Source organism: Sorex araneus, chromosome 2, assembly GCF_027595985.1.
Source record: "Sorex araneus isolate mSorAra2 chromosome 2, mSorAra2.pri, whole genome shotgun sequence".
NCBI lineage: Eukaryota > Metazoa > Chordata > Mammalia > Eulipotyphla > Soricidae > Sorex > Sorex araneus.
Window position 1 is genome coordinate 283721276 of NC_073303.1, and position 144179 is coordinate 283865454.

A 144179-nucleotide genomic window follows, 5' to 3' on the forward strand; every position below is an offset into this window, starting at 1 on the left:
TGTGTATCGCAAGTGCGCTACCTTCTGTACTATTGCTCTGGCCCACGTTGTTTCTTGTATCATAAAACACATGGAATGTTCCCATCTACTTACTGGCTTCATCCAATAACTCACGGATAATATTTCTTGTTTTGGGACCATCCTGGTGTCGTCAGAGTCTGCTCCCTACTCCGTGCTTGGTGATTACTCTTGGTGGTGTTCAGGGGACCAGGAGGTACCAGAGTTGAATCTGAGCCTCTTGCGTATACAGCAAGCGCTCAGACAGTTAAGCTATCTCTCTGGGTCTCATGACTAATGGGATCCCTAATTCCCTGGATTATTCTGGAGCAGAAGAAATCATGTCCTTGTCATGCACAAATGTTTCATATCTCTTCTTTTTTTGTGTGTGTGGAGGGGAGGGCACACCAGGTGACACTCAGGGCTTTCTCCTGGCTCTGCACTCAGGAATTACTCCTGGTGATACTCAGGAGACCATATGGGGTGCTGCATGCAAAGAAAGCATCCTACTTGCTGTACTATCTCTCCAGCCCTATACCCCTTCTTCTCCTTAGAATACCAACCATGTCCTTTGTATGTTGAACAAGCTGAGTCATTTATCACGTGAACTTTCTGAAAGTGTGAGTTGTGTTGACTGCCCCAGGGCTATTATTTAGCACACTCCCCATCCTTCACAGTATTTCCTCTAGACTAGTCATTAGATCTCAAGCAGTTTCTCACCTCTTTACCCAACCATCATAGGGCCTTTCTGAAATAGTTTCCCTCCTGTGCTACTGGTCGGGCTCCCTAGTCTTATGCCAGACCCAGCACCCCCACTTACTAAATTATCACCTATTAACTCTCAGGATATTCTAGGGGCCCATCGCAGAGAAACACTGTCCTAGAGGATTTGATCAGGTCTAAGTGTGACATTTTGGTAAGACTGTCTCGTGATTGGTATTTCATTGTGTGGCACTGAATATTTGATTGTATCTTCTCTCTGGCTTTGATGGACTTTGCTCATTGAAGTCCATATCTGTTCATTCACTAAGAACTGCCCCTTATTTCTTCTTTTTCTTTTTCACTTAATTATAGGAGTATATCCAAAATACAGGCTCTTCCTGCTTACCGAGGCTAGCCTAGGGTCATTATTAAAAGGGTAATGTATATTTTTTCTCATTTAAATTTTGGCTATCAAATTTCAAAATAACGTATGATTTTCTAACACTTGTCAAAAATGACCAACAGACTGAATTATTATTTGGTTAGTAGGAGGTTCTTCATGTGGATTCCTGAGTCTCTCTCTTTTTTTTTTTTTTGGCTTTTTTGAGTCACACCCAGCTATGCACAGGGGTTACTCCTGGTTCTGCACTCAGGAATTACCCCTGGCGGTGCTCAGGGGACCATATGGGATGCTGGGAATCGAATCTGGGTCGGCTGCATGCAAAGCAAACGCCCTACCCGCTGTGCTATTGCTCCAGCCCTTCCTGAGTCCTTTTGATACTATCTTATTGTCATTGACAGATTTATTTTTTTTTTATTATTGTCTAATGTGAGCTCTGATGTTCTAGACTTATTTCCTTACCAAGACCCAGCTCTGCAACCAGCCATTTACTAAGGAGCCCTGATTCCTTTTTGGTATCATTTATTTTATTCATTTTTGTTTGTTTGGGGGACTACACCCAACAGTGCTCAGGGTTTACTCCTCGCTTTGCACTCAAGGATCACTCCTGGGAGGTTCAGGGGACCATACGTGGTCTGTGCCGGGGATTAAACCCGAGTCAGTCTCTTGCCCTAACTGCTATACTACATTCTGGCCCCTCTTAGTGGCTATTGCCTTAAAAGCACTGGAACTGCTGCTTAAAAACACACACACACACACACACACACACACACACTTATTGAGAAGAATAAGTTCTCCCGTTCCTTTCTTGCTGTCCCTCATCTTGCTGCTGTGATGACGGGGAGTTCCTGGCTGTGGTGCTCCCCAGGGCTCACACACTAGGTGGAGGTGCTCACTCCCTTGACTGTGGCACCTCAGCTGCGCACTCCATTTGCATGACCACAGAGCCACAGAGTGGGCCTGTGTGTTGTCCCAAAACCAAAGGCAATGAAAAAGAAAATATTGCCCAGGGAACCATCTTTATATCCATAAAAAAATGTGCATCTTGTTTTATTCAGGACTTATTTATTTTATTATATTGCCATGATTGTTATGTTGCCAAGTTGTTCATAAAACACTTGTTTCAGGCATCAGATGTTCTCGCACCAATCCCACAAACAGTGTGAACTTCCCTCCACCGACGTCCCCAGTTTCCCACCCATCAACCCAGCCTGCCGCCTTGCAGGCACAAATGTACTTCATGTTGTTCGTTACAACTCAAAGGCAAGTGGAATGATCAAAACATTACAGTAAGAGTTCATTTGTGATCATCATTATGTCTCATAACGGTGTTACTAAAGTTACTGTCTGAGGATCCACCGTGCTGGTTGGTGCTTTCGAATCTTCTGTGTTAATGTTTAGGCTCATTGAGATTGGTGGTCTTCTGTGCGACTCTCCCATCAGATTTGCTGTGATCCCATTGGGCTGACAGCATCCCATTGGCAAAATCTGGAGATGTAGAGCAGTCCAGGAACTATAGGGCCAGAGCAATCAGGAAGAGAGAGGGGGATCTGCCTGCCTCAATTCTGAGAAGACTCCAGAGTTCTCAGCCTGGATCATCCTGTGGAGAGTCAGTGGCATCATGTTCTTTTTGTAGGTGTGACTCTGGGAAATTTTTCTGTGGGTAATACGGTGTGCGTGCGTGCGTGTGTGCGTGCGTGTGTGTGTGTGTGTGTGTGTGTGTGTGTTGATGGGGGAGTGCCAGAAACTAGTTGGGAAGGGGGTATGGTCCACACCAGCAACAATACTCAGAAGTTACTCCTGGCTCTATACTCAGGAATTACTCCTGGCAGTGCTTGGGAGGCCATATGGAATGGCAGGGATTAATTGCTTATACTATCTCTTTAACCCTAGAAACTAATTTTCATTTATTTATTTATTTATTTTTACTTTTTTGGGTCACACTCGGTGATGCTCAGGGATTACTCTTGGCTCTGCACTCTGGAATTACTCCTGGCAGTGCTTGGGGGACCATATGGGATGCTGGGAATCGAACCCGGGTCGGTTGCATGCAAGGTAAACGCCCTACCCTCTGTGCTAGTGCTCCAGCCCCAGAAACTAATTTTTTTTTTTTTTGCTTTTTGGGTCACACCTGTCAATGCACAGGGGTTACTCCTGGCTCTGCACTCAGGAATCACCCCTGGCGGTGCTCAGGGGGCCATATGGGATGCTGGGAATCGTACCCGGGTCGGCCGCGTGCAAGGCAAAGGCCCTACCCGCTGTGCTATTGCTCCAGCCCCCAGAAACTAATTTTTAACTGGTAAGACATTATAGTAACCAGAATCACTCAGTAACAGGATCAGTACATGAAAGAAGCAGATTCAGACTCCCTGAGAGCCGGCATCTGCCTTTGGCAGAGGGACCCAGAGAAGAGGGTGACTTGATTAAAGCTGCCCAAACCGGAGTTTCATAGGAAGGAACGCTTGAATTCAAGATGTGGTGCAATACTGCCTTGCTGAGCCCCTAATTCTGCTTCCATAGCCTGCCTCGCCGGCTCAGTCAATGGAAGGCGGAGGGAATGTGTGTGTGTGAGTGTGAGTGTGTGTGTGTGTGTGTGTGTGTGTGTGTGTGTGTGAGTGTGTGTGTGGGTGGATGGTGATGGGGTGGGCATGGTAAAGCAAACTCAGCCTTGTAAGCCAGAGATACAGTGCAGAAGGTGAGGCACTTGCTTTGCATGTAGCTGACCCCTGCTCAAGTCCCTGAGTATATATGGTCCCTAGAGCACCACCAGGCGTGTCCCACAAACAATCAGCCTTGTACATAGGAAGGTCGAAGACATGGGGTTAGAGAGATAACACAGTAGGTCAGCTGCTTGTTCTCTACACGGCCGGCCCGGGTTTGATCCCTAGCATCCCATATGGTTCCCTGAGTGTTGCTAGGAGGGACTCCTGAGTTCAGAGCCGGGAACTCAGGTGTGGCCAAACAAAACAAAACAGTCAAAAGAAAAAAAAAGAACAGGGGGTGGGACTGGGCCAGAGAGAGAGCACCGCAGGTAAGGCGCTTGCTTTGGTCTTGTATCAGACAACCTAGGTTTGATCCCCAGCATCCCATCTGGTCCCCAGAGCCTGCTAGGAGTGATTCCTGAGTGCAGAGCCAGGAATATCACCTGAGAATCACAGGCGTGGCCCCTAAACAAACATACAACCAAAACAAAAAAGGTCAAGATACTAATGAAAACAACCTTCAGATACAGACAATAGAACTGCGATCTGAGAGTACCAGGGTGGCAGTAGTGTGTGTGTGTGTGTGTGTGTGTGTGTGTGTGTGTGTGTGTGTGTGTGTGTGTGTGTGTGGTGAGAGAGAGAGAGAGAGAGAGAGAGAGAGAGAGACAGACAGACAGACAGACAGACAGACAGACAGACAGATACAGAGGCCCTGATACTGTGCTGGCCATGGTATAGCAGCTTTGTAAGTACAAAATAATACTGATACCACTGCAAAACATTTTTTTTTTGAGTGTTTGAAATTCTGTGGCAATGTATTACTATCAAGTCACTCAAGCTCTTGCCCACAGGAGCTAAGAGGGGTGTGGGGATGGTGCCAGGAGCTGGCAGCTGTGCATTTGAGAGGGACACCCCAGGGCAGAGCTGGCCACCTTTCCAGGGCAAAGACCACAGCCAGCGTTTCTCTGCACGTTTGCTGTCCTGTGCCTTCAGGATCTCCTGGAGAAGCCCCGGACCCCCGGGGGCAGGACACAGCTGCAACTTTCTTTTCTGTAGCTCACCCTTCAGCATGGGGCTGTTCTACCTGCCGCAGGCACCGCAGGTTGGACGTAGAGGAGCCACCGTGGCCGGTGTCACTGCAAGCCCTGCTCTTCTGGAGGGGACGATACTCTCTCTTATCAGTGACACCAGACCCTGTCACTGTCGCACTGCCCTGCGCCCTGCACACAAGTCACCTCCCTCTGCACACTAGTCAACAAGCTTCCCGAAGCTGGGGTTCCGCTGCCCTCCGCTCCCACCCTGTGGCCCCTCGGGTCTCTGGTAGACACTGCACAATAGGGGCCACAGAGTCACTCTCAATTGGGAAGCGCTGTCCAAGGCTTTTGGAAAGACTGACGCAGGCAGAGCTGTGAGTCAAAGCCCTCGGAGACGCCTCGTGTCAGACACGCTCTTGTTGTTATTCACTTAGGTTCTTGATAAATGTTTAACAGATGATTAAACAAAGGGTGGCATGAAAAGAAAAAGTCTGCTGAGAGTAAAAATTCTGGGCATGGAGATTAAGCAGGACAGGGCAGGGCAGGGCCCTGGAGACCAGAGCCCAGGGCCTGGGACCATTTGATGGCTTGGCGCAGGGAAGGGCAGCGGGGGAGGGGGGCATTTCTGGCACTGGAAAACATATGAGCATTCAACTCAGCAATAGGCGCAGTTTATTAGCACAACCTCCCGGCCAGGGCCGTCTCATGAGGAAGTGCCAGAAGCAGGATCCGAAGGTTAACTGTCCCAGAGCCACAAAGTAAGTACCGTGCTAAAGCTGGGAGAGCAAACCTCAGCCCACGTGGTGTCTCCTGTCATGGCCATCCTCAAGGAACAGGTCACAGGCTGCCACCCAGAGAAGTTAAGTCAAGTAACCTGAATGCGGGAGACCCTCTGCTCGTACAGACCATGATCCAAGAGGTCTTCTAACCCGTTTTGGCACCCAGAGCAGCTTCTTACAGACATGCATCTAGACTGTGAATGGAACTAAAATATCAGAAATCCAAAACCAAGTTCATAGAGTCTTCATTCTCAGCAATGAAAAGATATTATTTAAAAAAAAAGTAACCTGAATGTGGGCGAGGGCCGAAGTGTCCAGTGCTTTCCCCGTCCACAGAGGATTTTGAACTCTCTGAGCCAGAGGGGAGGGAGCTGCAGGAGGCCCTTGAACAGAGCTGAGTCCAGCCCTCGGGAAGGGAAGCAGGACGCAGAACTTTGGTGCTAAATTCTTTTCAAGACAACTGAGTCGGGAAAGAACCAGGAGTGAGTCCCGAGCATTGCTGCTGGGTGTGGCCCACAAACAAACAAACAAATCCTGGGCTGAGTGGCATCAATATCGACTTGATGCCACCTCCCTCTCTTCCATTTCATTAGTTCCTGACCAAGCCTTGTTTTTCTACCAGATTAAAGAAGAAAGGGAAGATTGTTTTTAAAAGTTCACTGTCCTCGGCTCTGGCGTCAGAGGATCCGACCTGGTGAAATGAGAGGCCCTGGGAGTGGTGGCAGCCCAGCTGAGCTGTGTTTGCCCGAGAGCGTCACCTGTCCAGGTGTGTGTCTGGGGTTGGCTCCAGACAGGTGCACCCAGAACACCTGCCACTTAGCTTGATGGCCACGGGCCTCATCAGCCCTCTCTGAGAGAAGCGCGTTTGAAGATGTTTCATATAAAATACCAGAACAACGAACACAAGAATGAATAATAAACACACCCAAATGCATACACAGGAGCTTAGAAAGGCCCACAGAGACTTTTTTTCCCGAAGTCAAAGACCATAACATGGCGGAATGTTGGAACCGGGGGCCCCCAAAGAACACAGCTACCCTTGATCCGGGACAAAGTGACCTGCAAAGCAAATTGGGCTGAACAGAAGAGAACTCTCCTGCACTGTTTGCAGAAACTGTTTTTACGGGAAATACTTTACAACCACACCCCGCTTGCTCCTGCTGGCCTTTGGCCTTCTGAGCGGCTCACAGAGCTTCGGGCCAATTACAAAGAAGAAGCGGACAGAACACACAGTGTCCGGGAGGCCAGCTCCTGAGGACCTCCAGACCCCATTCTGCTCATCCTGAAACCCACTTGGTTTTTCCAAAAGTAAATGAGATAGAAGTTTCCAGACCTTTCTTCTAGCCTTCTGAATATTCTCAAAAATGTTGGGGTGGGTGGTGGATGTGGGCATAATTTTTACCTTCATTGCACTCAAGGTGGCTGCAAAATTCCTTCCCTGCTTGCCAAGCTTGGCTTTCTGGTGTGCCTGGGAGGGGACCCATGTTTGGCCTCAAGAGAGAGAGCGCTGGATAGTAGCATTATGGCTATCTCTGTTCATACACCCCCATTCCAGAATCTGCACCCCTGTGCTGTGTCCTATTAAAAGTCTTCCTCCTATACCCAAGAAGTCTTTGTAACACTCTGCACTTACTTCCTCAGACTGTATCTATATATTTCAATATCCCGTTTTCTTGTTTCACTACACTCAACTGTGAACTCCTTGGAAGGGGAGCAATGTTTTTGCAATGCTTTTTTTCTCCAGTGTTAGGTATATTCTAAAATGCAGTGCCCCGAGAGATAGCACAAGGGTTAAAGTGCTTGCTTGCTTTACTCACGGACTGCTGGCACTGTATACGGTCCCTGGGGCACTGCCAGGAATGATCTCTGAGCATTGCCAGGTGTGGCTCAGAAACCAAAAACCAAAACCAAACCAAACGACCAAAAACAGTTGTCACTCAAAAGTAAATTCTTCAGTGAATGATGGCAACAGAAACGACCTCAAAAAAGAGATGTTGGGGCTGAAGTGATAGCACAGCGGGTAGGGTGTTTGCCTTGCATGCGGCCAACCGGGGTTAGATTCCCAGCATCCCATATGGTCCCCCAAGCACCGCCAGGAGTGATTCCTGAGTGCAGAGCCAGGAGGAACCCCTGTGCATTGCCAGGTGTAACCCAAAAAGCAGGAAAAAAAGAACTACTTAAGAAAAGAGATGTTGTTTTGGTGTTCTTGTTTTTTTTTTTTTTCTTTTTGGGTCACATCTGGCAATGCACAGGGGTTACTCCTGGCTCTGCACTCAGAAATCACCCCTGGTGGTGCTCAGAGGACCATATGGGATGCTGGGAACTGAACCCGGGTCAGCTGTGTGCAAGGCAAATGCCCTACCCGCTGTACTATTGCTCCAGCCCCGGTGTTCTTGTTTTTAAAGAAAAGTCTCATTAACATACTCTTCATTATGCATGGGCACCTAGAAATATTTGAGCAAAGTCCATGGTCTGTCCCTGTGAATTTAGGCCAATAGTGGTGCCAATAATCTTGCAACCCCCCTAAGTGGATGAGATTATCCCACAGGGATGAGAAGGATTTTGTGGCTTGGGAAAATATCTGAAAGGCCCAGTGAAACATTCTGAGGACAGGGAAGGAATGCCTGGCCACATTTTGTGGGAACTTTTCAAAACCCTTGTATCAGCCCATTTGTTGAGCTATAACCTGAGGCCACTGAAAGATAATTTTGGCTTCTTCCCCAAAGAAAGTTGTTAGCAAAAACAGTGCGTCTCTGTAACCACATGCAAACACTCCTCCCTCTCAGAGTGAGAAAATACACTGATTTCTGTGAGTTTTTGCAAAAGTAAGTACACACACACACACACACACACACACACACACATATAAATGGGTATGGACCTGTCTCTATCAAATACCCGGGAGCTCAGTGTCTTCTTCCAAAGTTTCAAAGCTGCAGAGTAACTGATGGTGGCCCTGCATTTTCCTTCCTGTCCGCGTCACTCACACACTCAGAAGGTGCAACAGGTAGGCCTGAAGCGAAGGTGGAGCTCTTAGAAAAACTCAGCCAGCTCAAACTTGTGTAGAAATGTCCTTGCAGCCCTGTGAAATTCTGATGTCCCTGGCTCCAAAAGTTTAGCTCTGGGGCTTTCCCCTTAATCCCAACAGAACTGAATTGGTGCCTCTTAATTACTCCTGTGGTGGAGTAAATCAACACCCTTTTAAGCAGTCGTTTGGGTATTAAAAATTTAGAAACTTATTACTAGAGAATTGCAACACATGGAAATCCTCAGATGGGAAAGAGATGTGGTTAAGCTGGTTCCCTGCAGAGAGCGGCGATATCGGACATTATGCAAGAGATGGAGTTTCCTGGACGTGACCATTCATACGCTGCAGCCAACCCAAAGTTCAAACCCAGGAGATCTGGAAAGATAGCACAGTGGGTAAGTTGCACGGCCAACTGGGGCTGGATTCTTACCACCCCAATATTGGTCCCCAGGCACTGCCAGGAGAGGTTCATAAATGTAGAGCCAGGAGTAAGCCTTGAGCACAGTGAGAATTCTGCCCCTGCCTCTGAAGAAAAAAAAAAAAGAAAGAAAGAAAAAGGCAAACAAAAAATCAAAGTTTAAGCCCAAGCTGTGAAATAGCTATAAAGCAGGCACGCTGCTCTGGGCTCCTGCAATCTCAGCGCTCCCTGCGTCATCTGGCACCCTGGCTTTGTCACTCTCCACCCCAGGGTTGCCCGTGTTCTTTGAGGCATGGTTTCCTTTGTGTTTTTTCTCTCTTTTCCTTTCTCTCTCTCTAGAGAATACTACATTTTCCTTAGAATTAGCTTATCCCTCATTAAAACTGTTTTAATATATATTTACTAAAATATATATATTTAATATATATATTTACTAAGTATATAGCTGGACCGGTGAGATAGAACAGCAGATACAGCACTTGTGTTGCTTGTGACTAGTGGGATCAATCCCTGGAATCATATAGCACTGCCAAAAGTGATACCTGAGCAATGCTGGGTGTGGCCCCCTACATATATATGTATATATAGGCATATGTATATGCATATGTGTATATATATATATATACACGTGTGTGTGTGCGTGCACGCTGCAGGAAAAAAATTTTTTTTGCGGCTGCATGACTGTTGGATATCATTGGTTTGTCCTTTCCCCCTTGCCACTAGGAGCTTAGGTTTATCAGTCACACCCATCAAAGTGCTCCTATCCCTGGCAGGGTCCCAGTCTCATAATTACTACTGGATCATGACAGCATTTGTCTATGATCAAGCTCTTAACTTATAGTTAAGAATTAGGCACTTTGGCCAGGCCCATCTCGATGCCAGGGTAGCACATAACTCACCGCTTGCCCTGGATCCTTCCTGTCCCACGTCGGGGACCCTACTTTGGGGTGCTAGGAACTGAGGGCAACTGAGGCTTAAGTGGAGAAAGCAGATGCCCGGGAGGGAATAATATTCGAGGCCAATTAAGTCCCAAGTTACAAAAACATAATATTGTCTTCTTGTGTCTATACAAAAAAGACATAGCTTTAAAGTAAATTATTCAAAAGGCATAAAGAGGAGAGAAAGGCAATGTTATAATATTCAGTGTCCTAGGAAGTTCTGACCTTACCAATTAACAGAGTTTGATTAAGGGAAGAGCAGATAAACTGGTAGAAATGGTTACAGATAAACAAAGGAATGGGAGTGACTCGGGAGCACTTTGATGGGTGTGACTGATAAACCTAAGCTCCTAGTGGCAAGGGGGAAAGGACAAACCAATGATATCCAACACATGACCTCTTTATTTTTATTTCTATTATTTATTTTTTATTTATTTATTTTTCCTGCACAACAGAGCCTGGCAGGCTACCCATGATGTATTTGATATGTCAGAAACAGTAACAACAAGGTGCTCTTCGTGTTCCTGGAGTGAGCAGATGCCATTGGGCTACACTATCACGTGACAGGGACAAATGAAGACATTACTGGCGCCCGCTCCAGCAAACCTATGAACAACGGGATGATGGCAACAGTGACAGTGATACAGTGATATGTATGTGAGGCAAAGGTGAGGTTCATATTATGTACACACAAAACATACATATGTTAGATATATTATACACACACATATATATGTATATATATGTGTATATATATACATATATATGTATATATATGTGTATATATATATGTATATATATGTGTATATATATGTATATATATATATATATATATATATATATGAAGGCCAGAGAGATGGTACAGGAGGCAAGGCAGTTGCCTTGCATGTGGCAAACCCTGATTCAACTCCCGGAACCACATGTAAGAGGCCTGTGTTAATCCCTAGCTCTGTATGTTCCCTGAGCACTGCTCAGAGAGGTCCTTGAGAACCAAGCTGGGAGGGAGTAGTGCATGAGTACTGCTAGGTGTGCCCCCCGCCCACCCCATAGCATTCGAAAGTTAAACTTAAATCCTGATTTGCAGAAAGAGAATTTCTTTGGCAACTTTTTCTTCTTGGTTCCAAGCTTTGTTCTGAAGTAGCACTGTAGCACTGTCTTCCCATTGTTCATCGATTTGCTCAAGCGAGCACCAGTAACGTCTTCATTGTGAGACTTGTTACTGTTTTTGGCATACTGAATACACCATGGGGAGCTTGCCGGGCTCTGCTGTGATGAGTATATTGAAAGAACAACAACAACAGCAAAAAGATCTCTGACCCGTGAAACTTATACTCCAATGGGGAAAAGTGACAATAAAACCAGAACAAGTTGTGAAGTTGTTGGACGTGGTAGGGAAAGAGCAGTGGGACTAAGCAAAGTTGGGCGTGGTGGAGGAGGAGGTTCAGGACTAAACGGGGGAGACTGAAGAAGAGACAGTTTGCTAACAGGTCTCTGGCGGCAGAGTTCTGTGAGAGGCACCAGCAGAGCAAAGGTCTTTGGCTGTGTCAGAAGAACCCCAAAGAGGGCCGGAGCAATAGTACGGCAGGTAGAGCACTTCCATTGCATGCAGCCAACACAGGTTTGATTCCTGACATCCCATATGATCCCCTGAGCCCTGCCAGGAGTAATTCCCGAGTGCAGAGCCAGGAGTAATCCCTGAGCATCGCTGCCTGTGGCCCATTCAAAAGGAAGAAGAAGAAGCCCAAAGAGGCCCAGTGGCAAGCCAGGAATGAGCATGGGTGTGGGGTGACTCAGGGGGACTGTCAGAGAAGAAAGTAGGCGGCAGCTCAGGTCAGGTAATGCTCTGGGACTAGCAAAAGGATGTGAGTTTGTTTTTCCAGTCTATGTGGAAACTGTAAGAGATGAAACGACGGAGCGGACGCGGCTGTGCCTTGCAGGAGCAGAGTGGAGGGCTGGAGAGGTAGTACAGTGTAAGGGTGTTTGGCTTGCCTGGGGCCTGCCGACCCAGGCTTAATCCTCAGCACCCCATAGGGTCTCCAGAGCACTGCCAGTGCAGAGTCTTGAGCACTGCTGGCTGTGGCCCCAAGCCCCATCCCCACCCCACCTTCCAAAAGAATAAAGGAGAAAAAAACTGAGTGGAAACTCGGGAATCATACCTGGATGTTGCATGAATTGCCTGGGCTGTGGCCAGGCTAATCTCTGAGAGTCCATTTGAGATAAGCCCAGTTGCATTAGGTCATATTGAAGGTTCCTTTCCATCCTAAGATCCTGGGACCTGAGCAGCAGAGAAATGCCTTTCAGTCCTCTAATCTTACACATTTGCAGCCTGCACACCGAACACCCCTGCCTTTCTGCAGTCATAGGGCCCCTTTGGAAAAATTAGGCAAAACCGATAGAACTTCTCCACAGAGGCAGGGAGAGTTAAGCTGCACACGCTGCTCATAGCAAGGGCGGGTCACCTCCTTCCCCTTCCTGATCCATTATTACTCTACAGATGTCCATGCATGAAAGACACTTGCTTATTTCTTCTCTACCTTCTTAGGGAAATATTTAGATATTCAGAGAAATTAATGGAATAATAAAATGTGCTCCATCATGTCTTCCATTTTAACCCTGAGAAAGGCCAATATTTACTATGCTGACTTTCTATCTTTTTATTTTATTTCCTTTCTGCCAATCTCTTTGAAAGTCACAGATATCAAGGCATTTTATCCCCAAATACTCTGTACATCTATATTTTGACAAGAACAATCTCTTATTATACCAAAAACCATTATTACATGTAAGAAAAGAAAAACTGATTCCACAAACTTAGTTTCAGTCCAACCTCAAATTTGCCTTGATTTAAAAAATGTCTTTAAGTAGAATTCTATCAACACACACATACTGTTGGTCCATCTTATTTTGTATTGAGGGAAGGGGGATGGACCACACCTGCTGGATCTCAGAACTTACTCCTAGCTCTGTGCTTAGCTTAATCATCTTCAGGGGACCATGTATGGCACCCAGAAATTGAACTGGGGTCAGCCACATGCAAGGCAAGCTCTTTACTCCTGTACTATCTTTCTGTCTTTGTATATTTCATATTATTTTTTCAGTTCCTCCATGATTTTTTTCCATGATTTTTCTTTTGACTGTTAATTTTCTTTTGATTTTGAGGGGCTTACCTGGTGGTGCTTAGGGCTTACTCCTGGCTCTGTGCTCAGGAATTATTCCTGATGGTGCTGGGATTAAACCCAGGTTGGCTGCTTTCAAAGCCATTGCTCTATCTCTTCCATCCTTGCTTGTTTGTTCTTGATCTCTTTACACATTGCAGGTCTGTTTAGAAAAGAATTGACCAAAGTGATTAAGAACTAAGTTTTAGCATGTGCCTCACGCATATGTGAGGCCCTGGGCTCAATCCCCAACACTACCAAAACACAAGACGGGTACCCTAAATTTGGGTTACATCAAATTAAAAAAAAATGTGGTGGAAAAGTTCCTTCCAGCAGTGCTCAGGGGCCACTTACAACTATAATGGCCTGGTGATCCACCTCTAATTACCTGATGGCATATGCTCCAGTCTTTTACTCTACCTTTTAAAGTGTTGATTGATTTATTTTTGAGTTTGGGGTCACACCCAGCAGTGTTCAGGGCTTACTCGTGGCTCTGAGCTCAGGGATCATTCTTGGGAGGCTCGAGGACCATATGGGTTCTGAGAATCTAACCTGGGCTGGCTGTGTGCAAGACAGGCGCCTGCCCCACTGTCCCATCTCTCTGGACCTTTGTTCTTTCTCTGATTCTTTGTTCTAAGCTAGCTCAATGGGCTGCATCCCTGGTACTGCCTGGTCATCGGAAGACATCCAGGGGTTACTCCTGAGCATAGTACCTGAGCACCGATGGTGTGGTCACAAAACTAAATCATTATCATAATAATTTATTCTAGTTCTCCATTAAGGGGCTGGAGGGATAGCTGAATGGGTTAAACTTATGCCTTTCTTTTCTTGCTGTCCTGCAGACCAAGCCTGTGCTTCCATACAAAGGGAATTGCTGGGGAAAGAAGATCAGCCATATTCTCATTTTGTTTTGTTTTGTTCAGGGTTACTCCTGGCTCTGAGCTCAGGGATCTTTGAGTGACTGTACAGGATGCTGGGGATCGACCTGGGTCAGCATGTGCAAGGCAAGAGACCTCCCCCACTGAACTATGGCTCCGGCCCTGGAGAACAGCCAAATTCTCCCATCAGGGAGCGATAAAGTTCTGGTTACTGGATTTGCTCACCAAGGTGAGACAGTCGGTGACTTTTCTGCAGTTCACTTTAAGGCAGTATTAAGTAACCAGTGATTCTCATTTGGTCTCATTTGGTCCTACAAAGGCAGGAAGGAGAGGTGAAGGGGTAAGTCCTGGTGCTAAAAACAGGATGGTAGTCTATCTGTTATATACCAGAGGCCGAAATGTGGAACCTCGATAATCCTTTGAAAGGCTGTAAGAATGGAACAGAGTGTATCCTGGGTGTCTGGGTTCCATCCCGGTTACTCTTGGCCCCCTGACTCTGCTGGGAGTGGATCCTGGCTGCGGAGCCTTTTACTCAGTGGTTCTGTAGCTGGACTGAGGAAGGCAGGTAAACAGGGAAAGGCCCTCGGCAATGAAATTTCTGGGAAGGAAAATGCTAAGACTGATCCACCCTGTGGATATGGAAAACAAAGATCTGATAAGATCTTCAGCAGACCCTGAGGAGATTAGACCCCCTCCCCTTGAAGTTCCTCTCCTCCAAAATCCTTGGACCTCTCCTTTAATCTGACTAACTTTAGTGATTCAGCCCCTAGAAGACTCCAGAACTTCCAGATCAAGACAACCCGGAAAGAGCCTATATAAAAGACACCTTGAACAAATGAAGGGCGCACGTGTGCTGCCTGAGAGCCCATGTGCCGCTTGTGCTTCGAGCACACGCGGTGCCTGAGCACATACGTCACCTGCATCTTCACTCTTGAGCTGTGTACTTTTGTGCTTTCCTATCTAATGCTGGGATGTGTGTAGGGGCTCTCTCCGCCCTTGGAGAAGTTCACGTTCTCTCTTGAGCGAGTTACTCTGTCTCTCTTACTCTCCACTCTCTTCCACTTTCTCTTCCTCCTTCCCATCAAAAAGCCTCCAAACAAAATCTGTTTCACTTCACTGCTTGTCTACTCCTGAAATTCTTTTCTGTGAGCGAGACAGAACCCTGAAAACCTGGGGTAAGGCCTGGGACTGTTTTCTCCTTTCCTCAGTCATAGTCACAGTCATTCACAGTCATCCCGTTGCTCATCAATTTGCTCGAACGGGCACCAGTAACGTTTCATTGTGAAACTTATTGTTACTGTTTTTGGCATATTGAATACACCACAGGTAGCTTGCCAGGCTCTGCCATGCGGGTGTGATACTCTCAGTAGCTTGCCGGGCTCTCTGAGAGGGGCGGAGGAATTGAACACGGGTCAGCAAGGCGACCGCCCTACCACTGTGCTATCGCTCCAGCTCTTTCTTTTCGAGTGTTTTCCTTTCCTGCAAAGAGCAAATCCTTGCTCCAGCCTGAGTCTGTGGCTCCCCGAGAAATCGGGGGGTGGGGATGAACTCCTGTGCCTAGCTGACCAAGCAGACTTTCGGACTTTCAGTGCCGCTTGACGGCCACCTTGGGGGGCTGGCGGGGCTCAGGCCCGTGCCAAGCAGGGGCTCATCACAGACTTTACCAGTCCTAATCTTCCCAGTGGGCCCCAGGTGGCAGAGGCGGAGTGGGAGAAACTGTCTTTCCTCCTGACTCACGTGAGCCCCCTTGGGGTCTACCTACATCAGGGCCACCTGCATTGAAAGTATGAGAGGGAGAGTCATCCCCAGTGCCACCAAATGTGCCACTGACAGTCATGACAGCTCTGCTTTTTTTTTTTTTTTTTTTTTGCTTTTTGGGTCACACCCAGTGATGCTCAGGGGTAACTCCTGGCTTTGCACTCAGGAATTACTCCTGGCAGTGCTCGGGGGACCACATGGGATGCCGGGGATCGAACCCGGGTCAGCCGCGTGCAAGGCAAACGCCCTACCCGCTGTGCTATCGCTCCGGCCCCTCTGCTTTTTTGGAACCGGGCGCAACATAAGTGTGTGATCTCTGGCAGGCTCCAGCTAGGTGTGTGCATGCAGCACACCTGAAAGATACACACGCATCACAGCAGTGTGACTCTGGGAAGCATATGGGTGAGTGCCACAGGGACGCCCTCCCTCCCCCAACAACCAACATCCAACCAGACTCTGTGTGAGTAGCAGAACTAGAGAAATAGGAGCCCTGGCATGCCCAGCAAAAGCCTGTGACCCCAAGCACCCCAAACGAACAATGTACAATACCTAACTGCTTACCGTCACCCTCGTCTTTGTGACAAAGAAGGGACTACAGTAAATAAAAAACAAATGCATATTTTAAATATGAAGCCATGGCTATGAGTTTATTTGACAGTACTCTCCTGAAAAAAGCCCAGAAGCTTAAATGATTATAAAGGGAACTTTTTTTATTATTATTATTGAATCACCATGTGGAAAATTACAATGCTTTCAGGCCTAAGTCTCAGTTATACAATGCTGAAACACATATTCCACCACCAAAAAAACCCCAGTATACCTCCCATCCCTCCCCCCCACCTGTGTAACTGATAAATTTCATTTTACTTTCTCTTTACTTTGGTTACATTCAGTATTTCAACAAAAAACTCACTATTATTATTAGGAGTTCCCCACTAGAGACAGACCTGCTGTGGAGAGATATGAGGTTTTGGATTTCTGTATTTTAGCAAAAAGTCCAGGGAAACTTCTTCCAGAAATTGGATCACTGCAAGCTTGTATCTCTCATTAGTGGTCCTCATAATATGGCGGTCGCCACAACTTTCACCCCCAGCAAGGAAAAGGCGAGAGAGAAAAACCTTTCCCCTCCAGGGCAGGCATGGGGCCGCGGCTTAGTTCTCAGTCTGGAGACATTCTGCAAGGAGCTGCTGGTACCAAAAGGATTATAATTGCCAGCAGCCGCTGCATTCTGTGATTGGTTTCTGTGCCTCTGGGATAATGGACGCTCAGGGGTGGCGGAGGCATTCCTGAGCATATATTTTGTATATCAGGAAAGGTTGCATGGCCGCTTGGAAGTGTCCCATTCCCGCATACCGGAGCCGTGTTAGTAGCTGCCCAGTGTCACCGGGGCTCCATCTGGAGAAGACATGCCAGCTGTACCTTCTCTGTCTGGCCCCCTGGTGTTGTTGGTCCGGTCTGTAGTCTGGAGCAATCTCCAGCCGGCAGTGCCCGCCAGAGTGGCCCAAATTCTTTACTGCTGGTTATGGCAAGATGGCGCTGAGGGCGGGTCGAGGGCATGACTTCTGGAGGCCAGGGCCTAATTGGGAGCTGGGCTGTCGCCGCCCCACTCCCGTGCCCCTCCCCCGCGGTTTGGAGGTGTCCCAGTCCCGCATACCGGAGCCGTATTGGAAGCTGCTCAGTGTCCCTGGGGCTCCATCAGGAGAAGGTGTGCCAGCTGTACTTCTCCGTCTGGACCCCCGGTGTTGTTGGCCCGGTCTGGGGTCCGGAGCAGTCTCCAGCTAGCGGTGCCCGCCGGAGTTAAAAGGAAACTTTTGTTTTATTTTGATTTGGGGCCACACCTGGCAATGCTCAGGGGTTACTCCTGCACTCAGGAATCATTCCCGGTGGTACTCAAGACCCTCTGGGATGTTGAGAATCGAACCCGGGTCAGCCATGTGCAAGGTAAACGCCCTATCCAGGTCGGCTGCATGCAAGACAAGTGCCTTACCTGCTGTACTATCTCTCTGGCCTTATGAAAGGAACTCAGTAATATAAAGTTCTGAAAGGGTTTGCTTTGTTTGTCTGGCTGGCAACACGAGCTCTTCAAGTATAGCTCTTCCAGTAAGGAGTAGGACAACAAAGAACAATTGCCAGGAAAAGCAGATTGTTCCTGGTGTTCTCTACCCTGAAGCCTGGTTCTCTTTGACTTTGTGCTCTCAGCTGTTGTGGAATTTGCAGGACCTCAAGCTATTTGTACCTGGATTTCCCAGACTAAGATTAGATGACAGGTAACCTCTTAGCAGAGGCGTGTTTGGAATCAACTCACTTTTGAAAGGCTTAGGAGAGAAATTCTTTGGCCAAAGGATCTTCCACAGGGGATCTCCCTATTGCCATAATTTTCACCAATAATTTGCCACTGCTGGTGAGGCCCGTTTGATTGAGAGAAAGGAAGAAGAGAGCTCCAGCGAGAAGAGCAGATGTGGTTCGTGTTCTCTCTTACCATAAGGAAGCCGTTCTTCAGCAAGCGAGATCATCAGCCTCTGGCAATCTTGAGATCTCGACCCATTGCCAGTAATGCTGAAAAATCTACTGAGAGAGGGACGGCCACATTCCCAGCCTCTCCGACCCCGGCTCCTTTCACTGACCAGCTCTTGGTTGGGCCAGGCCCCCAAAGGAAACAGCTGACCACCTGTAAGTGGTGCTTACTCCTCCGTTTACACTAGAAGTCAGAACTGCCAGCTCTGGAAATAGGTCACCAGAGACTCACAGGAGACGCTCACAGGAAGGAGTTGCAAAGGTTACGGAAGTTTTTAATTACTAGCCAAGAGACCAGTGAATGATAGGCTTTAAAGAGCTTCTTTTGCTTGGTATTGGAAGCCAGCTGGGAGGAGAAGCCGTCTTACAGAAGGAATGCCCGGTGTGGCTGTCCACTCCATGCTGAAGTCCACAGATGAGGGCCACAGACAAGCAGCATGGCATGGATGGAGGACCCTAGACTTGAGGGTGGGGGGCGGGGGTTAACAGCAGAAAAACAATATGAGTACCCCAATAAGAGAGTTGGGTCTGGGAAGGACAATTCTTGAGCTATTTTATTTTTCTTCTTGGGTCACACTTGGCGATGCTCAGGGCTGACTCCTGGCTCTGCACTCAGGAATCACGCCTGGTGGTGCTCAGGGGACCATATGGGATGCTGGGAATCGAACCCGGGCTGGCTGTGTGCAAGGCAAACGCCCTACCCACTGTGCTATCACTCCAGCCTCCTTGAGCTATTTCTTAATGAGATGTGCAACTCTGTGAAATCATGCATGTTTTTGTGAATGCACATTTTTCACAGATTTTTTTTTTTCTGAAGTTTACACCAGAACGCTATTTCATTGACAAATCTCACTTTTCTTGTTTGCCCAGAACATAGTTTCTTAATTTGTGTCCATAATTTCAGAACCATCTTGGCCCTGGAATCTACCAGGGTCTAAATGACAACTGTTGTCTTACCCCATATATGTAGGCAGGATACCAAGAGTAGAACTCAGCAAACCTTTTCTGTGGAGGTCCATACAGTGAATTATGGCCTTGTCATTGACATTAAAAATGTTAAAAAAGCAGCCATAGACAATATGTAAGTTAATGAGCATGGCTGTGTTCTAATAAAATTTATTAATAAAAATGGACGGCTAACTTTGACTTGGTCCCTTGAGATCCATAAAAGCATGGACTCTGGCACTAATTTCAAACCCTGATTTCCTAATTTTATAACATGAGATCTATGTGATCCTGATAGTACTCATTTAACTTCTCTGTACTTTGGAATTTTCATCTCCTAATTGCTCACTGCATTTAATTCTATAGCACTTTTTAAAAAAAGAATTAGATTAATAAATGTATAGACTACATAAGTAATCCCTGGCAGGTTACAAATGGCACATTAGGGCCTATTGGATAATCAACCATCCTGTTTGGTGGTTAATATTATTTCTGTTCAAAATGAAATTCAGGACTAAAGAGATAACTCAATGGCTGAGTGCACACCTTGCATGGAGGACACCCAGTTGGACCACCACCTGGTTCCCCAGCACAGAGCCAGGGAAAGCCCCTGAGATTGCCTGATGTGTTCTTCCTCCCCAACATTGAAATTCAAAGAAACAAACGTGTTACTTTAAGAAAGCTAAGAATTAAAGTTAGTTTTCCCATCTCCAATGTAATTACTCTTTTCCCATCAGTGATGGAGTCATTACATCGAAATGCAGAGAGTTTTCCGGTAGTGTCTAGGAGGTGGGCTTTGGCCCTGAAAACTATCATTTTAAAGAGTTGCTTGTATTTCTCCTCTCCTACACAAAGACTTCCTGTAAGCAGCCAGGCTCTGGAACCAGTTTGCATTGCCTCATTAGAGCAGTCTGAGAAATTTTCAGGAATTTTGTGAGCTGCTTAAACCGTTGGTAGCTTGAAATTGGCCGTGGTGGGAGTATTTGCACCATGAAATTGGCAGGTGCTACAAATCAGGGCCTTTTCCTTTTGGAAATGGGTTCCCTGGGCCCTTCCTGGCTTTAGGCCTTGGTGAGCACATGTCCAGCAGGGATCCTATGTCCTTAACAGAGAATCAGTAAACAGTAGACAGTGGCACATGACCTGCCCTATCCTAGACCGAGGAATGACCTAAGAAGAATGCCCATCCCATGGATTTTACTTTGTGGCAGAGATTTTTTTTTAAAATAATAAGAAAAGGTATTTTGTTTAGCAACAGAAATAAATCAGTAGTGTGAGCCAGTGGACTCTGATTCCCAGACATCTGACTCACAATTCTGTTTTTTTTTTTAATTTAAAAATTTTATATTTATTTATTGCTTTTTGGGTCATGCCTGGCAATGCACAGGGGTTACTCCTGGCTTACACACTCAGGAATTAGTCCTGGTGGTGCTCAAGGGACCATATGGGATGCTGGGAATCGAACCCAGGTTGGCTGCGTGCAAGGCAAACGCCCTACCTGCTGACAATTCTGGGTTTTTTCCCAACACACACACAATAATGAGAGAGAGAGAGAGAGACAGAGACAGATACAGAGACAGAGACAGAGACAGAGAGAGAAGGAGGGAGATAATTTGTTGGGTGAATATTGTAATTAGAGTTTTACTTTGCTGGCCCCTTTTTCTAGGAAAGAATGCTATACCCTTTTTTAAAGTTGTTTATTATTATTATTATTACTATTATTATTATTTTAATTATGGGGTCTGTCCAGTAGTACCAGAAGCCACTCCTGGTGTTATCTGGCCAAGCTCTAGAGGGTTCAGTGTTCAGGCTGGGGTGTGTTGTGGACCACAGAGGCCACGCCTCGTGGTGCTAGGGGACAAGGAATAGAACCTAGGGCCTCAAGCATGCCGGCATATGCCTCAGTCCTTTTAGATTTCCCTCAAGCCCCTTTCCCTTCTTCTTGCATTTTGGTTTTGGGTCACAGCCAGTGGTGCTCAGGTGCTACCCCAACCTGGGAGTCACTCCCCGCATTGCTCAGGACACCATGGAGTGCTGGGGATTGAACTCAGGTTTCCCACGTGGATGTGCTCAGCGTTTAAGATAGATTTAAGCCATATCTTCTGCTGATGCTCCTTTTTCAGACTTCTTTGTGTGTTTGTTTTGCTTCTGTGGGCCACATCTAGTGATGCTCAGGGCTTACTCTTGCTTCTACGCTCACGATCATGCTTGGAGTGCCAGTGATTGAACCTGCATTGGCTGCAAGGCAAATACTCTACCTGCTGTACTATCGCTCTGGCCACATCCTGTCCAGAATTTTTGGTTTTGTTTTTGTTTATGGGCCACACCTGGCAGTGCTCAAGGGTTACTCCTGGCTCTGTGCTCAGCAGTTACTCCTGGCTCTGTGCTCAGAAATTACTCCTGATGGGCTCCAGAGATCACATAGGATGCTGGGGATCGAACCTAGAGATTTCAATGGCAAAATTTCCTTGATCTAAAAACATTTTGTGGAAATAACAGAGGGGAAAAGAGGCCAGAGCCCAGCAGAAGGCATGTTGGACAAGTCACTTCCTGTGTCCAATTTTTCTTTACTAGAATAAAGAACATAGCCATTTAGGCACCAGACTGAAATAGTGGTTGTGAAAATCAGTGATGACTTATTACACTCTCACTCAACATTCTTATTGTTGTACTGATTCTCATTGTGTGCAAGCCTTCCAGAGGGGCGGATGAGAATCCATCTGGGGCTTAGTTAGGGCTCAGGAGAACCACAGTGTGAGTTCTGGAACAAAGTGCCTGGATTCCCAAAGACAAATCACTATGGCTCCAGTGATCCTATTGGCAAAGAGTTTGGTCCCATATCAGTCTTAATGGGTTGAGTCTGGTTGTGCTGTTGGTTACTAGCTTTGTGTCCTTGCGTGGATGATGGAGCATGTAAGGTCCCCCAAACCCCACCAGGACTGATTTCTGAACTCAGAGCCAGGAGTAAGCCCTGAGCACGGCCAAGAATGAAACAAACAAACAAACAAACAAAACCCCAAGATAATAGTAACTACTGATTTTATTTATTTATTAATTTTTAAAACAACTATTGATTTTAGGGGTTTTTTTTTTTTTTGCTTTTTGCTTTTTGGGTCACACCAATGATATACAGGGCTTACTCCTGGCTCTGCACTCAGGAATTACCCCTGGAGGTGCTCAGGGGACCATATGGGATGCTGGGAATTGAACCTGGGTCAGTCACGTACAAGGCAAACGCCCTACCTTCTGTGCTACTGCTCTAGCCCCTGATTTTAGTTTTGACATTGTGCTGATGCCTAAATTAACATGTGAAAGTATTTAGAATTAAGTAGTAATAAAACCATGAGCACAAAACATTAATGGAAGACAAGGCCACTGAACAGGGCACTTACCTTGCGTGTGTGGGGCCCTGAGTTTAATACACACACACACACCACTAAGGCTGGTGAAGTATTTTGAGAGTTTGGAGTGGGCTTTGTATGCAGGAGGCCTGGATTTAATCCATGGAATGGTGTGGTCCTCTGCAGGGCCTCCCCAGCACTACCAGGCATGGCCCCCAAGCACAGAGCTGAGAGTAGCGCCTAAATACCACTGGATGTGGTCCCCAAACAACAACCTTCCCCCAAAATCAAAACCAGAACAATGAATAGCTTCTCATTCAGGTTGTAAATGCAGCAAAAGAGATGTAAAGAAGAGGAATTTTTAATATAGTCTGGAGTCAGGAAAGGCGTTTGAAGATTGTTTCAGACTATAAATCCTTTCATTAATTCATCGCATGGAAAATATTGAATATCTACCATATGCCAGGTTTCATCTAATTCTAAGAACACAACAATAAACCATATGGACTTAATTTTTGCCAGCAACAGCAATAAAAGATGATTTTGGGGTGTAAGGGGAGCTCTCGTGTGTCCCTTTGTTCATTAACAAAAAAGAGAACCTGATACTCTGTCAATCTTAGAAAAAGTGCTATGCAAATATGCCTCAAGATAAGTTCTTACTTTCTTTTTTTTTTTCATTTTGGGTCACACCTAGCAATGCACAGGGGTCACTCTTGGCTCATGCACTCAGGAATCACCCCTGGCAGTGCTCAGGGGACCATCTGGGATGCTGGGATTTGAACCCGGGTCAGCCGCGTGCAAGGCAAACGCCCTACCCGCTGTGCTATCACTCCAGCCCCAAGTTCTTACTTTCTCCTCCAAAAAATGGTTGCTTTGGGGATGGAGCGATAGCATAGAGGGTAGGGCGTTTGCCTTCCAAGCAACCAGCCCAGGTTCGATTCCCAGCATCCATTTTTTTGGGGGGAGGGTCACACCCGACGATGCACAGGGGTCACTCCTGGCTTTGCACTCAGGAATTACTCTTGGCGGTGCTCAGGGGACCATATAGGATGCTGGGAATCAAACCCGGGTCGGCCGCACACACCTTACCCGCTGTGCTATCGCTCCAGCCCCATGGTTGCTATTTTCAACTTTTCCCTTGGAAACTTTTAGACCTGCAACTAACTGGTTCCCAGGCTTCGGGCTTGAAGTCTGGTGGGAGGGGGAGGTGTTAAATAAGATATTTATATTTTTATAAATATATATACATTCATATATCCTATGATTATATAAATTATATATACATGTATACTCATAGGAAATTAAAATTATTATAATACTTATAAAGAAAATTGGAGGTGAGGGGGTTGGAGTGATAGTACAGTGGGTAGGGCACTTGTCTTGCATGTGGCAAACCCAGGTTCAATTCCCAACATCCCAAAATGTCCCCTGAGCACTGTCAGGAGTAATTCCTGTGTGTAGAACCAGGAGTAACTCCTGAGCATCGCTGGGTGTGGCCCAAAACCCCTACAAAAAAAAAAACACAAAAAAAATTGGAGATTAAAAAAATGAAAAAAATTGGGGCCGGAGCCATAGCACAGCAGGTAAGGTGTTTGTTTGCCTTGCACGCGAGGCCGGCCTGGGTTCAATCCCCGGCATCCCGTATGGTCCCCCGAGCACCGCCAGGAGTAATTCCTGAGTGCAGAGCCAGGAGTAACCCCTGAGCATTGTTGGGTGTGACCCAAAAAGAAAAAAAATTAAGAATGTGGGTTAGGGAGCAAAAATGTTTTGCTCATGGTTTGAGAGGTGAAAATTGAAACCAAGCCAAGCCAAGCCACCATCACCGCCACCACCATCACAACAACAAAAGGACCCTAAATAAACAAAGAGATAATATAGGAGTTAGATGTTGGCACCAAAGAGATACCACTGTGGGTAAGGTACTTACTTTGCACACGGCCAACCAAGGTTAAATTTCTGGCATCCCATATTGTTCCCGGGGTACTACCACATTTGATTCCTGAGTGTAGAGCTAGGAGTAACCCTTGAGCATTACTAGGTGTGGCCCAAAAATCAAACATTAAAATTTAAAAGGGCTAGAGAGACAGTACAGTGGATGCTTGCCTTAAATGTAGCCAACCCAGATTTGATCCCTGGCATTCCATATTGTTCCCTGAGCACTACCAGGAGTAATTCTCAATGCAGAACCAGGTATAGCCCCTGAGCATTGCTGGGTATGGCCTAGAAACAAAAACAAAAACAATTTTTTAATTAATAAAGAAAATAAAGACATTTACTTTGCATGCAACTGACTCTGATTTGTTCCCTGAGTACTGTAAAGAGCAACTCTGAACAGTGCTTAAAGTACCCAAGTACAGATGTGGTCCCAAACCACCCTTTTAACTCCTGCCCCCTCCAATACAAGGAAAGAATGGCTAGGAAAGGCCTTTGTCAATATAGATATATATATATATACATATATATATGTATATGTACACACATATATGTTTAAGTCAAGGGCTGAACTCTGAACTTGCAAAACTTAGCTGGGAAAGGAGAAATGGGAAGAGAAAGAAGAGGCTGTACGAAGTCCTTGAGGCAGGAGAGAGTGTGTTTGAAGAAGTGAACAAGGTCTGGTAATGTGCATTTGAGAAGATGTTGGGGACACGAAGGAGATGGAGGGAAAGCCAGTGAGTAAAAGGAAGTGATGAGCAAGTCACATCAACACTGGACTTTGGAGGCCAAAGAAATCCACTTTATTATTTATGTTGTAGTTCTTTGGACCACATCCAGTGTGTTTGGGGGAATATGGAGTATGATGGATCAAATTTAGGCCTCCAGAGTTTAGTGTAAAGTATGCACTCAGTCTGTTGAGTTATCTCTCCAAGCTCACATTTTATTTTCAGTAAAGTCTTCTGTGATTTCACAAAGTGAGGGATCAATCCAAGGTCCTCACACATGCAAGGCAAATGGTCTCTCTTCTTGACTTGAGTTTTATTCCTGCCCTGGGACTCTCGGTAACATGGGAAACTACTGCAAGCCTTCAACAGGAGCGGTGCTCCAAGTCACACAATGCAATATGCTTTGGCTGTTGAAGGAGACAAGAGTATAAGTTGAGGAAGTCAGTGGAGGGTTCCATGGCAGAGAGAGAGAGGTGGCTAGCATGATTTAGAACCAGTGGATATGGAGAGAAGTGGAACAACCTGACATGGTATTAGAAAGAACAACCCCCAACTTGCTGCCTTGGGCAGCTGGGTTGATGACAGTGTCTTATGCTAAGGCTGAGAAGCCCAGGAAAGGAGCTAACTTGAATAGGGGCCAGGATGAGTTTGGGAATTATGAGGTGCTGGTGAGACATCTATGAATGGAATAGAGAGGTGTGGTCCAGGGATGACAAGTAGAACCTGAGTATTTGGTTGATAATAATAATAATAATAATAATAATAACTATTATTATTATTATTTTAAAATTCTACATGAATTCATTTATTTGTTCTTTTAGGCCATACATGATGGTGCTCAGGGGTTATTCTTGGCTCTGTGCTTGGAAATGATCCCTGGTGGTACTCAGGGGACAGTAGCTGTTGCTGGGGGTGCGAACTAGGTTCAGTCATATGAAAAGCAAACACCTTGCCTCCTATACTATCTCTCCAGCTCTAAAGTTGAGAATATCATTATTGTTGTTGTTATTGTTATTATTATTATTTTGATTTGGGGTGATATCCAGTAGTGCTCAGGACTTACTACTGGGCCCTGTGCTTAGGGATTACCCCTGACAGTACTTGGGAGATCATATATGGTGCCGGGGACCAAACCGGGCTCAGCTGCATGCAAGGCAAACAACACCTTCCCCACTGTACTATTTCTCCAGGCCCTGGTTGATAATTATTAATGTTAGCTATAGCCAAGGTGGGTTGTAAACCAGCACTTATCCTTTTTTGGGGGTGTATCCCAGACACCTTCAGGAAGCTGATAAAAACTATACCTCTTCTGTGAAAAGTATCCGCATTCAAGTTTAAGAAACTTACAGACGGGGCTGGAGCGATAGCACAGCAGGTGGGGCGTTTGCCTTGCATGCGGCCGACCCGAGTTCGAATCCCAGCATCCCATATGGTCCCCTGGGCTCCGCCAGGGGCAATTCCTGAGTGCAGAGCCAGGAGTAACCCCTGTGCATCGCCAGGTGTGACCCAAAAAGCTAAAAAAAAAAAAAAAACTTACAGACCCCCCTTGAAGTCCATCTGCAACTCCTGTAAAGGTTGATAGATGACAAATGAGTAAGACGAGCAACACAACCTATACGGAGAGAGAGCTGGGTCTGGCACGGAGCCAGGGGAGCAGCTCTCTGGAAAGGAAGGGCGGGAATCTTTGGAAGCACCAAAAGATTGTGACAGTGCAGAGAAAGAGGGAGGAAGAGTCACAGCAGAGAGAATGCCACCAAGACCAAGAGAAAATGGAAACTGTTGCTGAGAGGGCTAGAGAGATAAGATCTGAGAAGTGTCTGTCTACTGGAATCCGCAACAGAGGAGCCCGGCCCCAGCCTTAGATGTCTAGAAGATTCTCTGTTCTTTCTAGAGAAGACATGACACCTCTGTAAAAACTTCCGTTCGGTAGAGACGCTGGACGCAGATGTGGGCTCAAGTGGTGGTTTGTGTGTGGAAAGATGAGTCAATTCCCTCTTGACGGTCTACATTCCCTCAGTGGCGGACGAGCGAGGGGAGCCAGGACCGGGAAGGCAAGCAAAAACAGGAGTTTTGGAAAACGAAGAGATTCAAATGAGTCTTTGTGGAAAACCAAGTTAGAGCTTACTCAGAAGACTGATCTGTCTCTGGGGCTGTGATCACGACTGTTTATTTGGAGGGGAAGGGCGGTGCTGGGGAGTTGGGCCACACCTGGGGATATTCAGGGCCTGCTCCTGACTCTATACTCAGGGATCACTCCTGACAGTGCTTGGGGTGAGGGGTGCGGCGTGTGGTGCTGGAGGTCAAACTGAGGTTAGCCACACGCAACGCAAGTGCCTAACTCCAGTATTATCTCTCCAGGCCTAGAGACGGGGTCTCAAAGAACGAAGAGTATCCAAGGAGAGAGAAGGGCTGGATCCAGCACCAATAGGATTCCTGGCCCATAGTCACCAAGGACTGAGAATTAGAAAACCTTCCAGAACTTTCCAAGACTTCTCCTGGTCCACTTTCCCCCAGGCCTTTGCTAACTCATCTTTCCCTTTGGGCTATAAACATACTCGAGCTTTTCTGAGGGACTCAGCAAGTCCTCCAAAGTCAGCCTCCGAACTCTTGACATGCCCCAAACATCAGAGCAGAGTTTGTTTGTTTTTTGGTTTTTGTTTTAATATTCACTACATCTTTTTCTTTCTTTCTTTCTTTCTTTTTTTGTTTTTGGGTCACACCCGGCGATGCACAGGGGTTACTCCTGGCTCTTCACTCAGGAATTACCCCTGGCGGTGCTCAGGGGACCATATGGGATGCTGGGATTAGAACCCGGGTCGGCCGCATGCAAGGCAAACACCCTACCCACTGTGCTATTGCTCCAGCCCCAAACTACATCTTTTTCTTTCTCAAGTTCCCCTTGCCCTGCTGTTTTCTGACTTGCCTCAGAAATTCTGGCTGCTCCTGAAGACGTGGCACTCTTGAGGCCTTTTCTAAGCTGGAGTGCATTGCTGGGTTTCTTCTGGGTGCCTGGAGCCACGCAGTGCAGTGCAACCCCACCCCCCTCTATGGGTGTCAAATGCACTTTTTTTTTTTTAAAACTGGTTCACTGGAAGATGAGGTTGTGTTGGGAGGATCCTGCAACTCCCCGTCAGTCTCTAAAGGATGTTTGGAATTTCATGCCCGTGGCAGATTGGAGGCTTATTAAGGAATTGAAAGAGCCAGGACGTGATGGTGGGGTAAGGCAGAGCCCTGAGTCAAGAATGACTCACTCCGGCGCAGCAAGCATGATGAAGTCATCCGAGTCTTTCTCATTCTGAGGGCTTAGATGCTACGGAGGGGCCAACCGCTGAGGATGGGCCCCTATGGGGGTGGGGGTGGGAGGTGGAGGGTAGCTTCCTTTTTAGGACATGCTGAATGTGGGGGTGTCATGGTGAGACCTGGCTAGTGCCACCTGGCATACAGTTGGGTTGGTGGGTTTAAATTTTGTAAACCAGGTCTGAGCTGAAGCTGGGTGATTTAGTCTTTGAAAATCTGAGGGTGGAGGCAACCTCCCGACGTGGGTGGAGTGAGAAAAGCTGGGAGCTTAGCGGAGCGTTTTGCATTTCAGGTGCAGACTCACTGGGTGGCATGTAGGGACCAAAGGAGCCCTGAGGTGTGAGGACAGGGAGAGGCACGCTTGTGGCTCGGTGAGCAGGGGTGCAAGGGAGGTTGAGTTGAAAAAAAGTTTTTCCACCTCTCTGCTTGACCCACCTGGGGCACCAGCACAGGGGGAGATGCCCGACCTAGATGAAGTCAGTCCTAATGCCGGTGGGGTCCCTGGGTGACTTACGTGAGTGGGGAGGAGAGAGACAGCAACCTCGAGAGGGGGATCTGCTGCTTTCTCTCTGACACCTCTACCACCTGGAAAAGGGGGAATTCTGGGCACTGCTAAAACTGATGAGTCGGCTGTGAGCCTTGTTCCTCGCAGGAGAAGAAAGTCAGTCTTAGACCTTACCCACGCCTTTGGGTCCTTTACCTTTGCTTCCCAAAAAAAGAATTTCAGGAGGTCAGAGCGATAGTACAGCAAGTGGGATATTTGCCTGGGATTCAGGAAACCTGGCTTCGATCCCCAGCATCCTATAGGGTCCTCTGAGCACCACCTGGAATAATTCCTGAGTGCAGAGCCAGGAGCCAGGAGTTACCTCTTAGCATCACTGGGTGTGACCCCAAAACAAAACAAAACAAAAGGAACAAAAAGGATTCCAGGAATTTCATGAGGAGTTGAGCAGTGACCGTAACAGATTTGGAACTTTGGGGCGCGGGTGGGGTAGGGTGTTGGAGAAAAGAGAAGAACATGGTTAGAGCCGGAGGAGTTAAAAGCCTTTATCCTTGGGAGGGCAGAGCAATTTGCTGTTTTAGAAAATATTTCTCTGGGATGATAAGACAGAAGTTAAGACAACAAAAACCAAAATGACACAGTGCTATGCTTATTTCTATGGCTAGAACAATGATAAGTTATTGCTTAATCATGAGTTTGTTTGATAGAAAATGATTTATTGTGTCCAGGCTCTCTTGCGGAAATGAAAATGCCAGGTCATTAGACCTGGTAATAGAGATATCTAAAGAACAAAAATAGTTTCTTGTTGAAGATTTCTGAGTTCCTGAAGAGCTGACCTGTCTGTTCCTTGAAATATGGACACCCACCAAGGCACCCCTGAAGAGCTAGGTAGGGGTGTAAGCCCAAATACCCACATGGACTTTGGTTTCTTTCTTTGGTATATTCATGGGCCACTGCAGAGCTGTTTTAGGCCCCATTTCTGTCAGCTGCATACCATTATTATTAGGAATAGTTTTGGATAAAGAGACAAGATACTTAGCTTTCAGACAAGGAATATTCTCTAGCTTTTCTTGAAACTAAGACTCAATGGATTCACAGGAGTAGATTGACTTGTTCTCTGGAAAAATCTCGTTACTGGTGTGGATGGAACTGAATTGACCCCTGAAAGATGAATCTAACTAGAAATTCCATGAAGTCTTATAGTTATGTAAATGCTCAGGATAGCTTGGTAAGGGCCCTTCCACTTATGCGACAGTTGATCTCAAGGGAATCCAGCTTTCAAGTTTTCAGTAAGACCCAACTACCAGGCTGAATTTTGCTAGGAGGTAGTTCTTTTTGTTTGTTTGTTTGTGTAGGAGAACACTGGATTTGTCCTTTCAGCCTTGCTGCAGGGGAACTTAGGTTTATCGGGTTACACCCATTACAGTGCTCCTGAGACACTCCCATTCCTTTGTTTATCTGTAAACTCTTCTCTGCACCCTCCTTCCCAACCAGTTAATCACCTTTTCCCCTAATCAGATTCTGTTAACTTGTAAGATCAGATTCTTCTAAGACATTGAACTTGTATTGTAAGATAAATATTGCTCTTCTCTCTTTTGCATACTTTACCTTAGAGCAATGTCCTTTCTGTATGGACACAGGAAGACAGTTAATATTAGCTTTGTAACTTGGGAGTTGATTGACTCCAATAATATTTACTCCTGGGTATCTGCTTTCTTGACTCAGTTGCCCTTAGTTCCTAGCACCCAAAAGCAGGGTCCCAACGAGGGACAGAGTAGACCCAGGGCAAGTTGTGAGCTACCCTGGCATTGAAATAGGCCAGGCCAAAGTGCCACAATACTCAACTATAAGTTGAGAGCATGGTCATAGACAAATGTTGTCATGATCCAAAAGTAACGACAAGACTAGGACCCTACTGTGGTTAGGAAGATTAAGTTGGCTTGAGGACTGTGGTCTGGAATGTATAGTGAGATGTCCTCAGGAAGAACCAAACTTTAAGGTTTTATCTCTTACTGTGCTCATACAGAACGACATTGCTAGAAATAATAGAAGTAGATTTACTACAACTATTTAAGTGGATTACTAACTGAGGAAAGAAGAAAGCAACACACCCCTGTTTGGATCCCACCCTTGAGCAGATTTCCTAGTAATCTTCTGAGATGAGATTTTGTCCTTGAGGAGTGGTCTTAACCTCTTTGTTGATATGTTAATGTTCTGATCCACCTTTGTGTTACCACCCTGTGATTGCTATATAAACTAAGACTGTAGGAAAAGCAGGGGAGAGCACACAGAAGCACGGGAACACACAGAAGCACAGGAGAAAACACGGAAGCAGGGGAGACACAGAAGCAGAACACAAGGCGAAGGTGAGTGCGAGGGGAGTTTGGGATAGAGAGAAGCAGGGAGAAGAGGGAGAAGCAGAACGGGATGGAGATTGGAATAAACTGCAACTGATACCCACCAGGCAGCCTGACACTCGTTCCTTCCTTCGCCTGCCCATCTCCATTAGCCTCCCCGGGGTGTGGGGAAGAAGCATGAGACAACGCAGGCGGGGAGAGATAGAGCCCCCCCACCCCCTGTGGCCACTGGCCCCTTTTGTGAATACACAGTTGTTTGTTTTGCTTCTTGGGTCACACCCAGCGAAGCACAGGGGTTACTCCTGGCTCATGCACTCAGGCGGTGCTCAGGGGACCATATTGGATGCTTGGGAATCAAACCCAGGTCTGCCACATGCAAGGCAAACGCCCTACCCACTGTGCTATTGCTCCAGGCCCCTGGAGGTAGTTCTTTACTGTGTGAGGCAAAATAGCGTTCCCATATTCCTGAATGTTGCACTTATCCCAGATTGATAACATATTGAGTTATTCCTAAACTGTTTTAGTCCAACAAGAAATCTGTGAGTAGAAAGGGCCTGCCACACAGCCATGTATAACTGAAATATCCTTGGGGGCCTACACTGTCTCCAATAGTTTTGGGATTTCTACCCCATGCTTTATTGGATAGCTGTAGTGTAAAAATCCCTCATTCTTTCCAAATGACTGTATGTGCGTACAGAACTAAGAAAGGCATATTTAGAATCATTTTAGATGTTTTCTTGGAAGACTCAGCCTATTAGAAGCCTCAAGAAAGAACAGTTCTGCCTTTTCAGCTCAAGTTCTCCCTGGTTAAACCTCTGGTTTCCACTCTCCTGGTCAGACTAGTGACAGCACATGCAACATTGGGTCACTTCATGAACCAGGCTGTTACAATCAGTAAACCCAGTTTCACCTGGATTACCCAAAGGGATACTTTTAAAATCAAGTCTATCATTATATATTTTGTACAACTACTTTTGTAGAACTCAAATCTGATTTCTATTTAAAAAAGACAAGTTACAGAAACGTTTTTCTCCACTTTTACTTTGAATCTGCCAGATGGCTTAATAAACATTGGCTTATTCTTTCACATCAACACAGCAAGATTGGAGAATTCTCCATTTGGGGTACTCTGTTATTTACTGAGTGGTCCTGAGGACTGGCTAAGGACAGAGCAGGTATCTAACATGAATAAAGGCAGGGGTATTTTTAATCTGTCAGGGTTAGCCAGGCTTGGCTAGTGACAAGATGCAAAGATCAGGTGAGCACTGTCAGCTGGAGGTGGTCTCTGGCCTCTCATCTTCAGTGGGAGTGCCCCAGGCCGAAAGGGTTCCATCCCATCCCTCTCCAGGCCTACAGATCTGGACATTCCTCTTTTTCCACAGCAGAAACGATTTCCAGTTCTCCCTTAAGCTGGCCTGCTTCTAAGGTCTCCTGAGGTTTGTAGTACTTGTAACAGTCATCATCATCATCATCATCATCATCATCATCATCATCATCATCATCATCATCATCCCCATCCCGTTGATCGTTGAATTTCTCAAGCAGTCTCAGTAATGTCTCCACTCGTCCTAGCCCTGAGATTTTAGAAGCCTCTCTCTACTCATCCTTACCAAGGATGCCGCATTGGAATCTCTTTCAGGGTCAGGGGAATGAGACCCAGCTTGTTATTGGTTTTGGCATATTAATACACCATGGGGACCTTGCAAGGCTCTCCCATGTGGGCAGGAAACTCCCAGTAGTTTGCAAGTTCTCCCAGAGGGAGAAGTAGGCTATAAGATGTCCTGCTTCTGGGAGCTTGGTTTTATAGTCTCTGGATGCTGGCCGTTGATGGGATTACATGGCGCCGGGCAGTCCCTGGGTGTGACTGCCTAGCTACTGGAAAATGGGAAATCTGGGCGGAGGAGGCCCAGTCCGGATCTGAACAGGCTTGGAGGTCTCAGCCCTGGGTCCCATACACCTGGGTTTCTCTGCCAGTACCTTCATGCGTGAGGATCTTCCGAACATGTGGAGAGGGGCGCCTTGAGCATGGCTGTGGCTAGGCTCTGGAGGTCTTCAGCCGCCGGGAGCTCTGCTCAGGGTGGGGAGGGAAGCTGGAGCCCATCCCCTCTGAGGGGCCCCGGGGAAGAGGTACAGGTACCAGGTACCAGGTACTTGTAACAGATCATATAGTTTCTCTCCTTAAAATACAAACTCGGGGCTGGAGCAATAGCACAGCGGGTAGGGCGTTTGCCTTGCATGCGGCTGACCTGGGTTCGATTCCCAGCATCCCATATGGTCCCCTGAGCACCACCAGGAGTAATTCCTGAGTGCATGAGCCAAGAGTAACCCCTGTGCATTGCTGGGTATGACCCAAAAAGCAAAAACAAAAAAAACAAAAAAACCCCACAAACTCAAACCTTGTACACATTTCTTTACATTCATTCTGTCCTGTAACTTTGCTTCATTCCAATTCAGAATCAATGGTGTCAACTTTACTTTCACAGAATTCCTTTCTTTATGCCAGTTACACACATCTATAATTCTCATAGTCAGAGCTCATAGATTTAATTTTCTTATCTTTATGAACTTAGTACAACTTGACCTTCCAAGAAATTTGGAAACAAATTGCTAACTTTTGTCTCATTTAGTATGACAAAATCGAACTCTATGTACTTACTAAAGTTTTGTTGCTGACCTCTGTGAACAAAAGCATTAAATCAGTTTTATAGGTGTCCAACAGGCTTTGGGATACTCTAAATTAAATATCTTATATTACATACTACACTTAGCAAAACGTTTACTCCATGTTATGAATTAACCAGAAATTTCCTTCCTTCCTTCCTTCCTTCCTTCCTTCCTTCCTTCCTTCCTTCCTTCCTTCCTTCCTTCCTTCCTTCTTTCCTTCTTTTGGTTTTGGGGTCACACCCAGCAATCAGAGCTACTCCTGGCTGAACACTCAGGAATCACTCCTGCCGGTGCTTCCCGGGACCATACGGGCTGCCGGGAATTGAACCCAGATCGGCCACATGCAAGGCAAACACCCCACCTGCTGTGGGCCTCTTTGGCCCACTTTCTTGTCTTTAGAATTTCATACTTTGGACTTTGGCTTCCACAAATAACACTCAACATGGATTACCATGGAACAGCAAGGATTTCACACTTGTGGATAAAGTTCTCATTAGGTCAAGAGTAGGTCTGTTATCTGCTAATAAAGCTGTCATGAAATAGAGTCATAATAATGGCACGCATTTCCACAGACTGTGCAGACTAACAATATAATCTGAAAAAGCTGATTGATTTTCCACTTTCTCCCCCTCCAATTCTCCGTTCCCAGAAACTAAAGTGGAAACAGCTCTTTGAAGTAGCAACTGAGTTTTAAAATAGCCCGTTTTTTGTCATTGTTGTTGTTCAGTCTGTTATCTGTAACTGACTCATTAACAAACAGATTATACATTCCCTTGGTGAAGGATTCCTTAGGAGGGAGAGGTTAGAAAGAGAGCTTTAGTGCAGTTCACAGGGATAGTGCAGTTCACAGATCACGGCCTCTGAAACTACCAGGGTCTTCCCCAAATAACCTGAAAGGGGAGTGTTTAGGAACTGAGGTCTGATTTGCATACTTAAGAGTAGTCACAACTTAGAAGAGGCCATCTTTGGCATGTTCCTTCTCAGAGTCTCTTCAATTTCAACCAAGGGGATTTTAACCCTTTCTGGCTTACATGTCTGGTGTAACTTTCCATTATCTGCTGTAACTTCTGCGAGAGGAGCTTCAATCCCTTATTTGTAGGAGGGGATGCTACCCCATGCCCTGGCAAGGAAGCCCTAAAAGTTGCAGCAGGAGATGCCACACCAAACACTGGCATGGGTCCCTAAAAGTTCTCAGAGAGTCAATTTGCTTGGACGTCTCCATCAGTGACCTCAGTGCTGTACTCCGAGTGTCCCTGGGGTCTGACCTTACCTTGGACTCAATCACAGCCATATGCCCGGTTGACAGTGCTGTAGTGCTACAGTGCTGTGGCTTTGGAAGACCTTGCTTCTGGATCAGGAGAGAAAAACATTTGGCCTTGCTAACTGGCAGCATCTTTTCATGGTAGATCTTTCTGCCTGTCTTTAGTTGCTTAGACCAGAGCCTGGGAGCTGCCCTCATTAAGGCCTCAATTCCCTCTCGGTGGTCCACTTTCTTTATTGGTCTGAGGGCAGAGATAGGGGCAGGGCTCCTGCCTGGGGTTGGACCTTATGCATAGTCCCCCAGAAAATAAAGTTCTTAAAAGCTAGTGGGTTTCCCTTGTGTCTCTCTCACTGAGGTCAGTGGCTCATGAGACATACAAGGGAGGGGAGGGGGTGACTCCTTATGGAGGCCACATATTCACATGGAGGTTAAACAGCATAACCCTCCCACTAGAATTTTTTCCAAGGAGCTCATCTCCGCAGCTAACTTTCACCGGTACCTCCTTCCTCAAAGTGCTTCACTTGCATCATCATCCCTTCGTGGTTGCCGGTTAATGAGACTGGTGGGGTCTATGGGCCACTTGTGAAGTGGGGAGGAGAGAGAGCAGCAGCCTCGAGAAGGGAGTCTGCTCTTTTCACTCGATCCACCGCTGCCACCCTGGGAATGGCTGTGAAAACCTAGGACTGACAAGAGTCTGCTGTGAGCTTTGCTCCTTGCAAGAGAGGAAAGTCAGTCCTAGAACTTACCCAGGCCTTTCGGTTCTTCGCCTTTGCCTCTCAGCAAAGAATTTCAGAAGGAGATGAGCAGTGAAGCGAAAACAGGTTTTAGATTTTACTGAGTGAAGCTTGCTTAGACATGTGTGGAGAGAGAAAGAGGGAAAATACATGTTCCAGAAAGAACACAGGGGAGTAGGAGAGATAGTACAGCAGGTAAGGATCTGCCTTGCAGGCAGCTGACCCAGGGTTTGATCCCCAGTATGCCATATGGTCCCCAAGCATTGCCAGGAGTGATTCCTGAGTGCAGAGCCAGGAGCAGGCTCTGAGCATCCCTGGAATGGTTCAAAAATGAGAGAGATAGAGATAGAGAGAGAGGGGGGAGAGATAGATAGATAGATAGATAGATAGATAGATAGATAGATAGATAGATAGCGAGCAAATAGTGAGCAAGAGAGAAAGAGAGAGAGAGAGAGAGAGAGAGAGAGAGAGAGAGAGAGAGAGAGAGAATGGGCCTATTAAGAGAGGAACTAAGCAAAGAAACAGAGACAAACAAGCGAGATACATGATGATCCAGGAAGAACACAGGCTTGAAGACCAAGCTTTGAATGGCTTTCAGGAGGGACTTTTACACAATTCTTCCAAGTGGCTTTCTTTCCCTGGAGTTTCACATATAGGGCATTGTCACAGGAAAGCCTGGCACTGTGGAGCGTTTCTTTATAATCTCAAAGATTCTTCTGTAGCTTCTCCTTTTTGAAGGACCTACTCAGAGCTCACCACCTCTGGCTGGTGCCTCAATTTCTCCTCCCTAAAGAGATCAGAGTTTGTAATTTCAGGGCCTCACTACCTATCGGCCTATAATAAAGCCAGGGCAGCACAGAGTCGTGTCAATAGGAGCCGTTGGAAGGGTCCAAGGGTGCAGAGAGACTCAATGGCATGGCGGAAGAAAGTTGGAGGTAGACCTGCTGGATTTGGGGAAATGGGGATTGGTGCTTACTCTTGCCTGAGGAGGGGGAATTAGAGTGTGTGTGTGTGGGGGGGGGGAGGAGGGGGTTGAAGAAGACAGATTGCTCAGAGGTGAGAAATGAGGAAGTGAAGAGTAGGGGGAGACTGTGGTTTAAGACGTCTGCAGCAGAGGGAGAGAAACACTTGGGTCTCTGAGCCAAAGGTGGTCTTGAGTAAAGGGTGTCTTGAACTTTGTTGCGAAGACTTGTGAGCATTGAGACTTGTCTGTGGACCAAGAAGAAACGGGCCAGAGCCAAGCAACTGGAGAAACAGCAAGGAGGCTTTCTTTTTCATTTTTATTTTAAAAGTTTATTTGAAGAGGGGGTTTGGGCCACTCCCAGTGGTGCTCAGGGTTTACTTCTGGCTCTTTACTCCGAGGACCATATGGAATGGCAGGGATTGACTCTGGGTCAGCTGGGCACAAGGCAAGTGCTCTGGCTGTACTGTCCTCAGCGAGGTTTTTTTTTTTTTTAATTTTATTGAATCACTGTGAGATAGTTAAAAGCTTTCATGTTTGGGTTCCAATCTCACAATGATCAAACACCCATCCCTCCACCAGTGCACATTCCCCACGACCAATATCCCCGGTATACCCCTTCTTTCTCACCCTCCCCTGCCTCTATGGCAGACAATATTCCCCATACTCTTTCTACTTTTCGGCATTATGGCTTGCAACACAGACACTGAGAGGTCATCATGTTTGGTCCATTATCTACTTTTGGCCCACATTTCCCATCCTGACTGGTTCCTCCAGCCATCATTTTCTAAGTGATCCCTTCTCTTTTCCATCTGCCTTCTCCCCTCTGCTCATGAAGCAGTCTTCCAGCTATGGGGCAATCCCTCAGTGAGGTTTTGAAAGCTTAATCCCACCAGAGCTGGAGCGATAGTACAGCGGGTAGAGCATATGCCTTGCACGCTTTGATACTTAGGATCTGATACGGTCCCCAGAGCACCACTGGGAATAATTCCTGAATGCAGAGCCAGGAATCAACCTAGAGCATTGAAGGTGTCGGCACCCTTCTCCCGGCCAACGAAAAACAAAACAACCAAGAAAAAGGTTAACTCCACCAAGATAGCTCCTAAGAGTTTACCCCACCCTTCCACATTTTTTTTATCTCCCAGAATCATTTGAACTCAGAGAGGGGTTTGACACTAGCAGGGAGACACTGACCGTGGGAATACAAGCAGTGGATGCCTCAGGCCCAGTGCGCTGTCCATGCCGCTTAGTACGAGGACATCGGTGGAAACTAGCTCCCCACCAACCAGCAGCAGGTGTCATTGCACAGATCCAGGGTGTGCTGTGCTGCCTCTCCTGAGATATCAGGGTGCTATGAATGCTCCCAGCCCAGGCAACACCTCCCCCAAGTGCGCACACGTGCAGACCCCTCCTTGGCAGTGGTGGAGGACTGCAGACTGCCAGCTCCCAGGGGCGCGGGAGACCCCGGCTCCCAGGCAGTGGCTGTGAGCGCGCGCAGCGCGGTAGCAGAAGGGACGCCTGGAAAACCAAGCTTGTGATTTGGATATCCGGCCGGGGCCCTGCCGCAAGATAAATCTGCCGCGGGAAGTATTTAACTCGCATTCAGCGCTGTCGGAAGAAACTCCTTCCCGCCGGAGGCGCTGGAGTGTGCGCGTGGGAGCTTTCTCCCGGGCAGCCCGCGAGAGCCGGTAGTGAAATGGGATTTACAGGTTTCTTTCTGTTTGTTTGCTTTAGGGCGGGGAGGTGTTCTGAAGGAATGTAAGCAACCCGGACTGGGAGCTAGGATCCGGCTTCATTTCCATCCTTGGTCTAGCCGGAGCTCCGCTGGCCAGTCTAGTCCAGCCCACTCATTCACTGGGGGTGGGTGGGTGGGTGGGTGGGGTGGGGTGGGTCTCAGTTTCCCCGTGCAATCGAACGGGAGTCTGGACTCGATTGAGTTTTTCTACGGCGAAGGTGGCAAATTCCTTCAATTTGCCATTCCACGTTAGTCACCGCGCTCCGCAGTCCGCTCTTCGGGTACCTTCTCCCACCTCTTTCTTTGCCTTCGCAGGCTCCGGGGCCGGGGAGGGTGTGTGTGGTGTGGTGTGGTGTGTGTGTGTGTGTCTGTGTCTGTGTCTCTGTGTGTGCTGTGCGTGGGGGGGCGGGGGGTGGGAAGGGTGAAATCGACGAGATGGGCGGGGCCGGTAGTAGGCCACGCCCCCACCCAGCGCCCCGCCCCCTGACGTCCCCTCGGCGCCCCTCCGCCCTTGGCGCGGGGCTGAGGCCCTCACGTGACCTCACATCCGGCGCGGGAGTCCCGAGCTCGCGCGCTGCCCCCCCGCCCGCCGGCTCTCCCCTCGGCGAGATTCGGGCGCCTCGGCGGAGGGGAGGGGGGTTCGCGGCGACGCGGCTCGCGGCGGGAGGCTGTTCGGGAGCGCACACCGCCCCCCTCCCCGGCCCGCCCGCCCGCGCCCGCCGCCCGCCCTTGTTCTCGCCGGGCCGGGGCTGCACGCCGCGGGCGCCGCCGAGGAGAGCGCGAACGCCTCAGCCGCCGCCGCCGGGCTCGCCGGCCCGGGCCGCGCCGCCGCCGCCGCCGAGCCGGCCTCCCCTCAGCCCCGAGCCGCGGCGCGCGGCGGCGGCGGCGGCGGCGCCTCGTAGCCGAGCGACGCGCGGCCGCGGGCGCCGGCCGAGGGCGATGGGGCTGGGCTGAGGCGCGGCGGCGGCGACAGCGGCGGCCCGGGCCTCGGCCCCCCGCGGCTCCTCGGCGTCCGAGCGGGCGGGCGGGCGGGCGGCGGCGGCGGCCGCCGAGCGGCGGGAGCGCGGTGAGCGGCCGGGGCCCCCGCGGGACCTGGCCGGGCGGCGGGAGCGGGCGGCGCCCCCCGGGAGAGGCGGGGGTCGGGGTGGGCGGGAGGGCGGCGCGTGTGCGGGACAGGTGAGGCGCGCGTGTGCGTGTGCCGGGGAGCGGTCTACACCCGCCGGCACCTGGCCGCGCTCCCGGGTGGGTCAGCGCGGCCGCCGCGGGCGGACCGAAGCTCCCGTGATGGACCGGGCCACTCGGGGAGACCCCCGGGGCTTGGGCCGGGCCGAACCGGACCGCCCCGCCCCGCCGCCTCGCCCCGGGACTCACTCGTGCGAGTGAGGACCCGAGGACCCGCGTCCCCGGCCTCCGGCACTTACGTGGCCCACGCGCAGCTCTTCCCCCCCCACCCCCCGCCCTTGGTCCAGGCAGCGCTGCCGGATGGGTGCCCTGTGCTTTGCGGGGTGGGGTCGCGGGCCCTCGCTGCGGGGGTGGGGGGCGTCTCTCAGTTTGGAACGCCTTCTTTTTTTTGTTTTTTTGGGTGACAGGTGTTTTTCCTTTCCTCCCTCCCCGTTTCCGCAGATCCTGACGGGAACATCCCCGGAGCTCGGTTGTCTGGACATCGGAGGTATGAATCACTCCCGTAATGAACTGCTTTTAATCGCCCGTGTGTCTTCGAGCTATATTTAGTGGTCACATTAGTGCAAAATGAATGGCCGTGGAGTCGTAAACCTAGAAACAGCGGCAGCCCGTGTCCTGCGGGCGGATTCTGCCTCGGATGGGTAACCCTCACTGGGTGGGAATCTCTGTGGGCTTTTCAGATGTGTAAGTTGGGAAGTTGAGATCCCCCCCCCCCCAAGGGCTGACAAATGCAGCCTCGGGGAGAGGGTTAAAAGATCACTGCAAAACCAGTAACTTCTTGTGTTTTGTTTCTATAGTAAAGGTATTCCGATTTACCGTACCTTTTTTTGGGGGGGGGAGTGGGGGGCGGGTAAGGAGTAGATTTGGGCCTCGTGGAACGGTGGTGGTCCGGGTCTGCTGTCTCTGGTCACTGCTGGCATTTTTGTGACCTGGTGACCTCTGAGTACAGGCTTGCGGAATAGGAGTATACCTTGTTTCTAAAGATCTGAAGTCGTCTGAGGCATCCTGCGGAACTTGGTCTTTGTCCCACGGGTCTGGATGGCCATGGGAATGAGAATTGAGTCCCCCTGAATGACAAGGTGGTTGTAATTTCTGAAGTATTGGAAGAGACGATTTCCAAACGAGCTTGATTGCTTGGGTTTCTCGAAAGCTGAATTTTATTACATTGGCAGTCTTGGCAACCTAAACTAATTACATGAATACTAAGTGGGAGATCTTCGTGACTTACCATCTGTGACCATACATTGAATAGGAGTTAGCAACTTACACGTACTCGGAGGCAATACTTGGAACTCTTAAACCAGTTCATAGTGTTGACTATATTTTTAGTTTTTGTGAGGGTCGGGGGCCACACCAGGTGCTGCTTAGGGCTTAGTCCTGGCTCCTTCCAGGAATCTCTCCTGGTGTGCTGGGTGGACCGTTGGAGGTGGCAGGGGTCAAACCTTGGTCCCCTGTGTGCAAGGCAGGTGCCCTACCCCCATACTATCATTCCAGCCCTCATACCTTAAAGGAGATAATCTAGTTTCTGACATTTACTTAATACATCACTAGAATGTTTGTCTTGGTGATGGACTATATTCTAAGTGTACCATATAACTCATCTGGCAAGATTTGGATAGAGAGTGTTACTGAGTTTTTGGTTTTGGAACACAGTATGTGAAATGAAGCTAATTGACTTATGGAGAGAGTGAATTTATAGTCATCAGAACCGTATTCTAATGAACCCACCTAGCTAGTTCAGATATACAAAAATCAAGAAAATAATTGAGTTTTGTTACTTGAATTTTGTTGATCTTCATGTTTGTAAAGTAGTGAAATAAGAGGATCAGAATTCGCCACATATTTAAGATACAGGTAAAAATGATTTTGAACTTATTTCATCCGGTGTTTATAATATTCATAAGGTAGAATGTCTTGAAGTTAATGGTAACTATAAAAAGTCATTATAAAAGTTATATTAAAATTTTGTATTAGGTTAACTGAAATTTGAATTGTAATGCCTAAGTCGTAATTGGAAAAAAGATAACTGTTGTAATAGTTTAAAACAGTCTTATTGTAATTAGAAGGGAGAAAAGTGGAATTGAGACAAGGGAGAACTGTCTAATTGTCTGAGAGTGAGGAAAATTGATGGGAATTGCTAAACAATTTTCTAAAATGGTTCTCCAGAGAAAACCGTTCCCAGCATCTGATCTAACAACATACTAAACTCCTTGTATTGGGGATCTTTGCTATATTTGAGATGGTATAACATTAATTTAAGTAACAAACTTTTAGACTGCCAGATTGAAAGAGAACTTTTAAGAGCCTTGGATGTGGCTTATCAGTGGAGGAGTACTCACCTGGCTTGGATGAGGCTCTGCTTATAGATATACAACATTGTTGTCCCCACCCCCACCCTCCCCACACATACCTCGTTTTGTGTGTGTGTGTGTGTATGTGTGTGTGTGTGTGTTTATATAGGGTTATGTGTCATAAGGGTCCATCTCCTCAAGACATGAAAATGGAGCTCCTTGGGAGTTACAGATGAAAATGCAGGTTTTGACTTTAGAGACCACTAGTATAAGTGAAGAAATAGGAAGAAGTAGCATAAATTTGAGGTTTTTTTTCCTTTTATGTGAGATGAGGTAAATGAACTGAGTTGTGGTTAATCTCTTAAATCAAAATTTCTCGTGTTAATTTTTTTACTTAATTCTTTTGGTTTTGACTATTGACTCAGATCCTAATTAGGTATGAAATTTAATTTTCAGGAAAAGTATAAATATTTTTCCTGTTTTTTTTTTTTTCTTTTTGGGTCACACCCGGCGATGCACAGGGGTTACTCTGGCTCTGCACTCAGGAATTACCCTTGGCAGTGCTCAGGGGACCATATGGGATGCTGGGATTCGAACCAGGGTTCGCCACATGCAAGGCAAATGCCCTACCTGCAGTGCTATTGCCCCAGCCCCATTTTTCCTGTTTTTATCTTATGGAGTTGTTGAGTATATGTATAATCTCAGAAATTTTATTTCTTGGGCCTAAGAGAGAATGTAGTGGGCATGATGTTTGCCTTGCATTCAACTGACCCAGTTTAATCCCAGCTTTCCATATGGTCCCCTGAGTACCACCAGGAGTAATTCTTGACTGCAGAACTAGGAGTAACCCCGGAGCATTGCCAGGTGTGACTCCCCAAAAGAAAAACAAAAAAAATTTTGTTTTTTATTTATTTTGGTGTTTGGCTCCACACCCAGCAGTTTCAGGGCTTACTTCTGGCTCTGCACTCAGGTTACTCCTGGTAAGCTCTTTGGACCCTGGAGGATGCTATGGCTTGAGCCTGGATCAGCCACATGCATGGCAAACACCTCTCTGTGCTATTGCTCTGGCCCTGAGCTGCATGATTTAATCAGGTTAATCATCTTTTTTGTTTGTTTCTGGGCCACACCCAGCAGTACTCAGGCTTACTTTTGGCTCTGAGCTCAGGGATCACTGATGGATCTCTGGGACTATATAGGATGCTAGGGGATCAAAGGGTCGGCAGTGTGCAAGGCAAACACCCAGCCCTTTGTATTATCAGCTCTCAGGTTAATCATCTCAATGGGCTTTTTTTCTGAAATCTTTAGTACAGTCCATAGTGAATGACCTTTGGTCAATTTTCCTTAAAAATTGTAGCATTATTTATTGTAATGCATAAGAACTGATTTTTATAGGCAATAAGTATGATACTTGGTTATAATTTACTGGGTATATTTTTAGATTGAATTGGCGTAATCCATATCATTCTCAGGTTATACAAGACTTTTCCATTTCCAGCTGTTCCTCAGTGGCCACGTGGGCTGCAGTTCGTTTAAGTAACCTTCATGAAGCCAGAGAGAATAGTATTGGGGTTAAGGTGCTTGCCTAGGATGCATCTGACCCTCAGTTTGATTCTTGACATCACATGGTCCTATGAGCACTGCTGGAATGCACAGAGCTGAGAGTAGTCCACAAAAACACCAGTTGTGGCCCAACCTCACTTATATCCATCCAAAAAATAACCTTTTTGGGAATTTCTAGAATTTCTTACCTTTGTACTTCATATGTGGTAATGCTGCTTGAATTCTGGTCCTCTGCTGTGTCCCTCTTTTTTATTAATTTCACTGGGTGGATTTTATATTCTTGATCTTGGGTCAAGGAATAGCTCTGTCCTTTGATTTTCTCTTACTCCTCCCTGTGCTCCTATTGGTCCTGTGATAACTGTTTTACTGCAGCACTCAGGCCATTTTGTTGATATGTGTTTGCTTTCTTATAGCTAACGCACTAGAGTTGGCTCTTTGAACTCAGAAATTTAATTGTAATTTTTTTTTTCTTTTGGGGTCACACCTGGGGTTACTCCTGGCTCTGCACTCAGGAATTACTCCTGGCGGTGCTCAGGGGACCATATGGGATGCTGGGAATTGAACCTGGGTCAGCCGTCAGCCACGTTCAAGGCAAATGCTCTACCCGCTGTGCTATTGCTCCAGCCCCTTAATTGTAATTTCTAACAACAGTATTTGGCATATGGAGACATTCTAACAGATGATGCTTTTTGGGGTGGGTTTCCTCAGGCAGTGCTCCGGGCCTCTGGGCCCACTCCAGATGATACTTGTCTGGTTTTTCTCAGATCTAGCAGAGTTGGAAGCTGTCGGGGCCCAGCCCAGTGGTACTTCGTCAACTGTTCCATGCTAGGGATAAAATGTGGTTCCTTCTCAGGTACGCCTGCCCTTTGAGCATCTCCCTGCCCCACGACAGATAACTCTATGAAATCAGTCATGGTAATAAACCATGATTCTTTCTAGAATGTTAATTTTAATGTCTTGACTTAATTTTGAGATGTTAGTATACTCGAACAATGTCAGGGTTTTCTTATTTGCCATTTCCTAAATCAGGCAGTGGTTTGGATCAGAAAAGGTACTATTTCAGATTCATTGGTGAATATATCAGTGAGAGTTTTCTGTCCAGAGTACTGAAAACTTACACTCAACCTTTTTCAATCAGGAAGAAAGGGTTAATCCATAGGGTTGCTGTAGCATCAGCTCTAGCCCTGCTAGGTATGTGCACTGCTGCTTCTGTGGAGTCGATGGCGTGAGGAAGTGGAGGCACTTCAGGGACTCTTAGGAAGACTCCAAGAGCCGTGTACACTCCAGCTTCTCAGTAGTGAAATGGCATTAACCATATCTCCGTACTGGATTTTTATTGTTACGTAAAAAGTTGATTTGCATTAGTTTATCAACTTTGAGAAGCTACACAGATCATTTATTTATTCACTTTTGAACAGAATGACTCTTGATTAGAGAAAAGGTGTTTGATACTGAAAAATTCTTCCATGGAGGGAGTAGTAGAGGGTTACACGATACCATTAAGGGGCCTGGGAATGAGGGCTTTGGAGAGTAGGGAAAGAGACAAAAGAGATGTAGGAGCAGGTGTCAGAATTAGTTTTTAATTTTTCTTTTTAGTAAAAGAGGAGCCCTAACACCTATGGCTTGTTATCTCATTCATCCAGTTACAATGCTGGTTGCTGGCTTGGTTCTCATTCTTTAAGGTAATTAGTTTGTACGTCCAGTGTTGTAGGACAGCAGTAGAAGTCCTCTGATGGGAGGTGGGAGGAATTTTCTACCAGTGTTGTGTTTAACTATCCCCCAGACAGCTCAAGTATGAAGAGAAGATAGGGAGAAGACCTTGACCAGGGTCTGGAAGGAGGGACATAGAGGAGGGTGTTTTTTTTTCCCCTTTGCTTTTTGGGTCACACCCAGTGATGCTCAGGCAGATATGGGATGCAGGGGATTGAACTCAGGTCAGCTGCGTGCAAGGCGAATACTCTACCCATGTACTATCGCTTCTGCCCTATGTAGGAGCTCTTTAACCATTAGGCATTTTTGGTGGAAGGAAAGCATAGATGAAGGAAGAAGTCAAGAAATAGGGGTCATGGAGGAACTACAAATTGTGTTCTGTATAATGGGAGTGGATGGTGGGAATAGCTCATTGGAACCAGATTCTGGAGGGTTTCACATACATACTTCCAATTCATTGTGATTTTTGTCGTTGGAGCCCAATTAGGTCCGCCTTGTACCCCAGTTCTCCATGGCAGGGAAACATCATATTGTGCTTATGTCTTTAAAAATCTTTGTTAGTGAGAGGGCTGGAGTGATAGCACAGTGGGTAGGGCGTTTGTTTGCCCTGCACACCGCCGACCTGGGTTCGATTCCCAGCATCCCATATGGTTCCTCAAGCACCACCAGGAGTAATTTCTGAGTGCATGAGCCAGGAGTAACCCCTGTGCATCGCCAATGTGACCCAAAAAAGCAAAACAACAACAACAACAACAACAAAAAACCCCTTTGTTAGTGAAAGAAATGCCTAATTTTGTTTAGTCCACTATTTTCCCTTCAGTTTATGTGAGCAAGAGTAAGTGTTTTTTGGGGATGGGGCAGGGCATACAACTTGCGTTGCTTGTACCATATGGTGCTGGGGATTGAATTTAGGGCTCCCACATACAAAATATGTGATTCAGCACTTTAAGTTTTCTCCCTGCCCCCATAAAATAATTTTGGGAGCAATCTTACAGATAGGCAAATGATGCATATAATGGGAAGCTGTTGAAATTTTAAACTAGTGGTCTGGAGGGGGCTTTTAGCAGAGTATCTGCTTGCAAGCATATGGTCACGTACAAATCCCTAGTGTCCCACTAACACTGAGCATGATCCCAGTAGCTGTGCTGTCTGAGCCTGACAGCTCTGCTGCCTGATCCCTGCTACCATGCATGGTTTTTGGCATACCTTAGTCAGATATATGTGAACACCACAAAAAGCATTGTAAAAGAGCCAGGTGTGGCTCCTAAGCATCATTTGGTGAGATCCCTTTCCAGAAAAGGAGTGGATGGGGTGTGACCCCCAATGAGCACTGCTGATAGAAAGATTTGTGAATGTCAGTGGTGTAACCTCTGATAAGTGTTTTCAGGAGCACTGCAGTGACTGGTGAGCGGCACAACCATACGTGTGCGCCCCAGAGAAGAGTACGGGGCTGGGAAGCCTCTGCATAAGCACCAGAGAGGAGCACAAACCTCCCTGTGCACCAGGGCTTTGTGTATAAGCACCGCGACCAGTTATGTGACCTTTGGTGAGCTCCAGAGCGGGGGCGGGGGTGTGTGCAACGTCAACAATGAAAATAGAAGAAATTTTTAAAGAAAAGCAATTGGTGAATTTTTTCCCCTTGTTTTTGCGTTCTGCCTGGCGGTGCTTAGAGACGACTCCCTAAGCAGTTCAAGGGGGACACTTCTGGTGGTGCTTGCGGAACCCTGGCCTCTGCAAGCAAAGCGCTCCAGCCCATTGAGTCTCCCAAACTCCCCCATCTCACATATCCCCAGAAGAAAGAAATGTTAAGCAGAGAGGGGAAATGATCTTATCTAGTTGCTATTTTGATTTGAATAAGAGATTAGAAGAGGGATCAGAATCTGAGTTGAGACATGCCTGGGAGAGGTGGATTTGAGAAAGATAGAAAGATAAGATTTTGTTGCCAGTTGGATACAGAAGATGTGGGTAGGAAAGAATTCTTCGGTAAATCTTACTCATTAAAGGAGTAGGGAGAATTGGTGCTGGTGGAGGGCTAAATAGATAAAATGAACTATTGAATTTTAGCTGTCTGGAAACATGGATAATAGATGTTGAATCTGTGGGTTTGGAGCTTAGTGGAAAGATCAGTACTGGAATGGTTGGTAGTTGCCGCCGTGGGTGGTGGTTTCTGTTGACCCTTGGTGATGTTACAGAGAGAGGCCCGACAATATTAATAGTTAAGAAGTGGGCAGAGGAAGTAGAGGCTTGTTTTCCTGGCTCCCAGCCCCATGGCCTGAGCTGGCCATTCGGAAGCTTAATCACTGTTTACATATTCTTTGTATTTCAGGTACATTTTGGAGCAATAACTAGTTTTCTTTGTTTTATATTTTTGGGTCATACCAGGGTGTGCTCAGGGCCTACTCCAGACTCTGTGCTCGGGGATCATGCCTGCAGGGTTTGGGGGACCATATATGGGATCATATATGGGATCCCCAGGGCAAGTGCTCTGCCCTCAGTACTAGCTCTCTGACCCTGCAACAGCTGGTTTTCAGAGAAATGTTTGGAAAGCAGTCCTTGGTGGTACAGTCATTTCTTAATTATTATTAAGATTTTTGAGATGAACTTACTCTATGGCTGACTTTATAGGGAATGTGAAAAAAAATGCTGACTGTGGCTAAGATTTTTTTCCTTGTTTTATAAGAGAATTTTGAAACTGGGATGTTCAGTGATAGAGGGCTTACCTTGCATCTGTGAGGTCCTGAGTTCCTCTCCCAGCAGTGCAAAGACAATATTGATTGAAAAAGGTTAGCTACAGTAGGTGAATTCCTGTAAAAGTCACTGTCACTGTCATCCCATCTGGTTGCTGGTCGATTTGCTTGAGTGGGCACTAGTAATGTCTCCATTTTGAGACTTCTTGTTACTGTTTTTGGCATACTGAATACACTACGGGTAGCTTGCCAGGCTCTGCCGTGAGGGCAAGATACTCTTGGTAGCTTGCCGGGCTCTCAGAGGGGCGGAAGAATTGAACCCAGGTTGGCTGCGTGCAAGGCAAACACCCTACCGCTGTGCTATCGCTCCAGCCCCCCTGTAAAAGTATAAACAAAATATTGTACAAATGTCAGATATGCTTGGCATGGCATTGGATACAGTGGAAAAGTTCACAGTGGATTACAGAATGATCACAGGAAATGGGAAAGTTTAGATTTCTATGATGGTTGTATCTTGGATGAGGCCATACCCTTTTTAATAATAATTTAAAATGTTATATTTTTAAAGTTACTTGTTGACTATAGCTGTAAGGTCTTTGTACTGTCTTCTAAAGTTAAAATGGAAAGGTTTCAAATTGCTGAGACTAAAGCAGAAAGAAATATGCAAATTTCACAAAGCATATCCAAAAGCCTGTCAGTTATAAATAAACTTGAAGGATTTTTTTTTTTTTCTTTTTGGGTCACACAGCGATGTTTAGGGTTTACTCTTGGCTGTACACTCAGGAATTACTCCTAGCAGTGCTTGAGGGACCACCTGGGTTGGCTGGGTGCAAGGCAAACGCCCTACCTGCTGTGCTATCACTCCAGCCCCCAGGATTTAACGTTTTTTGTTTTTTATTTCTTTTTGAGTCACACCTGGCCATGCACAGGAGTTACTCCTGGCAGTGCTCAGGGGACCATATGGGATGCTGGGATTCTAACCTGGGTCAGCTGTATGCAAGGCAAACGTCCTACCCGCTGTGCTATTGCCCCAGCCCCAAGGATTTTACTTTTTGAGTGGAATTGTTGCCTACTGATTTTGTGCTTCTTTCTGGTTAGGTCTTTGTAATGTCTTTTTATTTTTTTAATGTCTGGGATGCTGAAGTGTGAGCCATACTGTAGTGTATTGATTTAAGCTAATTTATTTTCTTGAAACAATATAATGATCTTGGAGTAGAGCAAGCTGAATTAATAAAAAAATTATTTTTGGTGTTAATTTTAGAAATTATCCCGCCCGCACGGCAGAGCCTGGAAAGCTACCTGTGTCGTATTCGATATGCCAAAAACAGTTAAGATAGGTCTCATTCCCCTGACCCTGAAAGAGCCTCCAATTGTTGGGAAAGACGAGTAAGGGGAAGCTGCTAAAATCTCAGGGCTGAGTATAATAGAGACGTTACTAGTGCCCACTTGAGTAAATCGACGAACAACAGGATGACAGTGATACAGTGATTTTAAAAATATCTGGGATCTTTGTAACTCCTAAACCATACTAAGGAGTCTGGGAAGCTTTGTGTTTTTTTTTCCATCTCAGATTCTCCCCACCTCCTAATCTTAGCACGTCTTCTGCACTTTTCTGTTTCATAGCTATAGTTTCCTGTGAACAGTATTACTTTTTTGTTGCTATATGCAACTGCTATATAATTTTTTTGGGTTGACTTTGTAAGTACTACTACTAACAGTGCACTTGACTCTACTGAAAGGATAATACCGCAAGCAGTTGCTACCAAGTTTGAGTCATATAGAATGTGTCACATGAGCCATACAGAATGTGTATGCTTCAGGACGGTTACCTACCCACAGCACCAAGGTTTCATCTAAGAAGCTTCCTGATTTTATTTATATAAAATGGATTTATTAATATGTATTGAGTATTTGTATTTCGGTGCCATTGTTTTAATTACTGGTTAAAATGGCAAGCAGGTTTTAGAGGTTTGGATTAATAAAACCACAGTTTAGAAGCAATAGTCCTGATATAAGAATGAAAGAAATGTTCCTCTATTTCTTTAACCAAACCCTTTTCCACATCTTTTTTTTTTTTTTTTTTGCTTTTTGAGTCACACCCGGCGATGCACAGGGGTTACTTCTGGCTCTACACTCAGGAATTACTCCTGGCGGTGCTCAGGGGACCATATGGGATGCTGGGATTCGAACTCAGGTCGGCCGGGTGCAAGGCAAACACTCTACCCGCTGTGCTATCGCTCCAGTCCCCCTTTTCCACATCTTTGAACAATTAAAAAGAAATCTACCAACTTCTGAGTGTAATTTCTGCAAAAAGTGTGAGTAATTGGAAAAATTACTCACATATGTTTTGTTTATGCAAGTTGTATTATAACTCTTGATTTGTTGTATTACACATTCCTGTTCCTGTTGTATTGCACATTCATGCCATACAATTTATTTTGTGCTACTTCAGTATCTCACCCACAAAGGAAAATGACCATAAAACTTAAGACTCTGGAAGTCTAATAAATCAATGGAATTAAAAGAAAGTAGTAATGGTAAGATAAATGTGTAGGTACATGTGACAACTTTCTAACTGGAATTGTTAAATCAAAATATAAGGTTTTAAATTTTAATATACAAATTGGCTTTTCAGTAATGAAAAAGGTAGTGCATATATATTCACTTTAAGAACAACATATGGGGGCTGGAGCGATAGCACAGTGGGTAGGGCATTTGCCTTGCACGCAGCCGACCCGGATTAGATTCCCAGCATCCCATATCGTCCCCAAAAAGCAAAAAAAAAAAAAAAAAAAAAACCAACATATGAATGTCTTTTTTCTTTTTGACCAGTTCAATAGAGAAGTGATTTTTTTCTTCTTTTTTTCTGGTCACACCCAGCAGTGTACAGGGGTCACTCCTGGCTCATGCACTCAGGAATCACCCCTGGCAGTACTCAGGGCACCATATGGGATGATGGGATTTGAACCCGGATCGGTCTCGTGCAAGGTGAACGTCCTACCCGCTGTGCTATAACTCCAGCCCCAGAAGTGATGTTTTACTACGTAATTTTATCCTTAACCCAATTTTGTACTCCAGTAGGTTCATGTACTTGTTCATGTTTCTTTGTAAATGTTCTTCTGTATTCCACAACATTGTAGATACCTGAATTAAGGTTTTTAGATAGTTTGAATGAGTCACTGTCACTGTCTGTCCCATTGATTTGCTCGATTGAGCACTAGTAATGTCTCCATTGTGAGACCTGTTATTGTTTTTGGCATATCGAATGCACCTTGGGTAGCTTGCCAGGCTCTGCTGTGCCAGAGGGATACTCTCGGTAGCTTGCCGGGCCCTCTGAGAAGGACAAGAGGAATCAACCCGGGTCGGCCACGTGCAAACGCCCTACCCACTGTGCTATCGCTCCAGTCCAACTGAATATAGTATGAGAGTGATCTTTTATTGTATGTTTAAGTTTTCTATTGAGAAACACAAGACAGGCTCTTACTGTACAGACAACTTGTGTTTTCTCATTCGTATCCCTAGTGGTATTAAAAGCTTTAGTATATAGTGTCTCATCTTGAATCACTCGATCTATCAGTAGCTTCTTGGAAACTGGCATCCTCTTTACTAGTGTTGTAATGCCATCTACTGGTGGAAGAGTGTTACAGCAGACTATGCAAAGGCTGAAATCTGTGGTTAGAATGTATCATGAGTAGAGAAGCTGAAATCAAGGCACGCAAAGGAGCTTGTGAAATTTGGATTAAATTTGTGAAGCTCCTATAATGTTCCAAATACAGAAATGAATATGGCATATTTCACTTAATGCTTATAAATGAGTTAGTTTGACAAAAGAATCAGGATTTTGTGCCATTTATAGTTTATCAGTGACTAGTACTTTTCCACATTTGGGCCAGATGTAGAAGAAATGTAAAAACTAACCATGATCAAGCTATGGGTTAGTAGAAATGTATTTGTTTTTCTTTTGTTTTTTGTTTGTTTTTAGGGCCATACCTGGCGGTGCTTAGGAGTTATTCCTGGCTCTGTACTCAGGAATGATGCTTCACAGTGCTTGGGGACCATATGGGGTGTTGGGGATTGGAACCCTCCTCCCCCAGTTGGTGGTGTTGCTCCCCATCCCAGAAGTATATTTAAGGGAGTCCTCAAAGTGATTGGTCTTCAACATTTAACTTAAATAATCAAGTTACCGTACCTGGGGAAAAATAATTAAGAGTGTGATCAAGGTAAAGTGGTATGATAAACACCATGAAATATTTTGGAAGTTCCTCTTAACTTCAGAAGTAAGTTTGGTCAGATACTGTAGAATTGGATACTGATACATGTGTTCAGCTTTCCCCCTCCCCCTTGATACTGAAAAATGCTGGTTACCTGTGAATGGTAGGACTGTTCCGCACAGCACACTAGTCGTCTTCACTCCCACCCCAACACACTCTTATGTCCAGAAGCTGCTGGTTCTAGCTTACTTGTTTGGCACTTTGGGATGATGGGGTGGATTCCAGGCTTTGGGCTACACCCTTACTCGGAGCTTGGTGCTTCATGCTATTGAGGCCCATGTGGTGCCAGAAATCAAACTCAGGGCCTCACACATACAAGACAAGTAAGTGTTCTACCACTGAGCCACTTCACTGGTCTTTAGATTTTTTTAATTTTTTAATTATTTTTTTTAATTATTGCCTTAGGAATTGTTGGTGATCTTCTTTATGGGAAAGAAAGGTCTTTTCTAGGTCTTTCCTTTTTGTTTCTGATGGCTTTGGATATTCTGGAGTTTTAGTTTTATCATGGTAGTCCTATCTACTATTTTCTGTTGTCTGCTACATTTTTCATAGCAGATGGTAAAGTTTTGAAATCAGTCTAGCAATTAAAACATTTTCATAATGCAGTCCTTGGACATGTAATTTTGAAAAGTCACATGAAGATGATGTAAGGGGATGTATAAAAGTTTCAAGCTCAAAGTAGCTTGAATAAATACAAATTCCTCATTCATATAAGACAATTTAAAAACCAGCTATTTATGTTATGTACAAATATTTTTGACACGTTTCCCCTTTTTTTTCTTTATAAAGACAAATTGTTTTAGGGACTGGAGCGATAGCACAGCAGGTAGGGTGTTGCCTTGCACATAGCTGACTTGGGTTCGATTCCCAGCATCCCTTATGGTCCCCTGAGCACTGCCAGGAGCAATTCCCGAGTGCAGAGCCAGGAATAATCCTGGTACATAGCCAGGTGTGACCCAAAAAGGAAAAAAAAAATAAATTGTTTTATTTACTGTATAATTGTGCTCAAAGCCTTTTTGTCTAACAACAGCCTTTCTACATGAAGAAGCTTGAGTTTAAATAGTCCCCAAATTTAGTGATATGAAATGTATGTGAGTATGATAGTTAGAATTCTTAATATCATTAATATTGCTCCTAAGGCAGATAATTACATTATCTTTTTTAATTGTTATGGCTCTCACATTGTTTTGTAACATACAAATAGGTATAATTATACAAAGACTGTACTTTACAAATGTAAATACAGTCTGAGCTTGGTGTATATTGGATACAATGGTTTTCCTTAAGCCTAAACACAGAAACAAAAGCATGTATTATAAGAGAAAGTTCAAGATGGGAAGTGATAAAATGGGGTATTGAGTAGAGCTTTGTTAAAATTTAACTGGTATCCTTGTAAAATTTCCATGTATTCATGAAGTTATATTATGTCATTCTTATTGTTAGCTGATTGGAAGTGTTAAGTTTTGCCCTCATAGAGAGTTGCCATAATTTGGTTACTGTAGTTGGGAGATCGAAAATTGTTTTACTCTTTTTAAGTAAATAATAGTACAGATGATTAAGAGTGAGGTGGTTTGGCGGGTAAAGTTGGTTATTCAAATGTATTTTGACACCTGTTTCAGTTTTAAAGATAGAATTGCTTTTGAATTGCAGAAGGTCATCCTAGCATCTGAAAACAAAATAATATTTACAGTTCTAGCTGTGTTGCCATAGAACAGTGGGTAAGGTGCTTGCCTTGTGTGTGGCTGAACCAGGGTCAATCCGTGGCATCCCATATGGTCCCCTGAGCCCTGCCAAAAATAAATTATGAACACTACTGGGTTTGACCCCAAAACAGACAAACAAAATCCCTAAAACACAACCAGAACCCATGATCCATAAAGATGTGTTTATCAATTCTTTAACATAGAAAGGTATTTTAAAAGTATCAAACCCTCAAATCACAAAATAAAGTGGGTGCACTTATTCTGTCCTTCATTAATACCTGTGTTCCAACAGTTTTAAATGGTTTGAATTTTTAAACTCCCTCAAATATATTACAGACATAACAAAACATTTTTAAAGTTATCTAATGGCAGGAGAGGAAGCTTATCTGCTGGGTGCATGATGTTGTGGCAGATTCCTTTTTATCGTTCTAGTTTTGTAAGTTTTGATACTTAATTTTGTAAATTTTGAACACAATTTAAGTGTTTTTTTTTTGTTTGTTTTAGTCTTAATAAAGTTGGCAAGTAACTGAAGTAGAAAATAAAAAACATTATTCAGACTTGCTTTGCTAGAATTCTTTCTCATTTGTTTTTGTACCACACCTAACTGTATTCAGAGGGTACTACTTGCTCAGTGCTTGGGGAAGCTCTGGGGACCATGTGGGTCATTGAACCCAGATCTCCCACATTCAAATTCTGTCATCTATGACCTTGAACTATATCCTAGCCTTTAAAGTTTTACTTGAGTTGTAGAATTTGCCCCTCCTTCTTTTTCTCTTTCTTTCTGTCAGACTCAGAATCTTGCACACTTACTTACTAGTATTGTAGTAGAGGTCACACACGTTTTTTGTTGTTAGCAAGGATCATAAACAGTGGTATTGCTGAGAAAACACTTCTCACATGGATCGATGCTGGTGCTGTGCCCTGCCATCAAGCCTAGAAAATCCTTACACATACTATTACATTGCTATTGTTACAGCTCCTGAGAAACAGCTTTAAAGTGGAAATAGTTGAGAGATTTGGGGAGTTTTATGTCTGTGAAGCCATGTCATCTTGTGATCTAACTTTAATTCTAGATTAACTGCTGACTCTAGTTTTTGGTGGTTCTTAGGAGTTGTGTAATATGCAAACAATACGTTAACTATTCAAAATTTAGCTTTAAAAAAAATACTGTTTCAATCCTGATATCTTCAGTTTGTCCCATGCTACTGTTTTCACCCACACAAAAAAAATCAAGTTCATTGTAAATGCAAGGAAGGGTTTGGTTAAGCACAATAGCCTATAAGCTCCTTGCTGTTCAGATAAAATCAAGATTCAGGCATGCACTTGGAATTGGAACTTCAGTGAGCTACTCTAGATACGACTTAATCAAGTATTAGGAGATCTACCAGTTAGACAGTCAGATGGCAGAAGACTTTCTTTTCTGGAAACACATTTTTACCATAAAATCAGTGAATTAAGAAATCCTATATTTGTTTTTATCATTTTGAGGGCAGTTCAAAAAGAACCAACTTTTTTGTTAGAAAATTTTCATTTGAATATATTTTTATAATTAGCTTTTTATTTATCTTTTTAAAATTAAGAACCAGCGCTACTAATATCAGCAATTGAGAAGATTGATTATATAGTGTGATTGGTAAGAAATTTCTGTTCTCTGATCTAGAAATTGGCTAGATTGAAAAGCTCATACTGTTAAGTTCAGTGATGTTAATGATTCATATGTCTTAATTGTTACATAGTGGAGTAGTATTTATTTATTTATTTATTTTTTAATATTAGTCAGTTCATAGTGGAGTAATATTTAATATGTATATTTCGATCAGCAATGTACCTTGAAATATGTTTATAGATTTTTATTTTATTAGTTTGAGAAACTAAAGTCTTCTTTTTAAACATGCTGTGTATGTTTAAAATGCAAATTACTAATTTACTGAGTATTTGTTAAAAGTGTATTAAAGGTAAAGGTAGTATATTTCAAAAAGATTAGTGGTTTTAAATAAATTTTCTTTTAAGTTTAGAATATTTAAACTTTGTACAATATGGCAAGATAGAAATTTTATAAAAGTGCTAAATTTCAAGAAGTAACACTTTTAGAGTGAAATGATATGGTCAGTAATAGGATTTTGCAAAGTGTAAAAAACATAAATCGTGATAGGCAGTGTACCATGTGTAAATAAGAGCATTTAAAAGTAATTTAAATATTTTTTTGCAGTTGTCATTTTTTAACTGTAGATGATGACAAATTATAGTTATGGATGAAAAGGTGAAATCTGCAAAGAAATATTTTGGGAAAAGCTTTTACATGGGTACAGCTTTGTGATCTTAATGAAAACGTTAACTTTTTATGGTAATTCTCTTTCTGGGGAAAAAACATAGAACATGCTTATTTGTCCACTCCTATTAAAATTTGGAATATGCAAAAATAGAGAAGTATTTTTAGGTTCAAGGACAAAGGTGAGGAAGAATTATATCAAAAACCTGTAGCTAATAGTGTGTGAATAGGGCCTAAGAGCTATTACAGGGGTAAAGGCATTTGTCTGGGATGTGATCCACCCCTATTTAGTCCCTGGCATCATATGGTCCTTTGAGAACTTTCAAGAGTGAGCCCTGAGCACTGACCCCATCCCCCTCAAAGAATGTATGGATAATGCCTGGTATGTTAAAGGTTAACATAGGATTTAGGATTAATAGTGGCAGATTTTCAAGAGTTGTGACCCATGGTGTCAGAATTATCTTCTGAAAATTTCTAAAAGCTTCAAGCGGTTCATATTATACTACCTTTCCAGCCTCCCACGTAAAAGAACTCTTTAATGGTATAACAAATAACTGGTGGTATGCAGTTCTAGAGTTGTCAAAGATACTAAATAATTCATACATTTATTTCTTTCCTCTCAGTTATCTTCAACTGTTCTGAAGCAAAAGACCTTTCAAATCATTGTAGATATGGACAAAGAAGAAAGGAAGACTATCAACCAGGGTCAAGAAGATGAAATGGTAACCAGTTTTTATAACTGACTTATGAAATGTGAAGAATTATGTTATTAATCTAGGGAAATAGGAAAGTAAATATATTTAAATGTAAATAATTGTGCGTTTTTCCTTTTTTTTGAATTGGTAATACATATCGTATAATATAGTTTCTGATTTTAGTATAATTCCCGTTTCATTTTTGAACTGTTAAAACTTAGAAGAGTGTTTATTGTATCTGGTGATTTAAGAAATTACTGATACTTAAAACTCCAATACAGGAGTTTTAGTTTGGGGCTGATATGGCAGTTGATTTCCTTGCACATGGCTGACTAGATTCAGTCCTTGGCATATCTTAGGTTTCCCTGAAATCACTAGGAATGATCTTTGGGCACAGAAGCAGGAGTAAGTTCTGATCACTGCCTGTTTGGACACTCTCCCCACCCCCTTAATAGAAAGATTTCTAATCTTGCATTATAAAAATGTTTGAAATAAGCTTGATTGAAAAGCAACCTTAAGTGCTAGGAGTGTAACTCAGCAATAGAACTCAATCTTTGCATGTGTGGGATGCTGGGTTTGTGACTTGAGTGATGAGCATAATAGCCCCCAAGCATCATGGGGTGTGATCCCCCCAAAAAAAGTTGAAAAGACATCCGAACTAGGATGGGGCCAGGAATCTGGAAAAAACACAATTGTTCAGTGTTTCTGTGTTTATATCAGATTTTCATACGAAATAAAACATGCCCTTTTAGATGAATATGAGACAATCACAGGACACAATTTTAATACAAACATGTTTGAAATATTACATAGGACATACACAAAAAGAATACTTTCTGGTTTGTTTTTGGGGCCTTTCCTGGTAACACTCAGGGCTTACTCCTGGCTCTGCATTTAGGAATTATTTCTGGTGAGACTTGGGGGATCATACCCGGGTTGCCTGTGTGCACCCACTGTACTATAACTCTGGCCCAAAAAATGAATAGCTTTTTATTTGAGATTTTAATTTAACTTGATCTTCTTTTGCATTTTCGTGATCTGTATCTGGGATTGTTACTGTGGGAAAATAGCCAAATATGAATATTCTGTTAGTGTTAAGTACCTTACTAAGCATAGTATCAGTTTTAAAGGCATAGCAAGTAAAATGTAAGCAGGTTTAGCTACTTCAGGGTATGACTTTGACAGTGAACTTGTCAGATATGAAACCTAAAGACAAATTATGGGCTGTGAAAATAAATGCAATTTATGTCACAGACTCATAAAAGTTATCTGGAAAACAAAGAATTTAAAAATTTATCTTATTTAATGTGTGATCACTGTGTTCATACAGGAGATTTATGGCTATAATTTCAGTCGTTGGAAGCTTGCCATAGTCTCTCTGGGAGTGGTTTGCACTGGTGGTTTTCTGCTCCTTATCCTCTATTGGCTGCCTGAATGGCGGGTGAAAGCAACCTGTATTCGAGCTGCAGTTAAAGACTGTGAAGTGGTGCTGCTGAGAACTACTGTAAGTCCATATATTATTTACTTGTCAATTGTTGAGTAGTAAAGTAGTGTTTTTGTGGGGACTTTGTTCAGAATATGGAGAGATGATCACTATTAGGATAGAATGAGAAACTCTAATCCAACCATTAAAAAAAATTCATTCCTTTCCACCAGTGACTCTTTCTATCCTGTTGTAGTGTTTGTGGGCTACCTCACCTTCCTGGCTCAGTTATGTAGATTGGTTCTCAGGCTCTGTTGCCTTTGCTTACTATTGCCTTTTTCCATTTGTTACTCTTATGTTTCTTATGTTCACTACAGCATGATCACTCAAGTGGGATATAAAAAAAAATCCTAGCATTTTGAATGCATCTGTGTCTGAGGTGAATATATCACTGTTAGAGTTGAACAAAACACCTGTTTCATAGCTTTTGATACAATTGACAAGTTACTTACTTGTCAAGGTGACTGGACATTTAGGAGGACACATTCCTCATCTCTTAGTAGGCAGCTGCTTTTCTACTGTGTGATGTTACTGCATGCTTGGTGTTCTGTTTCCTCTGTTCTGGGATCATTTTATGAGACTTTTCTTCTTACTCTCATTATGTAGATAGGGACATGAATATATTACTGATGATCTTTTATGGGACATTGTATCAGTGAACTATATAATGAAAAATACTTTATTTGAATTTGTGCATCTTCATGAAGCAGTTTTAACATTTAGTGTGGGAAGTGATGATTTTCAGTGAGATGAGTAAATGATAGGTAAGGAATGGAAATCAAAATTTACATAATTGACTCTTTTTATTCTAAAGGATGAATTCAGAATGTGGTTTTGTGCAAAAATTCGTTTTTTATCTCTGGAAACACACCCATTTTCAAGTCCAAAGTCTATGACTGATAAGATTTCTAATGGCCATGCTGTTCATTTATCTGAAAATCTTGTTGAAGAGAACAGACATGAAATGAGTAAATATTCACAGACTCAATCACAGCAGGTATTGTGTTTTTAGTATTCAAGTTTTTTTCAAAACCTGTCACTAGTTATATTTTATGCTATTATGGATAGTTTGTGATATTGTGCTTGCAATTACTTTGAGATAAGTTTATATGAATATAAAAATATCCTATTGCAATGTATAACAATTACTGCTAGAAGAACTAGATAACATCCCCAGTGATTATTTTGATTTTGGTTAAGTTACAGATTTGTGGTAGTAAATTTAATTATTACTGCTCTATTATGTTTGTGTTCTACAGATTCGTTACTTTACCCACCATAGTGTAAAATATTTCTGGAATGATACCCTTCACAATTTTGACTTTTTAAAGTAAGTACAATTTTTTGATGATTAATATAATGAAAATGTTCTTGGTAGAAAATAATTCATTCTAGTGAATAAATTATATATACTTTTTATTGTGTAATATTTGTACTTTAGTTCAGTAGTAACCCTGTGATGCCATTTGAATGCTCATTAAGAATTTAATAATACACACACCTGTTATTTGTACCTTTGCAAAATTTATGCAAAAAATCAGTATGACCCCAAAACCTGCCACTTTTCTTACTTTTTGGTTTTTTTGTTTACCTTTGCAAAATACATGCCAAAAACTCAGTATGGTCCCTGAATCTGTCACTTCTTTTTGTTTTGTTTTTCTTTGTGGGTCAAACAGGAGGACTTGGGGCTACTCCAGGCAATGCTCAGGGCACCATGGGATGCATGCTGGAGATCGAACCTTCCACACGTGAAGCATACACTCAGTGCATTGAGCTTGGTGTGGTCCCTCCTTCTTTTTAGGGTTCATCTCTAGTTGCACTTTAGGAACATCTTATATCTGCCTCGTAATGGTCACCTTTCAGTTTACTTACAGTTGCATCCATTTGCACCTGAGAAATGGAGTCATAGACAAAAATTGCTCTGTGGATAAAGAGGGGAGTGGGCATTAAGAATTGGAGTAGTCACAAAAATTTGTGGCCACCACAAGTTTGCATGCGTATAATTAATTAGGATTCTATTTTTATAGCTATTACAATACTACAAACATTAAGATTGCTTGCAAGTGCCAAAGAAACTTTTAATATTAGTAGTAAAAAAAGAATCTCTTAACATTTAACACTCATGCCTAGATTATTTTTTTTTCCTTCAGATACACTAAAGAGTTGGAATATTCTGGAATGGACCAGGGCATTTCCCCATGCATAGTTCTAAAGACCATTTCTGGTTTTGAATCACTTCTATTGAGCTGCTATTTTTAAAAAATTGACTTGAAATTGATCCCTGCTGCATTTGGGAAAGATATCAATTTCAGAGTGGTCTTTTTCAACAATAAAAGCTTGAATTTCAACTCTTTTTTTTTTGGTTTATCTTTTGGGGCATATCAGATTGTACTCAGGGTTTACTCCTGACTGTGCACTTAGGAATAACTACTGGCAGGCTTAGGGGACCATATGGGATGCCTGGAATCAAATCTGGGTTGACTGTTTGCAAGGCAAATGCCCTACCTACTGTATTATCTCTCTGGCCCGAAATTTAACTCTTAATACCATGATAGGTAGCATTTATAGAACTTAGAGTTTTTTCATCCCCTTTTAATGTGAAAGAAAGGCGTAGAGTTAAATGATTTGTAAAATTCTTGAGAATCTTTGACTAGTATCACAGGAAAGGTAAGCATAATTAAAATAAAATAGGATTTCTTTTGTGAAATATGATGAATTGAAGAGGGAAAACTATAGATTATAGATTATATAAAGTAAACCTTTTCATCTTTAGTTTGGAAATCTCAAGTTAATCATATTTTAATTTTTAAGTTTTTTTTTTCCCTTTTGTTTTGCTGCCACACTTGGCAGTGCACAGGGCTTGTTTCTGGCTCTGTGCTCACTCCTGGTGGGGCTTAGGGACCGCATAGAGTGCCAGGGATTGAGCCCAGGTTGGCCACATGCAAGGCAGATGCCCTACCTGCTGTACCGTCACTCTGGCCTTGTACTTTAATTTTTAGTTTAATTAATAGTCTTTATGGTTTTGGCAAAGTGTTAAAAAATTTAGAGCCTATTTATGCAAATATTGGGTAACTTAGAAGCTGTTATATTTTGAAGTAGACATTTTATTAATGTTTATCTTAGGAATTTGAGATTTGTTATTTCTCAGTCATCACCTCAAAAATTGTTTTAAGAGTTCTTACTTTGTAAGGGAGATAAACTTTAAAATCCGGGATTTAGGAAAACGAGGCATTAAGAAATTCAGATATTTTAAACTTTGTTTAAATTGAAACCTTTTTATTTAGGGGACTGGATGAAGGTGTTTCTTGTACATCAATTTATGAAAAGCATAGCGCAGGACTGACAAAAGGGATGCATGCATACAGGTAATTTTTATTAAACTAAAGTTAGAACTATTAGCAATTCCTAAATAAAACAGTATGTGGAATATATAGTTATAAATATTAACAAAGTGTTATAGTAGTTAAAGATATTATTTTAGTAAGGTTATTGGTTTTACTATAGCCAGAATGCTTGATTACAAAGCTAATATTTTGAAGCTACTATTTCTGAAAGTATACTGCACTTCATAAATTCTAAGGCATACATGTCCTCAGTTATGAAGGTGTCTAAAAGAGGAATGTGTCATATTTGGTGGAGTGTCATCTTGAGAGCATTTTTATCTTTCTTGATGGTACATGAAATAACTGTTTTATAATTAATTGCATCTTAGATTTTCTGAAGTAATCACTTTAGGTATGGGCTTCAGTTTGTCACTGAAATGTTCTAACAGGGGCTGGAGTGATAGCATAGTGGGTAGGGCGCTTGCCTTGCACATGGCCGACACGAGTTCGATTTCCAGCATCCCACATGGTCACCCGAGCACTGCCAGGAGTTATTCCTGAGTGCAGAGCCAGGAGTTAACCTCTGTGCATCACCGGATGTGACCCAAAAAGCAAAAAAAAAAAAAGAAAAAGAAAAAGTTCTAACTTGGAAGACATCTTTTTAATTTTTACTCTTTGCTGAAGTCTAAAAATGTATTACAGTACTAATTATTTTAAAGATAAATATCTTTAAAGTTAGAAATATTTCTTGTATACTATGCCGTTTTTTGAAAATATTAAAATATTTTTAAAAATTCACTCAGACATTACATGTCATAAAAAGCGAGGATTATTCTATCACATTGAAGGTAAATGTATAATAATTTGAGGTATTTTTGCCAGTGCCCACAGGATTTAGGCATATTGAGAGCCATTTTGGAGATATTTGGAGGACCATGGGGTGCTGGAAATTCAGCCCAGGGCCTCTGCATGTCAGGAGTATGTGATAGCCGTTTGAATTATCTCTTGTGTCTCGACAGTGTATCATTATGCCCAAGTCTTTAAGTGGAAGTTAATTTAAGTTGGCATTCTTAAACACTTTTAAAAAAAAGTCAAATACACAGTGTTTAAGAGTAAACATTTTACTATACTAGGTGAATAGAATGGGACTTCTTATTTCTTTAGTCTCCTATAAAAATTAATAGAAATTAAAATTATTGAGTCCTTTTGTGCTAAAGAATTATTATTGACTAGTGTGTATGAATGTATTTGTGATACAAAAAGATATAAAACAAATGGTGATAGTATAGATAAAATGAAGACAGTATATTTATTAATCTTCGTTACCTTAATTTAAATATGGTAGGTAGAGATTCTGAATTACGGATGACAAGTATTTAACAATTTGAATGTTGAAATTACAGTTCTAAGAGCATTGTGTGGTTCGAGCTTAACTTAATGTAATGTTGTTCCTAAATTATGCTGTTAATATGTAATAAAATACCAATATTTTCACGTTGTAGAAAATTGCTTTATGGAGTAAATGAAATTACTGTGAAAGTGCCTTCTGTTTTTAAGCTTCTAATTAAGGAGGTAAGACGTACATGTCTCAACATTTGTCCTTACTGCATTTGTCAGTTTGAAAAGAGCCATGATTTATGTAACAAGATCTTAATTATCTGGATACTTCTGACTTATTTTTTACCATATGGTAGAGGTGCCTCTAATAGAGAAATACTTTTTTAAAAGATAATTTGAGGCATGAGTTACCTTTTGATTTTGTTTAACAATTTTGCTTTTCTTGTCTGTAGTGTATTTTCAGGAAGTCATACCTCTAAAGTCTTATCTAATCACATGTTTGTATAGATGTATATACCTGTCTTTTTACCGGTATTTTTGTTTGAATTTTGGGTTATAATGTAAGCGGTGATTTGGGTTGCTCCCATTTCAGTAGTTGGGGGTCCCTGGTGTGCTTGTGCTATATTGCAGTGCCAGAGATCTTACTGTGGCATCTGCATGCAAAGCCATCCTTTTAGCCAATTGTACTGTTCCCCCGAACTCTTTCCCCCACAGTTTGTTTTGTTTTTAGTCTACACCCGGCAATGCTCAGCAGGGCTTACTCCTGGCTCTGCACTTAGGAATAGCTTCTAATGGTGCTTGGGGGACCATTTGGTATGCCAGGGATTGAACCTAGGTCAGAATCTGCAAGCAAATGCCCTACCTTCTGTACTATCACTCCAGGCCCTCCGCCTAATTTTTAAATCCTACTGCCTTCTTAAGGTGCTGTTTCGTGATTCAGTAGACATTGTACCAGAAATTTGGTATATAATTACGCGATAATGACATTGAGAAACGTATAGTCTGGGAGGAAACCCTGACTCTTACTGTAATTATTGTTCAGTTACAAGACACAACATAAAAGAATGAAGGACTGTTATATGAAGGAAGAAAGTAATTATTGCCATGCATTGCTGTCTTCCTGATTTTTAATTGAAGATCAGGTGATAACTGTTGGATACATACTGAATGTAGAAATATGAGACATTGCTCTTCAATTCCTAAGAGTGTCCATTAATGTGGCTCTAAAACATAGCCAAATATAGTGAATAGGAATTAGAAAAGGCTGGTTTATAATGAGTCCACCAATAATTTTATAATTAAAAAGTTCTCTTTGTTTCGAGCCTGTTCTTGGCTTTATACCCTAGGATCACTTTTGAAGCCTACTCCTGACTGTATACTTGATTAATTCTATGGCTTGTGGTGCTATGCAATGTCAGAGATTGAACTTAGTCCACCTGCATGCAAAGCATGTGCTTATTATAAGCCTGTTGAGCTATGTGATCTAGCTTTGCAAATCCTTTCTAATGACCTCCATCATTGTATCCTAAAGTTAACTGAGACGATATATTTGAAAGCACTTTGGAAAGTGCAGAAACGGCACTTAGGTCGTGTAGGAGAATTAATAAAAAAGATAAAATAGTATAAAATTTGGATAAATGAATTTAATTCTAGAGTTTCTTACCCCTTTTTCTATTTAGGTGTTTTTCCTTAACTCTTAGAGACAGCAAACAACATAACTGATTCTCTTATTTGACTTTCCTTTGGATTCCATTGAATTTTTGCTTAGATTTGTATTTCAAGTTCATTTGTTTCATTTGGTTTTTGTGTCCTTTAATACAGTATTTCTCAATGTTTTCTGATTGTGTCTTCCTTCAGTCCCTGTCCCGTTGGTTGGCTTTTCATGCCATGCCCCCCATTCCATATGGCCATAGTTAAGAAACACTGCTTTAGTCATTATTGGAAGTAACGAGTTTATTTGTAAAATAGAACCAAGAATATTTATTGCTAGATATTTGAGTTTGGTATGAATCTGAATGGACTCAAATTAAACCATAGCCAAGTTTTATCTTCATGATAAAAAGCACTGTACTAAACATCTTGACCTACTCTTTGGAGTTCTAGTACATATTTCCTTAAGATGCAGTAAAACTTGCCATCTGACCTATATTTTGTTTAGTTTGTTTGACTTCGTCTTTTCTTCCTCCCCAGGTTCTCAACCCATTTTACATTTTCCAGCTGTTCAGTGTTATACTATGGAGCACTGATGAATACTACTACTATGCTCTTGCCATTGTGATTATGTCTATAGTATCAGTTTTAACCTCCTTATATTCCATTAGAAAGGTAAGTCCAGTTTGTTACAGAATTTGTAACTGGCTTTGTAATAACATGTAAGGTGTGTAGAATAGATATTATTTGTAAGTGCTCCTTACAAAGAAAAAAGGTTATTCTTTTAGTTACATGAGTCTACTTTCTCCCTCCCTTTCTCTGCTGTTAAGGTGGGGAGAAGACACATGCTGGTTGGAGTCAGACTAACACTTGACTTCTTAGTCTATTGGACTTAATGGTAGTTTATCATAGGCTGGAATACTGGGGTGCTGATTTCTGTTGTTTTCAGGACAATCTCATTAAAGTACTTCTTGTTTTGTCTTGAGCTTAAAGTATTGAATAATATTTGACTTGTTCATTTAATCTTGATATTTAAAAATAGTTCAAGCTTTGCTATGTTAATCTTCCTAACTTAATAGCATCCTTGCTTTTATTAAAGTAGAGAATGGACTTATTAGCTAGTTTCATTTATTATTTTCTTATTTCAGCAATATATTATGTTGCATGACATGGTAGCAGCTCACAGTACTGTGAGAGTTTCAGTTTGCCGATTAAACGAAGGTAAGTAAGTACTTCAGATGATGATTAGAAACATAAACCTTTTTGGTTTAACAAATTTAAATGAGTTAATGACTCATTAAACACTAATATGTGAAGGAAGCCCAGTGTGTTTATCCATAGACATGTATTTCGTAGGAAATGAAAACCTGTTTGGGTTTGTACTCAGATTTATTGAATTTATCCACTTAGTAAAATTGTGTTTTTCTACGGTTTAACATAGATATTGATGACATTAGGCTCTAGGGATGCAGTAGTTACTAAGAAGGACATAGTCCTTGCCATAATCAAAACCTTTAAGGTAGCTGGGAAGGTAGATGATAAATGTGAAACCATCCAGTGAGACAAATGCTGTGATGGGAAGAGGTAAAAAAAAAACAACAATTTTGATACATATATGTAAGAGAGCTTATTTAGAGAGCTTATTTATGTATGTGTCTAAGGATGTCAACTGTGGTCAGTATTTCTTTTTTCTTCCTTTCTTCCTTTTTTCTTTCTGTCTTTTTTTAAATGTAGGAGTACTGCTATTTATTCAGCCATTGATTAAGCTGATTGAATTGGGCATGAACTCCACATTACTTTTTTTTTTTCTCCAGAATGTTAATTTTATTTTATAATTATTATTCCCCCCCCTTTTTTTTTTTTTTTTTTGCTTTTTGGGTCACACCCGGCGATGCACAGGGGGTTACTCCTGGTTCTACACTCAGGAATTACTCCTGGCGGTGTTCAGGGGACCATATGGGATGCTGGGATTCGAACCCGGTTCAGCCGCTTGCAAGGCGAATGCCCTACTCTCTGTGCTATCGCTCCAGCACCCCCCCTTTTTAATTGATGTGTGGTTAGTATTTTTAAGTGGCGGAATTGACCAGGTTAGAGTTAGGTAAGAAGGTATTATGATGGGGATACAAGAGGGGTCAAAGTGCCCAAGGACTTGGAGATTTAGAGAGAAGTTGGTTATTTAATAACTAGAAGATACTCTGTAGCAGACACAGCAAGTCAGTGATTAACCTTTCAGGGCAAGGTTAAGAATTTGGATTCATTCCAAAAGGCTATGGAAAGTACTATATTCAAATGTTAGTACAGTTTCACTCAGTAAGTCGTTTTTTTTCCCTGGGTACTGGCCACTTGCTGACAGTATCTGACTTTCATAGTATTTAATTTGTGTTAAAATGCATCTCTTTGTTTGGTCAGAGGGGACGTAATATCACCTGTGTGTAGTCTTACTACGACTAATGAGCTGACACACTTGAATGCCATGCATTCTTAGCCTAGCAATTATAACTTCATTTGTTGAAGCTCTTCATTTATTGGGGGGGGGGGGGGTGGAGAGATATTACAGTGGGTAAGGCATTTGCCTTCATGCAGCTGAATCGGGTTCAGTCCCTGGAATCCCATATGGTCCCCCCAAGCACCACTAGGAGTGATTCCTGAGTTCAGAGCCAGGAGTAACCCCTGAGCATTGCTTTGTATGGCCCAAAAACTAAAAGAAAGAAACTCTTCATTTATTACTTTTCTTTAATTCCATCATTATTGCTACCTACATTTTTTTGGTATGCTTGTTTTTTGGGTTTAGAGTCACATCTGACAGTGCTGAGGAACTATTCCTGGGAGTAACCCTGTCTCTGCTTGGGGGATGGGGATTTGAATCTGGGTCAACTGCATGCAGGGCAAAGCCCCTTACCTTTTGTACTGTCTCTATGGCCCTGTTTTTAAAATATTTTTAACTTTGAGATTAAAATTAGGTCAATTGGCTGAATACGTACTTTGCATGCAGGCAACCTGGTTTCCATCCTTGGCACCACATATCTCCCAAGCACTGCCAAAGAGAGGACCCCCAGCACCCAACCACTTGAATACCACTGGGTGTCACTCATACGCCCATAATCTCCCTCCCCCTTTTCCTGCCCCAGCTTCCCTTCAGAATTTGCACTGTAGCACTGTTGTCCCATTGTTCATCAGTTTGTTCAAGCAGGCACCAGTAACTTCTCCATTGTGAGACTTGTTACTGTTTTTGGCTTCAGAATTTTTTTTTTTAAAAAAAGTTGGATCAGTGGATTATTTTTTGGGGGGGGTGTCACACCCCACAATGTTCAGGGGTTACTCCTGGCTCTGCACTCAGGAATTACCCCTGGCGGTGCTTAGGGGACCATATGGGATGCTGGGAATTCGAACCCGGGTCGGCCACACTCGAGGCAAATGCGCTACCTGCTGTGCCATTGCTCCAGCCTTGAGGGATCGTGGATTTTTGACCTGGATAGTTTTTATTTTTATTCCAAACTAAAGAACATTGTTTTCAGATTTTTCTTTCTTTACATCCAGAAACAGAGGAGATCTTTTCAACCGACCTTGTGCCAGGAGATATCATGGTGATTCCATTAAATGGGACAGTCATGCCTTGTGATGCAGTGCTTATCAACGGTACTTGCATTGTAAATGAAAGCATGTTAACAGGTAAACTAAACCCAATGAATAAATACCAGAATGAGTCATTTATAATGTGTTAAATGCTTTTCAAGATACCACAAAATTATTGATGCTATTTCTGTACTTCTTCAGTCTTGAATGTCCTGATCTTGATACTAAATGTTTATTTTTTTTTTCCTGAGGGGACAAAATTCTGCATAGCCTTAACATGAAATTACTCTACAGATGTTTACAAAGTCTCTTACCCTAGCTGGTTACTCTTGAGATGGGAAATATTGTAAAGTATGGGAAGAGCAAGAACAAGGTCTTTGCTCACAGGGAATATAGCTTATTTGTTTTCCTCTTTGATGTATTAAAAAGTAGAAATGAAGTTTTCATATTTTTCTTAAACTGGGAAGAAGTACACAAACTTGTGAGTTGATTTTGGAGATCTACAATCGAAAGGCAATAATTTGTAAATAAACTTATATTTACTTTATAAGTGAATTTTTCTTCATAATTGTTACAATCAGTTTCATGAGGAAGAGATTTATTTTTATGTAATACATTTCCAGACTGTTACAAAAATTGTTTTAAAATTAACTCACAAATATTCACAGTCCCCATACCACTACCATTTGATGCCTTGAATCAAAATGCCTGAATCTTACAGAGAATTAATACCTAGTACTAAGAATTTTTCTATTGGTTATTATTTGAGAGAACTCCCACACTACTTACTCTTTTCTCTCCCTTGCCCCCATGACTTCTGTATGAGTGTTTGCTTATGTGTATGTGTGTAGGTTGTAGTGTTGGTTTTTTTTTCTTTTTATATCTCTGTTTGAAGATGTGGTTGAAGTTTCAGAGTGATTTCTGGGTTTACTAATTTGGGATAAAAGAACAGGTATGAGAGCTGTGGCAACTACCTGGTTTTATTTGTAATTTTACACAATCTTTTCCAAATGATTACCTCTGAGTCACAAATCACTTTGAGCTCTCTGTGAAACAACTATGATAACTACACTACAGAAACATCCTTAATAGTGTGGGAGACAAGAGTTTATATTTTGGGTAAGAAAGGTGGCAGATACAAGCCTAATTAATTAGGGCACATTATTCACATTTGAGAACTCTAACTGTTGTCAATAGCAAGATCACATTTAGGATAGTTAACAACTTAAGTGCTGCGGTTTGGTATTGATGTCTGTGCTTTAACTTGCACTTTTTTTTTTTTAAAGGAGAAAGTGTTCCAGTGACAAAGACTAATTTGCCAAACCCTTCAGTGGACATAAAAGGAACAGGAGATGAATTCTATAGTCCAGAAATACATAAACGGCACACTTTGTTTTGTGGGACTACTGTTATTCAGACTCGTTTCTACACTGGAGAACTTGTCAAAGCCATTGTAGTTAGAACAGGTAGAAAACTTTTAATCTCTTTGTATCATTTATTATAGTTGGTTTTGGCTGAGTATTTAAAAAGAAGTATTTTTGATATAGTTGGCATTTAAAACTTTTTTTTAAATCAAATCAAAGTGAGATACATGGTTACAAAATGGTTCATGATTGTGTTTCACTCATACAGTGTTCCAACACCCATCCCCTCACCAGTGCACATTTCCCACTGCCAATGTTCCCAGTTTGCCTCCCACCACCAACCCCTTACCCCCAACTTGCCTATGGCAGGCATTTTTCTTCTCTCCCTCCCTCCCTTTCTTCCTCTCCCCATCTCTCTCTACTGCCCTCATTCTCTCCCTCCCTCCCTCTTTCATTCCCTCTCTCCTTCTCTCTGTCCGTCTCTCCCTCCCCCTTTTGGGCATTACCATTAGATAGCATTTCCTCTCCCCTCCCCTCCCCTCCTCCTCTCCTTCCCTTTTCTATTCTTTCCTTTCCTTTTTTTCCCTTTTTATTTTTATTGAATCACCATGAGATAGTTACAAGCTTTCATGTTTGAGTTACAGTCCTACAATGATCAAACACCCATCACTCCAACAGTGCACATTCCCCACCACATGTCCCCAGTATACCCCCCCTTTCCCACCCTCCTCCTGCCTCCATGGCAGACAATTTCCCCCATACTCTCTCTACTTTGGGGCATTATGGTTTGCAATACAGATACTGAGAGGTTATCATGTTTGGTCCTTTATCTACTTTCAGCACTCTAGATGGCATTTTCTTACTAAATTATTTTCTCAAAAAAATTTTTTAAAGGATTTAGTACTTCCAAAGGACAGCTCGTCCGTTCCATATTATATCCCAAGCCAACAGATTTTAAGCTCTACAGAGATGCCTACTTGTTTCTACTATGTCTTGTGGCAGTGGCTGGTATTGGGTTTATCTATACTATTATCAACAGCATTTTACATGAGGTATGTATAAGAGACTATTTATACTGCTTTTAAGAGATGGGGGTATAGCTTAATGGTAGAGTGTTTGCTTTGCATAGGCAAGGTCCTGACTTTGATCCCTAGCACACACACACAAAAAAAGGTAAGACCAGTAGCCATTGTATTAGAAAGTAAGGATATATCAAACATACCAGTTATGCAGAAAATTTTTTGGGTCGCATTGGTTTTGTTGTCTTTAACTGTTGCACTATTGCTCTGGCCCTTAGTGTCTTACTTGTTTTCTTATCACTTAAAAAGCAAGGGGTGGCTGATCTAAAACTTTTTTTCCCTGTTTTATTAAGCCATTCCTCCTCTTTGTTCTTATTGTGATGACCAGGATTTTCCCCCCCTCATTTGCTGAGGATCACAAATCACTGTATCACTGCCATCCCATTGCTGATCGATTTGCTCGAGCGGGCACCAGTAATGTCTCCATTGTGAGACTTGTTGTTACTGTTTTTGGCATATCGAATACGCCACGGGTAGTTTGCCAGGCTCTGCCGTGCAGGCGAGATACTCGGTAGCTTGCCGGGCTCTCCGAGAGGGACAGAAGAATCAAACCCGGGTCAACCGCTGTGCTATTGCTCCAGCCAAGGATCACAAATGGCATTACAGATATGATTACACACAGTATGTGGTGCAGAGTGGGAGACATCAAACTCATGTCTGAAATCTGGAAGGCAGGCACTCTACCATTAAGGCATCACTACACCCTGTTTTCTCTTTTTAACATGGGTTATATGGGACACTTCATTGCTTGTAATTATTTTTAGTTAGTGTAAATATGCTTTTAAGGGACATATCAAATCTCTCTCACTCTTGCTCTTTCTCATTTGTTGTGTCTGGGGATCAAATCCAAATCCACGTCCTCACAATTTTTTTCTTTAGAGTCCTCTGGAAACTGACATGTATTACTTGTAGTATGAGTCAGCATCTAACAAATGATTGTTGGACTTCAAAATGTGTGTTTCGTGTAGTATTTCTTTAATAATGATATTTTGAGGACTAAAGGGAGAAATTTATGAATGTTTATAGATTTTACAGATTTTTCACTGGAAACCGCATTAGATCAGTATCTATTGTGGAGAGTTTGACACATATTTGGCTAATTGCAGGTAGAAGTTGGATCAATAATTATTGAGTCTCTTGATATCATTACAATTACTGTGCCACCTGCGCTTCCTGCTGCAATGACTGCTGGCATTGTATATGCCCAGAGAAGACTGAAAAAAGTTGGTATATTTTGTATCAGTCCTCAGAGGATAAATATCTGCGGACAGCTGAATCTTGTTTGCTTTGACAAGGTTGGTTCAGTTTCATAATCATTCTCCAACACTACTTTGTAACTGTACTCTTGAAATACTTAGATTTAATGGTTGTCTTACTCATTATCAGCTAATTTACACTTATTTTTTTTTTATGTTGCACTTTAAAATTTGACATAGGCATCTTTTTTTTAATACTTTGACTATTATTTATTTGCTAAGTCTGCAATTCATATTCAGAATTGTGCCTTGCAATAGTGGGAAGGAGATCTTTCATATATGTAACAGAATAGTTTCCACTCAGACATATTGATTGAGCTTTATTGGCAGATACATATGTTTAGTGTTGATATCCTTACTGAATGTGTCTCAGAATAATGCAGATCATTGATTTTATGGTTTCGTATGAAAATAAGTTTTGTATCTGTGTGAAACATACCTTGCTCTTACAAAAGGTTATTATTTCCTCAGCTGAAATTAGGTTTTCTAATGTTTTTTTTTTTGAGAATTGAACCTTTACCTAAAATCCTCCCATCAAACTTTTATAGTTAACTGACATGAAAATTTGGTTATTGGGCGATGGTTATTGAAGAGATAGTATAGCGGGTTGGGGGCTTACCTGCCACACAGTCAACTTGGGCTCAATCTCCAGTACCTCATAGGGTCCTCTGAACCCCGCCTGGAGTGATCCTTGAAGGCAGAGTCAGGAGATAGCTTGGAACACCACTGAATGTGCCCCATAAAGCAAAAACGTGTGTGTGTGTGTGTGTGTGTGTGTGTGTGTGTGCGCGCATCTTTATTATTAAGGAGAAAAAAATGGACATATATATTACATATATTGACATACAGCACTGTCACTGTCGTCCTGTTGTTCATCGATTCGCTCGAGTGGGCACCAGTAACGTCTCCATTCTGAGACTTATTACTATTTTTGGCATATAAGGTACATTTATATTATATGTATCTGTTCAAAAAACTTAAGTTTCTCTGTTAAAAGAAAATGTTGAACATTTCTAAGCCTAAACAAAAGGGGAAAGGTACAAATAAGGCCTTAACTCATTATCTAGCTCTAACAGGTATGACTATTTGCCATTCTGTGTCCACGCCCCCACCTCCCTAGCCAAGTCAGGAACCACTCTATCAGTGTGGCTTTTAGAATTGTCTTATGCGTTTGGTTACACCAGGGATTGAGTTTTTTGTGTGTGGCCTCACACTTGCCCTGGGCTTTTGAAGTTACTGAGTAATCTTTTTTGCTGGGGATTGCAGAGTTGTCTGGATTACCATAGCACGTGTAGAGACATTGGGGTTTGAGCTCAAGGCCTTATGCTTACCAGGCAAACACTTTAAGGCGTTGAACCAGCATCTGGACCTCTCTCATCTCATTTTCTGAAAGTGCAGCATATTTTATCCATACACTTCAGTATTGAGTATGGATCTCTAGATGTTCTTTTTTAAAACAAAAAATATTTTTTAATTGAGTCACTGTGAATTACAGAGTCAAAGATATTTGTGATTGAGTTTCAGGCATGCAATATTCCAACATCAGTCCCTTCACCAGTGTCTGCTACTCTCCATCAATGTCCCTAGTTCCCCCCTCCCCCACCCAACCAATCTCTGGCAGGCACAGTTCTCCTCTTAATTGTCCAAGTGTTCCCTTCCCGAACTTAACTCCTGTCTCAGTTGCAAGTCTCCTACTGAAGATCAGTTCATCTGTTCTTTTTTTTGGTGGGGGAGGGGGGGTGGGTGAGTAAGGTTATCCACACCTTGCGGTGCTCAGCGGTTACTCCTGGCTCTGTGCTCAAGGATCATTTTTGTTAGCGCTTGGGGGCAACTAGATGGGGTGCTGGGTTAGCTGCATGTAAAGCAAATGCCCTATCCTCTGCACTACTGCTCCACCATCCCAGCTTTTCAAAATTTTGAGCATTTGATACTTCCTTCCCCTTAGGAAGTTTCCTTATATACCACATATTAAAGAGATGAGCTGTTCCTGTCCCTCTGTCTGATCTCATTCAGCATGGCACTCTCTAGACTCTAGATTTTTTTTTAAATTTTTGATTTTGGACCACTGGCTTGATGCTCAGTGCTCACTCCCCATCTGCATTGCTCAGGAGACCAGGTGGTGCCGGTATCAAACTCAGGGCATCTGCATGCAAATCAGCTCTCAACCCATTAACTGTCTTGCCAGCCCCTAGGAGATTTTTTTTTTAAATTATCACTGCTTAATTACTTTTTAAAAAAATGAACAATTCCTTAACATCCAGTTCATAGTCATTTTCCTACCTTTCTCAAAATCTCTCTTATTATAAATATTACTTTTTCCATCAGAATTTGAATAAGATGTTTGGTTTTTTTTTTTTTTTTCCTTCTTGGATTTCACCTGGCAATGCACAGGGATTACTCCTGGCTATGCATTCAGGAATTACCCCTGGCGGTGCTCAGGGGACCATATGGGATGCTGGGAATCGAACCCGGGTCGGCCATGTGCAAGGCAAATGCCCTACCCGCTGTGCTATCACTCCAGCCCCTGAAAAAGGATTTTACTGAATAAGGATTTTACAGTTACTCTATCATAGTTGCTTTTATTTACCTTTTCCCTCCGGTACTTTATTGAATATGCTAGGTCATTATGTCCTGGGTTTGGTTGATCTCTCCTCCTGATACCATTTAATTAATTCTTCTTCCCCTTAATGCTCCCCATTCCCTGCTTACTCCCTCCATAGAATCCTTTGTTAGTTGATAGGTTGGTTGTGTATTGTTCAGTTGCTTGTGAACTGCAGTTCTACACATGGGCCCCTCCAGCCTTTCTTAGGGCTATAAGGAACTTTAGTTAGTATATAAAAACTTCCTTAGTACTATAAGGAACGTTCTGGGCCTCCTTCCTTACTCTGGCCTTGAAGTCATTCATCATCCGGTGTGCAGAGATGTTGTTTGCTTTTTACAGCTGTATAGTAGTTTTATATGTGTCCGTAACACAGCTTTTTGTGATTTTTGTTTTGCAAGGCATTGTCCATGCTTACATGTGGTTTGTTTTTTTCTCAGACTGGAACGCTTACAGAAGATGGCTTAGATCTTTGGGGAATTCAACGAGTGGAAAATACACGGTAAATGTTAGCCTGACTTGATCCTTTTTGTTAAATATTAATATGAAACTTTCAAACATAAAGCAGTGTGATAGACAGCTAAATTCCCCATTCAGTATTAAACCGCTTACATTTTTTCTTACATCCTTTTGTAAAAATCTAAAAATACGCTGATTTGCTACAGTATCTCTCTCTGTTCTTTCCACCATTGTGTGATTGTGTTCTGCTACCTTTGAATGTTTTTAAATATTTATTATACATCTAGAAATAAGATCCATCTTGAACATACATGACTTTATGTAGGATGATTTTGCTGCCCTTTGGCCCCCTTTCTTGGGGGAGAGGACAGGAGTTGACCACACCTATTATTGCTCTAGGGTTAGCTCCCAGTGGTACACTAGCGATCGAGCCCTGGCTTCCAACAGCATGCAAAAGGAGAAGCACTCAGCTTATCATTTGGGTGGGATTTTTTTCTTTGGTGGGGTGGCATACCCAGCAGTGCTTAGGGCCTATTTGTTAGATGTCTATATTTTTGTCAGATAGATGCATGTAACATAGTATTCATTGTAACTTTATTTGGATTTTCCTTATTACTTGTAAAGCTGAACATATTTCCCCATATTTGGAAAGATGATCTTTTCACATTTTTTAAGCATTTTGGTATCATACCAGCGATGCTCAGGGGTTATTCCTGGCTCTGCGCTCAGGAATTACTCCTGGCGGTGTTCGGGGGACCATATGGAAGGCTGGGAATCAAAGCCAGGTTGGACGCGTGCAAGGCAAATGCCCTACCCGCTGTGCTATCTTCCAGCCCCAAATCTTTTATCTTGTTAGGACTCTTCTGTATTTTCTGGAAGGTTATCTTCCTAAGAAAGATTATCTATCAGCTTTTTTCTCATCTTTTTACTCTCTTTGTGTGTATAAACTATTGATATGTAGAGTTCTGTTACACCGTAGACTTCCAGAGCCACACCTGGCACCGCTGGAAATGGGGGGTGTGATGGGTGATGTTGGGGTTTGATCTCAGTTCCTATATATACAAGGCATGAAAGACTGCCTGCAGAACTATCTCCTTGGCTCCCAGTTGTGTTACAGTTTTGTTTTTAAAGTTAACTCATCAGGATCTGTAATACTAATGTTTTAGACATACACTCATCACCTGGTGCCCCTGTCTCTCCACTCCCCGATACTGTCCTCAGGCCCTTCTTATCCTGTCCTCTGCCCTCTCTCCTCTCTCCTCTCTCCTCCATGGGAGACAGTTCTGTAGGCAGAACCTCAGGGATTGTTTTCTTGGTCTTCTTTTTGTTTTTTGTTTTGTTTCTGGGTCATATCTGGCTCAGGGGTCACCCCTGGTGGGCTTGGGGTATGTGGAATAGGGATCATACCTCAATTGGCCCTGTGCAAGGGGGTCATCTACCCCCTGTACTGTTGCTTCAGCCCTCAGAGTTTGTTTTCATTGACTACAGTTTATTCCCTTCTGTTCTTTTTCCCATATGAGTGAGATTATTTGGTATTTGTCATTTTTCCTCTCAGCTGCATTTAGCATAATAGTTAATGCAAGTTGCAGTGAAATGCAAGATTTCATCTTAAACAGCTGAGTAGTATTCCATTCTGTATATATGCCACCATTTCTTTATCTCCTCATCTGTTGCTGGGCATTTGGCTTTTTTCCCAGATCTTGGTTATTACAAATAGTGTTGCAGTGAATAAAGGTGTGCGCATAAATTACTGAATTAATGTTTTTGTGTTATGTTTAGTTTTCTTTTGCCTGAAGAAAATGTGTGCAATGAGATGTTGGTAAAGTCCCAGTTTGTTGCTTGTATGGCTACTTGTCATTCACTCACAAAAATTGGAGGAGTGCTCTCTGGTGATCCACTTGATTTGAAAATGTTTGAAGCCATTGGATGGGTAAGTTTAATATTTTAAAGAACAGTAACTTTAAGAAAATATACTGAAAATTACTTTGCAAAATTGTCTCTGCTGGTTGTTTTAATAGCTCATAAACTATGTAATTTCTAAAGATAATTCACTGGAGAAATACTTGTGTACAAAAATTAAGATGACTGACTTAAAACTCCCTTATTAGAAGATGGCTTTCTCATGTCCCTTCTTGATTTATGTTTATAAAAAGAATCAATTACCAGAAACTTGGATGGTAGCATGTGTCAGTAGCTTGGTCTTTAGTAGTTCAAAATAAAAAGTGAATACTCATGTATCTTAGTGTTGTTCTGATCCCATCTATTTCCTGTGTGTGTACTACCCCCCTTTTTTTTTACTTTATTTTTGTTTTGTTGCCATTGACAATTTCAGTTTCTAAGTGCCTGTTTTTATTCTCTACTCGTCACTTTCACAGTTACTTTTATATATGATATGTTTTATATATACACATATATATAAATAGTTTTCAAAGTCAGATTCTATCTTCTGCATTTTCTCTATCTCCACCACTCTGCCTTCTGCCTTACTATACTTAAAATCTTCATCACGCATTTGGTTTTTGTTCTATAACTTGATGGTAATTTCAGAGTGAAGGTCTGATAATGATAATCCTGAGTAGCTACAGGAAGGTTTTCTTGATTTTTGAGGATATGCTACTACTGGTTTGGTGCTTGGGTAGTTGTTCCCAGCCATGCTTGGGTGGGGGCATGTGGTCCAGGGATTGGAACTGGATCTAGCCCATTGAGCTATTTCTCTAGGCCCTGCTAAAGAACATATAGATAAACACAATATTTTTTTTTCCAATATTTTTTTATTCTTGTCTACATATATGTTAGTCTGTTTTCTTGAAGAGTCTTACCTGAATGGGAAGGCTGGCAAGACAAAGAGGACACTTGTGTGTTGGGGCAGGTGGAAGTCTCATCAGAAGGTACTCTTTAGATTCAAAGGAATAGAATCAGATTTTAGGTTACATTCCTTACCCACTCCCACAGTGTTTGCACAAGCAGAGTTTTACTTTGGAATGCTAACTTGCATTTGCTGTGCTTCCTCTCAGAAAAGTAATTCATCTCAAGGGACTCTGATTTCGATGTTTGCTCAGTTCTCTACTCAAGCTGAGAGAAATGTACCTACCTCTTCTGTCTGTCCTTTTGGTATTTATTCTGGTCCATTGTTTCCATCAATACCTTATCCACCAATATGCTTCAGTTTGTCTTTTCTATATATATTTGTAATTCCTCCCTGCTTGCTTTCTCTTTATTTACTTTTACAGGTTTATTACTAATATTTCATTAATACTTTGAAAGGGAGGGAGATGATTGAGTGGGTAAGTGCTCTTACATCTTCTGAAAGTTTCCAGTAAACGCTTATTAAATGTTCGTTCCCAAAGGGTGTCCACCTCACAGAACAAAGCAGATAGGACTGATTTCTTCATTTTTGATACCCTCTAAAGCTTTTTGTGAACTGAATAGATTCTCAGTAGATTTAGTTTTCTGTGTGTGGATTATTAAAAAATAGGTAAATTATAATCTCGTGTTGTTAATAACAAGTATCGGATATTTTCAATAGCGATTCTACTGTTATTTAGTGGGATTGATCTAAGATACATCCTAATTTCAGAGATGTTAAAGTGTATTTTAGTTCTATAAAGTTATATGGTTCCTCTGTTATTTTCCCATTGGTTAGTTCTTCCAGTTACAGTGTCAAATTAATTACTTATTGTGTCTCATTTAGGTATCCAAACTCTTGTTCCTGATTTTTTTTTTTTTTTTTGGAGCTGGGCAAAAAGTTTTTTTAGAATCAGTTATTCCTATTCCCTCTTCTTTCCTTTTGTGGTTGTTATTGTTGCAGTGACTGGGGATTGCACACATGCTTGTTTGTTGTTCTTGCAGATTTAGGTGTGATGTTGTCTAAGGGTCATACAATGAGATCAGGCTGCAATGTTTGTTCAGTTGGTGGGGTGTTCACCAAGTTTTGCATTCCTTTCCTTGCTGGGCCTTGCACTTTTGGTTGAGACAGACAAGTTATGGTTGTGAGGTCACTGTGGTACGTATGCTTGCCACACTTTATAACTATGGGGTTTGCATATCGTTTTCATTGTGCTTGTTGGGGTTTGGCTTCCTGTCAGTAGTGCTCAAAAGCACCTGGCTGTGATTTGGTATGTACTTTACTATTCAGAAGAATTGTTGGGATCATGCTTGGTGCACATGTGGGACATGGGATTTGAACTTGTGATCATGCAATTGAGAGGCAGGGGGCCCTAAGCCCCTGTACTACTCTAGGCTCCCACAAAGTGCATTAAAAATAAAATTTAAAGAGATAAGGTAGAAGTATTTAGTTAGAGGTGTTATGACTAAAACATTTAACTTTGATCTTTTGACTTCTGTGCTTCCTCTGGTTCTGCTGCCTCTGCTTGAGCTATGCTCACTTCAAGAATCCTACTGTTAGCAGACAGCTATCCCTGGATGGTAGATTGAAACTTTTGGGTGCTTGAAAACTTTAAGAATCCTCCCTTGTTAGCATACAGAAATCCTTGGATGGTAGACTGAAACTTTTTGGAACTCTTAAGAACTTTTTGGGTTTTTTTGTTGGGGGGCGCGGAGGCAGGGGGAGGTGGGGCAATAGTTCTAAACCCAGTGGACATTCCTCTATTTTTTTTTCCTGTACTTTTAACTTCCATCTCTTCTCTCCCATTGAATTTGCTAAAGTTTAGCTTTATTTTTTGTTTTCTGTACGTTAATGATCAGCAGCGCTTATTTGTTTCTTGGATACTAATTTTCTACTTCACTGAAAATAGCTATGACATTTCATTTAAAGCTAAAACTGTTAATTGAATTTTATGAAGCATTGTATTCAATATATTTCTTTCAGATTCTGGAAGAAGCAACTGAAGAGGAAACTGCACTTCATAATCGAATTATGCCCACTGTGGTTCGGCCTCCAAAACAACTGCTTCCTGAATCTGCACCTGCAGGAAACCAAGAAATGGTGAGAAATCCTTTTAAACTAGTTAATACTGTTACTCTCATTTAATCCATGTTTGAAACTTTGCCAAAAGATGAAATCACGTGACTTGACTTCTGTGCATATGCATTTGAATGTGTTTATTGGAAACTCTAATCAGGTGTATTGTAGCAATACTTGAGAGCATGATCATTCTCAACACCATTGCTTTCTGTTGTTGTTTTTTTTTTTACCTCAAAATTATTTTAAAAAATTCTCTTGGAAATACTTGTTAATAATCCCTGATTAATGTTTCACTAATCTTTTGGTGAGTTCTTCTAGACAGATTAGTTTTCACTTGTAGCTGACTGGTCTCCAAAAAGCTTTTCCATAAAACAACCATCTCACAAGTGTCTTTCAACAGTAATACTTTTTTTCTTTGCAAATGTGTATAATTATTTTTAAATTAAGGTATAATAGACATTTAACTTACGTACATACTTTCTGTTTATAGAGCATCTTAGCCCTTTGTGATTATAAACTTTCTTGTGATTAAAAAACTTTCTTTTAAATTACATCTTTATAAAATTTCATAATATGTGAGATACTTCATTCCAGTGAGTTCCCCTTCATTAATTTAGCACTTAATGTGTTAATAGTTTGGTGCCAGAGCAATAGTACAGAGGGCTGGGCACTTGCCTTGCCTGTGGCTGACCCAAGTTTGATCCCTGACATTCCATGAGGTTCCCTCAGCACTGCCAGAATTAGTTTCTGATGACAGAGCCAGGAGTAACCCCTGAACATCACTCCCCCAAACCAAAATTTTAAAAATGTTAATAGTTCTAGGAAAAACTTTTTTTTGGAGGGGGGGCTAGGAAAAATTTTGAGGTAGAGCAAAATCTTGAAATATGACTTCGAAGTTCTTACCTTTTTCCAAGTAATGTATTTGTAGTTTTGAACATGAGTATGTTAATGAACTTTAATCTGTACTTTTCTTTCTGTTCTATTTTTAGGAGCTATTTGAACTTCCGGTAAGTGAAGAATGATGTTTTCTGTTACTAAGTATTTATTTGTTTTAATTCTTAAAAAATAATGCTTTTGCATCTTTTGAAATTATATAGGCTATTTATGAGATCGGAATTGTTCGCCAGTTCCCATTTTCTTCTGCTTTGCAACGTATGAGTGTGGTTGCAAGGGTGCTAGGGGATAAGAAAATGGATGCATACATGAAAGGCGCTCCTGAGGTTGTTGCCAGTCTCTGTAAACCCGAAACAGGTGAGAAACAGCTAGGTTTGGGATACAATTCTGGTGTTTGTGTACAGGCTTATATTATCAATTCCAACAGTGACATTCATTTTTTTCTTTTTGAAAAGTTCCTGTTGATTTTGAAAAGGTTTTAGAGGATTACACTAAACAGGGCTTCCGTGTGATTGCTCTTGCACACAGAAAATTGGAGTCAAAACTGACATGGCACAAAGTACAGAACATTAGCAGGTAAGGATGACTGACTAGTTTGCTGTTTCTCAGTAGTACATCCTTTTTAGGTTTGTATAAACCTAATTTCTATGTAGTTGTATAGTTATTTATTGAATTTGAGCAACATGTGCAATGTAGTGTAAGTATGGCTCTTAGGAACTCTGTCTGTTTCATTCAGTAAATGTTACCTAGTGTCTACCATGTGATGTGTGAGCTGTGTTCAGGAATTGCAATTTTGGTTAATCAGTGCACTTGGTTGCTTTGTTTGCTGGTGGTGTCACACAGTCGTGATGTCCTCTCTGGTTCTCCATCTGCCTCCTGCCGTTGGATCAGTGCAGGGACTTGATCCCACTCTTTCCTCTGATTTGTTTTCCTCCAAAGAGGGCTTTGCAACATTCAGTTCTGTTCACAATCCAGTCTGAAACTTTTATAAAAATGCCCTATTAACTGTGTGGAGGAATTCACAAATACTAATGTACATAATGTAATTGGGGAAATGACAACATATAAGTTAGCAGATAAGTATTTTAAAAAGACAGGAAGGTAACTAAAGAACCCTCCATTTCTTTGGAAACAATGAGATAAAATCAGTGAAACATTACTTTTAAGGTTGGCAAAATTGAAAAGATTGATAATATCTTTATGGGCTTTATGGGAAGGATTGAAAATTTGAACTCTTCTGTACTATTACAAACTTGTAAAGAATATTATTAGTACTCATAACAATTTAAATTTGGTTATATAGTTTAACTCAACCAAGCATAGGATTTCAACCTAAACATGTGTACAAGTTTAAATAGTGAAAACAACATAAGTACCATGAGTGGATGAATGGTTAAATATATTGCTGATTTTGACATACAGTTAATACCACTGTTAATTGTTATAGGCAAATTAAATGAAAAAGCTAGAACAATATTTTTAGTACACATTTTTTTAAGTGTGAATGAAAATAGATTGGATAGACAACTAATAGGAAGAACTACATTATTTGGGAGATGTTATCTTAGCGTGAACTAAAAAACAGCTGATACATCAAGCGGTTAGATGCTTATGCATGGTTGGGCACCACAAATGTAAAATAGGAGATGCTAATTTCTATGAAAGGGGCATTCTTTCTCCAGAGCTTCATCATCCTCCTGGCAGTGCTTGGGGGACCATATAGGACACTGAGAATTGAGCCAGGGTCAGTCACATGCAGAGCAAATACTTTAACCTCTGTGCCATCTCTCGCCCAACAAATCATTCTTGAATATTCAGACATCCTTACTTGCCCTAGAATTGACTATCCTTCTGACCCTCTTGTCAACTTATCTCTCTCTACTCCTTTTCTTCGTCATGCTTCAACTGAAACCTCCACATTTCCATTCTAAGTGGTGGAACAGGTTTTGACATTTCTCTTAGTGCTTAAACCTTTATTCTTGAGTATTGCACTATTCATCAGAAGATAAGATTTCAAGGACATAACATTCGAAGGGAAGTTAGGAAATTAGTTGCAAGTAATATCACTAGCAATATTATTTGCATTGACTATGTCTTTACCACTCATTGTAACTAATTTTCAGAGACATTTAGGTCTTACAGTTATTTATTTCATGCACCTTTGTGCGTGATTTTTTGGTATAGAAAAACTTCTTGGTAATTCCAGCTCTGAAATTCTGGTCCCTCCTTTGTCCAATATGGGAAACTTTTTAAATTTTTTTTTGCGATGCTGTTTTCTTGGGATTGTTAAAAAGAATGCCACTGTCACTGAAGAGATTTCATCTCTACATTGTTTTGACATATGTATTGTTGCATGCTTCTCTTTGCTTGCTTATATGTTTTCTCACAGGAACACCATGAGAGCAATATGCCTTTTATCTCTTCTCCAAATTACCAGCATATTTCTTGGTACATAGTAGATATTCAAGGAACAGCCCCACCTTTCTCAATATTTTGAGTATGTTAAGTGGGATCGGTGAGGAATAATTTACTATGCTGATTTTTTTTGTGGATAGGATACAAAAAAATACTCCTCAATGCTGGTAGTGTTTAGTGCTTTACAAACACAAATTTGAAGATGATCCTTATATTCCCATGTATCAATTAGTAATATTTACTTCCAAATATTTGAGAGTAATTTTCCAGACTCAATTTTTGAGCAGTGGAAGCTATAAACTTAAATGCATTTATTGTTTAGTCAGCATATAAAGTGTTTATTATATTATTTATGGATTTTAATTGCTTTGTCACTATGTAGCATTCTTGTCACTAAATTATTGTACTAAAATTTCTTTTTCTGCAGAGATACCATTGAAAATAATATGGATTTTATGGGATTAATTATAATGCAGAACAAATTAAAGCAAGAAACCCCTGCAGTACTTGAAGATTTGCATAAAGCCAACATTCGTACTGTCATGGTCACAGGTTAGACTTTTTAAAAGGATAAAGAAAAAATTGAACAGTAGTTCAAATTATATAACATTAAGGAATTATCAGTTAGTTATTAAAGGGATAGCTTAGTGGGTCCTTCCTAGGTTGCCCTGTTCCAGCTTTGAATATTTTTCAAAGTTATTTGATCTAGCAAACTCTATTTATGGAAATATAATAAAACAGTATAAGGCATACTATAAATTTTTAATTTTTCTCCTTTTTCTTACTGGTTTAATATTTTTTTTGTGGTACTTACTATACCATGCCTTTTAGTCATTTGTAGGTTTGCTTTCTCTACTAGAATACATGATTCTTGAGGTGTGACTATATTTACTAGTGGGTATTTTCTACAATTCTTAGAACTGTGCTAGATGCCTAGAAATGATTTTTTTGGATTATATTTTTATAATAGTACATTTGTTACTGCTTGGATGCATAATAGTGAAACTAGCTTTTGGGGATTAACTTTTGGCTTTGATTTTTTTTCCACCTACATGATTCTCTTAGTATTAAAAATTACCGTTAATATGCTAGATATTAGATAATTTCCTTATTGTGGCTGTATCAGATTATATCAGCTCTACATTTATTTTCCTTAGAAAATAGATTTAAGATACTTTCTACTTTGTGGCCCTTATATATTCAGTAAGATTTATATTAAAAAGGCCTGTGTAGAGTATGTTTTAGACTCTCGGATTCATCCAGCAGCATGCTTGCTACCGTATAACTCAAGTAATGAGGCCTATTAGCATTCCAGCAAGTCTTCATTCTAATGACTTCTTCAAAGTGCTTTCCATCTGTGTTTCTTTCCCATCTTTTTCTCTCACAACTGTATCCTAAGCAGGTCTGTCTGGTCAAAGTCAGTCAGTCATCCAGGGAAATAGTATGAGGAATTGGGGCAGAAAGTAACTTACCTATTAGTGCCGGTAGCGTTGGGTTTCTCAGACCTTTGCCTGCATCTTCTATAAGTTTATATATTTTCTCTAGATACTATCTTTGCAATTTTTCTTTCCTTCTCATTACTGAGAAGTTGTCTGTCTTGCTTTGCTTCACACCTCCTAAAGATGTTTTCTAGTTATGTGCTTCTCATTTGTGTAATCTTATTCCCCACTCTCCTTTTTCCAATGATACTGCCTTAGTATTCTTATATAAATCACCAGTCACTCCTGGTTTATTTATTTCAAGGAATACTTACTATAAACCTGTTTTGTATGTGGCACTATGGCATGAGTTGAGTGTGTACAACTAGTACGTGAATTGATTGAGAACGTGCTCTATTTGGGGGGATGATTTGGCCATACCCGGTTGTGCTTAGGGCTTATTCCTGGTTCTATGACTGGGATCACTCTTAGTGGTGCTCAAATACCATATGTGGTACCAAACTGGGGTCAGCAAAGTGCTAGGCAAGTGCCTAACCTTCTGTACTGTCTCCCTCACCCCAGAAATGTACATTTTAAAATGACGGGTGACAATAACTGTAGCACATCTGTGTGCTTGAATTTATTTCTTGAGGTTTACTCTGATGAATATATTCTGATCTCTCTCTCTCTCTTTTTTTTTTTTTTTTTTTTTTTGCTTTTTGGGTCACACCCGGCGATGCTCAGGGGTTACTCCTGGCTCTGCACTCAGGAATTACCCCTGGCGGTGCTCAGGGGACCATATGGGATGCTGGGAATCGAACCCGGGTCGGCCGCGTGCAAGGCAAATGCCCTACCCGATGTGCTATCACTCCAGCCCCTGATGTCGTTATTTTTACACTGAAAGCAGGGACCATATATTATCTTCATTTTGCCCAGCTTAGTCAAAAGAACTGTTGTAGGTTCTTAATAAGAACGTGTTACTGTGTGCATTCTTGTTTTCACTTTAATTTGAGTGTATTTTCAATGTTTTGAAAATTAGGTGACAACATGTTGACTGCTGTCTCTGTGGCCAGAGACTGTGGGATGATACTACCTCAAGATAAAGTTATTATTGCTGAAGCATTACCTCCAAAGGATGGAAAAGTTGCCAAGATAAATTGGCATTATGCAGACACCCTAGCACAGATCAATAATTCATCAGCAATTGACTCAGAGGTAAAGATAAATTTTCTTCTTGGAAGCTTGCTAAACAGTATAAAGGGATGTCTAAAACAAAATAAGGAAAGTAAAAGAAGACACACGGGGATTTTGATTCATTTGGACTGGGGTAGTTCCTGTACCTTCAATTAATTTTGATATGTAGCCAAAATTGAGAAGCACAGTTTTAAAATTTAAGAGTCCCATTTACCCTGTTTTAAAAGTAGTAATGATATAAATAGTTCAGAATAGTGGAACATTTCCAATTGGTATTTAGTCTTAAGTTTTATTTTTTTCAGGGGGAGAGGGTGGAGTCTGTCAAGCAGTTCTTAGGGAGCCTGGAGCCTCTCAGCAATTCTCAGCCAGTTGGCCTGGTGGTTCAATGCCTGGACCTGAGAGTATGCTGTTGCTTGAACCCTACTCTTTCCAGGATTACCACCTGGGGCCACCCTGGTGATGCTCCAGGTGTTCCAGTACTAGACCCTGCTATACTTTTATTTATTTATTTATTTTTGGGTCACACCCGGCGATGCACAGGGGTCACTCCTGGCTCATGCATTCAGGAATTACCCTTGGCGGTACTCAGGGGACCATATGGGATGCTGGGATTCGAACCTGGGTCGGCCGCGTGCAAGGCAAACGCCCCACCCGCTGTGCTATCACTCCAGCCCCTAGAGCCTGCAATACTTGGGGGACCATGTGAATGGTCTGGATGTTGTCATCATGAACTGGAGTTGTCATCATGCAAAGTATAAACCTTAACCCTTGTACTTTAACGCTGGCCCCTCAACTTTCTTTGGTTTTTGTTTTGGGGCTACATCCTGCTGTGCTTAGCACTTAGTCCTGGCTCTGTGCTCAGGGATCATTACTCATGGTGGTGCTCAGGGAACCATATATGATGTTAGTGATTGAACAGGGGTTGGCCAAATTAAGACAGGTAACCTCTCCGCTCCCAAGTAGCTGGTTTTTTTTCTTCCCCAAAATAAAGTTACAGATTGACATTGAATTCTTCTTTTTTGTCAGTGTATGTTAAAACTTTCAGTGTCTGAAATGGCAAAGGAAATAAACTTTTTGTTTGTTTTGGGGCTGTAGCTGGGTTTACTCAGGAATTTCCCTAATCTACTTTTCTTAGAACAGACTGTTGTGTTATAAGACAATAATCTAGGTCATTTGACTCTACTCCTGGCTCAATTCAGGGATTATTCCTGACAGTGCTTGAAGGGCCATATGATTTCACATGTACATTCACAGCTAGAACTGTAAACCTTGTGCACTCTCTATTTTGTTTATTTTGGGGGAAGGGTTGCACTGCACTAGCTGCTGCTCAGGGGCTTACTCCTTGCTCTGCACTCAGGAAATAATCTTGGTGGTGCCTGATGGACCATATGGGCTGCTGGGGATCAAACCCAGTTGATACATGCAAGGGAGGTTCCCTACCTGCTGTACTAGTCATCTGGCTCTCTGACCACATAATTTACAGAGAATGGTATTACTTAACATTTAATTGGACTGTCTAAATATTGTTGTGAATGTCTTATACACAGGGTATTCCAGTTAAATTTGTCCATGATAGCTTAGAGGATCTTCAGGTGACACGCTATCATTTTGCAATGAATGGAAAATCATTTTCTGTGATACTGGAACATTTTCAAGATCTTGTTCCTAAGGTTAGTAATTCGTTCTTATGTATATTTTAATTACATACATTGTTAACTGTATTTTAAAGAAATTCATTGTTTTTTTCAGTTGATGTTGCATGGCACAGTATTTGCTCGTATGGCCCCTGACCAGAAGACACAATTAGTAGAAGCATTGCAAAATGTAGAGTAAGTATAGCTGTTTTACAGCTTTTTAAAAAATAAATTATGATTTTGGCAGTGAAACTTTGTAGATGACATATGATTTTATATAATATATATTCCAGAAATACCTTTCCTGGAGATGCATTATTTTCCAGCATAGTATTTAGTCTATAATTGTTCTCCTTTCCCTGCCCCCCACACACACTTTATTTAAATACCGGTTAACAGAGCCAGTTTACAATCATTTTCATGATTTGTTAGAGGCATTTAGTATTCCAACAGCAGTGCCACTCATCTGTAATGTTGATGGTAGTATTAAGTGCCCTAGACTTATGCTCAATTTTCCTGGTTGCGATATCCACAATTATGTTTCTAGTAATACACATGTAGAGTTCGTTCACTCATTTTGTGGTGGAAGTGAGTGTATGTATTTAGTGTGTATTTACATTTACTGTCTCTCAAATTTTGGGGGAGAAGTTAGGACCACACCCAGTAGTGGTCAAGAGCGACCTCTGGCAGTGCTGGGGGCATCATGTGGTGCTGGCAATTGAACCTAGGTTGACAGCATGCACGGCAGGTGTCTACCTCCTGTATGGTTTCAGGGTCTGTCTATGAACTTTTATAATAAAAGGAAAACTTTTTTGGATAACCTGTGGGAAATATAATAAAGACAATATCCTCTCCCATATCCATTGATCTCGATCTCTTCAAACAGATGAGAAAAGAATGCGTATGACAGACTGTTTTGTTATAAGACAGTAATCTAGGTCATTTGACTATTTGCAAAGCAAACATTGTAATCATTGGGAATACTGGTGTGTTAGCACTTCATAATGCTTATTGGAGAAATCTTATGTTAATATCTCTGTATTGGAGGAAATTATTAAATATCTTAATACGTATTCTGTTTCTTAGTTACTTTGTTGGGATGTGCGGTGATGGAGCAAATGATTGTGGTGTAAGTATATTTTTTGTAATTTGTACTTTATCTACCCTAAGTTACATGCGAAAGACCTAAACATTTTTCTTTTTCAAACCATTAGGCTTTGAAGAGGGCACATGGAGGCATTTCCTTATCAGAGCTCGAGGCTTCAGTGGCATCTCCCTTTACCTCTAAAACACCTAGTATTTCCTGTGTGCCAAATCTCATCAGGTAGTATAAATTGAAAATTGTTACATCTCTTTGTGGCTTGCTCTAATTTGGATATAATAAATAATATGTAGGACTGTCATCCCGTTCATCGATTTGCTCGAGTGTGCACCAGTAACGTCTCCATTGTGAGACTTGTCACTGTTTTTGGCATATCCAGTATGCCACGGGCAGCTTGCCAGGCTCTTGCCGTGTGGGCGGGATACTCTAGGTAGCTTGCCGGGCTCTCCAAGAGGGATGGAGGAATCGAACCCGGGTCGGCTGCATGCAGGGCAAATGCCCTACCGGCTGTGCTAAATATTGAGTTTTATTTTTATATTTTTATAGTATATTTTATCTTAAATTTCATCTCTAGTTGATACTATTATTCATTGCTTGGTGAAAATTCCTTTTGTTTATCTGTTGAATATTGATGGTTATTTGCTGTTGTGGTTTGGAATAGTTTTAAAAAATCTTTACACACCAACATTTGTTTTCACAGGGAAGGCCGTGCTGCTTTAATGACTTCCTTCTGTGTATTTAAATTTATGGCACTGTACAGCATTATACAGTACTTCAGTGTTACTCTACTGTATTCCGTGAGTACTGATATTGCTTACAGAAATGGCAGTTAGTGTTAAACATTTACATCGAATTGCCAGTATTTGTTCGATTTTGAGTGCAGCTATTAATTTTAAATTTATACAGGTGGCATCTTTATAAACTTTTGTAGGAGCAGATTGAAAATTTAAATAATGTGAAATAACATTTTCTTTAAGGCCAACAACTGTGGCTGAAAGCTTTTTTGACTAAAAGATGATTTTGCTCCCTCTTTTTTTTTGCTTTACCACAGCTTAGATATTTTTCTTAAGTAACCTGAAAATACCAAGCTGTGACATATATCAGAATCTGCAGTTTAAGTTTGGTACACATTTATAGGAAAGCGCCAGAGTGAGCGAAGATGTTCTGGCAATAGTGTAGGATTTTAAATATTTGGACAGTATAAAATTGTGTCCATTGTTCCCTCTTCAGATTTTATAGTGGCAATGCTCCAACTTTTTGTCCAATGCTCATTGGTGATGTCCTAAGGAGTCTTTGTGAAGTCTATCCCATCCCCCTCTTAATATTTGTACGAAGCATTGGGAAGGTGAGGTATTAGACATTGAAGTAAAATCAAGAGGGTTCTTTTTCTTTTTCCTTTTTTTTTTTAAGATGCTGGAGCAATAGTACAGCAGGTAGGGTGTTTGCCTTGCATGTGGCCAACTCAGGTTCAATTCCTGGTATCCCATGTGGTCCCCTGAGCACCTCCAGGATAAAACCCTGAGCCTCAGTTATGACCCCCCCCCCCGACTTTTTTTTAAACCTTAAATGTTAAGACCTTTGAATATTATAAGTAGAAGTTTGTATTTTAAAAATAAACTTAAGAACTTGGCAGTTGTAGAAGGACAAGGAGGCTGATAGAGAGTTGGGTGAAGAAAGGGAGAGGGACACTTGAGTTTTCTCTAGGCTCACTTCAGAGGCAAATATATTTCATTTTTAAACAGATCCAAGAGTTATTTTGGAATTGTCATTACTGGGGCAACTTGTAAAGTTGGAGAAATATATTGACATGTGTTATAAAAATTAATTATTAAATTTTGCAGATCTTAAGTAACCTGGGAGACTTCCAGTTTCTCTTCATTGATCTGGCAATCATTTTGGTAGTGGTATTTACAAGTAAGTATTTTTACTTTATTTTTTAAGAGCATATGAAACTTGATGTAAATTATTAAAGTTGGATAAATTTATACCAACAACTGCAGCACAGTTACCTTTGTAACTGTTCTGTGAATGTTTTTCATTAGCACTTTATATTTTGCTCTGCTTCTTTCAGTTTTGTTCTTTTTTCCTAAAATATTTGAAGGTGATTTTGTGTTAATATGTCCCTTTATCCTGAATATTTTATTATGTATTCTCTAAAAACAATATTCTTATATTACTAAACACTGTTCTAGAAATCAGGAAATTTATTATAGTACTATTATTCCACAGCCGTAACTCAATTTTTTTTTTATCTTAGTTATCCTATCAGTGTTCTTTATTCTTTGTGTTCCCTAGCTTAGGAACCAGTTCAGGTTCACACATTTAATTTTGTTACATCTTTTAAAATTTTCTCTAAAATAGCATGCCAGCCTTTTGGGGAGAGTCTTCATTGACCTTTATGAATGAATAGGGCAGTTATATTGACTTGTCAGTAGTGCTTTATTAAATATAGGCTATAAATTCTTGTCTGGACTATCAGAAGTAGTACTATATCTTTAAAGCTACGTCATATTAGGAGAGAATGAAATTTAGCTTTTCTGTTTTGGTTTTGGGGCCACACCCATCGGTACTCAGGCTTATTCCTGGCTCTGTGCTCAGGGATCACTCGTGGTGGTACTTAGGGGGACCTTATGGGGTGATCAAACTCAGGTCAGGTGTTATGCAGGGGCAGGCACCTTACATGCTGTACTGTCTCTAGCTTCCAGTCTTGGTATCTGTGAACATATCTTATTACCAAAGAAAAAATTGAAACTAGATGGTGGATTAAATTGAAATTAAAAGTTGAAATAAAAAAATTGAAATTAAAATTTGAAAATGAAATTGAAATTAAAATTTGAAATTAAAAATTGAAACTAGATGGTAGAGCGATAGCACCATGGGTAGGGCATTTGCCTTGCACATGACCGACTTGAGTTCGATTCCTCCGTCCCTCTCAGAGAGCCCTGGCAAGCTACCCATTGCGTATTCATTATGCCAAAACACAGTAACGATAGGTTTCATTCTCCATTCATTGGGGAAGACGAGTAAGGAGAGGCTGCTAAAATCTCAGGGCTGAGCGTAATAGAGACGTTACTGGTGCCCACTCGAGTAAATCAACGAAGAATGGGATGACAGTGATACAGTGACAGTGAATGTTACCGCTGTTTTGATATTATTTTAAACCTTTTTTAATATTGAAGAAATGTGTAGTTTTTTCACTTGTATTTTTAACCTGCAAGTAAAGATTCAGAAGTAAAACTTAATCAAAGATGGGTGGAGGTGATTAAATTTTTTATTTTATTGCTTGTATTAGTATATTCTTTTTGCTTTGACTTTCAATAAAGTGATGGAAAATTAGCTTTTTAACCATTCTTTAAATTCTAAATTACTTTTACAGATTATTCACATATGTATGACATCTAGCTTACTATTTGGATATGCTTTATATTAAATATTTATTAGACCGTCTCTTAAAAAAGAAATTCTTGTTATAGAAGCAGGCTGGGGAGTGTGAGGACCAGGGACATTTTTAGAGGAAAGTGATTAAGATTGGTGTTGAACCTTTATTGCAAACCACAACAGATAATTAGAGAGAGAAAACAGAAGGGAATGCCTTGCCACAGTGGCAGGGTGGGGTGGGGGGGAGATGGGATTGGGGAGGGTGGGAGGGACACTGGGTTTACGGGTGGTGGAGAATGGGCACTGGTGAAGGGATGGGTTCCAAACTTTGTATGAGGGAAGTATAAGCACAAAAGTGTATAAATCTGTAACTGTACCCTCACGGTGATTCTCTAATTAAAAATAAATAAATTTAAAAAAAAAAAAAAGATTGGTGTTGAAACATTTTATGCCTGAAACTCAACCATGAATAATTTTGTAAACTATGGTGCCTTCAGTAAAAAAAAAATAAAGAATTAAAATTAGATAAATAGGAAAAAATATTTATTGGACCAGGATAAGTATATGATGTTCCCAATAAATATGATCATATCTTTATATAGTAACAAATCAATTTGGGTAAAATAATTTTTTTTTTCTTCTCAAAATAGTGAGTTTAAATCATGCCTGGAAGGAACTTGTGGCTCAGAGACCGCCCTCAGGTCTCATATCTGGGGCCCTTCTCTTCTCCGTTTTATCTCAGATCATCATCTGCATTGGATTTCAATCTTTGGGATTCTTTTGGGTCAAGCAACAACCTTGGTATGAAGTATGGCATCCACAATCAGAGTAAGTTGCTCAAACCCTTTAAAAACTATATGTAAGAATAAACCTTAAGATTTTATGTAAAATTTGCATGAAGTTTGACTAAATTTAAAGTTAAGCCTACTTTTTGACTGCTAACTTATTTGTAGGAAAATGGGCAGACATGGTCGTAATAATTATTACCAAAATGGGAATATTGTGATATTGCTTAATTTGCTACTGAATATTCCTTTCCTTATCTGTAAAATGAGAATGTTTAAATTGCTTTTTTGGGCTTCTTCTAAATTAAGAACGATTTTATTTATTTTGTTTGTTTGTTTTTTCTTTTTGGGTCACTCCTGGCTCTGCACTCAGGAATTACCCCTGGCAGTGCTCAGGGGACCATACGGGATGCTGGGGATCAAACCTGGGTCATCCTCGTGCAAGGCAAACGCCCTACCCACTGTGCTATCGCTCTAGCCCCTAAGAATGATATTTTTACTCAAGTTTTTCTGCTTTAGGTTGCAAACAGTATTATTTTAAAATCTTCTTTTTTCTTTTTCTGTTTTTGGACTACACTCATTGATGCTCTGGGGGGACTATTCCTGGTTCTACATTCAGGAATCGTTCCTGGCGATGCTCAGGGAACCATATGGGGTCCCGGGAATCAAACGGGTTTACCATGGGCAAAGCAAGCACCCTGCTCGCCTTACTATTACTCCAATCCTTAAAATTTATTCTCTTGATTGAGAGAGATTATTTGTCTCTAAAATTGATAGAAAGCTAGAAGGGAATATACAGTGCTATTTGCATTTATTACATATGCATATATACAAACATGTAAAGGAATAAATAAAACTGTTATGCAGAAATTTTCCAGAATTCATTTGTAGCAGATTAAACTTTTGTTAACACTTGCCTAAGCTTAGTACAGTTAATGCTGCAATGATTTTTAATTCTGTGTATGTTTAACAGTCCTGTCCAACTGGAAATAGAAATGAGAGAGCCATAGTTAGAGAATATTGAAGGCCTTCTACATGCTTTGCTAGGCATGTTTATGCACATTGTCTAACTTATCCCCTATAGAAACTCTGATAAAACAGAAGGTATCCACATTTGTGGGGCATGAAATGGGCTTAAAATATTCTCCCCTTAATTATAGCTAATAATGCAGACAAGTTGAAGGTATGTTTGCTTTTCAAAAATAATGCCCTGAATTTAAAAGTGAGGGAAGTACATCATAAATGAAAGGATGTTATTAATGAAGTTAACTCGCTTTAATTTTTTTTTTAAGAAAAATTGGAGGGGTGTCTGTCCAAAGACAAATAAAAACCCTTGACTCTTGCTAATTCTGTATATTTTACCTTGACATTGCATTGTCTTTTGCTGTTAATGGTACCTTATTTCTCTTTATGACTCACGGCACTTTAGATAGAGTAGGTTTTTTGGGTAAATAGGTATTGTGTTCAGTAACATAAAACTCTCGTTTGTGTTTTAGTGCTTGTAATGCAACAGGAAATGTACGTCTGAATTCTTCACATCTCTACAATGAAACTGAACTTGATACACATAATATACAAAATTATGAAAACACCACAGTGTTTTTTATCTCCAGTTTTCAGTACCTCATAGTGGCAGTTGCTTTTTCTAAAGGAAAACCCTTCAGGCAGCCTTGCTACAAGAATTGTAAGTTTAGCATTTATTGTGGTTTCTACCTTGTTTCCTTTCTTTAATAAAAAATACAGAAAAGAGTTAAATCTGAAAGAGTCTTTGCAGTGCTGAAGCTGTAAGTCATTGGTGGAGCACTTACTTTTTATATGAGGGGTCATAGGTTCCATCCCTGCTCTGCAAAAACAACACTAGAAAAACACCTGTCCTTCCAATGTAGTGCTCAGTAGGCTTACTCCTGGCTTTGTGCTCACATAGGTACCAGGAATGAATCCTGGTCTGTTGCATGTAAGGCAAACACCCTACCCATTGTACTCTCACTCTGGTCCTGGAACATATACTATTTCATATTATTTTATTATAGTATAATTGAGCTTGTTTGGAGGGCCAGAGTGATAGCACAGCAAGTAAGGTGTTTGCCTTGCACACGGCCGACCCGGGTTCGATTCCTCTGCCCCTCTCGGAGAGCCTGGCAAGCTACCGAGAGCATCTTGCCCGCACGGCAGAGCCTGGCAAGCTACCCGTGGTGTATTGGATTTGCCAGAAAACAGTAACAAATAAGTCTCACAATCAAGAGATGTTACTGGTGCCCGCTCGAACAAATCGATGAGCAATGAGCAATGGGATGACAGTGAAACTATCATTTGCATGTGTATCTGTTGCATGGGAAAATATACCATATGCTTGGTACTTTGGCTTAAGTATCCATTTGGGGTCTTATAACATATACCCTGTGGGTGGGGATGAGGGTGTTTCTGTTATTAATATATGAACCAACCTTATTTGTTATTGTATTTTGGGGCCATCCTAACAATGCTCATGGGTTAGGCTCTTCCTGGTTCTGCTCAGGAGTGATCTCAAGTGGTGCTCAGGGGACCATATGCAGTACTGGGGATTTGATTCAGGGTTGGCCATATGCAAAGCAAGCACCTTCCTTCTACCTCCTGTATCATCTCTTTGTGTCAACCCAATTTTATCCTTCCTTCCTTCCTTCCTTCCTTCCTTCCTTCCTTCCTTCCTTCCTTCCTTCCTTCCTTCCTTCCTTCCTTCCTTCCTTCCTGTGATTCATACTAGGCAATGCTCAGGGTTGGCCATATGCAAAGCAAGCACCTTCCTTCTACCTCCTGTATCATCTCTTTGTGTCAACCCAATTTTATCCTTCCTTCCTTCCTTCCTTCCTTCCTTCCTTCCTTCCTTCCTTCCTTCCTTCCTTCCTTCCTTCCTTCCTGTGATTCATACTAGGCAATGCTCAGGGTTGGCCATATGCAAAGCAAGCACCTTCCTTCTACCTCCTGTATCATCTCTTTGTGTCAACCCAATTTTATCCTTCCTTCCTTCCTTCCTTCCTTCCTTCCTTCCTTCCTTCCTTCCTTCCTTCCTTCCTTCCTTCCTTCCTTCCTTCCTTCCTTCCTTCCTTCCTTCCTTCCTGTGATTCATACTAGGCAATGCTCCTGGCTCTGCACTCAGGAATCACTCCTGGTGTTGTTCAGGGGACCATATGGAATGCCAAGGATCGAATCTGGGTCGGCTGCATATAAGGCAAATGCCCTACCTGGTGTACTATCACTCTGGGCCCCTAACTTTAATTGTTTGTTGTTGTTTTGGGCCATGCCCAGCAGTGCTCGTGGATCATTTTTGGTACTCAGGGACCCCATTTGATGATGGGGGTTGAACATGGGTCAGCTGTACGCAAGGCCTAGTGCCTTACCGGAGTACTATTTCTTCTAGCCTCCAACCTAATTTTTATTTATATAAAACTTTAGATTTTTCAGTACCTGAGAGTAGAATAGTAGTTATTTCGTTGAAGTGAAGAAATGTTAGTCCTGGTTAGCAGAAAGTTAGGTCACAGTTTTATTTATATCATTAGAGTAGCAATTACTAGTTTTGAGTTTTCCCTCCTTCTCCCCAAGTGGTGCTCAGGGAGTGCTGTTGCTACTCCTTCTAGTATTCTGTCAAATACCAATGTTAAATGTAGATATTAGAACCAGCTATAGGGTTTGGCCTTTTTTTGGGGGGGGGGTCACATCCAGTGATGCTCAGGGGTTACTCCTGGCTCTTTGCTTAGGAATCACTCCTGGCGGTGCTCTGGCGGTGCTCTGGCGGTGTTCAGGGGACTATATGCCATATGGGATGCTGGGAATTGAACCCAGGTTGGCTGCGCGCAAGGCAAGCGCCCTACGCATTGTGCTATCATTCCAGCCCCAGTTTGGCCATGTTTTTAAATAGTAGAATATTTTCACAGATGAAATAAAACACCCTCTACCCACCACCCACCTACCTCATCCCTCCCCCCTTTTTTTATCTTTTACAGTTTAGGGGATCAGACCCAGGTCACATGCATGCGAGGCATGTGCTTTATCACTGTGCCTCATCTCCATCCAATAGAAATATTCTTAATATTCAATTTAGAATGCCTCAATTGAGTACACTCGTTAATAGAATGTTATTCCGCTTATTTATAATCAATAATCATTGTATATTTGTTTTCAATGATTCTTTGCCATATATGATCTAATACAAGCTCACTATACATTGACTTGACTTTCATAATACGATTTTCTCAGAGAAATAAAAACCCATAAAGATATGTTTTGTACTTAATAAATGCTGATATTTTTCACATCACATAGCTGAATCTTTTGAGAAAAGTCTTAGTACTCTGTGTAGGAAATAACGAAGTATTTTATATCATATTCAGAATCAAATTTAGAATTGTCTGGAGACCTGTTGTTACTCTGATGCTTTTTAATTTAAAGAAAGTTCTAATTTTATTGTTCTACTTTTTCAGATTTTTTTGTTGCATCTGTGATTATTTTGTATGTTTTTACATTATTCATCATGTTGTATCCAGTTGACGCCGTTGACCAGGTTCTTCAGGTAAGGCTTAAGCACATCTGTTATTACTGGTTATCTGAGGGGAAATAGTGTCTGAAATAGCAGTAGGAAGACAGTGATTAGAAATGACCCATTAGTATTACATGAAATTCACACAGCCAAGTTAGACTTCTTACTGCTTGTTAAGAGCTTAAGATTCATCTCCCTCAGTAATTGAGAAAGAAGTTACCTGTTTTTCCCTCTTCTAAGATCTCTTAAAATTTTTCTCAAAGGTGTATACCATAGAAAGAAAACAATTAAAAGTGCCTTTATCAACATTTTGCTTTAGTTTTTCCTTTTTCCTTTGTGTGTGTGTGGTGGCGGGGGTCATGTAGCAGGTATACCTGGTATACCCTGTTATGCTAAGGGCTTACTCATGGCTCTGCACTCAGGGATAACTCCTGGTGGGACTTGGGTACTTATGTGATGGTAGGGATTGAACCTAGACTGGGCACATGTAAGACAAGCACCTTACCCAATATACTGGACCCTCTAGTTTAAATATATATATATATATAGATAGATTGGTGGGGTACTGTGGGGCTGGAGCGATAGCATAGGGGTTGGGCTTTCACCTTTCACGCGGCCAACCCATGTTCGATTCCTCTGCCCCTCTCGGAGAGCCCTCTCGGAGAGCCCGGCAAGCTACCGAGAGTATGGAGCCTGCACGGCAGAGCCTGATAAGCTACCCGTGCGTACTGGATATGCCAAAAACAGTAACAATAAGTCTCTCAATGAGAGACGTTACTGGTGCCCGCTCGAACAAATCGATGAGCAACGGGATGATGTGACAGTGACAGTGGGGTACTGTGATTGACAGTAATGTTAGTGGTGGTTTCATGTGAACGTCATTCCAACACTATACTCACTATCAGAGTACCCATATCCCTCGACCAGGGAAGTAGACACTGGTGAAGGGATCATTGTTGAAACATTGTATGCCTGAGATCTTTCATCATTTTTACAAGGAGGCTCAATTCTCCCTCTTCCTTGCTTTGTCTCTATTTCTTGGTATTCCCATTTATACGAATCAGAGGTATGAGAGTATATGTGTCTGTATCCTTATTTCTTCTTTTCATAGCCACTCTTGTGCTGGATTTTTTTTTTTCTTTTTGGGTTGCACCCAGCAATGCTCAGGGGTTACTCGTGGCTTTGCACTCAGGAATCACTCCTGGCGGTACTCAGGGGACCATACGGGATGCTGGGAATTGAACCTGGGTCGTCTGTGTGCAAGCAAACGCCCTACCCACTGTGCTATCACTCCAGACCCTGGGTTTTGTTGTTGTTGTTGTTGTTGTTTTAAGTTTATTTAGAGAATTTTTTATTTGTTTTGTTTTGGGGCCATACCCAGCAATGCTGAGGGGTTACTCCTGTTTTTGTGCTCAGAAATCACTCCTGGCACTGCTCAGAGAATGATATGGGATGCTGGGGGATCGAACCTGGGTCTGCCGCATACAGGGCAAATGCCCTGTCCGCTGTACTGGCACTCTATCTCTGTTGCTCTTTTCTTATCTGAATCTTTTTCTTTAACACCACTTGCGGTGTAAAAGAACTTATTGTTTGCTTTACTCACATTGTTGACATTACCGTACAATCGCATTTTGACTTTCTGTGCACCAACTGTTAATCTTGGAATTCAGTTTTTGAATTGCAGCGTGTCAAAATAACTCTTAAGCTCTGAACTCTGTAGTTTAGAGTTCATTTCAAGGAGGCTTCATCTTCTAAGCATGATCGCTTATGAACTGTAGCCTCCTTTCCCTTCCCCATAGGATGGAGAAGAGATGGGGCTAAAAATTTCAAGCTTTTAATCATAGCTCAGTCTTTCTGGTCACTGTCCCCAGCCTAAAGTGATCCAGGAACCCACCAAGAGTTGTCTCCTTACAAAAGCCACTCCTGATACCCAGGAAGTTCCAGGATATTTAGAAGTGCTATGTGAGGTGCTCCTATTACCCCTGTCACTTAGGAAGTTACAGTAATTTTAGGAACTGGAGATTGAGACCAAATATGCATTTGTTTTTTGTTCTTCTTTTTTTAAAGGTACTAGGGATTGAGTCCAGGTCCTCCACATGTTTTACTGCCGAACCCACATTTTTGGTCCTTTAATGTATTTAATTTAACCTGAGATATTTAGTAGTTTGAGTTTTATCACCTGAAAAGCAGATTGATTATCATACCATGTGGCATTGTTGAGGATTAAATCACTGTATCACTGTCATCCTGTTGCTTATCATCGATTTGCTCGAGCGGGCACCAGTAATGTCTCCATTGTGAGACTTGTTACTATTTTGGGTATATTGAATATACCAAGGGGAGCTTGCCTGGCTCTGCTCTGCGTGCGGGATACTCTCGGTAGCTTGCCGGGCTCTCCGAGAGGGGTGAGGAATTGAACTCGGGCCAGCCACGTGCAAGGCAAACGCCCTACCCGCTGTGCTATTGCTCCAGCCTGAGGATTGAATAGATTTTTAAAATCTCTATATGTATGTACATACATATATGTGTATCTGCTCGGTATATAATAGAAATTCAGTAAATTTGGAAGTTTGATATAATGTTAAAGTATCACCTACATACTACAATTTTAACTCATTTTTTTTCCCCTTTACAGATAGTATGTGTCCCATATCAGTGGCGTATAACCATGCTCATCATTGTTTTTGTAAATGCCCTTGTATCTATCATGGTAGAGGTAAGCTTCTCAGATAACTGTCTTCTGTTGGTGATTTAATGGAAATGGGGGATGAGGAAGGGTACATGGAAACCGTTAAAGGTCCAGTTTTAGTTAAATTCATTGAACTGAACAAAGGTCTCTTCTGACATTTCATCTAATAAGTCTATTAAGGAATATGATTTAACCACATTTTATAGGTAGGAGAAACTATGTATGAGATAGCAAAAGTTACTGGTTGGTAGAATGGAGGGAAGATTGATTCTCAAGCTAGTCAGACCAAGATTGGCTAAACCTAAAAGCTATAAAATCAGGGATGTATATCCCTGGAGTCCTTTTATATACAGTAAAAGTAGGAAATGCTACTAGTTTTTCCTAATTAAAATTCCCTGTAATTTTACTGTATATTAGGAAGAAAGGGTGAGGGAAGCCTTATTCATATACTGTAGTGAATATTCATAAGAAAGTTTAATAAAAGCTAAATTAATGAACTTATTTAATATCATCATTGATTATGGGAACTTCTTAATTAAGGATTTTGATTCATTATATATTGTGTAGGTACTCTCTTATTAGGATTGTCTTTAGGTTAACTTCTCTAAGGAAAAAAAGTTCTTATTTGCTCTAAGAGCTACTACAATTCACATTTACAGTAGCAACATATGAAAAGGTTATAGTTGAGGGTTTCAAGCTAAGACTTTCATAAGGTATAATTTTTGAATAAAAATCAGATAATTTTTAAGGAAATATGTGTGAGTATACACACACATACGGGTATGATCCAATTTTAGGCATCCACTGGGAATATCTGTTCCATGGTTAATATCTGTTCCAGGGGGACTACTGCATGTGGAAACCAAATCATTTCACTAACGTCTCAGCATTGTGTGAGCCTTTCTAATTATGCACAATAATAAAGAATGATTTAGTCATTTTTAATTCTTAACTCACTGAAATATCTCTCAGAACTTCTTCCTTGACATGATCCTTTGGAAAGTTGTGTTCAATCGGGACAGACAAGGAGAATATCGCTTCACCACCACACAGCCACCACAGGTTGGAAATCAGCACTTACTCTTGATTCTTCACTCTGTCTAGACTTGGTTGTATACTCTGCATTCTCTTGAGTGGTATTCTGTTGTATGTTTCTTTAATCTTTTCCCCATGCTTGGCAAGTCTCTCTTCCATTCCAATCCTTATCGTCGACCTAAGTAAAGATCTTATTTTTTAATGATGAGTGCTTGTGTCTCCCCCCACCTTTTTTTTTGTTTTGTTTTGGTTTTGGTCTTGTTTGGATTTCGTGATTTTGGTTTTTGTGAATCTTGTTAGAAAATATGAGATTCATGTAAAATTGTTTCAACATGGATCGAAATCAGATAAGGACTTATTTCTGACTTCGTGTCAGTATTCACTGTGCTGTAATTTTGGTGACTTTTTTTTTTACTTTTTGCAAGATTAGTCTTTCATCATTCAGAGATATTTTGTTACAGTTTTCATTTTTATTCAAATCATGACAGGATTTTTCACTTTGAATCCATTAAGAAACCTAGTTAAAAGATAAGTAAGTTGGGGCCGGAGCGATAGCACAGCGGGTAGAGCGTTTGCCTTGCATGCGGCCGACCCGGGTTCGATCCCCAGAATCCCATATGGTCCCCAAAGCACTGCCAGGAGTAATTCCTGAGTGCAAAGCCAGGAGTAACCCCTGACCATCGCTGGGTGTGACCCAAAAAGAAAAAAAAAAAAAAGATAAGTAAGTTTTATAGTTTTGATAGTACAGCAGGTAAGGCACTTGCCCTTGCACATGACCAACCTGGGCTCTATCCTCAGCATCCTGTATGGTGCCGGATCACTGCCAGGAGTGATCCGTGAGTATAGAGTTAGGAGGATGCCTTCAGCACTGCCAGGTGTGGCCCCCAACACACACACACATCTTTAAGCTTGTTCAACCTTTGAAATTACAGTTCTAGACAAAGGGAATTAAATAAAAGCACTCTCATTTTTATCTTCTGTTATTTTTATTGAACTTTTCGTTCATCTTGAGCCACAGAAGAGCTTATAGAGTTCAAAAGGTTTCCCTGATATTCTGAGTTGGGCTACTCATTTATTTTAAGCCTTTTAAAAACTTAAATAGCAAGTGCCTGAGTTTAATCTTGGTAATTCAGTAGGCTTCATGCCCAGTGTAATAATTAGGGTCACTCTATAATAAGAGGTCCTTTAGAGCACTTTTCCCCTTTCATGTTTGTAATCAGTTGGGATAGTTTTATAATGATGGAATTAACCAGAATCACTTTCAGGTATTGGGCGGGCAAGGTGGGGAAAGGCAATATAAATGCCCAGTAATCCCTAGTAGTGGGTATGCCTAGAGCTGTATTAAGGGCTCAAATTCCTTACTTAAAGTTCCTATGTGTTTAGGTTTGTTTCCACTTGGTTACTTCACCTCTTTACTTCAAGGAGTTAATTTTGGTTCATACCATCAGGTCTTATATGGCCCTTAAAAATGAGAAAGCCCCTAGAGTGCTTTAAATATTGGACTCCTTTTAAAATATTTGGATTGGAGGAGTGGAGAGAGCTACTAGGTCAGTGGGCTGTAGTGCTCTAAAGCAGAAAAGTGAAGGGGATTTTACTTTTCCTAAAAGTTCTGTGGCTGCCCTATTTCTCCCCTATTACAAACACGTTTCCGCTTCCTTTCTGAACTCTTCTACCAAAAATCCCATGCAGTCTTCTCAGACTGCAGTTCTCGATCTTTGGTATTAATGTTGGGGGAAGGAAAGTTGTTTCTTCTTTTTCCTCCTTCCTCTGTAAACCTGGAGACTATTAGATTAGGTTAAAAATTTCAAAATTAGACTCCCCAGACTAGGGTCCAGCTCTTAGATTACTGGATTGGGAAATCTAGAACCTCACCTGGTAATCTAGCTACCATATCCAGATTATCTGTTGATTTGCTAGACTCTATACAGCATCTCTAGGGTCTTCCCAATCTTAAGGAATTTCTAACTTTATTTTATACAAGTGCAACATTTAGTTGATTTACTAAGGTTATATGCATCATGAAGGACAGTATTGGGAGTTGAAAGCAGGATTTCTGATTTGCAGAGAATTCATTTCACTGTGCTGTGTCATACTACCTCACTTAATATAATTTATGATATTATTGAGATATAAAGTAATTTAACGATTAAATGACAAAATGGAGATAAACTGTTAATACCTATCTTCTATGGCAGATATTCAAATATTTTACATAAAATTTAATTGTTAAATACCAACTTGAAAAGATAGGAATAACTTTGGTCTTTCTAAAACAGTTTTCACAGAGGAGGAAAAAGTATTAGAGCTAGAATTCAAAAGCAGTTATCTGGACACAACAGCAGCATTATATTCCTATGTTCCTAATGCCTAAAAACTTTCATGTACTCTCTGAACATCTTTGAAAATGTCTAATTAGTACTCTTTTAGCATTGTACTAATAGACATTTTTATTTCTATTCCTAAATTTTAATAATAGTAGACAGTATGTTCTTCTTGGTTTTCTGAATCAACATTCAGCTAACCTGATTTAAATAAAAGAATTTTTTCATTAATATTCATTTTCTGTGGTGACTCATTGCTGTTCAGTGGCCTTAGTAATATCCATTGAATAAAATTGAAAATGGATTTAGAAAATTCACCAATAATCAGTTAAAACATTTATGTAGCTAAATATTTTCCTATAGTAATTTTTAGCCACTCCTGATACTCTCTGACCAGGAAAAGAACAAAAAAATAAAGCCACAATGAGTCTTTATGCCAGTGACTTTTTTAAAAAAAGATTATTCATCAAAATTGTCTGAAATTCCACCCTTGGCCTAAGTAACAGTTTCTGGTGGAGCACCCCGTAATCTGTGGCTTTGCTCCTTGGCTAGGAGATGTATTGCTGCATATTTCTCAGAGTGAGTGAAGCTTTTGTGCCTAACCCAGGTCTGGTAAACTTGGGCTGTTTACTGGTAGATACAGAACTCGAAGCATGCCAGGTTTACTCTTCCAGAGGACTGGTGCATGAGCATTTTTTTTTTTAATTTTTATGGAAAACTTCAAGTATTTTGGGGGTGACATTTTTAGTAATATGCCAAAGTATTATTTTTAGAGCTTATTTAGACAGTATGTTAATTCTGATTTTTTTTTTTTAATATATGTAGGATTGGTATGGAACAGAACTTGTATGTGTGCATTCTAACCATTTATCCCACAAGTATGGCTTTGTTGTATATGCTACCTCTGAAAACCTTTCTTCAAAAACTTACTGCTGTGAGTAAACTGGCTTGGGGCCCAGAATGAACATCTTGGAATGGTCTAAGAAGCAGGAGAATTTCAGGTGTAGATGTTTTGCTTTTGGGGAGGACCCACTTTGCATGGCTCAGGGCTTACTCCTGACTCTGTGCCTAGGGGTCATTCTTGGCTGTGCTTTGGGGTACCACATACAGTGCCGAGGATCAAACTGGTTGGCTGCACGGAAGACAAGTGCCTTACGCCCTGTACTATTTCTACAGCCCCTGCTGTAGATATTCTGGAAAGTTTCTTGTGGATTCTCTGCTGAAATGTGACAACTTCCCAATTTCGGAGAGATACACAGACTGGTTATGTATGCTGTGACTACGGCATTCTTCTGCTTCAGGAACTTGTCTGGACGTTTAAGGAGGCCCAGTGCCCATCCTAAACCCTTGAAATATTCCACCTCATCACTTTCTTTGCACAGTGCTTGCTTGTTTATTTTTTTTCCCCGTTTTTTTTTTTTTTTTTTTTTAATTAATTTCAGTTTGGGGCCACACCTGGTTTATGCTCAGGGCTTTACTCCTAACCCTGACTCAGGGATCACTCCTGGTGTGGCTCAGGGGTCTGACCATATGGAGTGCTGAGGCTGACCTTGGTCAGCTGAGCATGTCAAACACCTTACCTGCTGTACTAGAGCTCTGGGCCCCATGCTTGCTTTTCTCTTGCTGCCACCCTCATTTTCTCCCTTGGATTTGCTTCATAAGCCAGCATGCCTCTGGCACTTGATTTTCTCTACTGGTTAATTTTATAGTGTCTGTATATGTATGCTTCTTTGTAAACTAACAAAACTTTTCAGCACATGGTATCTGTTGTGTGTGATACTGGGAATGTGAGGACACAAGAACAAAATTTATGTCTAGTTCTATTGAAGATGGGGGAGTTCTCAAGGTTTGTTTAGACTCTTAAAATTATAACAGATTTTTAACAGAAAATTACACATTCCTTTCAACAGTGACGTAGAATTTTAAGAAAATAGCATCATCTTGATGTAAAAAGAGTAATATACTATGTTGATTTATTTTCTGTAATTTAATTAATTTCATTGTCATTTTTTCCGCTGGTAATGGGCTTAGATACGTGTATATGTGTCTTATTCTTGTATCCTCTTGCCTGTTTGCTTAAATCAGCCACTGTGCATTGCCTGCCAATCCTGCTAACTTATGTGGACAGACAAGACCTATAGGTTCCAAGGCCTGTAGGTTCCTTTTTAGCTCCCCCTCCCCTCCAAGTGAGTAATCATTATTGGCCCTTTTGGGATCATTTAATCATACTTCTTAAAATTTTAAAAGATAGCTTTCAGATTGATTGAGGAACATTGATCTTTTCCACACTTGGACTTAACCACTTAAACATTTGTGGGGAGGCGGGAGGGGTTTGCAGGAAGGGGAGTTCCAAGTAGTCACCATTTCAGATCATTGTGTATACATACTTACAATGGAAAGAAATTGTTACTTGAATCACCTGAAGAAAGCAGTATCGAGATATCTTCTGTATCTGGGAGAAGTAGACTTTTTAAAAATTGATGACAGTAAAAAGGCTCTAAAATTGTCCTTGTTGGGACCTTAGTTTTTACAAAATTCTTACAGTGCAATTTCCTGTGCTTCATTGACAGAGTACATGGTTATTGTACAGTCTGCTTCTCCATGCTGCCAAATACCTACTCCACAGTTTCTGGGGCAGGAACGAATAGTAAACTCCTGGTGGTTGTCTCAATACTAAGAAAACATTTAACAGAGTATTGAAAAAGTTTTCAAAGAATTTTTGTTCATCTCCATAACCACTTACAAAATGTGTTTGAAAATATGTTACAGAAAATTTGATTTTCTCAGTCATTAAGATATTTGGGGCAGTAATACAAGTTGGACTAAAATACCAACCTCAGTTATGTTATGCTTTCATTTCAGTATGTTAATTAACATCAGACCAGTTTTTGTCTGGGTTATATGTGGCAAAGAAAAATGAATTTAAATTGTACTTCAGAGAAACGGCCAAAACAATTAAGAATGAACTGTTCTTCACAATGGAATATAACTATGGGTCTTGTTATTGTTATTTAGTTTTCTTTTATGTCAGGTTTCATTTTAGACAAAATCTGATGGACTCTGTCCAGTTTATATTTTGTGCAGTAACTGGGGACTCACTGTCTTGTTCTCTGAGATTCATATAAGGTCAAACTCAAAAAAAAATCGGGATTGATAGAAGGTGGCAGTGACAACAAAAGTTTCCATAATGAATTAAATGATCCTAAGTAGATACTGCTTTTTACTTTTCTGTGTGATATCTTTATAATTTTGGAGCACCATATGGGAACCATAATTTTATTTAATTTAATTAATTAATTAATTAATTAATTTTTGCTTTTTTGGGTCACACCCAGCAATGCTCAGGGGTTACTCCTGGCTCTGCACTCAGGAATTACCCCTGGGGGTAGGGCAAACACCCTACCCACTGTGCGATTGTTCCAGCCCCGAACCATAATTTTAAAATCAAATTTTTTGATGGTAACAAGAATGTGGTTTTGATGTGATTGGCATTACATATGCTCTAAGTCCTAATTTCGATCTAACAATTCTACATTGTGCTTCCTGTTTTGAAAGGTGATATTAACAGTGACAATAGCTTAACATGACTTTTTCCGAAGAGTAGTTAAGTTATTAGATTGGTAGGGCCAGTTGGGAAAGAATATGATTGTTTTTACATTATATATTAAGAATGTTTCCTCTTTCTAAATAGCTTAAAAATTATTCTTATACAGGTTTTTAATGTATCTATGAAAATGAATATATTGATACATGAATCTTACCTTAAAAATGTTTCTACATAATTGAAAACTGATTTTCTCTTTAACATGATATAAAATATATTTTTATTTGTTTTGAAAGCATTTCCTCCTCTTCTGGTGTTCTGTGTTTTAATATTTGTGGTAAAAATTGATTAACTGTCACAATTCTTTTTTCCTTTCATTTTCTTAGGAGTCTGTGGATCGGTGGGGGAAATGCTGCTTGTCTTGGGTCCTAGGCTGTAGGAAGAAGATACCAAAGGCAAAATACATGTATCTGGCTCAGGAGCTATTGGTCGATCCAGAATGGCCACCAAAACCTCAGACAACAACAGAAGCTAAAGCTTTAGTAAAGGAGAATGGATCGTGTCAAATCATCACCATAACATAGCAATTAATCAGTCTCAGTGGTATGGAAATAGCTAGCAGTATTGAGGAGAAAGTAATTTTAGTACTTTCTTATCATAATGGTACCATTTTTATTTTTGTTCCTTCTGATATGGGAGCTGAATCGAGGCTTTTTTAAACAACAAAAGGAAGACACTGGCCCATAAGTTTAAAAAAAAATCACTTTATTTTCATCACCAATTCTGAGTTCTCTATAATAATTTCTGAAAATTCTTTTTTATTCAGTTATCATCTGTGACTGGGTGCAGAAGAAAGTTAACATACAGTAGCTTTCTAGACTTTAGATTTTAAGACTTAGTTTACTCATTAAATTTATTTTCATAACCCCTCTTACTAGAAAACGTCCTCATTCATAGATGAGACCCTAAATTTGCAGTTGAAAAATAAAATGCGTGTTAGTTAGCCTCCAGTGAAAGCAGGTAGAAAGCCTGTTTTCATTATTCCAATATTTCTTCCAAAGAATTACATGTCCATACACATCGGTTCCCATTAGTAGCCTAGGTTTTATGGTATTGCTTATCGAACAGCTCAGGTAATTTCCATTTATAGTTTTACATTTTCAATACAGAATGCCTGGGTTTTACTTTTCTAATCAGCAAGGTGCTTCACTGCCTACATGAGATGTCCCTCTGAACTATTAAATGAGCTTCTGCTATGTCTGTTGTCATTAGTATAATTTGCTTCAGTTAATGTTGTAGGACCTTTTTTTACTGGGGTGGGGGAGGGAGGATTGGAGAAACAATCATTTTGGGCAGTAGTAGATGTAGATCTACCGTCCTAATATCTCTTCATGCCTGTTTTGTTTTCTCTCAGGTTTTATATTATTTTAAATGTCTTGTTTCCTACATTTTAGTTACCAAAAGACATAGGATAATAGTTGGCTTTTGTTTTGTTTTGTTTTGTTTTTTTGACTTTCACCTCCTAAGACTTTTTTAAGGTTTGATATATGTTTCTTCTATCAATGAGGTTTGAAGGGAGAGTGGTTTTGAAAGACTTTTATTTATTTAAAGCAGTATGAACTTAGTGAGACTTTTTTTTTTTAATGCCGTTAGGTGGCGCCAGTGGCCAGCGCTTGCTTGTGTACGGGATGGTTAACATTTGGTTGTAGAAACTTCTGCAAAGAAAAAAATAATAAAATAATAAAGTATAGATGCTTACTGAGTTTAAAGCAATGTAGAAAAAATTTTCATCTTTCTGCTTTGCTTGCTTTAATGCTTAAATCCTAAATTAAAACCAAGGTGATTTTAAAAAGATCCAGCAGTTTGGCAAAAACTAGTCATAAACGCAGGCCCTGATACTGCTGTAAAATGGACACTATACTACTAAACCTATGTGATACTATCCTGTGTTCTTAACCAGTAGCATGCTTGCACTTTCCACTTCTAGCCAATCATTATTTTTCTGATTCGTATTTACCAATTTATCAAATATTACCCAGAACTCTAGAACCAGTTGGTTCCCATGTTTTATGCTGCAGAGACCTGAATGATGTTTGGCAACTGTAGAAAAATGTAAATTAACTCAGGGTCACTGTTCCTGCTATTGCCACTGATGATATAAAAATATAATCGGTTTTTCATCAAAAAGTATTATATGATATTAATACATAGATAAGAACAATTGTTCCACGAATGATTCTATGAAGCTATGCATCTTAGACCTCTTGAGCTGTGAATTAGCACTGTTTTCTAATTACTTAATCTCGGTCCTTTTATAATTTCCATACTCATTTTCTCAATGTGTGTTACCTTTCATTGATATCCCCAGAATTGTACATTTTGTCATTTGATTTTAATGCTGTAGCATATAATTGCTAAGTAGCAGCTTAAAAACGTAATTATCAGATTGTATGTAACATCCTTAAGAGCATGATCATAAAGAATTCTATTTTTGACACCCTTCCCTTTTTTTTAACATTTAGATTTTTATAAGGATTTTATATCTCATCCGTCCATGGTGTGTCCCAAGGAATGATGTTTTTAGTAGGTGGAAAGGATTGTAGGAAGTTATATATGAACATAGACAAGTTGGATTAAGTTGTAGTTGATGGTTTCCAGAACGTTATTTGAAGACCGTCTGTGAGTCTAGATGTGGGTCCTAGTGCCATAGATAGACTGAGTCCTCTCTCTAGGTCATCATCACACAGTCCTTTTGATTTTGAACTTCACATTAAATTATTTGAGTGTATACAGACCTAAAATTTTTAATATCTGTACATATATTATTTTGATGTATTAAGATTAATAAATATTGCTGATTTTAATTTTATTTATGCACATACTTAAAGGACAGAAATGTCCAGGAAAGTAATTGTTAAATAATGGTATGTAACTTTTTAACTTTTTAAATAAATAACAGAATTTTTAATGTGTGTCTCCCTCAGGGTTGTTTAAAGTTTTGTTTCTCCCTCAATTATAAATAGTGGTAACTCTATGTTTTGTATCTTCTAGCACCAACTGCTGTAAAGCAATGCTGCAAATAATGCTTGAATAAAAGTGGCTAAGCCAACAACAAAAGAAATACTTTTATATTAGTTTTATAATCCTTACATCCAGAAGCTTTCCAAATTGCACTTGCATTTGAACAAGACTGTTGCAGGTTTTATTCTATTTAGTTTTCCATGTTGATGACTGCACAGTTTAAAGGCATGGTAAATAATATAGCATTGGTTAAATTCCCTGTCTCCCAAAATAGAGACATTCTCCGGGAAGAGAAAAAATTCAAGCTTTCAGAAAACATTCTAAGATTTTTTTGCATGCATTTTTGACATCTTGAAAACAAGGGGTTTTTTGTACTTTATGGTGGGAGGTGGTTGGGAACTTTTTAACAAGAAATTCAGGGTGTTCATTTTTGTACAGTTATGGGCATTTACACAAATTTTTAATGTATTGAAATTTGGTAATTATGTACACATAGTAATAAAACACTTCCTGTTATGATTTGTGAATCCCCTAAAACTTTGGATTTTTTTAAGTAACTTTATATCAGAAATAATGCATCTTTATATTTTTAAAATTGTATTGCTGCTCAAGAATGGTACCCTGATGTCAAAAAGGCATACACATTCATAGTTGTACATTTAGCACTGTAAATAGCCTGATGAAATTTTTTGATTGAAGCTATTCAAAATAAAAATGAATGAAATAATATGTTTCTGTATACATTTGCCTTGTAAAATACAGGAATACAGTCTTCTCTGGATTTATTTTTCTGTAGTTTAAAAAATAAATCTGCATGTGGTATCACATCTCTCATCACCCCAGGGAAATGCACCATCAGAAACTGTTAAGTGTGTCAGATGTTGAGTCTTAGGGAAGCTGTCCTGAGGGATGCTTGAGGGTAATGGTGAAATACAGAGATTCGGGATTTTGGATCTTTTTATGGTCGGGAAGATCAGACTGAAAGCTTATGGTAAAGTAACAGTATTGGAAGGGAAGTGGCATCCGTGCCTATAGAATAGAGTACACCAAAGAGGAACTTTGGAACTGTTCCTGGTCGCAGAAATCCCAGAGGAGGAGCAATCGGGCCAGGTCCCTGCTTGGTGCTTCCTGGCCCTGCAGACTCTCCAGCAGGTAGACCCCCTCTGCTGGGGGCTTCGGGCACTGTGGGGGAAAGGGGGAGAGCAGGGTGCGACCCTGGAAGGCCTTTCCTCTCACTGAGGCCTGTAAATGGTCAGGGCCCCATAGCCAGCTCCAGGAGGTTTATTTAATTTAAATACTCCAGGGTGTATTTTGCAGGGAAGGAGCAGAGTTCCAGAGTTTGAGTCATCCCTGGTCAGGCTTGGAGTTGTGGAACTGTAAAGATATCCCTGCTGTACCCCAGCCTCCTGACTTCCCCAGGGTGGGGCAACCAGACCGTTGTTTTTATTTGGGGAATGGGGCACACCCAGTAGTGCTTAGAGCTTACTCCTGGCTTACACTCAGTTGACTCCTGGCACACTCAGTGCCCCTGGGATTGAACCCGGGTTGGGCTGTGCAAGGTAAACACTCCATCCACTGGAACTCTGGCTTCAGCCCAGACCACTGCTTGTAAATGGCCAGACTCCTGGGACATACAGGAACTTTGGTTAGCAGATCTTCCTTGGGAGAGGCGGGGGGAGAGGCGGATAGCAGGCACACGTCAGTGCTCAAGGCTTACTCCTGGCGCTTCTTGGGGATCAGTCCTGGCCGATTCAGGGATTACCAGTTTCGGGGGGGTTGAACCCAGCGCAGTGACATGCAAGGCAAGCCCCCTGCCCTGTACACAATCTCTCCAACTCCTTAGGCTAGCAGACTTCAGACCTATTCCTGGGATCCAAAACCCAAAGGATGAGGCTAACATGTCATTGCTCTAGTTCTTAGCACCTCCCAGTTTGTTCAGTGGGAATAACCTGTGTTTCTCCACTGCAGCTTAAACTCAGACTCTTTCCTTGGGCCGTTAAGAGATCCTAACCTCTCGGAGTACAACTCGGAGGTAATTTCTAGGGGAGATGGGGCCAGTCTTATGTTGGTTCCATGGCATTGTGGGCACAGGGCCCTTCCTTTGGCTTAAGCCAATGGGCCCACTGGCTCAGCAGACTAACTCTTCTGGTCCTGGAGTTGCTTCCTTGACCAGAGTCAAAGGACACTCCCACTCCCTGCCAGAAAGGACTTTCCCCGTCAATCAGAACAGGACTGTAGCTTACAAGGGACTTGGAGTCAGCATAGCATTTGCTTCACTCTCGCCACTCTTGGCAACGTCAAAGGTGAATTGGATTTCATTGCCTTTTCTACACTGCCCACAAATGTTATGGATGGGGGGAACTTGTTTCCTAACCAGGATAAGGTAACACAACGTCTGCAGCTATACTGAAAATTTTCAGTTTGATGTTCTTGCACAATTTAAGACTCTTAAAGCATTTTTTTTCCACTTTTCCCCTTCCCTTTTCTCCTCTCCCCTCCCTTCCCCTTCTCTACCCTGTTGTGGTGTGGTATTGGGGCCACACCCAGCAGTGCTCACAGGCTCTGTGCTCAAGGATCATCCTGGAGTCAGACACATGCAAAGCAAACACCCCTTATGCTAACTCCTGAACCTTAGTACTTTTGGTTTTGTGTCGAGAACCATCCCAGCAGTATTTGGGGAGCTATGCAGTTCTGGGAAACGAGCCAGTCTTCCCCAATGCAAAGCATGTGCTCTAGTCTGTTGCATTACCTCCCCACTCGTTTAAAAATACCTGTAGTCCCAGCATTTTTGAAGACAATACCATTTTCACTATTTTTGCATTAAAAATGATACATGGTCACTGTGATTCAACAAAAAAAAATACAAAGTAGCTCTTAGGATTTAAAATATATATGGATACATGGATATTTAGTGAAAATTTACCCCCCTCCACACACACACAAAGATATAAGTATTTTCTGGGTTTTCCTCCCAAAGATGGAAATTCGTTTCTTGGGTGTATCATTCAAGGAAAAGAAATAAGGGAGGGAAAAAACAGTATGTCTATATCCTATGTTTTTTTTAAAAAATCAAACTTCATTTTCTACATGAGGATGCCCATGTCTTACGGCTTTCAGTAAGTTTTACAAAATAAAGTCAGTACTTGCAGCTCTACTTTTTGGGGGGAGTGTGGGGCCATATCTGATAATGCTGGGGAATACTGGGTCTGTGTGCAGGGGTGGGGTGGGTGGGGTGGGGTCAGACTTGAGCCCCTGCCTGCCAAGCATGTCTCCTGCCTGCTAAGCTATCTCTCCAGTCCTTTCCTTTGGGTTGGTTTTGGACACTGCTCTGGGCTTATTCTTGTCTCTGTGCTCAGGGGTCCAGATGCTGGGGTGGAATCAGGGGTGGCCTCTTGCAAGGAGAGTTCCTTAACCCCTGTTCTATCTCTCCACTTTCCTAACGAAGCAAAATAGTTTTATTGAAAGAAGTTTACCTAGAGAAATGTGAGGAGAGAGAGACGTGTTCAAGAGACAACACAGGCTTCTTCAGAGTGGGAAAAGCCTCGACTTCATTTTTAAAGCCTGCAAGGCATCTGGGCTGGAGCGATAGCACAGCGGGTGTATATTCAGGGCGGGGGGTCAGGTACATGCCTCCTATGTATTAGGACTTGGGTTTAATCCCTAGCAATACATGCATTTAAAACATGCATAACCCGGCTTGCGACACAGAACAGCAGATAGGGAGCTTGCTTTGCACAGAGCTGACCCGGGTTCTATCACCAGCACCCCATGTAAGCCCCCAAACCCCACCAGGAGTGATCCCTGCGTGCAGAGCCAGGAGGAAGTCATGAGAACCTTGGGTGTGGCCCTGAGTCCAGGTGATAACAAAGATATTAAAAATATCTTTTTTGCCTTGCACGCAGCCGACCCGGGTTCGATTCCTCCATCCCTCTCGGAGAGCCTGGCAAGCTACTGAGAGTATCCCGCCCACACGCATGGCAGAGCCTGGCAAGCTACCCATGGCGTATTCGATATGCCAAAAACAGTAACAAGTCTCACAATGGAGACATTACTGGTGTCTGCCCAAGCAAATCGATGAGCAATGGGACAACAGTGCTACAGTGCAAGGATCTACTGCAGAGATGCACAGGAACTTAAATGCCTGCTCTCCTGCTGAAGCTCACAGGGTTTTCATCTCTTTTCTATTGTGAACAATCCTGCAATAGGTGCTTTTGTGCACATATCTTTAATATGCATATCTACATATAATGGAATGGCTGGACAACGTTTATATATTTTTATTTTTAAAATCTTTGTGATTGGACTTAGGGCCACACCCGAGGTTCTCATGACTTCCTCCTGGCTCTGCACGCAGGGATCACTCCTGGTGGGGTTCGGGGGCTTACATGGGGTGCTGGTGATGGAACCCGGGTCAGCTCTGTGCAAAGCAAGCTCCCTATCTGCTGTTCTGTGTCGCCAGCCGGGTTATGCATGTTTTAAATGCATGTATTGCTAGGGATTAAACCCAAGTCCTAATACATAGGAGGCATATACCTGGCCCTCCCTGAATTTGGTTATAACTACTGAATTTCCTCCAATATAAGGTTTGCCCCAATTTATATTCTTACTGATGATGTAAGAGTTTGCCGATTTCTTCACTGTTAGTATAACACTAAGGTATTTCAAGCTCTAAATATTGAAAGTTACTTGCTCATCATTGGTGTAGAGACTATCAAATAGAGTCCCAAAAAAAGACCCAGGTATTCATGAGAGGTTGATTTGGATCACTGTAGCTGTGAGGGAAGAAGGGGTTTGCAGATCTGTATTTCCCTTGAGGAGAAGCAAACGTGCATATCATCTACAAGTATGTCATATATGTGTGTCATATAAAAGTACAAGCTAGATGAACTGAAGACAGGACCAAATGATAGAATGAGGGCGTTTTTTTCTAATGTTGGACACAGCAGGTGGCATGCATTAAAGAAAGATTTTAGTAACAAAAGGATGAGTAACTGCCTACATTAAGAGCTGTCTGTAGAAGACATAAAAAGGTGAAAACGCAAACCACAAATAGCTGAATTCACTTGTACTACCTATAACCAATTCAGAATTTGTCACTGTCACTGTCACTGTTATCCCGTTGCTCATCGATTTGCTCGAGCAGGCACCAGTAACATCTCCATTGTGAGACTTGTTTGTTACTGTTTTTGGCATGCTGAATATGCCACGGGTAGCTTGCCAGGCTCTGCCGTATGGGCGAGATACTCTCGGTAGCTTGCTGGACTCTCCGAGAGGAGCGGAGTAATCGAACCTGAGTCAGCCTCATGCGAGGCAAACACCCTACCGCCGTGCTATCACTCCAGTCCACAGAATTTGTATCCAAAAATAAAGAATGCCTACAACTCATTTTAAAAATCATAGACGAGGGCTGAAGGGATAGTACAGTGGCAAGGCACATGCCTTGTACACAGCCACCTGGGTCCGATTCCCAGCACCACATATGATGCCCTGACACCCTCCAGTTAGTAATTACTGAGCTTCACGGGGTGTGGCCCCCAAACAAAAACCCATTGACTTGTGTACATGTTTCCCCTGTAGAAAAATGGACCAAAAAGAATCTACGTTTCTCAAAAAATGAGAACAATGTGCTCCTCAAAAGAAGCACAAGGAACCCTTAAAAAGAAATACCATTTCATTAAGCAGGGGAAAGAGAAATGTGAGCCACAGAAGGGTTTCATGTGAATGGCAAGAATTGAAGCATTGGACCCAGCGGTGCTTGCATACATCAGTATATTACTTTGGGAAACCGTTTGACAAATTCCAAGCGAAAGTGAACATGTCAGCCACCCTTCAGCCCAGCAAATATTGAACATATTTGAGAATGCTTTTAAGTTTGGGGGGCGTAGGGCAATTGGGCCACATTAGCGGTGCTCTGGGCTTACCCCTGCTCTGGGCTCAGGGATCACTCTTAGCAGGGCTCAAAAAAACACCTGGGGTGCTGGATATGGAACCCACATTAATTGCATGCAAGGCAAGCACCTTCCCCGCTGTACCATATATCTGGCTCCTGTTTTTGGTCTTATTCCTGAAAGAGGTGGGAAGAATTGGTGCAGACAATTGGAAAAGGCTGGAAAAGGAGAAGCCATCGGCGGTGTGCCCATCCAAGGGTACAGCTGCTTTGAGATCCAATCATGTGACTACACTTCAGTCACCTTATACCATTTATGGAGAAATCTGCCTCCCTTCTGTTAACTTTCTGGCATAGCTTTTATATATATAACAATTTTTTCAGTTCTATGACACCTTTTGGGGAGCACTCACCTTTCATTTGTTGTTATAATTATTGGCTTTCTCGAATAGCTTTTATATATAGTATTTTATTCCATTTGAAGATACTTTTTTTGGGGGGGGTGCAAATTTAAAAATAAAACACCAAAAACTAGAATTTGCCCATTGAGATAAGTTCTTTCATGACTCTGCCCTGGTAGACGCTTTATCATCAGGATGCATCCATCTTCCTTTGAAAAGTGCAAAATCATAGGCAAAGCTTTCACAGATGAGTCTTGCCATTGTTTTGGGGTGCAGCACCATTCCAGGTAAGGCTGAATATTTTAAAAATTTGTACAGATAAATAGGAGGGCTCGGGGATCTTTGTGTGCATGAGAATAAAAATGAGTGCAAGAAACAATTTTTTAACATCACATTTGGAATACCTTGTGCTAGCCTAATATTAAAATGCATATTTCCCGAACAATGCAGTGCCCGGAGTGGTAATTTTAATGAAAAGATAGCTCCTGATTTTTCACCCTAGCAACAATACTATCAAATTCTAGAGGCACTTAACTTTGGGTGTGCCTGAGTTTTCACATCCTTTAAATGGGGACAGTAATAATAGTTTTATTATTGTGAGGACTTAGGGGATTGATTTAAATATCCTAGGCTTATTGTGAGGATATGGAGGGTTGATTTAAATAAAGTGCTAATATGAAGTGTTAGGGATATGACTGATTCTACCACTATCTTGATTATCTGAGGTGGCCTTTTGTTTGTTTTGTTTGGTTTGGGGACCACAAGGCTCTGTATTCAGGAATTACTCCTGAGGGCTGAGGGGACCATGTGGTGCTGGGGATCAAACCCAGGTCAGCCACATGCAAGGCAAATGCCCTACCTGCTGTACTATTGCTTCTGCCCCACGGAGGGATCGTTTTTGTTGTTACTTGTTTTGGGAGGGAAAAAAAAAAGGTTTTGATATACGGGAGATTTATTGTTCTGGGGCTACACCCTAGAAACTTTTCTTTTCCCAGTGGTGATGGGAATAGAAGCAAGGGGGCAAACATGCAAGGCAAATACCCTGCTGCCTAACCCAGCCCCAGCCCCTAATCACCATAGAGTAACTTGATACAACGATAAATCATGATGGCAATCAAAGGAATTCACTGGTCTTAATCTGTTTCGCTCTTCACGTATTTGTGCTGTGCGTGGAAATGGTCTCATCCAGGGCCTGCAGTGGCACAGCAGGTAGGGCACTTGACCGGCACACGGCTGTCTGGGCTTGCCCCACCAGGAGAGACCCCTGAGCAGGGGGAGGAGGAAAGAAGATGAGAGAAGGGAAGGAGAGAAAGAGGAGAAGGGAGCGGGAGGGAAGAGAAAGGGAAAGAAGAGGGGTGTCATTTCGGCGCCTTAGACCACCGGTCCACGGGAAGAACTAGACCAGGTATGTAGGGCCGGGCCGCTCCGGCCGTCCTGGCATAGAGGTGCCTCTGCAGGGCTGTGGGCTCCAACCAGTGTCCTTCCGTGTCGTCCCGCAGGCTCGGCGCGGGTCATGCTGCGGGGCGCGCTGCTGTGCGCGCTGCTGGGGCTCGTGCGCGCGCAGCCCTTCCCCTGCCCCGCGGCCTGTGTGTGCCCCTTCCGCGACGCTGCGCAGTGCTCGCGGGGCAGCGTGGCGAGCATCCCCGCGCTGCACCTGCCCACCAACCTCACGCACCTCGTGCTCTACGGCCTGAGCCCGGGCGTCCTGCACAACCACAGCTTCCGCGGCATGACCGTGCTGCAGCGCATGATCCTGTCCGACAGCCCCATCTCCCTCATCGCCCCCGGCACCTTCGACGACCTCCGCAAACTCAAGACCCTGCGCCTGTCGCGCGACGGGCTCACCCAGCTGCCGCGCGCGCTCCTGGACCCGCTGGTGCTCCTGGAACAGCTCTACCTGGACCTCAACCAGCTGCAGAGCCTCCACCAAGACGCCTTCGGGACGCTGGTGAACCTGCGCGAGCTGTCTCTGAACAACAACCGACTCACGTCCCTTCCCGAGAAGCTCTTCGTGAGTCTGGCCAACCTGCGCTCGTTAGATGTGTCCGGGAACGGCTTGACGCACCTGCCCGCGGGGCTCTTCGGGTCTCTGCTTCAACTCGAGCGCCTGGTCCTCCACTCCAACCAGCTGCTCTCTCTGGAGGCCGGCCAGTTCCGGAGCCTGCGCGCCCTGCGGGGACTGTACCTCCACGGCAACCGCCTCGGGGCCGTGCCTCCCGGCGCCTTCCACCAGCTGGGCAGCCTGCGCAACCTCACGCTCGGGAGGAACCAGCTGGAATCCCTGCCCGCCGCGCTCTTCCTGCACACGCGCAGCCTGACGCGCCTGCACCTGTCCGACAACCCGCTGCAGGCGCTCCCCCACGTGCTGTTCGGGGAGCTGTCAGACCTGCAGGAGCTGTGGCTGAACGGCACGCAGCTGCGCACGCTGCCCGCCGCCCTCTTCCGCGGCCTGCGCGGCCTCCAGCTGCTCGCCCTGCACTCCGGCCGCCTGGCCGAGCTGCCCGCCGGGTTGCTGCGCGGCCTGGGCCGCCTACGCCTGCTGCGGCTGGACCACAACCAGCTGCGCGCCCTGCCCCGCGCGCTGCTCCTGGACCTCAGCAGCCTGGAGGAGGTGCGGCTCCAGCACAACCAGCTGCGCACGCTGCCCGGGGACGCGTTCCGCGCGCTGCCCCGGCTGCAGGAGGTCCTGCTGGGGCATAACCCCTGGCACTGCGACTGTGACCTGTGGCCCTTCCTGGCCTGGCTGCGGCAGCACCCGCACCTCCTGGGCCGAGCCGAGCCCCCGCGGTGCCAAAGCCCGGCACTGCGGGCTGGCCTGGAGCTCGGGGCCCTGTCGGACCTGGACGCGGCCTCCTGCCCCCCAGATATACCGTCTCCCCAGACGGTCTTCCCCAGCGCTGCCGCCCCCGCCTCGATCCGCGTCCCCACCTCCGCCCCGAACACCGTGCCCACCTCCGCCCCGATCCTGGTTCCCACCTCCGCCCCAACCCCCGTCCCCACCTCCGCCTCGACACCCGTGCCCACCTCCACGTCCGCCCCGTCGACTCCGCCTGCTGTGGCCACTAGCACCCCCGGCCTGGGGCTGAACCCTTCGGAACCCTGGGGCAGGGCCCTGCGCGTGGCCACAGGGGAAAGTCAAGGCATTAGCCTGTTCTTTGCTCTCTATTTCCTGCTCTGGGTCTTCCAGGCCCTCATCACCGGGATCATCGTGTTCACTATGGTCAAAGTGGGCTGCCTCTTCCGAAAACTCCTGCGAGAGAGAGCTCTCGCTTGAGCGCTGGGGAGCGCTCCAGGCTCTTGGGAACCCAACCCGGGGCACTGGATCCATCTCTCTTCTCCCTTTCTCCAGCCCGCCTTCCCTTCCCTCTCCCCCATCCCAACATCCCTGCACTCAGCTTTCCTTCTGTAAATCTTGAGTTTTTGTACATTTTGCCTTGCCTGCTCGTCAGGTGTGTTTGATGCATCTGCCGGGAGTCCCCTCTCAGAGGTTTGTCCTTCTCTGGTACCTGTTTGTGAAGCCAGCGAATAAAGCATGAAATGAAAATAACGATCCATCCATGTCATGGCTTAAGAATCCAGCCGTTGGGGCTGGGAGATACACAGTGCAGCAGGTCGGGCACTTGCCCTGTGCAGCTCACCCAGGTTTTATCTTCCCCCATCCTGTTTGGTCCCCAGAGCACCTCCAGGGGTGATTCGTGAACGCAGGGACAGGAGTAGAGCCCCTGAGCATCCCCAGGTGTGGGTGGCTTTCCCTGAGGATCAGGAGGATGACTATGAATTGTTCTCTCTACATACTTGTAGTTTTTTGGGTTTTTTTTTTGTTTGTTTGTTTTTTGTTTTTTGTTTTTGGTTTGTGGCTGTGTTGGGGGGGTGGGAGCAGTGTGTAAGCACCTCCCCCACACGCATGCGCTCCAGCCCCTGCAACAGTCTCCCAGACCCCCCTCTCCAGAACTCTTTCAGAGCTTTCTCTATGTGTACTATATTCTCAGCTCTGTGTCTCTGAGCCGTGGGCTCTAGACACTGGTCACGTGTTTCACGTGGCCATCCCTCAGGGGAGAGCCCCCGGGGCAGGCCAGGCAGGGACCAAGAGGGGGACATTCTCCAGGGACAGAGGTTGGCAGAGGGAATGGACACCCACCCACCAGTGTGTGAGAGCAGGGAAGGGGAGCACTGGCTCCACACGCGCATGGAAGCACCTTGCCCCGTGACCCACTGGCCCGCAGGTCCCAGTGGGACTTTCCACTGCTTCCTACCTAGGTGACGCGGGCACTGGGTCGCTTTCATTTCCTGGCACTAAACGCTACCTCACTTTGCAAGCATTTATGGACACTCACATGTGACAGGTGCTCGTGAATGTAATGATAAGTTTGGGTTCTAGTTTATTATGCTCAATCATGGTCCTATTTATTCCTCCAATTGAAAGCAATAAAAACCTTGTTGCTCTAATTGAACGTCTGTGCTTGTGAGAAGCAGTGATTAAAACACAGGGTTGGGAGTTGACAATCGTGGGCTCCCTTCCCAGCTCCATCACTTACTAACTGCTTAGGACTCTGGACAAGACACTTAAATTCTCTAAACCTGCTTCGTCCTCCCTGGAAAGGGATAAATAATAAATACCTTACAAGAGTGGTTGTGAGAATTAAAGGCAATAACGCTTGTGATGACTTAGCCCACAGCCCTACATATTGCAAATGCTTAAGAAATGGTTTATGTCTTGTTTTATTTTGTTTGTGGGGTTTGTTTTTTGGGTATGTGTCCACCGATGCTCAGGGCTTACTCCTGGCTTTGGGGTCACTCCTCGAGGTGCTCTAGGAAACATAGTGGGTGGGTACCAGGGATCAAAGCCAGGTCAGCCGCATGCCAGGCAAGCACCTTATCCATTGTCCTACCTCTCTGGCCCCTTAATAAGTGTTTGCTGTGATTATTAAAATCATTATTAAATAATGATTATTATTATTATTAAGCAATTAGTCCTTCCATCATGGTTTCTAAAGAAGAGCTGCGAGTTGGCTATTTTTTCCCTCTGTGTATAGAAAGGTGAGAGCAGACTTTCTCAGACCTAAAGTTATGTGCAAACCAGCTCATCTCTACCTGTGGGTGGTCTTGCCCTGTGGGCTGAAGCCCCTGAACAACTCCAGATGTGGAGCAAGACTTGGCTTCCCAGGACTGGAGCTGCCGTTCCGTGGACAGGGCGCTTGGCTACTTGGCATCCTCTAGGGTCCCCTGAGCCCTCTGGCAGTGATCTCTGAGCACAGAGCCAGGAGTAAGCCCTGAGCATGACCGTGTTTGCGCTGCCCCACCTCACCGATACAGACACACAACAGGGGTCCTGGCATTTGTAGGTGCATTTCCCCTTCAAGGTCAAATTCAAATATTTCTCCCAAGAAAGCCTTCCATGATTTGCACTCTTAGGGTGCTGAGACTAGGAGGCACTGGATCCCCTCTGTCCCCAATCTGGCCTCTCATTAGGACACAGAGGTGTTTCTGGGCTTACTATACCGCCAGCTCCTTGATCCAACCCTGTCTTATTTATTTCCACTGCTCAAAAATCCACAGCCTAAAACCTAATTTTTTATTTTCTTTTTGGATGATGCAACAGGAACTCTGGTCCCCAGCACTCTGCTCTTGGGGAAGACATCTCCTTCTCCTTCTCCAAGCCTACTCCCTCTCCTGCAGACCAGGAGACCAGGTAATAATGGTCCTACCCATTGTCTCAAGGACAAAGTGAGATAATCACACCAAACAGTGGTAGCTGGCTCCAGGGACGGTGGCTATTAGCCTGGTTAGCTCATGGAGAACACACCTTGTTCTAACACGCCTCAACTCCTGTGCCTCTGTGTTTGTTCAGCAAGGACTCGTGGAGGGAAAGCTCCTCTGTCCCTGTGTCCCTGAATGGGGGCACTACAGTTGGGCATAGGACAAAGTATGTACTGCCAGAGTTGCCTTTTGGTATCCCCAACAACTAAAACATCCCCCCCGGACTCCTGGCCATGACCTTCGCAGCAATAGTACAATGGGTCAGGTGCTTGCCTTGCGCACAGCTGACTCTGCTCAATGCAGATGGTTCCCTGAGCGATCCCTGAGCTCAGAGACAGGAGGAAGACCTGAGCACCTCTGGGTGCATCTCCTACCAAAAAAAAAAAAAGACAAAGAGCAACTTTGGATATCTCAACCAACTTCGTAAAGCCACTTTATTGGCTACTTCTATCCTTTGGGGGGGACTCTCAAGCAGTACTCAGGAGCACTGGGGAAGCGTCTGTTCTTGGGCAGCCAAATCTAATTCAATGCAAGCTTCCTAGGTTGTGATGCCTCTTGGGCCCTGTAGATCCACGTGGGGCTGGGAATCAAACCCATGTCAGGTGTGAGCTAGGCATGATCCCTAACCACCGTCCTGTCTCCCGTCCCCTGCTTTAGGATTTTTTTTTTTCAGCAGAATAAAAAACAATAAAAGTGAAGGATCCTGTGTCGATCTCGCCCCTCTTTTCATTCATTCCTTTGACCTGTAGGTAATTTTCTGAAAACGTCTGGAGTGTCACACCCCTACATGTGTTTTTATGCCCTTATGACAAGTGTCTCCAATTCTGAAGAGCTGAAGTTTTGCTTTCCAGTTCTGCCCAAAGACACTACCTCATCTCCCCTGTCTGGGCTGAGAGTTTGAAAATGCCTCCAAAGAATGCCCTTGGCACAAGTTCATTTTAATAGCTGCACAATCTTCTGTGAAAAAGAGTATGCTCGGGGCTGGAGCGATAGCACAGCGGGTAGGGCGTTTGCCTTGCATGCAGCCTACCTGGGTTCAATTCCCAGCATCCCATATTGTCCTCCCAGCACTGCCAGTGCAGAGCCAGGAGTAACCCCTGTGCATTGCTGGATGTGACCCAAAAAGAAAAACAAAGGAAAGAAAGAAAAAGAGTATTCTCATTTACCTGTCCTTTTGTGACATCTATTCCCAGTGTTTTTCTTTTCCTTCCCATTATTTCACATATTCCCAAAATGATGTCAGAATTTTACATTTTCATCCACTGGATAGGCAAAGAAATGGTTTGAAAACCAGTGAACCCGAACCTTTAAAAATGATTACTGAATATGCTGGTTTATTTTTCTGAGAACTACCTGTCCATAGACAAGAATTTACAATGAATCATTTAATTTTTTTTCTTTTGAATTTTTAGGAATTCTTTTTTTTATTTGGTTTGTTTTTCTGGGGGAAAGGGTCCCACCTAACAGTGCTTGGGGTCTACTCCTGACTATGGTTGGGGTCACACCCCGGGGGGGTGGTGCTCAGGGAACCACCCAGCGCTAAAGATTGAGTGCTGGTCCTCCGCCCCATCATTTCCTGGCCCTGCCCCATATTTTTAAGAGTTATTTTAGTTGCACTTTACCAGTCTGCTTGCTTTGGTTATTTATATCCCACATATAAATGAAACCATCTGGTAAATTGTCTTTCACTTCCTGACTTATTTCACTTAATATCCTCACCTCACATTCCATCCGTGTTTGTATGAGAGGCAAAATCGCACTTTTTTTCAAAACAGCTTTTAATTGAGCTTGCCTTTGAGTGTAGAAACCATAAGTTCTTTATCCAGCCATCTACGATGGACATTTAGATCGAGTCCACGCGTTGGTTCTCGTGAGTCATGCGGCTGTGACCATAGGGAAACAAATAGCCTTTGGAATGAGTGTTTTCGTGTTGGTTGGCAGATGCCTCCGAGTTTTATTGCTGGATCACATGCATTTTCCACTTTTGTTCTTCTTTGATATTTTAAATGTTGAGGCCCCACCGGGCAGGACACAAGGGGCTATTCCCAGCTTGGAGCAACATGCTATTCCTGGGGGACAGAGGGCCAAGAGCGCTGGGGATAGAATCTGGGTTTGCTATCCTTCTTTTTTCTTCTTTTTTTTAAATTAAAAAAAGAAAATCACCATGAGATATACCGTCACAAAGTTGTCCATGACTGGATTTCAGTCATTCAGTGTTCCAACAGCCGTTTCTTCACCGGTCTACATTTCCCACCAACAGTGCTCCCAGGATCTGGGGTCTCTCAAGCTAAGTCTACTCCAGAGCTTTGAGCTACCTCCTGATCCACACCTGGATCCCTTCAAGAATCTCAATGCTACTTTCCAGAGAGGTCGCGCCAACGCACATGCCAGTGCCGAGGCCCCCCTGTCCCCCACCGCCTTCTTCCCCACACTGGTGGTTTGGACCCTGGCCGCGCTCTCAGAGGTGGGGTGGGAGCTCACTGCGGGTTTGACGTGTGTTTTCCAGATAGCACTCAGACCATTGTCCTCAGTATCTTGTTAGTGAACTTTGGGTTTGAACTTCTACAACTTGGCTTTAATTTGTTTATAGTTAAATTCAATGCAGTAAATTTAGTAATGCTATTACATTATTACTGCATCACTGTCATCCCGTTGCTTATCGATTTGCTCAAGCGGGCACCAGTAACGTCTCCATTGTGAGACTTGTTACTGTTTTTGGCATATCGAATACGCCAAGGGTAGCTTGCCAGGCTCTGCCATGCGGGCGGGATACTCTCAGTTGCTTGCATTATAAATGCTATCAAATGCAGTAATGCTATTACACACTATGTTCTGCCATATATATTTCTGAGATCCAGCTACTTTTTACTTTTTTTTTTTTAAAAAAAGGGCTCTAATTGAGTCAAAAGTTCTAGTACCACATGTGAGGCCGAACCTATTCTTCTCCCACACGTCTGTGGATTATCTGTGTCTTCTCTTCAGAGGAGTCTATCCAGGTCTCTTGTCCACTTTCCTGAGTTTGTTTTCAATATGTTTTCATTGAGATAACATTTGTTTGTTACCTTTGGGTGGACATTACAGAGTTATGTTGTGTTTTCTATTTCCCATTTTCTTCTTGGTTTTTCTCTTTCACTTCAGGCCCCCTGGAATATGGATAGGTTTCTATTTCTCTCCCTGACATGAATGTAACATATATATGGATTTGGGGGCATTATTTTAATTTTTTTAAGAAAGATTTTAAGGTCAATTATAAATTTTATCAACACATTTTAAAATATTTAATCTTTCCCTTCTCTTTCTAAGCAGGGCATTTTCTTTTCACCCCCTAGTGAGCACTCAGACAATTGTCTTTAGTATCTTGTTATTTAACTTTTGGGTTGAACTTCTACAGCTTGGTTTTAACTTGTTTATCAGTAAATTTAGTGTGGTAATGCTATTACACATTTCTTCTGCCATATATATTTCTGAGATTCATTTATTTTTTTACTTTTTAGAAAAAAGGCTCTAATTGATTCGAAAGTTCTAGTGTCACACTAGATTTGCAGCTTTAAATTTCCCCTTTCTTCTCCTGTGGACAGCCCTGCTAAATCTTCGCTCTGTGGGTCACACAGCGCACCTCTCCTCCCAAACTCTCTTTTCCCAAACTATCTTCTAATTATTGTCAAAATTTAAAACTTTCACTTTTTGGTTTTGGGGCCACACCTGGCGATGCTCAGGGGTGACTCCTGACTCTGCATTCAGGAATTACTCCTGGTGGTGCTAGGGGGACCATACAGGATGCCGGGGATTGAATCTGGGTAAGGCCACATACAAGACAAGTGTCCTTTCTTTCTAAACATGGCAAACTTTTTTTTTTTTTTTTTTACAACCCAGTGAGAACTCAGACAATTGTCTTTAGTATCTTGTTATCATTTAGCTTTTGGTTTGAACTTCTACAACTTGGTTTTAGATAGCACAACTCCGTACTATCTCTCTGGCCTGAAAATTGAAAAGTTTTTTCTGTTGTTGTTTCTTTTGGGGTCACACCCAGCAATGCTCAGGGGTTACTCCTGGCTCTGTACTCAGGAATTACTCCTGGCGGTGTTTGGGGGACCATATGGGATGATGGGAATAGAACCTGGGCTGGCTGCATGCAAGGCAAACACCCCACGCACTGTGCTATAGCTCCAGCCCCGAAAATTGAAAACTTTTAAAAAATTGCCCGGGGGCAATTTAAGTTGGGAACTGGCCTTCAATAGGGTGCAGACCACAGGGGAGCGGTGGGGACATTGAGACAGGGAGGTGGTTACTCTGGGGGAGGGTGTCCAGCTGGAACAAGTTAGGCAAATGTCTATTGGCAACTGTACCGTCTGAAATCAGTATCACTGTCAGTATCACTGTCATCCCGTTGCTCAATCGGTTTGCCCGAGCGGGCACCAGTAACGTCTCCATTGTGAGACTTGTTACTGTTTTTGGCATATCGAATACGCCATGGGGAGCTTGCCAGGCTCTTCCATGTGGGTGAGATATTCTCGGTAGCTTGCCGGGCTCTCCAAGAGGGACAGAGGAATCGAACCCAGGTCGGCCACGTATAAGGCAAATGCCCTACCTGTCATGCTATTGCTCCAGTCCCAAAATAGAAAGTCCAAAATGGGGGGGAGGAAGGTGTATAGGTGTGTGTGTGTGTGTGTGTGTGTGTGTGTGTGTAGGGGAGTGTTGTAAAAAAAAGAAATTGAAAATATTGGTGGAAGAAAGTGGACACTGGTGATGGGATTGGTGTTGGAATACTGTATGCCTGAAACTCAATTATGAATAACTTTATTCATGTCTCAAACCTTTTTCCAATTTTTTTTGTTTGCTTTTGGGGGTGTCATACCTGGCAGTGCTCAGGGTTTAGTCCTGGCTCTGAACTCAGGAATCACTCTTGGTGGTGCTCAGGGGACCATGAGGGACGCAGTGATTGAACCTGGGTCAGCACATGCAAGGCAAGCGTCCTACCCACTGTACTATCAGCCAGCCTTCATCTTTTTAATTTCACTTTTTTCCTTTGTGGTGTTGTTTGGGTTCTAACTTTCTTTCAACAGTGTGGTTTCGTTTTAAATTTCTGTTGTACTTTTAATTTCTATGATCCCCAGTCTTGGACTGGAGCGATAGCACAGTGGATAGGGCGTTTGCCTTGCACGCAGCTGACCTGGGTTCGATTCCTCCATCCCTCTCAGAGAGCCCGGCAAGCTACCAAGAGTAGTATCCCGCCCGCACAGCAGAGCTTGGCAAGCTACCCATGGCGTATTCGATATGCTAAAAACAGTAACAACAAGTTTCACAATGGAGACACTAACGGGACGACAGTGCTACAGTGACAGTGACCCTCAATCTTTATAAAACACTGTTTTAGGAGCTGTAGAGTTAAGTCACTTGCCTTGCGTGTGGTACACCCTGGTTCAATCCTCAGCACTACATGTGGTCCCTTTAGCACTTCCAGGAGAGGTCCCTGAACACAGAGGCAGGAGTAAAACCTGAGCATTGCTGGGTGTGGCCCCAAACACTCAAAATGCAAATTGCAAATTCAAACTAAAAGAACAAGTAAGGATGAACCAATAAAAAAGATTTTAAAACATAGACTTTTATTATTGCTTTATGGATGTAGACTTGTAAGTTTTTTTCTTAGGATATTAGAGGGTTTTTTGGTTTGCTTTGTTTTTGTTCTATGGGCCACACTGTATGGGATGCTGGAAATTGAACTCAGGTTGGCTGCATGCAAGGCAACTATCATTGTGGCCACCAAGATACTAGAGTTTAATATGTTTAAAATATTCTTTTTTTCTTCTTCTTTTTTCTTTTTGGGTCACACCCGGCAATGCACAGGGGTTACTCCTGGCTCTGCATTCAGGAATGAATCCTGGCAGTGCTTGGGGGATCATATGGGATGCTGGGAATCGAATCCAGGTTGTCTGCATGCAAGGCAAATGCCCTACCCATTTGCTGTGAAATCACTCCAACCCCTAAAATGTTCTCTTTAGGAGCTGAAGCAATAATACAAAGGGCAGGGGCTTGCCTTGCATGTGGCCTACCCAAGGTCAGTTCTCCGCACTCCATATGGTCCCCTGAGCCTCTTCAGGAGTGATCCCTGAGCACAGAGTCAGGACTAAATCCTGAGCACCACTGGGTGTGGTGGCCTCAAAACCAACATAAGATGAAGAAAAAGTTTTCATTTTAAAAGTTCCCTTTGTCTTTGCGAACTCTTATTCTGAGATTTTTGCTGCCTGCTTGCCTTGCTTTTTTCCCCTTGTCTTGAGTGTTGGTTCAAAATTGGTAAGTGAGGGGCTGGAGTGATAGCACAGCGGGTAGGGTGTTTGCCTTGCACGCGGCCAACCCGGGTTCAAATCTCAGCATCCCATATGGTCCCCTGTGCATCGCTGGGTGTGACCCAAAAAGCAAAAAAAAAAAAAATTGGTAAGTGAGACAATAAAAACAATTCCCCTCACCTGGCGAGCACGCATAAGAGTCGTTTATGGCAAAGCTTACTTTTTAGCGTCTTAGAGGAGCAAGCTAAGCGTTATACTGGAAAACTGTAATAATGTTATTTTTTTTAACACCCCTTGTAGTTGTTTTAAATAACTTTTTTGTCTATGTGTTTTTCTAGGGCTGGACTGACAAGGGGCCATTATTCCACATACTCTTTGGTGTTTTCTCCCACACCTTCACCTGCATTTTCCTGCATTTTCCCTACAGTAGATCCATTTGCAAGGCCCTCTGTTAGGGAAGGGTGTGTGTGTGTGTGTGTGTGTGTGTGTGTGTGTGTGTGTGTGTGTGTGTAGGGGGTCCTTTGAGTTCATGCTGGCTCAGAGAACCCCCACCGCACCACCTCGGCTGTCATTCTGAGCAGGTGTGTGTGTGTGTGTGTGTGTGTGTGTGTGTGTGTGTGTGTGTGTGTGTGTGTGTGTGTAGGGGTCCTCTGGGTTCATGCTGGCTCGGAGAACCCCCACCGCACCACCTCGGCTGTCACTCTGAGCAGCCTTCCAGCCCGGGATGCCGTGGGTTTCGACCATGTCCTTCAGGACGCAGGAAGTGGCCCCCAGAGGGGAGAGCAGCAGTGGGCCTGCCCCGTCCAGCCCCCGCTGTCTCCTGAGTTGACCACCCTGCAGGTTTCTTGGGCTTTTCCTGGGCCAACCTGGGGCCTTCTCCGTCCCGGGTCCAGGGCTGCTGGTGCCGCTCGGGCCTCCTCCGCCCCGGGGCAGGTGCTAATTGGCTTCTCTTTCTGGAAGCACTGCAGTTTGGACTCTGACTCTCTGTTGACTCTGGGACTGACCGGCTCTGTTTTGGGAGAAGTCACTCTGGGCTTCCCAGCTTTTAAAAATCGCCATTACTAGCCGGGCGTGCCCGAGCGCGGGGCGATCCTCACCCTGCCGCTGGCACGCCCTCATTAGGCACCGGGAATGTTACGAGCCCCTTTCGTCAACAGCGTAAAGAGACAAACAGTCATTGAGTGACACCGGAGTGGCCGGAGCCAGGGATGCCCCGGGGCAAAGCCCCGTGTGCAGCTGCTGCCTGCGTCACCCTTCCTCCTTCCCTTCCGTCCGGCCATCCCAGCTTCCAGCTGCTTCCTGGCTCGGACCACTCTAGCCCGGGGGCTGCTAAGCCACGCCCAGCCCTGGGGAGGCGTCTGTACTCGGGCTACTGCCACACAACAACCAATCTTAATTTTTCAATTAAAAAAAAAAGAATTAGTTTATATAGAACTGAATTTTATATAACTGAACCTCTTATAGCCTCGTTCTCCCTCTCAGAGAACCTGGCAAGGTGCCAAGAGCATTCTGCCCGCGCGGCAGAGCCTGGCAAGCTCTCCGTGGTGTATTCAATATGCCTAATACAGTAACAGTGATGGGTCTCATTCCCTTTACCCTGAAAGAGCCTCCAATGCGGCACTGCTGGGAAGACTGAGTAAAGAGAGGCTGCTAAAATCTCAGGGCTAAGACGAATGGAGACGTAACTGGCACCCGCTCGAGCAAATCGATGATCAACAGGATGGATGACAGTGGTCCAGTGAAAAAAATGCTTTTTATTTTTTTTAGGGATACACCAGGTGATGCTCAGCGCTTACACCTGGCTCAGTGCTTAGGGAACCACAACTGGTGGGGCTTGGAGGACCATATGAGGTGCTGGGAATTGGACCCAGGTTGGTCGCATGCAAGATGAGTGTCTATCCACTGTACTATCTCTCTGGCCACAGTGACTGACCTTTATTAAACACAGAATAGTTGCTGGGGGCTGGAGTGATAGCACAGCGGGTAGGGCGTTTGCCTTGCACGTGGCTGACCCGGGTTTGATTCCCAGCATCCCATATGGTCCCCTGAGCACCGCCAGGAGTAATTCCTGAGTACATGAGCCAGGAGTAACCCCTGTGCATCGCAGGATGTCACCCAAAAAGCAAAAAAAAAAAAAAAAAGAATAGTTGCTGGCTCGTGCCCTCTGTGTTTGCAGCCTTCCAGACTGCCTGGAGGGGTTGTTCTTCTTGTCTCCCTTTAGCCATCAGGAGGCTGAGGGTCATGGCAGGCAGTGGCTTAGCTATGGGGACTGTCTGGGAGCTCCTGCTCTCCCCCACAGTGCTCCTGCTCTGGGTGGGCTCAGCTGTTCAGTTGGGACCTGTTTGATGTCCTGGGAGAACCAGATGGACATACATGACCTAGAGGTTCTTGTCTCAGAAGTCTTGTGGGGGCTCCCTGCATGCTGAGCAGAATTTGGGGGTTTTTTGGGGAGGAGAAAGGAGGATAAAGAGAGGAATCTGGACCGGGCAGGAAGGGGAGATAATGAGAGGCACATGCCTCAGCGCAGGTCACAGCTAAGGGCGGCTACAGGGACCCTCACCCCCAGAGGCCAACCAGGGGTCTCTCTGGAGGTAGGTGGTGACTATGGAGATGGTCCCAGCTTTGCCACCGGCATCCTCAATCTCAGGGGGTGTTGGATGAGTCAGAGAAGGTCCTGAGTGACATAGTGCATTAAAACAGAAGCTCTGGGCCAGAGGGGGAGGGAGGGAGGAAGGAAGGAAGGAAGGAAGGAAGGAAGGAAGGAAGGAAGGAAGGAAGGAAGGAAGGAAGGAAGGGAGGGAGGGAGGGAGGGAGGGAGGGAGGGAGGGAGGGAGGGAGGGAGGGAGGGAGGAAAGGAGGAAGGGAGGAAGGGAGGAAGGAAGGAAGGAAGAGAAGAAGGAAGGAAGGAAGGAAGGAAGGAAGGAAGGAAGGAAGGGAGGAAGGGAGGGAGGAAGGAAGGAAGGAAGGAAGGAAGGAAGGAAGGAAGGAAGGAAGGAAGGAAGGAAGGAAGGAAGGAAGGAAGGAAGGGAGGGAGGAAGGGAGGGAGGGAGGGAAGGAGAAAGGGAGGAAAGGAGGAAGGGAGGAAGGGAGGAAGGAAGGAAGAGAAGAAGGAAGGAAGGAAGGAAGGAAGGAAGGAAGGAAGGAAGGAAGGAAGGAAGGAAGGAAGGAAGGAAGGAAGGGAGGGAGGGAGGGAGGGAGGGAGGGAGGGAAGGAGAAAGGGAGGGAAGGAGAAAGGGAGGAAAGGAGGAAGGGAGGAAGGAAGGAAGAGAAGAAGGAAGGAAGGAAGGAAGGAAGGAAGGAAGGAAGGAAGGAAGGAAGGAAGGAAGGAAGGAAGGGAGGGAGGGAGGGAAAGAGAAAGGGAGGAAAGGAGGAAGGGAGGAAGGGAGGAAGGAAGAGAAGAAGGAAGGAAGGAAGGAAGGAAGGAAGGAAGGAAGGAAGGAAGGAAGGAAGGAAGGAAGGAAGGAAGGAAGGGAGGGAGGGAAGGAGAAAGGGAGGAAAGGAGGAAGGGAGGAAGGGAGGAAGGAAGGAAGAGAAGAAGGAAGGAAGGAAGGAAGGAAGGAAGGAAGGAAGGAAGGAAGGAAGGAAGGAAGGAAGGAAGGAAGGAAGGAAGGGAAGGAGAAAGAGAGGAAAGGAGGAAGGGAAGAAGGGAGGAAGGAAGAGAAGAAAGAAGGAAGGAAGGAAGGAAGGAAGGAAGGAAGGAAGGAAGGAAGGAAGGAAGGAAGGAAGGAAGGAAGGAAGGAAGGAAGGGAGGGAGGGAGGGAGGGAGGGAGGGAGGAAGAAAAAAGGGAGGGAGGAAAGGAGGGAGGGAGAGAGACAGGAGGGAGGGAGGGAGACAGGGAGGGAGGGAGAAAAAAGGGAGGGAGGAAGGGAGAGAGAGAGGGAGAGGAGGAAGGAAGACATAAACAAGCCCAGCCCTTTACTGTCGATGTCCTGGGCAAACACCTTTTCTCGTCAGCGATCTCTTTTCCCTTCTCTGTCTGAGGATCCTGTGTGAAACCTGCAGAGCTTTAGAGCACCCTTTCAGAGGTGCTACCTCTCCCCTCGGGCAAAACTGGTGTTCCCTGTAGCGGTGGAATAATGGAGCCAAACACGTTAGCATCCTGGCTCAGAACCTGCAGTGTGCTGTCTTCTGGGGAGAAAGATGGCAGAGGTGATTAGGCATGGGATTTTGAGATGGGGACATCTCCTGGTCAGCAGGATGGAGTCCCAGAGCGCTCCTAAAGTTGAAGACGGGGTCACCCTCTAGACACGGGGCATGGAAAGGTGGCCATGCGTGAGGCGGGAGTGCAGCCTCGAAAAACTGCAAAAGCTAAGGCAAGGGGTCTTTTCCTGGAACCTCCAGAAGGTTCTAGAAGGAACCCGGGCCTCCCGACACCTTCATTTCAGCTCAGTGAAACTCGGGTTTGTGGATGTTACAATAGCAATAGACCTGTTTCCAGACTTGGTGACGGCGTCAGAGGCGGGCTTCCGGTCAGTCTGATCTCCTCACCAGGCCCTGGGGGAGGTAAAAGCAACACCATGGTCAGGACTCTCTCCCAGGGTGCTCAGAATCAGCTGCCACCTGGGTGTAGCTTACACACACGCCGTCCTGGGGCTACCGCTGGCACAGCTGCAGCAGGCGCCTGCTTTGGAGGGGTTTCCCCGCTGCACCCCAGTACCCCTGGCTCACGGTCCTCCTCGGGGCCTTGGAAAAGCAAGATTCCCTGCACGTTGGGAGCTCCAGGCTCTTGGGACTGGCTCCCCCCGAGGGGGGTGTCCCTGTGAGGACCCCTGAAGCCTGCGACAGTGGTGTCCAAGCTGCAGGCTGAGCCCGGGGAGGGCTCACGCTCCAGGAGAAGATTTGAGGGCGCGGGTGGCTGTGTTTAGCCTGGGGGAGGAAGTGGGGGCTGACCCAGGAGGCGGCAGGCGCGGACAGGGCTGGCGGGAGGGCGGTCAGAGCGGGCAGGGAGAATTGCGGGGAGGTGCCGCCAGGGGCCCCAGGCAGGTGGGGTGGTGCCACGTGGGCCAGGCGGCCCTCTGGGGAGTTCAGACTTCGTGGAGCCACTTCGAGGGGGCCGGAATTCGGTGTCTGACGCGGTAGGTGTGAGGCTGGTGATGACGCAGGGGCGGAAGTGGGCGGAAACCAGCCCCGGGGCACGGGGCCCTGAGCGCTGGCCAAGGCCAGGCTGTGCTGAGCGGCTGGCACGGGAGGAGCAATTTGCGGGCATGTGTTGGCTTGGATGCGCCGTGCCCAGGGGTCAGCCCGCACCCTCGGACACAGCAGAACTGCTGACCCATGGGACGCGCGACCTGCTGTCCCCAGGGCCCTTTGGGAAGAGGCCACTGGGGGCTCCTGGGGCCGGGAGAGTAGAGCAGGAAGCCTCTTCACCTGCACGCCCAGCCTGGGTCGGGTCCCTGGCACCAGCAGTGACCCCTGAGCACAGAGCCAGGACTAAGTCCCAAGCACCGCAGGGTGTGGCCTCAGAACCAAGCAACCAACCAACCTCGAGACCATTGGCAGATTCCGCCCCAGCTGGCCCCGGCTGTCAGGTTTCCCCACCTCCAGCCCTTGCTCGTCAGGGCGCCCTCCCCGCGCCAGGTGCCCCAGAAACCCTGCTCTCCTCCCAGCCCCCTTCCCCACCCGCCCAAGGGAGGATGCCCCCTTCCATCCCCGCACCCCCAGCCCTGCTGTTGCAGACACTCTGATTGCCCAGCTGGTTTTTTTTTTTTTTTTCTTTTTGGGTCACACCCGGCGATACACAGGGGTCACTCCTGGCTCTGCACTCAAGAATTACCCCTGGCGCTGCTCAGGGGACCATATGGGATGCTGGGAATCGAACCCGGGTCGGCCGTGTGCAAGGCAAACGCCCTACCCCCTGTGCTATCACTCCAGCCCCATGCCCAACTGGTCTTGATGCGTTATCTCCCTCACTCTACCATGGCCAGCCACAGGGGCCTGTGTCTATCTCTCCCCTTCCGGGGTGTGGTTCACCAGGCTGGGAGGCCCCTTGTCTGGGTCCCCCTGGAGTCCCGAGACCTGTGACCTCCTTTAGCCTCCCCCGCCTCCCCACACCCCTCCACTGGGGCTCACAGGCCTGAGTCCTGGCGGCTCATCGAGACTCCAGGCACTGACCCTGCCTCCCGCCCTTCCTGTGGCAGCAATAGACCCAGACAGTGCCCCTCCCCGCCCCCACAACCAGGGTCCGGGAACAGGTGTTTCAGAAACCATCCTGGCTGTGGAGACAGGAGGGGGAGGGGGAGGAGAGGAACAAGGTAGAGGAGGGGAAGGAGGGAGAGGAGGACTGTCTAAACTGTTGTTTCCTGGCCATGCTGGGGGGACTTGTGAGCCCCAGGGGTGGGGAGAGAGGAAAAAGAAAAGAGGAAAGAGAGAGAGAGAGAGAGAGAGAGAGAGAGAGAGAGAGAGAGAGAGAGAGAGAGAGAGAGAGAGAGAGAGAGAGAGAGAGAGAGAGAGAGAGAGAGCGCACAGGACAGTGCTACTTAGAGCACGCGGCTGTACCCGCACTCCCTCCCCCAGGGATCTCCGTACATTTTCCGCAGCCGCCCTTGTGCCTCTCCTGTGGGCGAGGCTCCGAACACCCAAGAACCTTCTCTGCCTCCCTGCGAGACAGGCAGGTGGGGGTGCAGGAGGCAGGCGGAAATGACAAGCCTGTTTGTGCTGCAGGAGTGGGCGGACTCCCAGGGTCCCCGTCCCCCCCTGGCTGTACAGAGCCAGCCTCGGCTCCGTGGCCCAGGCCGAAACGCCCCCTGACACCCATTCCTGCCTCCTCCTCCTCCTCCTTCGAGAAATCCAGGCTCTGGCCCGGAGCCACCAGCTGCTCCCGTGCCCGCGTGCAGAGCCGCCTCTGCAGACAGCCAGCCTGGTTCCCCGGGTCCGCTCCCCGCGGGCGTGCGTGGGTCTGTGTCTCCTGGAATGAGGCCCAGCGCCCCCACACTTGGCACTCCAGGAAGGCCACCTGCTGTCTGAAAGCTCAGGGGAGGGGCGCAGGACCCAGGGATGGGCGCCAGGGAGGCCCACACACGCCTCTCCACACAGCACAGCTGGGCGAGGGCTCGGAGGGCTGGAAGGCGGCCTTTAATTGTATTTATGCATTTAATTTTTTTTTTTTTTGCTTTAGGGCCATACTTGGCAGTACTGAGGTGACTGCTGGTGGGCCGGGTGGGGGCCGTTTCGGGTGCTGGGGGCCCAACCTGGGCCGGCCACCTGCCAGGTCAAGTGTGGTCACTCTTGGTCTGTGGATGTTACAATGGCAATAGACCTAGGGGCCACCTGGCACTAGGCTCTGCATGCGGGGGGCCCCTGGGAACCACCCCGAGCACTAAGCCAGGAGCAGGAGCCCCAGCATTGCTTGGACGTGACTCCAACCCTCCCAACCCCTCCCCCAAACTGGGCAGCTGAGCCAAGCCAGTGCCGCAGAGCTGAGGAGAGCTGAGTCCGGAGCAGCAGGCTGACCCCTCAGCACGGGCTTTTCCTCTGATGGAGAGAAATGGGACTAGACAGGAGAAGCGCTGGGGACTGTTTGCAATAGCCAAAATCTGGAAAAACCTGAGTGCCCAAGGACAGATGACTGGTTCAAGAAACTTTGGGACATCACAATGGAATACTATGCAGCTGTTAGAAAAGATGAAGTCATGAAATTTGCATATAAGTGGATCAACATAGAAAGTATCATGTTAGCTCTCCACTGCTGCACGACCACGGCCCCGGAGGCCAGCTAAACTACTTTGGGCACCAGCAGCTTCTTGCAAAAATGTCTTTAGACTGTGAACTGAGCCACGGCCGCCTTCTTATGACTTATGACAATCACAAAAGGGAGGTACAAGCCTGCAGTGATGCAATTTCTGGCAGAAATTTCCCTGGAATTAGTTACTAAAATACTAAAATAGAGAAATCCAAAACCTCATATCTCTTCATTGTCAGCAATGGAAAACAAATCATCAAATGGTTCCTTTTCAACAGGTCTGACTTTGGGGGGGAAACTCCAAACAATAATAGTGAGTTTTTTTTTGAAATATTGAATGTAATCAAAGCAAAGAGAAAAGTAAAGTGAAATTTATCAGCTACAAAGGTGGGGGGGTGGGGGTGGGAGGGATGTGTACTGGGGTTCCTGGTGGTGGAATATGTGCACTGGTGAAGGGATAGGTGTTTGAGCATTGTATAATTGAGACTTAATCCAGAAAGCTTTGTAATTTTCCACATGGTGATTCAATAAAAATTTTTTTTTTAAAAAAGGTATCATGTTCACCAACTACATTGTAGTCGAAGGCCATGTGGGGGAAGGGAGTTGCAGGCTGAATGAGGGCTAGAGACTGAGCACAGCGGCCACTGAACACCTTTATTGCAAACCACAACAGCTAATTAGAGAGAGAGAACAGAAGGGAATGCCTTGCCACAGTGGCAGGGTGGGGTGGGGGGGAGATGGGATTGGGGAGGGTGGGAGGGACGCTGGGTTTACGGGTGGTGGAGAATGGGCACTGGTGAAGGGATGGGTTCCCGAACTTTGTATGAGGGAAGTATAAACACAAAAGTGTATAAATCTGTAACTGTACCCTCACGGTGATTCTCTAATTAAAAATAAATAAAATTAAAAAAAAAAGGTATCATGTTAAGTGAAATGAGTCAGAAAGAAAGGGATAGACACAGAAAAAATTCACTCATCTGTGGAATATAAAGTAACAGAATGGGAGACTAACGCCCAAGAGTAGTAGAGATAAGGACCAGGAGGTCTGCTCCACGGCTTGGAAACTGGTCTCACATGCTGGGGGAAAAGGCAGTTGAGATAGAGAAGGGACCACCAAGTAGAGGATGTTGGGAGGACCCACTTGGGTTTAAAGATGCTTGCCGAAAGTAGACTATAGACCGAACATGAAGGCCACTCAATACCTCTATGGCAAACCACAACACCCAAAAGGAGAGAACAGAAGGGAATGCCCTGCCCCAGAGGCGGGGTGGGATGGTGGGGGATGGGGTGGGGGTGGTGGGAGGGATACTGGGAACACTGGTGGAGGAGAATGGGCACTGGTGGAGGGATGGGTAAACAATCATTGTATGACTAAAATGCAAAAATGAAAGTTCATAAGTTTGTAACTGTACCTCACGGTAATTCACTAATAAAAAATTAAAAAGAAGAAAAGCACTGGGGGTTGGGGGGCAGGGTGGGCTCACTGCTGCCCCTCGGACCGAGGGACAAATGCCCAGGTGCCCTGATGGAGCTGCCCATCTGCCCAGTGTCCCGGGGGTCCTTCCTGTCCTCATTAGCCGCTGGCCTTGGTCCCGGGACACACACACAGCCCGGCCTCCGGTGCCCGCTGGCATGCTCTGTGCACATGCGTGCCCCAGGCTGAGGGCTCCCCGGGGCCCTTCTCACACTCTGCCTGTCTCACATGGGCACAGGGGCGGGGGTCTCTGCAGCTCGTCTCTTGGAGGGTCCCCAACGTTTCCGCCTCTGCCCTCTCCGTCGCTGCCTCTCCCCAGGCCAAGTCTGGAAGCCCCTGACCCCAGCTGCTGTCAGAGCTGCAGGGGACTACAGTGACTGTTGCTGGGGACACAGCTGGAGCCCCGCCCAGGAGGGCGTGCGGGGAGGTGCAGGGTCCTGGCCCACAGCGACACCTCCAGCCCTGTCTGCGGCCTGTCTGGGGCCGGTGGCATTGGTCCCTGTGGGGGCTGTGTCATCTCCAGCTTTGTGTGCATTTCTAGTGGGAGTATGGCAAAAGTCCAAGCCAGCTTGGATGACCCCTGAAAAAATGAGTAGATTTTCCAACGGTCACCGCACAGCTCCCCGGGGAAGCCCACAGATACCCCCGGGCCGCTCAGGAGGGGCTCAGCTCAACTTCCACATTTTTGCACAAGCCTCATCCTGCTTCATCCTGTGTCTCTGAGCCTATCCCTTCCCTTCCCCGCCTTCCTGCTTTCAATGTGTGGTGTTGTGTGGTGTTGTGTGGTGTTGTGTGGTGTTGTGTGGTGTTGTGCTGGAGCTGCCTGAACCCCTCTGGGAACCCAGAGGGTTAAGAACAAATAGACAAAGGGGCGGTGGGCACAGGCACCGTTGTCTGACATGCCCAGGAAGTGAAGTGTCCCTGGTCGTGAGGCCCTTAGCTCTGCGGGGAGAGCCAAAGGCCACCTGTATTAGGCCTGACCCTACTCTCTTCTCAAGCCGCCAACCGCCATGTCCACGGGCCCATTTCTGCCCTTCTTCTCTGTCCCCAGCGGTGACAACCACCTTGTGGCCTTTCTGCCTTCCAGGTTCTCTACTACCAGAGTGGGAGGCCAGTCAGTCCAGGGGTTCCGGGGAGATGGGAAGGCAGCAGGACCCAGGACCTTCGCCCGCTGCCCTGCCCAAACCCACCCCTGTGGTTTATGGTTGTTGTTATTTGGGGGAAGAAAGAAAGAAAGAAAAAGAAAGAAAGAAAGAAAGAAAGAAAGAAAGAAAGAAAGAAAGAAAGAAAGAAAGAAAGAAAGAAAGAAAGAAAGAAAGAAAGAAAGAAAGAAAGAAAGAAAGAGAGAGAGAGAGAGAGAGGGAGGGAGGGAGGGAGGGAGGGAGGGAGGGAGGGAGGGAGGAAGGAAGGAAGGAAGAGAGAGAGAGAGAAAGAAGGAAAGAGAGAAAGAAAGCAAACAGACATAGACTAGGTGAGCTGAAAGATCCCTCCCCTTTTCCTGACCTCATTTTCCATCCCCTCTCCAAAGGCATATTTATGGTTTTAAGTTGGTAGTGGGGGGAAGAATCCCAACTGAGTATGTTGAACATTTATAAGCAGTTGTCTGAACAAAGGTGAAAATATTTCCCTCTGATACTAATTCCAGTTGTAAAAGTTGACTGGAGGGGCTGGAGCAATGGCACAGCAGGCAGGGCGTTTGCCTTGCACGCGGCTGACTCGGATTCGATTCCCAGCATCCCACATGGCCCCCTGATCACTGCCAGGAGGAATTCCTGAGTGCAGAGCCAGGAGTAACCCCTGTGCATTGCCAGGTGTGACCCAAAAAGGAAAAAAGAACTTGACTGGAGTTTTCAAAAAATTTCAACAAAAGGGATGGGTCACAACCCTCAGTAAAACAAACTTTCCTTCCTCTTTTCTTCCCCTCCCTCCTTCCTTCCTTCCTTCCTTCCTTCCTTCCTTCCTTCCTTCCTTCCTTCCTTCCTTCCTTCCTTCCTTCCTTCCTTCCTTCCTTCCTTCCTTCCTTCCTTTTCTCCTTCCCTCCTTCTTTCTTTCTCACTTAGCAGTGCTCAAGGCTTAGGCTCTATTCTCAGGGGTCACTCCTGATCGGGTTTGGAGGTCCCAGTGTGGGTCAGAAATTGATCCAGTACTGACTGTGTGCAGGGGAGGTGTCCAGCCCCCTACATAATCTCTCCAGCTCCCTGAGTTAGCGCATCTATGAGAAATTAGAAGTTAGCGCGTCTCACTAGAAAGTCTTCTTTTGTTTGTTCATCTGTTGGGGGGGGGGGGGCACGCCCGGCGGTGCTCTGGGCTTCCTCTTGGCCCTGCACTCAGGGGTCACCCTTGGCCCCACTCCGGGCACCCTTTGAGGGGCCAGGAATCAAACCGGATTTGCTGTGTGCAAGGTGAGCACCCTAACGACTAACCTATCACTCCGCCTGCTTTTTTAAAAAATTTTTTTGGCTTTGGGGGTCACACCTGCAATGCTCAGGGGTTCCTCCTAGCTCTGCACTCAGGATTACTCCTGGCGGTGCTCAGGGACCATATGGGATGCCGGGGATTGAACATGGGTCGGCCACGAGCAAGGCAAACGCCCTACCCGCTGTGCTATTGCTCGGGCTCTCTTTACTATTCTTATTATATCCCTAGAGACTCTTGTCACAGACTCCGCCACTTCCTGGGAGAAGCTCTGCCTGCTTCACACCTCCCTCCTCTTCAGCTCCACAGGTACGGGGCTGCCATCTTGTTCCACGCTTGCAAGGAGGCCTGAGGGTGGGGTGGTCTCGGTCAACATCTGTTAAGCCGTTCTTCGGCCTGTGGTCATCGACTCGTGTGGGGGTGAGTTGTGCAGGGCTTAGAGCCTGCACTCGGCACGGTGGATCACTGTCTCTATCACTGTCATTGTCATCCCGTTGTCATCGATTTGCTCGAGCAGGCACCAGGAACGTTTCCAAGTGAGATTTGTTGTTGCTGTTTTTGGCATATCGAATATGCCACCCGGGTTCGATTCCTCCGTCCCTCTCGGAGTGCCCGGCAAGCTACCGAGAGTATCTCGCCCGCACGGCAGAGCCGGCACGGTGGGTCTAAAAACAAATCGAGCTGCTGTTGCCCTCACCTGCCTCCCTCCCTCTCATGTCTTTTCTCCTTCCTTCCCCTTCCCCGCTCTCTCTCTCCCCACTTCCTGGCTTCCCCTCTCTCTGCTTTCCTCCTCCTCCTCCTCCTGCCCTTTCTCACTTCTCCCCTTCCTTTTTTTCACCCTTTGTCCATTGAGACAAGGTAAAAAAAAGGTGTGTGAGCGTGTGTGTGTGTGTGTGTGTGTGTGTGTGTGTGTGTGTGTGTGAGTGTGTGAGTGTCTGTTTTATAGAATAAGAACCTGTCATAAACAGGTGCCCAGTGCTGTGCCCCACATCCTAGATGGGGAAAACCCGACCCCCAGAGGGGAAGTGAACTGTTCAGATCCCTCCCTAGTCTCGGAGCCTTCCGTGTCTTTCTGAACCTGTTTATCCAGCTAACGGCTTCCCGGCGTTGCCCTTCGGGGTTGGACCCAGAGAGGAACGTGTAGAGGGAGTTGATGGGCGAGTAAGGCTTCTCCAAGTGGGGCGCAGAGTGGGGCTCCTGGGATGGTGCCCACCTGCGTTTCAGCCACGTAGGGCATTCACAGCAGGCCTGTCCGCTCACGTCATAATGAAGGAAAACACGGCAGCTCTTACCGAGCCCGTCTCTGACCTTTAATTAGGTGCGGTGACGCGCTGGGCGCTGCTCAAGCCGGGAGGACTAGCAAGTTGCTGGTCTAATCATTTCAAAGGCTGCCGTATTTTATTGTGGCATAAAATTTGGAAGTCTCGTATTAAAACGTACCATTAAATGGGCCTCGAATAAATTGCTCGAGGCCAAAGAGAACTTTTCCCTCCTCCTTCCCCCAGCTAGCCTCCTCCTCCTCCCACCCCGGCTGTTAACTCTCTAGAGTCAGGCTCTGAGGGAAGGGGATGGAGGCGCCTGGGGAGAAGCAGGTTTAAAAGAAATTGTGGCAAGTTCAGGTGAGTCAGCCCACCGGTTGGGCCGGAGGCAGGCGCTGAGGCCTCTCGTCCCCCTGGGCTGGTGTCTTGATCAAATAATGAAAGAATCACAGCCTCCACCCTCTCGCTTCCCAGGGACCAGGTTTCCCTGCATAATCGTTGAGGATTGTATTTTTCCCCTTTTGTCCAGAAATAGAATTTAAAACCATTATGTGGAGCTTTAGAGAAAACAAGATGAACAATCACTTTTTTTTTGCTTTTTGGATCACACCTGGGGGTGCACAGGGGTTACTCCTGGCTTATGCACTCAGGAATTACTCAGGTGCTCAGGGGACCATGGGGATGCTGCTTGCAAGACAAATGCTCTACCCGATGTCTATCACTCCAGCCCCCAAACAACCACTTTTTAGGCTGAAAAAAACAAAACAAAACAGGGTGTGATACCAGGGACAATTACACAGTGAAATACGGTACCAAATATTTCCTTACTAGAACTAGTGGTAGTATTTCCAAAAAGGAAGATAAGTCCCAAGTTTCTCACCCTGGCGTACAAGACTTGACAATCCAGGTACTTCATAGGATATACGCCTTGCATGTGTGGGGCCTTGGGTTTGATCTCTATTGCTACACACACACACACACACACACACACACACACACACACACGCCAGACAGTTGCCGAGAGAAAGGGGACCTAAATGGATACATCTCTCTAGAGAATTTCTGCATTCTGGCCATTTCCGCAATTCTAGTATCTGTACGAGACCCCCCCACCCCCCAAACACAGCACCCTTTGTTACCTTTGGGCCTTCGCTTACCTCCATGGCTTCCAGGTGGACAAGGCCACCCATCTCTCAAGCCCTTTGGTCTCCAAAGTCCTGCATCCACCCCAACATGCCTTCTTCCATAGCCCCAGTTGGACAGACCGTTCCCTCCTCTGATCTCCTGGGTCACATTAACTGCATGAATTGGGGGTGTGTTTTAGCTGAGGGGTGTTCTGTTCACTGCTTATGTGTCTCAGTACCCTGGGGCAATGGCTCCTTCCCCAAGTCTGCAGACCCCTGGAGCCCAGCTGAACGCCACCAAGGTTTGCCCAAAATTGTTGATCTGCCATCGAGCCTCGCCCATCCCTACGCTCCTACCACAAGGCTCCCCTGGAAAAGAAATAGTCATTGGGGGGATTGTGTAGGCTGAGGGTCCCTCCTCGGAAACACCATATCCCCATTCCCAGGGTATGCATGGAGCCTGGGGTCTTTCAATGTGGAGAACTTAGGCAATGCTTCCTTTGCCATCAAAACCATCACACCTTGGGGCTGGAGTGATAGCACAGCGGGTAGGGTGTTTGCCTTGCATGCGGCTGACCTGGGTTTGAATCCCAGCATCCCATATGGTCCCTTGAGCACCACCAGGGATAATTCCTAAGTGCATGAGCCAGGAATGACTCCTGTGCATTGCCAGGTGTGACCCAAAAAGCAAAAACAAACAAACAAACAAACAAAAAATAAAACCATCACACCAGTTCCAGAAAACACGAAGAGTGCAGAGACAGCGCCATCGAGAGGGGCAAGAGGACTCTGTCCCGATGACAGAGCAGCCTATTCACCCGTGTCCTGGGGAGCCAGGGGTCATCTCATGGCACCTCTCAGGGCTAACTCCTGGCTCTACTCAGGGATCACTCCTGGCAGAGCTAAGGGGACCATGTCTGGTATTGGGGATCCAGCTACCGTCACTTGCAAGGTAATCACCTCATTTTCTCTCAGGCTCCCAGTGTCTCTTTTTCTCTATTTATTGGGCCTCCCAAAGTTGTGCATAGGAGATCCAGGAACTAATAATTCCAGTGACACCTGGTCTGCCTGACTAGACTGTTAAATGCTCTGGGGTGTTCTGTGATGACAGAGATGGAACTCGGGGCTTTGAGCAAGCTAGACCCGAACTCCCGCCCTCTGAGCTTGCTCCTTGGCCCTGTGCTCTTTTGATAACTTTTTCAGAATAACCTACTTTAAATTTCCCGGGAAAACATGAGCCACTTAGACTCTGGTTCTTTTCAGTGGTAAAATATATGTAACGTAAAATTTACCACTGGAACCATATTTTTAGTGGGTACTTCAGTGGCATTACCAGATTTGCACTGTGAGGCAAACATAGCAACCAGCGCCAGACCTTCCCTACTTCCCAGGAGGCATGAGTGCTCATACTTCCTGCCATGACCCAGCGAAGCCACTTTTTTTCTTTCTGTTTCTAGGACTTTTTTTTTCTTTTTCTTGCTTTTTGGGTCACACCCAGCCATGCACAGGGGTTACTCCTGGCTCTGCACTCAGGAATTACTCCTGGCAGTGCTCAGGGGACCCTATGGGATGCTGGGAATCGAACCCGGGTTGGCCGCATGCAAGGCAAACGCCCTACCTGCTGTGCTATCGCTCCAACCCCAGGACTTTGAATACTTTGGATGCTTTTTTTTTTTCATTTGTTTTCCATTTGTCACATGAAAACTATGACAAATGTTTTTACATAGTTGTCCATTTGTGACTGGCCTATTTCACGTATCATAGGTTCCCAGGGCTTATCTAT

The 144179-nt window shown here is 43.7% G+C and overlaps 2 protein-coding genes across 3 annotated transcripts; both read left to right on the forward strand.

The window, feature by feature from the left end:
* Window positions 1–39727: 39727 nt before the first annotated feature.
* ATP13A3 (ATPase 13A3) lies at window positions 39728–110845 on the forward strand. 2 transcript variants are annotated; one of them, XM_055127018.1, is made up of 34 exons: window positions 39728–39826; window positions 40384–40429; window positions 57057–57155; window positions 58459–58632; window positions 59426–59608; window positions 59871–59941; window positions 61896–61976; window positions 63437–63506; window positions 65463–65597; window positions 66071–66143; window positions 68460–68591; window positions 69782–69961; window positions 70754–70911; window positions 72045–72233; window positions 75234–75295; window positions 77032–77182; window positions 80081–80197; window positions 81166–81183; window positions 81274–81427; window positions 81526–81646; window positions 83913–84037; window positions 85943–86118; window positions 87645–87767; window positions 87847–87926; window positions 88818–88860; window positions 88946–89055; window positions 89534–89630; window positions 90675–90747; window positions 92862–93039; window positions 94493–94680; window positions 97451–97539; window positions 100142–100222; window positions 101168–101257; window positions 107482–110845. In XM_055127018.1, exons 3-34 carry the CDS (start codon window positions 57105–57107, stop codon window positions 107677–107679), a joined length of 3771 nt encoding a protein of 1256 aa, XP_054982993.1. In that variant the 5' UTR covers window positions 39728–39826; window positions 40384–40429; window positions 57057–57104; the 3' UTR covers window positions 107680–110845. The 2 variants fall into 2 exon arrangements, with proteins under 2 accessions (XP_054982993.1, XP_054982994.1); XM_055127019.1 differs by lacking the exon at window positions 101168–101257.
* A 7051-nt stretch (window positions 110846–117896) lies between these two features.
* On the forward strand, window positions 117897–119831 carry GP5 (glycoprotein V platelet). Its single transcript, XM_004603244.2, has one exon. The coding sequence runs from the start codon at window positions 117918–117920 to the stop codon at window positions 119676–119678; it is 1761 nt and encodes a 586-aa protein (XP_004603301.2). The 5' UTR covers window positions 117897–117917; the 3' UTR covers window positions 119679–119831.
* The last annotated feature ends 24348 nt before the right edge of the window (window positions 119832–144179 follow it).

What these genes read in the sequence shown, in the direction of transcription:
- ATP13A3 (XM_055127018.1), top strand. Translation starts at nt 57,105, where the DNA reads ATGGACAAAGAAGAAAGGAAGACTATCAACCAGGGTCAAGAAGATGAA. An exon ending in AAATGAAAGCATGTTAACAG is followed by an intron (nt 68,592 to 69,781) that starts GTAAACTAAACC and finishes TTTTTTTTAAAG; the next exon opens with GAGAAAGTGTTCCAGTGACA. An exon ending in CCACCACACAGCCACCACAG is followed by an intron (nt 101,258 to 107,481) that starts GTTGGAAATCAG and finishes TCATTTTCTTAG; the next exon opens with GAGTCTGTGGATCGGTGGGG.
- GP5 (XM_004603244.2), top strand. Translation starts at nt 117,918, where the DNA reads ATGCTGCGGGGCGCGCTGCTGTGCGCGCTGCTGGGGCTCGTGCGCGCG.